The 144,179-nt window shown below is 41.5% G+C and overlaps 1 long non-coding RNA gene across 1 annotated transcript; it reads left to right on the forward strand.

Moving 5' to 3' along the window:
* Positions 1-29,290: 29,290 nt before the first annotated feature.
* On the forward strand, positions 29,291-87,630 carry LOC308062796. Its single transcript, XR_013927705.1, has 2 exons — positions 29,291-54,614; positions 58,979-87,630. It is a non-coding gene; the product is annotated as an uncharacterized lncRNA (long non-coding RNA).
* The last annotated feature ends 56,549 nt before the right edge of the window (positions 87,631-144,179 follow it).

Raw genomic sequence — 144,179 nt, forward strand, 5'->3', positions numbered from 1 at the left:
TAATATACTAGAATTAAGTAATACTATAAATGAGATTTGAGGCTGATGGCTTCTTAATTATATTTTAGCATTCTGTGTTAATTAATTTACTGAAATGTTTCAGGATGTTTTCCCACATTGCATGCCTCTCCCCCTCCTTCCTCCCCAAGGAGCAGCTGACAGCAGTGATGTGTAAGTGCAAATTAACCTTTACAATGGCCACATCATTTCACCATTTGAGTAACAGAAACCATGGTGGAATATTTGTTCTCTACAAAATATAAAGCAACTGAACATCTTTCTTAACAAATGAATAACAGAGTTTAAATAACCATGTCAAAGTATCCCTCTGAAAAATTTCTGATTTGGTTGCCTAATCATTGTAATTTAGTGTAGTTTCCTTCTGAGAAACTGTATTATTTGGGAGGCCATACAAGATCCCAAAGGTACAACTTCATTTCTGCAGATGTGGAAGTTTTCTTACAACGGAGGAGATCTAGGAGGTTTTTGTCACCAGCTGAGAGCTCATCCTGAAGCTTCTTATCTCAATAAACTCTGCTCCCCACTGGTGTTCCTGCTGGTTAGTGTGTATTACAGAATAACCAGTTCTGTCTTGATTATAAATATATCACTTTGATGGTAAACATGATTGAGTTATGTTCCGAGTGGAGGATTCTTCTCCAGCACTGATGGTCAGCGGGGACCCTCCCCAGCTCTGTGGCAGGGTTACGGACAAGCCTGATTTTTTAACCACATCAGGGCAAAGTTTTGGTTTTGCATCATGGTTGCAAAATGCCAGGTATGTGACACATTATGAATAGTCTCTGTGACTGAAAAAGTCCACGGTCATGTGCAGGCAGGCATGACAGAGCATCATGGCTGGGTTTCGTGCGTGATGCACGATGCGGGTGAAGTCTCTGCTTCCCCCTCTCTTCCATGCTGCTTGTTCTGTGCTTCACCTTAACTTTCCAGCATAAAAGCAGTTTCAGAGCATCCTCCTCAGCACTCCTCTCTCCCCCCAAAATACTGAGATCGTGTGAATGACACACCAGGCTGGCATCCTGCGCTGCACCTCTCTGGGTGCTGCAGGGAGCCAGGATTGTGCTCCTGCAAATTGAATAGCCAACTTTCACACTACACCCCCCAGCAGACAGCAGAGGCTCAGAGCACTTCCCAGAGATGACCAGTTAAATGAAATGGACTTTAAAAATCACATGAACACCTCTTTATATGATAAAGTACAATGGTTAAAGTGTTTCCAGTAAGTAATTTCCCAGAGTTTCTGAGATGATTTCTGAAAAGACACCATTCATTGCCCTCATTATGCCAATTCCAGATGAAAATGAAGGCCATATACTCAACTGTATGAAAGTGAAGTGAAATATTTAAGGGCACTTTATACTGTGTAAGTTACTGCTAAATCACCTGATGTGGTACCTGGGATTGAAATTAGAGGGCATTAAAAATATGTTACTTGAAACTCATGTCCTCTTCACTTGATTTGTGCATGTTCTTTTAGATATGTGACAAAAAGAAAGAGGTTTCAGGAAAACAGCTCATACACTCATAAAACTGGTAGAGTTTATTCTCCTGAGCTCTCCTTCCTTACCAGAAACTCTTGTGATAAGGGGGAAACCACCACCTTTATCTTCCAGGGAGCGGAAGGACACCATCTGCTTCTGTTAGAGGGTGGTGATGGTGAGGAGGAGCATGGCGAGAAGGGCAGAGGACCCTTGAAGGTGCCCTGTTAGTTATGTTTGGGTTGGAACTGGCCTGTGGCACAGCTTAAGGACAGACCTTGCTGTGGGGCTGAAGCAGCAAAGGCAAGAGTTGAAGACATTAGAACACTGGGCTGCCATTCTCTGAGACGACAGTGGTGTAGGATTTAGGAGCCTTGGGTGTAACGATTGGCGTGGAATCCCAAATGCAGGGGATGGAGAAAGCTTCAGGGAGTCCAGCGCTGTGATAGGTGAAAGATTTCAGATCTGAGTTTCTGGCTTTTGGTGACCTGCAATTTTTTATGAACTTTTATTTTAAAATAATTTTAAAAACCCTACCATTTTACAGCAGCAGGGACAATAAGAGAAAGGAAAACCACAAGTCATGTAGCCAGCTGCGGTCCAGGATGACAATGTATAAGGAATAATCCATTTGTGGAATCCTAAATGGAGAAGTCTGGAGGAGGGGCAAGAAAAAATCCAAAAAGTAAGAGTCCTTTAGGCAAAGTAGATAATTGAACTGTGACGGATGTGTGATTTTTCTTTTTTTTCTTATGTATCCAGGCAACTATTTGCTTTAGATATAATGACTGCTATAAATCACAGAACAAAGTTTCTAGCCCCAGCGCATGCCTGAAACAGAGCTGCTGCTGCTCTCCAGCTACTAAAGCATATTTCTTGAAGCAACAACAGGTTACCTATCATTATGTCACTCACCCTGGTGACATGATTACAGCTTATGCAGGGCATCATTTAGGACACCTTCTTCGAGCAGCTCTAGTCTTGTGGCTATAAACAGCAAAAAAACCTGAAGGAACTGTATGACATTTTACGAAAAAATTATGTCATCTAACCTGTGAATTTCTGAATAGCACACTGAGATTTGCAGTACAGTGATCTGAGATGGTTCCTCTCTCTCCCATTTCTCTGGTTTGGGCTACCATTCCTCCTGAGTGGGTGAGAGACCCAGGGCCAGTGCCTGGTCCAGACGGACTGAGAGAGGGATGCAGGCATGCAAGACCTGATGATGAAGATTCTGGGAAAAAAAATTTCCACTTCTGAAGTTCTGTATTTTATATTATTATCAAGCCCTGATTTTTAGATCTGAATTACTTTTTTTGGTTTACTGCATTGCTGTTTGGCTTTGTGGGAAGTATGATCTTTGATAGGGTTATCTGAATTTAAGGATTTCAAAGATTAGTATTTGGTAATATACTGTGCCTGAATTTAAAAGAGAATGGCATGTACTGTGGCTATTTGAAAAAAACAATTCTGTTTTTTTTCTTTTGTGTGTGAAAAATGAGCTACCTGTTGAAAGAAGAGCTCGTTCCACACTGCTACATGTGTTTCATGCATATTCACAAAGAAGTTTTGAAAAATATACTGCTGTGCTTTTGCTGCTGGAGGTAGAGGAGAATATTAAAAAATCCCATTTTTTCCTACTGCTTCACTTCTGCTGTTGTCTAAACACCGAGTGTTTGCTGTCCTGTCGGGATTAACTGATGTTTGTTCAAGGTGGGAGAAATGTTTTTAGAAAATAGATGGGTTTGAACTGTTTGTTTCCCCCAGGAACTGTTGAAATGGAAGCTGATTTAGAATTGTTCTCTGTAATTTTTACTATTGGCCCTAATGAAAAATACCCTGATGTGGAGAGTCTGTGCAAAAGGTGCTCATTTATCTCGGTCCTCTCCACCACATGGCAGCCTCAGTTAAAATGCTTGCATGCTGCACTCTGTTTGTGGTGTACTATAAAATGATAAATGCTCTGAAAAATCATATGTTAAGACCTTAGACCTTACCACACTGAGTGGTTGTGGAAATAAATGTAGTAAAGGCATATGAAACACTCAGATAACATTGTGATTGGTGCCACAGAAAAAGGTCCATAGGGAAATTATTAATTTGGAGCATGGCTGGAACAAGATGTACCATAAAGAAAGCTCCAGAGCAGGTGCTGAGCCGTGGGGATGGAGCAGGACTTTCTGTATCTGCTTATTCTTCTGCACTCAATTGTCTTTGATTTTCAGTCTCTAGGTAGCTGATTATTGCAGACATAAGTGGTAACAGGATTGTCCAAGCTTCAATCAATGAGTAAAGAGCATGTTTTGAATTTTAGTTCTGCAAAGCTTAGTGTTTGACTCACTGTAGAGCTTGGAGGAGAAGCTTCGGAGCTGTGTTGCTGACGTGCAGCCAGCTGCCCACTAAAGTCATTAGGTGCTTCTTGGAGTTAGGAAGGGGTAAGTAGACATGTGAGATGGGGAATAAAAAGGAACTTTCTTAACACATTTTTTAGTAAAGTATTGAAAATACCCAGTATTTAAGGAAAAAGAAACTCTTTTGCACCTAACTCCCAATGGGCTTACAGGGGGAAAGCTTGTTTGCTGTTTAATTATTGAGACACATGGATGGTGATGTCTGGGTTACTACTGATGTGAAGAACCCACAAATCTAGTCTGCCCTTTTCCTTTCCAGTACAAACAATGAAGTAAGTAAAACTCCAGGCTTCAGAATAGATCGTGCCAAGCGTCTCCTCTGTTGTACATTAGCTGAGTTCTGCCATCCAAAATGGCACCTCCTCCTGCACAGAGGATTTGAGAAATGCTAAACATGTCAGCACTGGGGAAAAAAAGAAACAAAAAGAAAAAAAATCATTAACATAATGATAGCCATCACACCAGAGCGAGGAAAAGTGCAGAGAACTGCATAATTTTTTCCAGCTTTTAGAAATGTCTTGCTATTACAGATGAAAAAAAAAGAGCTTCTTGGAGGCTTATGGGGTTGGGATTGCCCCTGGGGATTTATTTGATGTATGATCTGACTGGGAGTAGTCAGGTAGAGAGAAAAGCTTTAGATTTTGAGCGCAGTGGACCATAGCCCAATAATTCATGAGAAGTTTAACCGTAATGAGAGCTGGGAAGTTGCCAGAGCAGGATGTGGTGGCATCTCTGTGAGTCCTGCAGGCTTTGCTTTCAAAGCATGGAGCGTACCCGTGCTGCCCATCAGGCCATCGCTCCCTCGGTTACTAGAAGAGGTCAGTGGTCTGCAGGACACCCTCCTTGCCTTCCCTGTGACTCTTGGCTTGCTGGCACCTTCTCCCCAAGCGTGGTCACCATTGCTGGCCAGCATTTCAAGGTCAACCCACGGTGACACGGCGTGAATGCTGCCTGCGGCTGTGCCCGTGCTGCAGGGACGGGGTCGGTGAGCTCCTGCCAACAGCAAGGAGAAGGCAGAAACTCTGCGTTAATTCATGTGTGGTAGCTTGGCAGCTTCGATGGCAATTATCAGAACTGTAATGTGATATCCCTTTTATTTTCCCTACTTTTCCTGAAAGCTGTGGATAAAGACTTGCTGCCGTATTACAGGTTGAAAAATTGATTATCAAAATAAAACAAGCTGAGCGGGTAGAGTTTATCACCATACTTGGGCTGGTATTAGCACAGCCACAAGGACTTGAGGGGTGCCATGCTGTTACAGGGAGGTGGCACCCAGCTGGGGGGAAGGTCCCAGCACAGCTCCGTTCCTGCCAGCAGCAGCAGGAGGGGATGCAAACCCCACCACCACCTTTCTGCGGGGGAAAGGTGGAGCCCGTCACTACAACTCTGTGTTGGTCAACAAGTTTGTTTAGCTCAGAATTGCCCTTAGATTTATTCCTACAATTTGTAAGAACGCTTCTTGAATCAGGGTTAATACGCGACAGTTTTTATGTGCATGCAGAAGCGTTGTGACTCAGGAACAATTCAGCAGCAAAGTGTTTACATGATGAGCTGATTTGTGGCTGCTGTCTGTCAGCAAGGCGCTGGTGTTAGCTCTAGCACAGTTTTACACAGTTCTGGTTTCACTTGCGGGGAAGTTAATAATACGTTGTCACATCTGTTTAAACGATGAGGTCTTCAAGGCACGGATATGTTTATGGTATGTATATATCCTCATAGTGCAGGAAACAAGTCTTGACTGAGATTTCAGGGACTGTTGAAGAAGTATGGCTGAAAACCAGATTTGAGGAAAACATTTTCACAGGATTATAGAGCAAGAAATTAAAGGTTTTAGAATTGCTTGGACATTTTTTTTTAATTGAGATTGCTAAGAAAATGGCACAAATGAGTGCCAAATGCTCCCTTCATTACAAAGAAAAGTGTAATGTATTTTAAAGTACAATAAGTAGAGTGTATTGAGGTTATTCTGAATTTTGGATACACCATGTGCTGTGCTGGAGTGCCAGTCACCTGGCATTTTAATATTGTACATGATTTGTATTAGAACTGTTGAGAAGTTTAAAGCATTTATATTTTTGTGATCAAATAAGCACACATTTTTAGAAGCTTTCTCTTGAGTACTGTGTTTAGGCAGTAAATACTTCATTTCTGTTTTAGTTGCCAGCCCTTTCAGTTGCATTACCTTGGCAGTAAGTGGGATGAATTGAACAGTGAGAGCATGCAACGCAGCTAATGTCCTTCTGCAGGAGAAGTGCCGACCGTGCGTCCTGGGGAAGCCCAGCTCTTAGGGCTGGAGCTTCTTGCCAGCTGACATGAACCAAGTGAGACCATCATGGGCAGGATGGCCTCTTCAGATGCTTTTCAGACTTACTTTTCTATCTTCTTTTCCAAGCAGAGGACTGAACATTATTTTCTCCTTCATGATGCTACTCTTGATCCTCAGGGAGCTTTTTTTGGCTTTGACATCCAAACAACAACCAGCTAGGGCACTGTCAGCTTGCAGGCAGCAAGGGTCCTCAGTGGCGAGACAGGGCAGTGCAGGCGGGAGGCTCACTGCATGGTTTCTGCCTCAGACAGTTACCAAGTGTGTTAGCTCCGAGCAGATGTGCTCCAAAAGCCTTCTTCTCTTGCACTTCAATATGTCCCAGAAAACCTGCTGGGGCATGAGCTGTGAAGATCTCTTACTCTCAAACATGTATATTAGCTCGTGGTTAGATTTAATTCCAACATACTTCCCTCAGTCATACCCACACAATCAAGACTCAGTCTCTTCCTGCATAACTCAAATATCTCCGGTTTATGTTTTGTACTTGGAAAATGCAAGCCCTTCTCCCAGTGCCAACTTCACGTGAGCTACCGCGGTTGCAGGGGCAGGAGCTCTAGCCTGGCCACTGGGTGGGGGGCACAAAACCAGCCCCGGCCCGGTGGGGGAGAAAGGGTGCGAGCGTCCTGAAGGGCAGAAATAGCTGGTGAGTGAAAATCTGTCTTAGGATAAATCCTCAGGCCAGGTCAGATTTGGACTGGAATGGATTAGCAGTGGGTAAGACACCGAGAAGGTGTGTTTTGAAGATTGCTGTGTTATACCCTGTCCCCTTGCTGTCCCCTTGCTCTTGGTGCTGCCTGATGCCCTGTTAAGCAGTAGGTTACTGCCCTTGCGATCCTCCACAGTCTCCTACAGCGCAGTCCTTCAAGGGTGGACCTCTGGGTAAAGGGGATGTCTAATTAAATCGCTGTCCCTCTGGCTCCGGGACAGTATATTAGGCAGATATAGTTGTGTTCCTCTGATTTAGATGCAAAATGGCAACGCTGCTATCACACTGCTAAAATAATCTTTTTTATTTAAATGAAAGGAATAAAACTTTTTTTTCCCAAGAATATTTTTGTTTAGAGAAAACAATAATAAATCTATTCTGATATTCAGTGAGGTTTATTTTCTGTCCCATTTCAGTATAGCAAGGGACTACAAAGCTCACAGAGATGTGCTTATTTGATCACAAATACGAAGATGGTGCATGACAGTAATTACATTTTTGCTCCCAAATAATTTAATTTGTTAGCAAAATAGTGAGAAAAGTTTTATTGCAGATGGGAAGAGCCAGCTTCTTACACCTGACTTTACTCGTACTTGACTACTTCATTAGTACATAGGCAAGTCTGGTGACAGGTAGTTAATTCTCATGGATGTAATCTGGGAAACCAAGTATTAGTAGGAGTCTGGTCTGCCAAACCCAGCATAAATGTATTAATGCTTATTAAAACTAAGCTGTAAGTCTGTTTTCATGCTGCCTTTATCATGTTATGGATTAATTGCTTAAATGTATTAAGAAAGCAAATACAAAAAGAAGAGATTACATTGTGTTATATCAAAGAGTAGAAAAGGATGTGGCTTTCTGCTTGAAGACCAATCCCTCCGGAACAGGTAAGGTCTCTTAGCAAGTGGGACCGCTGAGGAAGGTGGATGTTATGTTAGGCAAGAGCAATTCTATGTTGTGTCATTTGGCCTCCAAGGTATGTTAATGCCCTTGCAGTTGAAGTTCATTTCAGTAAAGTGCTTTATATTAAAAAAGGTATAGCACTGGGTAGTGAAGTGGCAAGGGCTTTTTATCATACGAAATCTGACAACCCTGCTAAAGGTAAAATTTGTTGTAGCTGCACGCTGCTAGTACTGCCATAGCTCAGCATCTGCGCCGCGCACAGAGCCTTGTGATGGCCGAGCGCTGCATCCCTCCGCCCACAGCCTCTGCCTCCAGGATGCTCCAGGTGCCAGTCCTTTTATGATCTACGCTGACTTAAACTTCTGCTGGATGTAAGATAGCTTACTGATATATCAGAAACAGAAAGTTATTAAAGAATGTACCTAATGTTTATTTTTCTCAGCTATCAGATTGTCGGTGCACTTGCTTGCTTGTTTTGTGGCAAAACTATTATTGCAAGCTGTGGAAATATGTGCTTGCCCCGTTGCTCAGTGCAACCATTTTCTGCAGTGAATGGCATCCTTTCTCTTCTTACCTGTTTATAACAACATCTTTATTTCTGTTTGTAACTATTTTTTCTTTGCCTTTATTTCTCGCATCTACAAGAATGCACTGCAATTGCCAGTAAAGCCCACAGCCAGCAGTGCGGGGAGTGTTACTGTCACAGAAGAAAACATTCTGCCCAAACATGTGGTAAAATTAGGACACGCGTTGTTTTTTGAAATACACAGACATGAAATTTGATGGTAGCACTTCAGGCTTCGTTCATTTCTTTCCAGGGTCTGATAAAAGTAGCGTTAATGGAAAGTGTTTTCAGAGGGGAAGTTTTGTGACTTGTTTCAGTGGGAGCAGTATTAAAGCATGGTAACAGGAGGCACAGGAAAAAGTAAATATTGTTTCATGCTCTGTATGTGCCAGCCGGTGAGACTGAATAAGGCAGTTTAATGTGAGGCACAAGGAACAGGGAGTGTTTTCCTGTGTTTTTTGCACCTCTTTCAATAGCCTGTCAAATCACACGCTTTGTATGTGTCCTGCCACTTTCTCATACATACAAAGCCTATAAAGCTTACAGTGTTTTTTTAAGCTTTGATTTAGACACAGATAAGAAGACCAGGAGAGGAAATTGCAAATCACTGGGGATTCAGGCAGATTGCATCATTTCAGAAGTCAATGCAAACTATAAACTTGTGTAGAAGCTAGTAGGTTTCGACGCCTCTCACCAACGTAAGAGTTTTTTAAGCACTTTACAAGACTGGTCTCCGAATTGTTGTAAGATTATATATGATATAAGCAAATCTGCCTCACCCCAAAGACTACAAACGAAGAATGGCAGTAGTAAACATAATTATGTTTACTGTTGTGCAGCTTCACAAAATAATCTGTTGATTTCCATTGTGGTTAAATTGATTTTATACCTTTCTGAGCACACAAAATAACAATTAGTCAATGCTGTATATTGGATTTTTGACAGGTATAAAATTATAGTGCCAATTATTTTATGCAAGTCAATGAACAGCAGCCATTTCAAACAGCAGAGGTTTCTGAACAATCTTGAAGACAGCGCTGACAGCAGAAATATGCCAGTTCACTAAATGTTTTGAAGGTATGACTGTAGTTTCTAATAAAATGGAATAAAAATGTTTGTTATGTGTGTATGCCACATGCCTGGTACAATTTTTACTATAACTGGCCATTTTTTAACTGGCACATACTAACATTTGTAAAACCTTAACCGTTAAAGAGTAATGTAGTAGCAGCTGAGGGCTCTTTGGTCTTCGTACTTCCCAGAGGCATAATGGAAAAACTCACTGAGCTTCCTCCTTAAATCTGTATCCTCTCTCCATTTGTAGCACTAATTTGGTGTTTCAGGTAGCTGAAACATAACATTTTACTCCAAAGGCAAGTGAAATTTCACACCTCAGAAAAGGTTGATGACTGCATAAGGGTTTGGTCTAATTTTTATTTAATTTGAATTATTTTATCTATCTACTTGACAAATGAGAAAATGACATGTTCAACAAGCTCTGCAGCTTGGTCCTGCCACTTGCTTGACTTGAGTTGTTGGTGAAAGACAAGTTATTAGCTAGGCTCCATTATTGAAGAGAAGATAGCATTTTTAAAACAGAAATGCATTATATAGGAAGCTTCTGAACTCATACACCTCTCAATATAACAGTTACATCAATTACAGTAATTTTGTAAATTACATATTTCAGACATTGCCTTCAAAGTTTGCTGCTCTGAAAGCAGGATTTTAAAGGAACACTGTGTTCTTCATCGGTGATATTCTTGTTCTAATAAAAGCATGCAAATAATAGAAACTTGTTATAAACATGATTCCCATATAATTTGGAAGCCTGGCTGAAGTGAATTGCTTTTATTACTCATGGGGAAGTGATACACAATCGGTTGTGATGAGTACAGCGGGAGATGATTTCAGAAAAAGCACTGGAGGAAGCTTCCGAGATTTTTCCACCGTGAAGTTGTCCAAGTAAATGTCAATGAAAATTCCCTGCACTGATGTAACTCCAAAGTGGGATGGAAAATCTGACCGTAGCCATGGGACATCTGTGTCTTACCTGGAGGGGGAAACATGTAGGCTGTGTTCCAGTGGTCTTTTATAACAAAGATTTTATTGTTCAGGACCATTCCCGATGTCACCTGAATGACTCGCCACTTGGGGCAGCAGCCCTCCCCACCTGCTCATGCCCCCCACACTGCGGTTTGCACAGGCAGGTGTCTTCAGCAGGAGGTGGGTCTGGCTCTCACGTGAAGCATGAGGTTGGTGTCATTTTCTCTCCAGTGGTCTAGCAGGAGGATGGGGGGGTTATTCCCCTTTTCCCTTCCCAGCCAAACGCCAAAGGTGTGTGTATATGGGTTGTCTGACCACATGGGAACCGCTGGAGGAAGGGGGGACTTGTGAAGGCTGTGTCGCTCCATGCGTATCAGGCACCCTCAGCCACAGGGAAGGGTGTTGGGTGCGGGTCCTGGCTCCTGCGTGACACCACTCAGCTGAGAAATGACAGAGAGAAGGGAGTCAGCTGTCTCCCCGAAACACTGCTTACCCCATCATTCCTTTTTGGCTTGATACAGAAGATTAAACTGGTACCACCCCAAATATATTTGCTTTTTTTACAAAAAGGATGTTTTTCCTCCTCTGAACATCCTCTGTTGGCAGCTATCATGGGTGCTAGAAATAAGCAGATCATCATCTGATGAAATACAAATAATTCTAACTGAAATATTTGATGAAACTAGTATTAGAAAATCTCATATTGTACAAATGCATCATTAGTTACACAGTCCTCAATAATCTGTGGTTTTCCCATTCTTAATGTAAAATAAGTTTGCTATTATGCTTTTTTTAAACATCTAAACATTTTAAATGAGGAGGTTATTATCTCCTCCCTGACTCTGAACATGCCTTTATCACTAATTTATTATTTATTCTCATATTTTTCCAGGTAAAATACTCAATTAGTACATGTCTTCCAACATCTCCTTTTCCAGCACTTTAGAAATTGCTGTTTATCCTTTGCCAGCCTTCCTTCATTTCCACTCATTCTCAGCAACACCTTGCAGGGTTTCACAGATTTCTGGTTTTGCAGCTTTGCCACGGAGCAGCACCTTCTGGTGGAGGCTCCACATGATCCAGGTATGAGCCATACGGCTGCAGCCATCCGAGCGACACGCAAAGTGTGCACAAGCTTCACAGCCAAAACAAGCCGGGGGACAGCAGTTGAGACAACATCAGCATTCCCTGTGCTCCAACAAGACCTGATGCAGTGATGGTTTTCCTTCATGCTTAGCTCTTTTTATTGTGATGCCATCTGAAATTTAAAAGCATCATATTGCCAGCATAAGTTTATGAGCCTGTTCAAGCAAACCGAGATCCGGCTGTACCTCTGCTTCAGGATACTGATTTTAGTTACTGGTGCTTACGCATGTTTTAATTTGGAAGTTAAACATGTGTATTACAAAACAAACAAATTAAATTTGGAAACAGGTCTTCCCTTCCTAATATAGCTTTATTTAAATAGAATTCTATTTATTAGCTTTGTGACATAGGGATTAAAGTTTGGAGAAATGATTTGGCAAATATCTATGGAAAAAATACAGAACATCACTTTTTAATGAATCATTTATCTCCTAAGGTTGAGCTCACTTTTACCAGCATAACTGTTAAAAAGTAGAGAATTTCATTGCCTTTGCAAGTTTCAGATTTTGTTACTGTAGCCTTGACTGCTCAGGATTGAACTACCCAGCTAATGGCATAATTTCTTTTTTGCAAACAAATGAGGACATTAGCAGCATGATTTATCATTACTCCAGAGAGCTTTCCTAGTTGGTATTTCTAACCACATCGCTTGATTTTTATAAACTTCATTAGGTTCTAATCAATGCATGTGTGAGGCTGAGGGAGAAGAGATGTATGATTTCTTATTCTTAACTGTCATAGTAAGTGTTTATTAAGGCAAACTTTTCCTGGGATGGCATTACGAGACAGAAATATTGAGAAACAGCAGGCATCCCCCAGGGCAGGGCTTGGTAATCAAGATTGCATTAATGCTAATGACAGTGGCTCCACAGCTTATTTCCTGTGAGGTAAAGTTATTTTAACCAACAGCTTTTGTGACCGAGGTGGAAACTGGGAAAATTTCTGCTGTTTCAGGCTGCTGCACGGCCTCTGGTAGATCCCGTGGGAAACAAGTCCCCCTGGGAAGAGCACTGCTAGGGACAGCCTCAGGGCTGTTGGAGCCAGCGGGTACATGGTCAGCTCTCGGGGTTGCTCTGGCAAGCACGGCGGTACTGGCTGCACAAGCCCCAGATTTTGCAGTTTTGCACTTGTTTTGATTGAATTACCTCCAATTTTTGGGTGCTGTCGTTTTGGTATTTTTTTTCCTCTCCAGGTTGTTTTTCAAGCTTGGCAAGGTCATTTTGAATTCTGCTCCTGTCTTCCTGTGTACTTGCTGTCATTCTGAGCTTGCTGTCATTGGGGGATTTAATCAGCATACTCTCTGGTCCATCACCCAAATCATTAGTGATGATTCGGAGTAGTAGTGGATGCTGGGCAATCCCCCGTGGGCTTCCCTTGGTGTGCGTGCGTGGTTTGACAGCGAGCCACCCATAATGGCCCCTCGTGTTTCCCGGTGGGTCACACACGCACGCAGTGTCCTGAGGACAGGGGCTTCTACCACCGGCCCGTGGCCACATCGTGTGGGACGGGATCAAGATCCTGATGGTACCGAAGGCTGCTCTACCCACCGATTCCATTACCTGGCTGCAGAAGGAACCTAGATGGGCTTGATGTGAATTGTCCTTGACAAAACTATGTCAGCTGTTGCACATCTTGTTTTTCTTATTAGCTAATTCTTCCCAGCTGTTTCCAAGGATGGAGGTGGAGCTGGCTAATATATAGCTTCCTACTTCTTGCTGCCACCTTCCTGAACTGGGATCTCAGCTGCTTTTGCCTTGTATCCAGGGCCCTTGACCAGTCTTCATGAGATTCCAAAGGTAATTGTGAAGGGCTCATATTGCATCAACCAGTGACCCAAGTGCTAGAGATGAATTTTATCTGACCCAAACTGAATGACAACATTTAACTTAGCTGCCCTTTAAATTCTCCTTTCTCTATTACAGCCTGAGGTTTAGCTGCTTTTGTCACCCCACTTAATGCTGTCTGGTTGTACTTTGCCCTTTAGTAAAGAGAAAGCAAAAGAGGTCCCGGATTTTTCTTCTTTCTTGCTAATGTTATCTACATAACAGGGTTTTAATAATTTGATAAACATTTGTTAGGTAGGAATTTAGGCTGAAAATACAGGTGTCTCCCAAATTAAAGCTTTACTAGTGAATATAAGGAAAAAACCTAAAATCCCTCACTTAGTTGTTGCCTTTTTGGTTAAAGGGAAAGTTTTTGCTTGTGCCAAGTAAAGTCAGTGTCTTTATTTCCTTTCACCTTTGCACTGCTTAATTTAGGAATTGTTTTTAGTGATTTGCTGAGTTGGTTGAGTTTTCTTGAAATTTGTCAGCATTATTTTATTGTTCTTTTTATTTTCTTTCTTGAGAGTCAGAAGTTTTGGGAAAATAACTTTGTGCTTTTGGATTAGAATGAGTGACTCTTGACCAGTGGCTGATTGAGGAAGCATGCTTGTGACGACCTCTGGATGCTCTTAAGATATGCTATGTTTGAACCGAGTTGTATGTTTGCAGCTGATGGTCCTGCAGATAAGGTTTCTTAATCTGCTCTGCAGGGAGAGGTTGGATGTCTCCTTCCTGCTAAGCATCCTCCCGCGTTTGGTGGAGGTGTCTGTTGGAGGCTCCTTGCCATTGCACTGGGATGCTGAGAGGGGCATTTTAGATCAAATGTAAAAACAGGAAAAGACACATGTAAAATATCAGAAAAATAAATCAATAGGAAGAAGGTGATAATTTAGAAATAAATGGCATTCTGTCTTCTGTTGTCGTTTGGCTGCTTTGTTGGGGAGGCAATCCTTGGTCCAATATAAGCTCTAACAGCTAATGTTTTTCACATAGACTTTTGGTTTTAATGGAGTAGAATAACTGTCTTTGAATTAGCTATCATGCTAAAAAGAAGAAAGGGCATGAAAATATTCAGTTGATATGACAGATCAGGCAAAATACTTCACAAACTAGCAGCACATTTAATTCTAACGAGATATAAGTCAAATTTCTCTGAGTAATGCTATCAACTGGAATGGAATTACAGCAGCATGCACTTGGCAGAGTGAGTTGGCTAAAACTATACAGTTTTAAGTTATTTCAGAAGCATAATAGGGTGTAAAACCCAGGTGCAGAAATAGATTTTTCTGAATTAAAAATGAACCTGATCAGTCTGGGAGCTCTTAACACATCTGGTTTTGAAATAGCTTGGAGCTGCAGCTGAGCTTGGTGAGCACAAACAGTCTTTGATTCCTTTTCATCTGCGGTACTTGGGACGGTAATGAAAGGAGTTTGGGTTGGTATAAAGTGCTTTGTTAACTTAAGCAATTTTCAAGTGCAATCATCAGGGACTTTGTGTGGCTCCTGTGTGTGAAATCTTATTACTTAATTGTTGTTCTGCATTAACTGTGAAGTTAGTCACTCAACTTTGTTCTTGCTATGTCTTTTGCAAGAACAGAACAAAACATTGCTAGGGAACCAGTGAACAGTTTTCTGTACCACTTAAAATATTTATTTGTTCAGGGTGTGTATATGTCAGCCCGTGGCAATACCTATTCTTTGTCCTAGCAGCCCTTGAAAGAAAGGATAACATAGATGCCTGTTCCCTACCTACCCTGGCAAAAATGGTTTGAAACCTGACAGCTTGGACCATGTGGTGGTTCTTCAAGGTCATGAGTGCTCTGGGTGCATGTGTTCCCTGTCAGGGCTTGGAGATGCATGCTGAGCAGCACCTCTGCTGCTCCTCCTGGGGCAGGCGGTCGCCAGGCTCCTCCTGGCAGCGATGCGCACCTCGTGTGCTGCGCTTTCCAGCTGCCAGGTTTATCCGGGTTATTTGCATCCTTCAGACTCTTCCGTTGTATAGTTTATTTGGAAGGTATTCCCTTTTGGGAAATGCTACTTAGTTGCTAAGAAGCTTCTTTTTCATTTAGGTGGCCAGAAACTTCTTAAATGTTGTGGTTATCCTCTGCAAGGAGTCCAGAGTGCCTGGGTTTGTAAGCCAGGGTAATTCTTAGGGTTGATGTTAAGGGAAATATGAGCGGCCAAAGGCAGGTGGGTCACTGCCTACAGCACCGCATTCCTGTGGAGGAGGGTTCCCAGTGCTCTGTTTCTGCTGGAGCGGGGAGAAGTCCTGGGGAGCAGATGATGTGGGTGTATGTGTGTTTTGCTGGGTTCACCAGAGCTATCTGGTGCTTACTGCATTGGTAGGAATTGCTTTCCTTTTATGTTCTGCACCCCAGCAGCAGGGTGTAAACAACCTGTTCTTATTTTCTTAACAAAAGCAATCTGAGGCACTTCCCAATAGTTAGATATCATGAATAATTAAAGAAATTTTTGTAATTTTTGGAAGGCAACAAGAGTTGAAATGGTTAGACAAAACACTTGAAGCTAATTAAGAAACAATTCAGTGAAGAAGAAAACCTTGACACTTTATTTTTAGTATTTGATTCCCTACAATATGAATTTAAATGTAAATTGTGCTTTGGAGAAGAATGCTTCCATCAAAGCTGAAAGCAAGTGTTTTATGCTTAGTATTTTGAAAACAGATTATCTCAGACCTACGTTTATAGTTATTGCCTGTGGGCAAAATTCCACCTTAGCACTTAGAGTACAGACAGTAATACAGTTGTACATATATTTTTCCGTTCTACGTATTGTTGATAGAACTGTGTAATTAAATAAGAAATGTTACTATGTTTTTCCTGTAGCAGATTGCAATCAGTAGATTTGTTTTTGGATATAAATCCAATTTGATTTTGGATATAAAATATGTAGTCTGAGAATAAGTAGGCTGAGAAATAGGTTACAGGTTGAATCATTACTGGAGAAATTTAAGTGCCGAGATCTCAAATATTTAAAATCCAAAGGATTAATGCTGTCTTTGGGAGTCTTGAACCATTTTTAATCTTGAGTGATGAGCTGTGTTCATGACTATGTTTCATCGTTTCAAAGCAGATAGACTGGGCTGTGTTCAGCTTGGCCCTTCAAAAAAAAAAAACCTTAAAAGTATCTGAGTTTTACTTGAGTTGCCTGCGACTACAGTTATCTCTCAGGTGCTTTAGACACTATCAACAGTCCTAAACCTAGTCCAGCTCCTAACTGTAGATAAGAGTATTGCCCCAGTAATTTGTGTTTTGATGAATGTTGGTATCGCTGGTAAGAGATGCTCTGAATGTTGCCTGAAGCATGTCGTGTTAGCTGGAGGTGGAAGGACTTTTCAAATAAAATGACATTGACAGTTATTTCCAGAATCTAACAAGATTTTGTTCAGTAGTTCAAGCTTTTGAATGAGTTTCAGATAAGCTGTTTGTGCAAGACTTGCATCTCTTCAAACGCTGATCTCTCATGAGCCTGGTTGTACGTGGATGTTTTGGGGAGGTGTCTTCTACAATGCATGTGGTAGTTCCAAGCAAGTATTAAAGATGATAAATGCTCCTGTATATCTAGATTTTCAAATAATATTTTAAAGAAATAAAAATTTGAAGTTTTAGTAGTTCATATTTCATGTTTCTCATGTGACTGAGAGTGGGACATAGGCAATGCCATACCAGGGGAATGGTGGTGACCTCTGCCATGAACTAGAGTACCAGTACTGCAGCTCAGAGCAGGAGTTGTCAGGCTTGAGAGTTTTTTTGAAAGAAAACATTGTATGCTAATTGTATTCTTCTCTGCTTTATTTAATTAAATACTTCATTGTATTTCAACAATTTTAAGTCTTTCTGCAGCCAGTAAATTGAACTCAGTTCAGCAGTTAAAGATGTATGTAGGATGGCTCCGGGGCAGTTTTATGATGCTTCTTCCTCCTACCTGTCCTGGGGAGGTTTGGGGCTTTTGCATCCCCCTGTCAGGTGGATACAGCTGCCTTGGCTAAAGAGGGAGTGAGAGGTGGGGTGGCAGCTTACTGCAGTGGGTTGTGAGCTGCACAGATATTATAGCAGTTTGCTGTGCTGGAGGAGCTCGCTCATCTCTGTGGTGGTCACCTTCTGGTCCAGGTCCACCTGTAGTGAATGCTGTGAACTCAGGTGAAAAATAGTGCCAGCCTGAACGTAGCCTCGTGGCGTTCTTTGGGTTAATTGTCTCTGTGAAATACAATTTTGAAAAGGGGTAATTACTGCAGTTTAAAGAATCTCAGGAACCGGGAAAACTTGACCACACTGAGTTGAAAATCTTTGTGCCTCTGCTTCCAGATTCATGTGCCCAGTTATACTGGCACCCGGAATGTCCTGGCCATGGGGATGTTCTGCAGGTTCATAGAAATGTTTTTGAAAGCAAGCTTTAGTTCTTCATGTTTTCCTCCTTTTGCTAGCAGTGCTTTAAGCCTAGTTTGTACTTGCAAACTCTTAATGACCCACTGGATGCTTAGCAAAGGCATACATGGAGCTAAACCGGTGGCTGGTTTATGACTGTTTTACAATTTAGTAATTGCCTTACACTGTCCTGCAGGTGGTCATTTGTCCCATCTTATTTTAGCATGTGTTTGTTATGGCTTGTATTGACATGTAAGATTTTTTCTTTTACTTTATAGCTTGGTGTTTGACAACTTCTTTCTTCAGCCTTGTTACACTCTGTTAATATTTTTAAAATATGTGCTCCACATCCAGAAAATAAATTCAGAGGTGGAGGGCACTTGTGTGAAACAGCCCTGCATCATTGGTGTCAAAAGTAGATAAAATATGTATTAGTTACTGACAAGCATTAGATCTTGTCACTGTGTTAATGCTGGTTACACATCACTCGGGTAGGAGAAACACTTGCTTCTTGATTTATGTTCACTGACAATGAAGTGTCCAGGATGATTAATTACACACCTAAACGATAGTGTCCTTATTCATACCTTCCTGGCCTGAATGATTGAAATTAATAAATATATAAGTATTGATTTGGAATTTGCCATTAGCTGTTAAATATTTGTGCACTTGGCATGCTGCTAAGGGATTTGGTTGAGGTGTACTCTTGTAATGAGTAACTTGCTACTTTTTAATAGCACTTTGTAGAGAGGCAAAGTAGTAGAGGATTCTGGAACAGATTAGAAGGTTACGGGTAGTAAGGTGAAAAATATATTCAGAGAAAATTTGATAACATTTCTTTGGCAATTTGAGTCGTTAAGCCATCACTGTCAGCAAGCATTTGAAGGATTTTGCCTTTATATTTTGTAATTTATTTTTGAAAACGTTGGCTTTTCAAGTCTGAAATTACCTTAAGAAACTGTATTTTCAGAAGACCAGACCCTGTCACATACTGGGCCAAGGTGGTGTAGCTCTGCCTTGTCAGGGGGAGACCGCAGTTACCAAGCGTCTGGAAATATCACTGTTACTTGCATAAGCACAATCAGACACCTCCGCTTACCCCTCCTTTGGGTGACTTCGACTAGATTCATTTGTTTCAATTAATTTTTATGTGAGTAGACACTTGCTGCATCAAGAAGGAACGGTCATATTTGGCAACGGACCCAGTGATTTGCAATAATACTCAGTGGCTGATTGTAGCTGAAAAAAAATGCAACCCCTCCTCAGTAGTCATGCTTGGCTTGATTTTTCTAGGTCCTACAGGTTAATTTCTGAGTTCTTGCCAACATCAAGTGAAGATGCAAGCTTCTGAACATTTGTCATTTGCTCATAAAATTGCTTTCGCTTTGCCAGTGATGTTGGGGTCTGTCACAGACCTGTCAGACAATACATCTGCCATTCTCTCAATTGCTCCAGGGCTACAAAGGTTACATCAGACTTCTTATTCTGGTAATGAAAAATATTGAGGAGCTGAACAGCGGAGTGAAGGGTGGAGGTCCCATCACAGCATCGGTGCTCTGGGATGGAGCTGTCTGCACTGCTCCAGAGGCACCTGCAGAGACACGTATGCTGAATTAAACCCTTAGCTGAATTTACAGTGTGAAGTTTGCTTCTTGATCCACACTGGGGTTTAGGAACCCTTAGTTTAGATCCCCTAGGCTTGCCCTTTGGGCTGGTTCCCTTCACATTCCTCTAATACATAGTGTAGCTGAGCCCTACTTGGGACACCCAACAAAAGCGGTTATTTTAAACTGCAATTGGACTACAAAACCTGAACAAGTTCCTAACTCTCAGTTTCCAGGCTGGAACTGTAAATTCAAACTTTCAAAGATGTTTGCTAAATGGAAATGCCATTTTCTGTTTCCAGACTGGAATGACTGGCTTTTTACTCTCCCTGCTTCCTTCGCCTGAAACCTGTGGTTCTTGTTCAGGTCTTCATGAATCACTTTCATTTAAAGGCGATGCTTTCTTTTGTAGTTTGCATTTCAACTACAGTATTTCTTGTGAAGTTTATGGCTAGCTTTACTTTGGACTTTAACTTCTCTGTGCCTCAGTACCCCATGTGTAAAATGGAGATAATACTGCTGCGTTACCTTGTCAGTTTAATTAATGTTGTGAAGCATTCAGATAGTGACAAACAGCAGAGAAAAGCCCAAAGGAAATGAAAAATTCTTTATTCAGAGCAGTGTTTGGACAGTAGGCAGGAGATAAGGCCCCAGACACACACTGAAAAATGAGGCAAACCCAAAATATTAAATACATGCTCATTAAGTAAAAAGGATTCATCCTATGTGTGCAGGGAGGCAGAAACACATGGGAAAATGCTGATGATATAATTATAAGACACATAAATAAAGAAGATGCATGCGATGGTGGGGCTGAGATTGCAGGGCCAATGTTACGCAATGCATTTCTGTGGGTGCCTTAAACTAGATGTTCTGTGTTTTTCTGTATGTATATTAAAATGACTGTAAAACATAAACACTGCCATTAAAAGCATTGACCACTTCAATTAGAAAAATATTTCCCTGTTAGAATCAATATATTTTCTTATTACTTCTGAGTAGCTTCTGATAGGAAAATATGTTATGGATTACATGGCCAGATAGCCTATGAAGAAAACCTACACAGTTTCTTCTGGATTTAACCTTTAAAGAAAAAAGAAGCTTATACAGGCATTAAATTTGTGGGTTTATTTTATTAATGTGAGAAAGTTCCCCTGACATGCCTGAAAAGCCACATGCTTCAGGATGAATTAGTTTTGCCGTGCATACAATTTTGTGTTGGTAGTGACATCAGGGAAATGATATTCAGTGCTCTGAGGCTTCCAGAAGGATTTTGGCAGCCAGGAGGTGATGGGATGAGTGGCTACCACATATATTAATTTATTATTTTTATTGGCTGCTAGGGCATCTACGAGCAGGTAACAACTTCATTTAGATTTTATTGTAAGAAATCTCATATATTGGTTTGCTGAGGCTGAGAGGAAGCTTGAAGTGAAGCTTATTTAAGAAAATGTAACTAGTGTGTGTTTGAGTTCTTTTGTGTTTTAGAGGCAATACTAAAAAAAACCCTTAAATATTTGTTACTGCCCTGCACCAGCATACTCTTTTGGGCCGGGCTGCAGCGATGCTCTTGGCACAGAAAGCCTGCGGTGATCTGTTTACCTGTTTGGCTGCATTAACCCAAACCAGCTGCGCGCTTCACGAGAGCGGGGAGTTCATGAGAGGGGGACTCCCTAAGCAATAACCTGGAGTGAATTGGATTACACAGCTCCTGACTTGTAGCTGAGATAATAGTTATGTTGATAGATAGTCCAAAGGCAGCTAAAATGTCAGTCTAGTGATATCTGCAACCTTTCGAGCGACTACGGAATTTAGCTGTGTGTTATGGAAGGCTTTTGAACAGAAGTACACAGGGCTCAGTCTATAACTCTGTCCTTTGGAGAGCAGCTGTGGTGTTTGGTGGGTTTCCTTTGGCAGCTCCAAGGCTAAGCATGAAGTTAACATCATTGCTTGGATGTGCCTGTTCCGTTTCTACAAAGCCATTTCAAATATCTTTTTCCCACCCCCGTTTCTGCCAGAAAGGTCTTCATCTGCATTTGCGTTTCCTTACTGAGACATATTGGTGCCCTTCATCCTGCCATACCCTCTGTTGAGGAAGATTTTTTTCTTAGAGTTCAAAAAGCCCGTACTCGTGCTTTGCTGACCTTCTGCTAGCGGGGTGCCTGGCCCCCTCCGAGCCCTGTGCTGTGGATCGCAGCAGGATAGGCTGCCCTTTGCTGTGGAGATCTTAAACACGTGGGGTGGATTAAAGTGTTACCCAGGTATTTTTTTCCTTTTTTTACATAAAGCGCTAACAGCTTTATTATATAGAGCATGTAGGTTTCTGGTGCCTTGTCAGTGTTCTCCAACGCGGTGCCATTTTTTTGGTCCCAAATCATTCCTGTTTGTGACTTCCTGATGCCTCCCAGGTTTTTGCAGGAGCTGTGTGCTAAGAACAGCTTTGTCCTGGCATTGATGGAATGCTGAGCTGGCCGAGCTGCCAGGGCTTGGAGCTGCTGCTACTGCTGTGTGAGAACAACTCAAAAAAAAAAAAAAAAAAAAAAAGGTGTGGGGAATTGCAGCATGGTTAGTTACAAGTCATATGGGGGCCATATGAGGGTAAAATTTCACTTCTAAAGCCATGTAACCAGCCCATGATGTGGTAGATGCGTGCCAAGCGCTGGGTTGCAGTGAAGTCAAGTGCCCTGCGGACAGACTTCAGGTCCTTCTCCTCTCCCCAATGAGCAAGGTGAGTCCTGCTGCTGCTGTTAGATAGTTAATTAGCCTGGGGGACTAATGACACGTGGGATGGGTGCTGTCCATCATCTTTTTGGCGAAGGCCCCTGACATTGCAAGGAGGAGCCCTGTGTATGTATATGTTATAATTATTGAGATAGGTTGCAATTCAAGTCATATCTCTTCCAAAATGATTTTTAATTTTCTTTGAATGACAGGCAATTATGGATTTTTTTTATTGGGAGATAAAACGTGTCTGAAATTCTTTCAGGTATGTAGTCAAACTATGTTCATAATTGAGGGCTACAGTAATAAGTGTAAAGTCTAATTGTGAGTAAAGAATGAATTGAAAGGTTCTGTTAAACATCTAGAGCTATCGCTGAATTATGCATGTTTAAATAGTATGTGGTACTTTCAAGAATTTTGGAAAGAAAAAATGTGATAACCTGTAAACTGCGGAGGATGGAATGAATTTTTGTGGAATGACTTACATTTGTATCATGATTCTTGGAAAAGACAAAATGCTTTTGCCTGTATATGCACAAAGAAATTTGAATAAACTGTCTCACTGCAAATTTCTTGTGTTCGGAGCCAATTAAATCTTTTTCAGTTGCTTAAAAACAAATGAAAGTTTTCTTCCCATGCAAAGGCATCTATTTGTTATCGCCTGTGATGAATTGTGACTTTCCTGAAATGTCCATGTGCTTTGTCCGTGCCTGTGGATCTCCTCATATTTCTCCAGAGCAGTCCTTTCTGGGAGGCTTCCTGGTCCCCCTGCCTGGCACAATCTTTTATTCCGAGTGCAGGGTGGTTCAGCATTGTATGTGGTACAGCGTAAAGCAATCTGACATCCCCTGTGATCTCTAGGATTTGGGGGTGGAGGGTTCTGTGGCAATAAAATAAGCTTTTTTTGACAGTAGCAAAAATGCCTGTGAACCCTCCATCATTCCTGCCACTTCTTTCTCATTTGCATCAAGGGGCTTGAAGTGATGAATGCTGAGAGCAAAGCCCCATGTGAGAGCAAGGGGGTACTGCTGTCACAGGAGAAGGAAAACTCTGTTTAGGGAATAAATCTGAAATGTTAAGCAGAAAGTCCATATAAATCTATACCTGCTCAAAATGCGCCATCGTAAAGTCATTGCCACAGATGGCAGGGAGAATAATTTAAATACTGTATGTATGCATATGAGTGTGCTCATTTGCATAGTTTTCTAAAGTAATAAATTCTTACAGCACTTCTAGTTTCACTGGCTTTCAATATTTGCAAGCAGATCAAAATAAATGAATATACTAGCCTCTGAACTGACTCAGAGGAGGAAATGATGGCTTTTACTGAAATGGTGAGAGACTCATTTAGGAGGGCCTAACAAAGTAGTTAATTGTGGTTCCATCCTATGTGGTGTGAAGCAACTTCGGCAAATGGTGAATGCCTCTGATGTGCGTTGAATGAATTTTCTTCACCTCTTTAGATCATGCGATCAGTAAATTCTGCTATTCCAATGTGACCTGTGAACGTGGTCTAGATCTAGGCCAGCGGACCTGTTCTCCTTTGGTAATGACTGCTAGAAACCACTTGGTACGCAGTTACACATCCCTCTACATACGATTGTAATGGAGAAACCTCTTTTCCTGGATTGCTACTGTGATTTCCTACAGCCTGTTCTTCTCTTGGGTGTCTAATGTTGGCATTGCCGGTCCTGCCAGCCCGTGCATGGAGAAGTGAGCCAGACAAGCTGGTGTGTGAAGCCCTGGAGGCAGGGAGGGACCTGTGTGCCTGGCTGCTCCAGCGCTCCTCTCCTTCTGCTCAGAAATGCCCAGTGGCTGCAGTGAGTCATTTTACAGGAGTTACCTGCCTGTGACCAAACTCTGTGGATAGATACGAACTAGGCGCAGTTTATCTGGGTTCAGTGCTCATTATATCCAGCCTGGCTGCTTGATTTTCCCCCGCTCAAGTGAGGCCACGGTGTTTTCCAGCATCCACCGGCTGGATGCTGAGACCTTGCTGTGTCTGCATGACGATGCTGGCGAAAAGGAGTGAGGTTAAGCTGCTGCGATGGAGAGACGGGATGCAGCTTGATGCAAGCAAATGTCAATTTATTGTATAGAAACATGGGTACATATACTTTCAGAAGTCACACATTCTAAACAGATTGGTTCTTTTGAGCTAAGCATTGCATACTAGGCAATCCCCGATTGGTGGTTAACTACCATCAATCAACAGCAAGGTGTTACCTTTCCTTGGTGCCATCCGTCCCCCACTCCCCTGTGCTCTCTCAGCATGACTCATCATGTTAATTGTATCAATACACACTCGAGCATATTCCCCTCAGCTAACTGATTACCACGTGTGGTCCTAGTTTCCAGCCCGCTCCTGCATTAAGCCATGTGTGGCAAACTCCTGACTCAAGACCTGAACACACCTCTGCCTCAGGAAGAGCCTGGGCAAATCATTTAATTGGTTCTCCATGATTTCATCTGTGAGAAGAGAGTAATAGCATAGAGCAGTCTTATGGGGATGTTGAGAGCTATAGCAGCACGTCCAGGTTCTTGGCTGAATAACTCTCTCTAAATACAGAGTATATTAAGCAAGATCTTGCAAAGAGCCTAAAGGAGCAGGTGCATTACCTGCACGTTCAGTGCAACTGTGTGGCTCTGGAGGTATTAACTCCCTTCGCCCTGTGCCAGCCTGGCAGCAACCGGCTCTCCCGTTTTGGTGGCCCTTTTGAGTGGCCATCGTGGGGAATTATTTTGAAGTAAGGGTGTATCAGGACTCCACAAGCCAACCGCCTGCTGCTTTGGACTGTCCACTTTTATTTATTTGCTTATTCAGGTTTTAAAAGATTTACTTTTTAAAAATAAAAATGGAGAAGGAAATAAAGTGGTTGTGTACTATGGAAAAGGTGCGGCTTGTGCAGCTCTCTGGAGATCAGAATAAATTGTTTTTCATGGCTATAGTGGAAAGTACATTGAAAGAGGGGTGGGTGAAGGTGTTCTGCCTAATACCTGCTATGTGAATACTGCGGGTTGCATGTTAGGAAAGGAATTTAAACTTCTCTCATTCGTAATTCTTTTGGGATTTCCATATCCTCCATCATCTGTTGCTCTGCATCTGCAGTACCAGCTTGGGAAGAGCGATGTTCTGTTCCCAGCTGTGTGTCAATCTTTCCCTGTGAACTGCTCAGAGCATTTAAGGTGAAATCCAGCAAACTGCATATTTAGATCTTCATTCCCCTGTACTTTTTTTTTCTCTTTTGACTCTTTGTGAAATGGATGCTGCTGTTTTCTTTATTTGTACTTCTAGGTTGTAAACTCTTTGAAATAGTTTTTTTTTTCCTTGTAATATGGACATACAGATACCTATTAAGTCTCCAACAATGGATCTTTGATTCCAATTGTGGTCTTTTAGTGCTACTGCAATACAGATGATAATACCGCTAGGTGCAGATGTACCCCCTGTCACTTGTTGGAAGCTGATTACAGAGGCTGCACAGCCCCACACGCTGGGAGGCTCCAACTTGCGCAGTGTCTGCCACTCTGTAATTCTTGTGATGTTGGGAAATTTGATGAGAAATGAATTCCTGCACAGGTTGTGGTAAAAGCAATGGATAAATTTCCCTCAAGGTCTTCTAACATACACAGTCAGCTTAATAAGCATGGCTTTAGTCTTTCTGCCACAGTGTAAAAAGCTGTGTTTGTAGCACACAGTGGATTTCTTACTTGCATGTGAACCCACTTTGTAAGTTTGAACTGGGAACTTGGAGGAAAAACACGGGTGTCAGCTGCTGCCCATATTCTGTGCTTGGGAACTATTGCTGGTGTAATCCAGGAATTCTGGCTTTCATCTGGTTTTAAAGTGGTAGGACATGTATTGTCTGTAACTTATATTGCAAGATGAAGTGTGCAACAAGGGTGCTTCGAATTGCTCTGCATATATACAATTTCTTACTTGACCTGCCATTGCTTTCACATGCTGGACAAACAGCTCACGCCCTAGTTCTGATTTTTACATTTCCCTGCTGTTTCATATAGGCAGCATCCCACTCTCTCGCTGTGTTTATACTGGCCCTTTCATTGATTTATTGAGATAGTTCTTTAAATCCCTTGTGAAAGAACAAATTATTTCTTGGCATTTCACATACCTTGTAATTATAAGTTAAAGTATGCAAAATCCTGCAAAAGCAAAAAAAATAAATCATCAACTAGTTATATCCCTTATATGAGGTTTTATTTGAAAAATAATTGAAAAGAAAGAGATGATTCTATAAGTATCTGACTTTTTAATACTCCTCTGTACCTGGTGTGATGTACCAGTGAAACTAAACTTGCCATCTTTATGGATATCCTACACCTGCTTGTTTGAGATGCATGTCTATAAAATTCGTCTAAAGAATGTAACTCATGCCATTCTGGAACTTTTTTTATTCTCTAGCGTCTTTGCTATAAACCAGTGTTGCCTGTGGTGTCTGGTTTGTATGCATGCATGTGATTTTTGATGGAGATGCAAATGTGGAGTCAAGTTCTTCCAAGGATGGAACTGAACCAAAGATGTAGTTGAAATAGGTGATACTTGATGTCTAGAAGTATGAGCAGCTTCATTGCATAAAAGTAATATCGAGAATAATTTTGTGTTATTTAGTCTTGAACTGATATGCAGGGAGTTGGGCATACTGCTGGCAACTAAATGCAATTATGATTCTGTTTGTCCATAATTACAAAATACGGTTCAATGCTACTCACGTTGCTTCAAATTAGCTGTGCTGCAGGTTATATGAGGCTCTTGCCTACTGAGACAACATTTGAGCCCTTTTAATTGTACTTTTTGGAAACAAATTTTCTCATTGTTATTCACCAATACTTGCAGTTATTCTATGCAAATTCACAAATGGATATGAATTCTCCTGGCTTAGTGTGATATCCGTTGTTAGATTAGCACCTGCTCTTTATTCAGGGAAATCACAGAAATTGTATCTCTTGTGATTTGATATGAAATAAGTTTTCCTGAAAAATCTGCACATTAAGAGAAAAAGAAAAGACTCCTGCTACAACTAGTTAAGAGATGCCTCATAAATAAATTTCTAGATCTTTTTTTTATCAGGAAATTATTCTCAAGGAAGTTACTAGTAAGTTAAACAAACTACTTGGATGGCACAAGGGGCTTAACCAGCTCCCAGAAAGTCTGACTGAGCAGAGGGTAGTGGAGAGGTGGGTGTGCTGGGCCATCGGTGCCTGCAGAAGAATTCTAGGGATTCTAAGCCAGTGCCAGAATGGGAACGGATCCTTCCAGGTGGAGATGAGTTGCTGTCCACTGGCAGGGGATGTGATAGGAGGGCTGGTGATGATCCCACAGATGAGTGGGATGTGCACGTAGGATTGATGTGGTATGAGAGGGGAATCTATTCAGGAATTTCAGCCGTGTCCCTTCACTGGGTTCTTTGTGCCAATGTTAAATCTTGCCCTGTTTGAGTGCTGCAAGCACTTTTATGATAAACATGACACAGACAGCTGCTGAGATGCTGAATTTCTCATCCTGGACCAAACTGACATTTAGAAAACCAATTAAAAAGCATGTAAGTCGGGATGACCGGTCCCCTGGAGCTATGGGACAAGATCTTAGCTTTGGTATCCTTATGTTGGGCTATAGCAAGAGCTGCCCATGAAGGCAGTAGTGGTTTGGGTTTAGGTTTGGGGTTTTTTTTCTTGGAACATAGAGGCTCCAGCCCCCTGCTCTCACCTTGGAAAGGAGTAAGCGGCCAAGTTCAGGGCTGTTTTCCTTGTACAGAAGGAGGTTTGGGGCTATATATGTGTCTGGTGTTCACCATCATACAGAGCATAATTTCCCTTTGTGTAAGCTTTTTCCACAACAAAACATAGACTAAAGCAGCCTTTATCACTAGTGATCTTACTTGTATTGAAACATAACCCAGGAAAGAAGCATGAGGTTTGTGTTTGGACTGTGTGCCTCTCTGTGTGCCTGGTCAGATGGTGCCAAGTTAGTTGCTCTTGTGTCTTTTTTTTTTAAAAAAAACACACCACCAAACAAACAAAAAAAATGCTAGAATTGCCAGCAACAGTCCTTTTCACCTCTCTGGTGGGAGGATAGCACCCTCATAAACAGCCCTGCTGAAATCTGTTTGAGTACTCCTAGTTGCTTGTGTTACTTTTATTAGAAGTTTTGCCTGATCTTCAGACTTTGTTACATCCCTGCAAAAGAACAGGACAGGCTTTGCAAAGGTGTCAGCATGAGACTGAGTGAGGGGGGAAGAAGGGATGTGTGGAAGTAACCACAGATTTCTCCTAACGTACTGCAGGTGGCCAGCAGCTCAAGTGGCTGCATCTCAGCGATTCTTTTCATTTCACTCTGTACACAATCTGGTGTCTACAAACAGCAATGTTTCTGCAGAGGTACAATGGAGGAATCATTTGTACAAAATCTTGCTTAGATACTTCATTTCTCTTCTGTTTATGACTGCACACGGTCACTTTGTTAGAGATGATATTCTTCAGACAGTTCCTGGTCTATACATTGGAGACAATTTGAGATGTTTAAAGTTGTGCTGTTCTGTTGCTTTTATGGGGTTTTCTTTCATAAGCAGCAGGTTTTAATTCCAGTTCTGCAGAAACATGCACTGTGTTGCGGTGTAAAGTAGTTAGTATCAAATATCAAAGTCCACAAGCTACTGTCTGTATGGACAATTCAAATTTTGGGTCATAAAACTCTTGGATCCCTCCCGTGCCTCAGTTTCCTCTAAAACAGGCTTGCCTGCCCATATGGTTGAGAGTTAAGGGTAAGCAGAGTTTGAGATGCATTTACTGATATAAACGAGTTACTGTAAAAATAACACTGGTAAAGTGAATTACACCTAGGAGGTTCACAAAAATCTTTATGGACATATATGATAATTCATTAGAAACATTCCATTGCTAGGTAATTGTTTTAGGATTTAATTTTGAAATTAGTATTGAATTGCTTAAAGACTAATATTTTTTCTTCAGTTCCCCTATATCCTTAGCTTACCCTATAATACTTGATGCTTTTTTGTCAATTGTCATTGAAGACAATGCAGCCCAAAGCCTTGGGCTAGCTGTATGGGAACAAACAGGATTCTTAATCCTGGAATTGCACTGAGCTTTGATCTTTCTTGCATCAGAGCTCCTTAAGAAGGGATGGGTGTGGATTCTCTGAAGTCTTTCTAGAGCTTGCAAAAAACAAAGCTTGTGTCTTAAACAAAAAAGGATGTTTTTTCTGAAACCTAGCTAAGTATCTGAGCAGGTAGTCTATAATGTTTCAGTCTGTGTTTGTCCAAAGAGAGTGTAACTTGGTACATTTTTCTCAATTTTCTCTAAGCATAACTTCCTTGTAGTTAAAAGTGTATAATTAAAATGACTCCCTGTTTTCATTAATTATCCCTGCCTTGGATTGTTACTAGGGAAGAAATCAAAGGGACCTGGCTGCTAATTCGTTTTAAGTAACTATTGGCATGAGAAAACATGGCAGAGCACAGAACAGATACTTTTCAATTTAATCGTGCACCAAAGCACACAGGAGAGGAATTTCCCCCCTCAAATGTTTCATGCTCCATTTCTGGTGACAGCTTCCCTCCCCTTCCTACAGTTCAGAATCTGAAAAGAAAACACATGAAGTCCTTATCCTGCAAGGGCTTATTGCCTGAAAGCCAAGTTTCTATACAGCTGGCCAATAGGATCCAATAGGATGCAAACACTCTTGAAATCAGCTTTTGGGAGAATATAGGCACTTCTGGTGCTTTGGTATTTGCATCATCACTGTCTTTTCTGGTTGCTTCTGATGGACTGGATGAATACTGCTTGCTTATTTCAGATAGAAAACCATGCTTGTCCCACTTCAAAACTAATTTCTGTCTATGGGCAGGTGGGCATGTATCCTTGGAGCTGCAGTGAGCCTGGAAACTTCTGAGCAGCACTGCAGGCTGTGGGGTACCCCAGCACATTTCTGGTGTGAGTTGGGGTGTATTCCTTGCCAAAAAAAGAGCAGTATTAAATCTGTTATATGTTTAGTAATAAAATATTTAGCTGGATAGTACAACGCAAATACTGAAAGCTTATTTACAGCTAAATATGCTTCATTTTGTTATTTGTATTCACATATTCATTCCTATTAGAATCCATGTTTCAAAGTTTTGAGGAGCTGCAAATTGCTGTAGACATTCTGCTCTCAGACACCCTCACTTCCCTGTGAAAAGTATCTGAGCTGATCTTTTTTTATTTACCTCTCACTGTAAGGTCATCCTCTCCAGCTGGTCTCTGCTCCTGAAGTCATCCTAGCTGTGGCTCACAGCACTGCTGCTGGAAATTTGTAATCCTCCTCCTCCGAGAGCAAAACCTCCCTGATCAGACTCTGTCAGCCCTGTAGCACCTTTCCTGTGGGTGCCTCCTCAGGTACACCCCGCTTCTGTTTGCAGAAGCTAGGGGTCTCCCATGTGTCTTACAGCCAGTGATAGCAACACCTTAGCCCAGCTGGTGTTCCTTCCAGCTGGCAAGGAGGGAGGGTCATATTTAGTCAGGTAGGGCAAATGCTTCTGCAATCAAAGCTGCTGTTCTTTAAGTGCAGAGAAGCTCTGTAACAATATAAAAACTAAACAGAGTAATCAAGAAAAGCAAAAGTCCATCTCTATTTCCTTAAGACCTTTTCTGTTAGAAAATTTAGTTAGACATGATTTATTTTTTTTTAACTTGGCTATTTTGCATGATTTTTAACTGTATCATGGGTGTCTTTATAAAAAATAGGTAAATTTGGATAAGATATCCCATCTCACTTCCCATCAGATACTGTCTGATTTCACTTGGCATGTCAACCCCTGTGGTGCTGTTGCTACTGTGGTGCAGATCATGAATGCATTTGTGGGCAACCATTGATCATGCAATTAAAGCACTGGACTTTGCCACTTTTGACATTTATGTTTACTGCTTTTTATATTTACTCCTCTGTCACAGAGGGGAAAATCTCTCTTTCCCTTTGGGTCTATTTCCTAGGTGAAAAGTAGGGATAGTTATAGCCTGTTCTTCAGAAGCAACCTGTGAGCATGAAATCATGTTTCTGAAATGGTTAGGTGTTCTGTCATGGACATAATGACTGACAAACAGAAAAATACTTAAATTTGGTCTAGGCTTCAAAGTTCTCACAGTATAATGTGCTGGGCGTTAAGAAACAGCTGCCTATTTATGGTGGCAAGCAGCAGCGTGTGGAAAAATGGTGCTGGTACTGTTCTTCTGAATTAATGTAACTTATGCCAGCAAAATGATTGTGTATGCAAACAAAAGGGGATTCAACAGAATGCCCAGTAATACATCTTTTAAGTGTAGACAAACAATCACACTGTAAAGCTTATATCACTTTTGTTTTGTGTTCTCTCAGCACATGGCTTAGCGTGGTCCTGGTCCATGACTGACTCACTGTTGTGGTGTAAATAACAAAACCAACCGTGAGATGCTTCAAGCTGAATAATAGACTTACTTGCGGGCACAAAATCAGATGATTATGTCTGAGCTAGAAACTGTGTTCTGCTAATTTATCTCGGGAAGATATTTTAGTTCTAGAGATACAGCAGCCTTAAATTTGTCTATATATTCCCTTTCTAATCTCAAGTAGCAATAAGTATGGTAATTAGCTTTCACAAAAATTAGGTATTCAAAGGAAGCTTAATTGCATAAAGTCAAGTGTATATATAAGCTGATAATTTGCTTACACAAGGCCTCAGGCAGGGCAAATATTTGAATAATTGCATTTGGCCGGAAGCCTGTGATTTTTGTGAAGGAGGCGCAGTCAGTGGCTCAGCCGCGTGCAGCTCTTCCACCTGAGCGATGGTGTTTGTATAGCATGTTCCGAGAGAGGCTTAGGCAGTGCTGTGGATAAACAATGAAGTATTTATTCCCTGTCGGGGATTTGGAGTCATAGCTCATTAAATTCTTTGGCACAGTACAAGTTATTCTTTTATTGTGTGAGGCACGGATAGTGCTTTGTTTTGGGCTGATTCGTGTGGCGCACGGCTTATCCCAAGGTGCCTGACTGAAAATACCTGGGCAGAACTGCAAGGTGTGTGGGTGCTCACGGTGCTTTGGAAGTTATGATGTAACACTAGGGCTTACTGAATTATTCTGCTTTTTTTGTTGTTCTTTTTTTGTTCTTTTTTTCTTCATATTGTGACTTGTCATTAAACAGATTGATGTTTTCCTGGTAAGATTGATGCAGGTAGTTGGATGAGATTTAATCTTAGGTTTTGAATGCAATTATTGTGTTCTGGCTTTTATGACAAACTGCTGGAAAACTGACTCCTTCCCAAACTCTTGCTCATCTTCCCTGGAGAGGTCTAACATGTTGATATCTATATTTTTACTGTGTGTATTATATTTCCTGATATAAAACTTCAAAAAAACCAAACGCAAACCCAGCTCCTATACAATCACCATAATGAGTCCGTGGGATGTGACCTGGTTGTGCTGGCTTTGCAGGCTGTCAGCATGGTGTGAGAGCCTGTCATCTGCCCCATGGGCTGGGAACTCGTTGCTGTTAAGTTTATGTGAACACTTCTACAACATGTCTGCATAGGCTGCAGGCAAGCCCTGGCTCTAGATAGCAAGGTACACATTTTTCCTGTTAGAAAATATTATTTTAAACTCCTGTAGCATCTGCAAAGGGCATCTCAGTATCTGAAGTTCTATATGTGATCCACTATGTGAATAATGATTTGATGTGTAAGTTGGAGGTGAAAAATTAATTTATTACATATGAACCCCCTAGCTCTCTAAGACATACCTGTGGTATTTCTCATGATGATTTTAAATGTCACATGATCATATCAAGATTTTGGTGCCTTCTGCACCACTGCTCACACTTTGGCGTGAGGGTGTGCAGAGAGGGGTGCAGTGGGCTGTGTTTGGGGGTGAAACCCTAGCAATCGCAGTCGGAGTTTTGATTGCCTCTGTCTCCAGTTGGTGATGTTCACTCCATCAGACTACGTGCCAATGCATGCTGCAGCTGAGAAATGAAAAAGTCTGTGGATGGACGTTAATTTTCATGCACTTTGCAAATCTTAAGATCTTTCTTCTTTTTAGGGCCACATTCAAAGGTTGGGAACTACCTTAGAGTTCTTAGTGGCAGGGAAGATGGCAGAATAAAATGTTACCACATTATTTAATCTCTCAAGGGATTCAGTGGACAAGTACAATAGAGGCAGAGAGCCTTAGGACAAACCCATTGCCTTCAGTGAAATCCTTTTAAGAAGCAAGGCTGTCAGTACAGAATCCTCTAAAATAGGGGATGACCGTTCCAGCTTTGGTTGCAGTTGGGTAATGACACACAGCAGTGTCTGAGAGGTATTTTTGGTACTCACTGTTCACTCCTTGTGCTAGTGGGACTGCAAGGTAATGAGAAACACTCTATTCTTACCTATTATATTCCACTATTGCTTTTCAGCACAGGAGGGAACAGTCACAGTACATTCTTAACGTTGTATCAATGTTCTGTTTGATCTGCAAGCATTTTTTTAACGGAGATCATAAGCTGTTAGGTGTTTGGGAGTGACTGGCGTGGTTGTGTTGGGCTGCACAGCTCTTTGGTGAGTGGCTGCGGCAGTACCTACAGCACACGTCTGCTGTGGAGGGCCGGCTGGGAGAGTTCTGGGACTGGGACCTGAGAGAATGGGAGACTGCGAGAACTGGGTCAGAGCAAAGGTTTTTGAAATCAGGTGGTGATAGTGGATGGCAAAGTGTAAGGGAGGTGCAATGGCACGTTGATAATTCCTTGGTGTATTCCCCCATTTTTCCAGCAATTCGTTGCTTTGAGACTTCCTGAGCCAGAAATGGCAACTTTGTGTTTAATAGCATTCATTAAGTTCTTTTCTGCTAATTTCTCTGAGTACTTTTCTGAATGTTGTCCAATTTGTTATTCATAGTAATGAGTTGGCTAGATAGGAAGATTTTATATTTTTGGAAATATCTCAATCGTTTTAATTTTCTCTGTTACAAACTCAAACAAAACACATTTCCTCATATATACATGCAAACAGCAGTTCCAAATTGGTGTCATAATTCTAACAATCAACTGTATGGAGTGCATAACTGAAAAGTTATTTGCTTCAGGGAAAAAACCTCCTAATTAAACTATTGGGAAAAGCCTCTGCAGAGTTGACTTTATAAAGAAGCTTGTTCCCTTGACCTGATCTCTGGAAGTCAGTGGAAATTGTCTTCATACAACTCATCTTTACAGTCTATAAAGCCTGCTGGCTTTTCATCATGCTGCCTGTCTTCACAATATTTTGCAGGCTTTATTTTTAAAAAGGATATAATCAAAGGGTGGCAAACAAAAAAACCCCCACAAAACCAAAAACAAACAAAAACCCCACAAACAAACAACAAAAAAACCCAAGATTTTTTTTTTTTTTTTTAGGTGACCAAAGGACCCAGTCCTAGACAGTCTGAAGTAGCAAGTACTTAATGCTGGAGTTCAGCTGTTTCTAGGCAATTGCTGCTTGAATAGGCTCTGATAAGAAGTTATTGTTGAAAGAAGGAATTATTCTAGCAGTTGTTATCTTTCCTGAGATGAAATGGGAGAAGTTCTTTCGTATATATATGCTATTGAACAAGCACAAAAAGGAGGGTACTAGTTTTGCTGTAATTTCTTCAAGAGGTGGTAGAAATGTGTTCATGCAGTAATCATTGGAGAAAATTATCATGAGATAATAGTGGGGCATTTGGAACAAAAGGACCGAGGAACTATATTCAAAAGGAAGAAAACTAACATTGCTTCAGATATTTTATAACTTATTTAAAACCCACTGGACTTCATGTATTTATTGGAAGTGTCGATGCTGAGTATCTCTCTTGTGCCTTAGGGAGGAGTTATCCAGACAGTGAATCAGGCAAAGACATGCCTCCCTCAGCTAACTTTAGAGGTAGGTAAGCTGGCTGGCACGAAAGAGGATTTTTATTTCTTGCTATAACAATTTGATATCCTTATCTGAAGTCCTAAAATCTTCTGTTTAACAGTTTAAGGTCTCTTAACTCAATTAGACTCAGTTTACATGATTGGCACGCAGTTTAGACTCTGGTTCCAGGTCACAAGTAAACAACAGGGTATCACCTTGATTTTTTATATTTAGTAAGTAATAGATTTCCAGCCTGAAGGAATTTCTAGATCCAGACCAGCAAAGCAGTCTGAATGCTATTCCACTTGGGAAACACTTGAGTAAGACCATAATTAGTTGACCCTTATGAAAACCTCTTAAGTTTATGTTGTGGATATCAGTTTCCATACTCAGCTCTTGTGGCATGAGTGATGTTCATGCCTTCCCATTATTGTATGAAATAATCCAGTGCTCTTGTTTCTCTCCACCAGTTCTGCTGTTTTAAAACAGCACCATATCTCCATTGTTCATGTACTCACCAAAGGGATGTTTTGGATTCCCCCATGCCTGTGGCAACTCCGACTCGGAGCTCTGCCACTGTAGCCTGTTTCTGGGTAAATCTAAGGGCCTTTTTTTGTGAATCTCTATTAGCAGGTTGATGTGATGCTCCTCAATCCCCACATGCCAGAAAAGCCCCAAACCTTACTAGCAGAGTCTGTAGAGAGGAGAGTATATACATAACTGATATTGGCAGATCCAGTGTTGACAGATCGCTTTATAATTCAGATGTTCTATTCAACATAAAAAAAAAATATTAAAAATTATACCTAAAATAGAAGACAGCAGTAAAACCACAAGCAGAATCATCCAGCTTTCCCAAGGAATGCTATTTCAAACACAGGATTTAAATATTTGGAGGGAGGTAGACACAGCTCTCGATATATCTAGACAAGCGCTTTTGTTCTGACATGGGAAGCCAGTTTCTGATTATTTCAGGGTGTTACTATTTCTGTCATATTGTGAAGTGATCAGTTAACTGACAGAAAATTTTCTACTCTACCTTCATCTTTTCCATAATTTTAAATGCTTGGATGAAGCCAATTCAAACCCTTTTATCAAGTCTTTTTCTTCAGAGTTACTGAGAAAGACTAAACCCCTTACACTGCTTTGAACCAGCAGCTTTATTTTAAATTGCAGTTCTAGTTCTAGATGTAGATAGCAATAACAGCAACAGTCTACTGAAGAAGCAAATATGAAATCCAGTATTATTGTTGTCAACTGGATTTATATTACCTTGTACATAATATAATTTGGAGGGTATATCGTCATTTAAGCCACAGAACACACATGCAAAGCTGCTTAACACTTGATTAGTTTTTGAGATCAATTGAAAGAGTAAAAAGGACCAAATAATTGCATTTTGGGTGAAGTGAGAGGCAGAATGAAGTTGACAGTACTGCACAAGGATATAGAAACTTCAGCATCAATAATACATAACTTGGCTACATGAATAAATCTCTTTCTGGTATTCAATTCAATGGCTCCTCATCCTTAGCAGATTAGTTTTGTAAACGCATTCTGCACTGGTGTGGAAATTATTAACTTTGGAGAAGTATAGTGCATTTACTGAACTACTTGGAAGGTTCAACAGCATGGGCTGCAGTAATGTGTGAGAAGCACTGATCTTGGATAAAGGCACCGGGGCCAGTTATCATGACTGCTGTACAGTAAGGTAAAATGAATACAAATTGCAAAGGAGTCCATTGCTCTAATAGAGCCAGTTCATGGGTCCTGTCAAATTGTGCAGTGACAGAACAAAGCACCTTATTTCTTGTTCTGGTTCATGTTCATCTGAACAATGAAAAGGTGGGGGTGGATTTACACTTATTGCTGTAATATTGATATAAGCTGCTAAAGCATTTTCTTTGTATTTTATTAAAGGATTCAAAGCATGTTTTCTGAAGATTTTTGTGTGAAAGGATCTCTTAATAAATCACTTCTGAACATATAATCAATCATTTCTGAAAAATCAGTATATACAGTGGACATATAATACTGTGTGGAGATGGAACTCTAATCTCTCCCAGGCACAAATAAATCACGATCAGTACCCTTAATAAAGCTGGATTGTACTTGGCAGTGTCTCCTAAGATAGGGGCTGCAATTACTCTTACCACTTAATATTGGTGTTTTGCGGTAGCCACAATGGTCTGATGGTAAATGAGGCAAGGCTGTAGCGATAGTTAATAAACGGACAAATGGCTTGTGTGGCTTGCTAAAATCATGGAGGGGCTCGTTCGTACTGGGTCAGACCAAGGGCTGCTCTGCCCCGTGGCTTGGCCATGGCAGCGGCCACGTTAGACAGCAGGAAGCTACCCCCCCACCCCCCCGCAGAGTTCAGCTCTGTGCTGTGTGGCTGTGTAGGTGCTGAGCCTGCACCGTAACTGCTGAAGTTCAAGACAACCAGAACCGGAGTGATTGAAAGTGTTGGGCAAACATTTGATCTGGCAGGACCTGCCCTTATCAAAACGAAGGCACTGCTATATGTTTCCTTTGATGAATTTCTGTCTGGGTGATTGGCAGCGCATGCGGGAGGCTGGCGTGGAGCCCCATCTCCAGCCCTTGGTGTCCCAAAGCCTGGGACTTCCAGCGCTGCCTGGACCTGATTCCTAGAAGCCCTCCTGTCAGATCCGGGCTCCCTGGCCCTGCGGCAGCTCATCAGCTGGATACCTGACTCCAGATCTGTTTTCAGAAGTAGTTTGGAAATGTGGAAATGTGCTGCTTTCTGAACTGATTTAGAAACTGGGATTTTTTTCTTCTTTTTCTGAAATGCTGTAGTTCTCTCTTTGCCTCAGTCCTCACTTGCAAGCTGCAGCAAGAGCAGATGAGAAATGTTTTATTGGCTGTGCTGTAGTGACGAATGGACTTCTGCGGGGGTGTAAAAGTAGTTGTAGGGACTTTAAGGCATCCAGTATATAGCGATAGTGCAGCTCGGCAGTACAGTGGCTGCTTGCTTCAGTCCTGTCCTTAGTTTGTCAGAATCTTTTGTCTGTTCTGACTCGGTGCCTCCTCTTGTTCTGAGCCCTTTGTGCTGAAAGCCCCGCCCAGACTCGTCTGCCCCAGAATTTAGGGCACACCTTTTCTCATGAGGTTTATCTAGGGGATTTTAATTCCTATGTGCTATTTAATAACCTTGCTACTGATAAGATATATTAAAAAAAAAATAATCAAAGAGCATTCCTAGTACAGTGGTGGAAAATATAGACCGAAGTGCCTAACATTCTTAAAAATATATACCTTTGAACACAACGTGGTAAAGAATTCCTACCAGATCATTTTATGCAACCTGATGCTGGCAGGACCATGGACAAGACCCTTCTGGAAGGGTTAGGGTAGAAAACATTTTGGAAGTAGTATTGCAAAACACAACAATCTGATTTATGAATAAGAGGAAATTAAAGTGATATACCATACCAAATTATTTTTGGTCTTGACTTAGAAATATCATAACTGTCATAAAACAAAATTGCCTTTTGATTGTAGCAATATGCATTGAAATAACTTGTAGGAAAGTTAATCTTCTGAAGCTTATGAAATATGTTTTGTACTGAGGATACACTTCTGAAAGTTTGGTGTTTTTTCCATCTAAAATATTTAAGTGAAATGAAGTGACGGATCGCACAGATGGTGTGGTGAGCTGTTCCTCCACAGGAGGAAGAGGAGGGCAGGCATTCTGGCTAATAGCCTGTCTACATGCTCACTGCAAATACTTGTAGCTTGGAGCTCCTTGATGCTCTGTGGCCCTTGCATTGGGGAGTGAGCAGAGGAAAAGGTGAGGTGCTCTGGCCCTGGAGACACTGGCCCTGGCACTGCCTGTGCCGTAGGTTCCTCCTGACTCTGAGCAAGTCGCTTCAGCCTGGTTCCTTCGGGATGTGCCTGTGCGGAAAGTCTCATGGCACCTTTTTATAAAGACATTTGTTCTTTCGAGGACAAGACGGAACAACCCAGGGAAAGCAGAGAAGTAGCTGCTCCAGCTTGTATTAGATGTAGAAACACAGGGCTCATCCCCTCGCAGCCCTCACTGCTGCCTGGCCTGACGGCAGAGGTAAAGTTCTAAATACTCTATTTTGTGCATCTTTGGTCAAATCAGAATGATTGATTTATATTCAACATGAAAATCTGTTTTCAAAGTACCTTTAGGGGTGCTGCAAGAGAGCAGCTGGCCTGATGAGAAGGTTTTTCTGTGATATCAATGCATAATGTAGCTAATGAATTAAATCTGATCACCTAAGGTTAAATCTGTTCACGATGTACAAAAATGCACATGAAAATGAGCTTCTTGATTAGAAATATCATAACAATAATTCTTTCAGCCAGAACACGTTACATAAAAAGATCATATGTACAGTTATAAGGTGAATCCTATTACAGCACACACATTTAATCTGAATACCAAAATAGATATGTAATTATTTTTAAATTTCTATCAGTGGGGTGGCTTTTGACAGTGCAGTGGTGTCCAATCATATGAACAATGATACCCAGCACAGGTACACTGTTCACCTGTTCAGGACGGTGGCGAGTTAAGTCATGTGAGTCGGAAACAGTTTTGATTCTAGTATTTTCTCAGTTTTGTTAACTTCAATGGAAAAATAATTTTCTTAGGTCAACATGTTATGGACAATGTTTAATTTTAGAAGAATTTTAAATTTTGTTTAAAATGAATTCATTTTAACGAATTGCTAAAATAACAAAAATGCTATTTTGTTTATGGCTTATCTTCACTTCAGGCAATATTTTCAAATGTTTATTATTTATAACAGTGAAGTATAATAACTTAAACCAAATTATTTCAGTCTATGAATTCTCTGTGGAGGAGGTATGATGATTGGTTAGTCACTGAGCTGTTAACAGTATTTAAATGTGCACCGGCACTTTTCCACAAACATTTCCTGAAGCATTCTTTTGTCAATTTATTTTTTTTTAAATAAAAAAGTTGAAGATTCAAGTGGGGCAGTGGGATTGAAATGATAGACAGTGGAATGAATCATTCTGGGCTATCACATGAATGATCTTTGCATTAAAAATGGATTTATTCATTGAACCTTAACAGCTTCTTCCAAAAGCCTTTCCAATTTATCAAATTAATAAAATTGTTCCTTTTTAAAAGTGCCAGTATATTAATGCTAAAAGCAATTGCATGTATCAAAGGGTCAGGAAGATACAGCAGGCTTCTTGCATGTAGGCACATTTTTGTTGCAACAAACCACAGCCCTTCTAGACTTTGGAGCTTGTGGTTCATGTGCAATTACCCTCACGTGATAGCCAGTCCAGAGAGTGCTGTAGGCTCCACGCTGTCCCCTCTAGGCTGTTTCTCAGCAGGCAGCTGCCCGTACTGCTGCCTTTGCACCCACGACAGACAGCACGCTTGTATTTATACTTTATGTATGCAACTTGGGCTGGAGTAATTAATTTCTTCAATCTGAACCTGTGTGTTCCTCCTGGGTGTGGGCTCCTCACCTCTAGAGGTAAGGAGATGGAGTGGGGGCTTGCTGCACAGTCCCCGTTCCCCACAAAATATGATCAAATATTTTCATCTGAATGTTGATACCTAAGGGGTAGATCAGGTAAACTCAGCAGCTGCTTTCTGGTTGTTATCATTTACCTGTGAGTATTTTGAGTGTAAACTAAATAATGGACCAGATTGACTTATTGGCAAGGTCGTTTGGGTGTTTCAAAGCTGTACTGAGGTTTGAGGACTTAATGTCGTCTCATGACTGAAGTTAAAACCTTGTCTCATATTCCTGAGTATTAGAACATCTCTAATTTCACAGGAGTTTGAGAACGTCCCTCTACAGGGCAGCACTTCTTTTGCCTTGGTATTAACATTTAAACTTAATTTTACAATTCTAAAGTTGTAGGCTTAGGTGTCCTGAGTTTCTCTTTGGCTTCAGTGCTGCGCTCGCCCGTTTGGATGGTGACGCCTCTATCTCAAGTCAGATATTTATGTGTTTGTGTGTGTGTATGTCTATGATTATGGCACTACTGTGTATTGAGTTTCTGTTGATGTTCTTACATAGAGTTAGGGAAGCATTGGCTTAGCCTATCAGCATTTGTAACCTTTACCTGGCATGTGCCTGATGGCTCCAGCCGCAAAGGCTTCTAGAGATGATGGCTAGCGGTGTCAGACAGGAAAGTCCGCAGGAAAGCTGGGTGGTGATGGCCAACACCGGCTTTCGGCTCTGGGTGCAGGAGCGCAATCCTATCTGCAGGCTTGGCTCAGAGTCAGCCTCTGCTGCGGGTACCATCCCTTGTCTCTGGACAGTGATGGACCATCAGGTACCTTCTTCTCTTGCATCTTATGCCTTGAGCGTCAGAAATACAATGGGATAATGGCAGTGTGTCATTGAACGTCTCACTTTCTGGCTGTGTTTCAAAAGTGGTAAATTAAATGTATTAAAAGCAATTCAGGCCATTGTGTCTTCCTGGTGAGCCATGATAGCTGTCAGAGAGGCAGGAATTAGGCTTGTCTGGATACAGAAGAACAGAAATGTTTATGTATTTCGATGAGAGGTGAAATAGAATACGTACATATAGGCTGAAGCTAGAGCGTGCTAACAGGGTTAGCTGTAATGAGATTATTTGTCTTGTAACCACTAACAATTATATTCCCATTACTAAAATATATGTAGGGAATGAAGACAATTATAGTACAATCGCTGTGGGGCTGTGAATGCACTACAGAATATACCCAGGAATCAGACACGTATTTTACGTGTCAACATGTGTACTTGGGCTCTCACACTGGCACATATCAGCAACATTTCTTCTGAAATCAGCACACTTAGAAGAATTGGAAGTTGAGAGAGAAAAACAGGCCAACTCAATTTATCTTTTCTTGTAAGAGGAGATGCAGGATGAAAGCATTCTTCTGCTAACAATCAGCATCTCAGTAAAATTTAATTTGCTTAAAATATATTTTGCTGGAATAAGCACTGTCATATGGGTTCCTGGTTTTTAGAAGGTATATATAATCTTCCCATGTCATGTATATAAATCAATATTCAAGCGTGTATACCCAGTCAGCCCGAGACTGGTTCAGGTGGTGTATGCTGGACCCCTCCCAGAGGTGCTGTGCAATATGACCTAATATTTTCTGATGCTTTCCTCTCCCAGCTGTCATCTGGGGTTTCTTATTTGATGCTTTTTAGGACAGGAAGTATATTTTCGTTCTATCGTTGTGAAGTTTATAGCATAATGAACCCATGGTGCGTGACTTGAGATGCAAATAACTTACTAATCGACAACTGCTCGGCAGTTAGATCTGTCCAGTTGCAGTTAAATGAGAGGGCTTGTGTGCCCAGAGGAGACTGCTTTCCTGGATGATGTCCTGGAGACCAGTACCCTCAGCAGAACATTGGGCTACCAGGTCAAGGCATATGGCAATTTTTGTTTTCATATACAGCATGTTTGCAGCGGAGAGGGTCATTCCCTCAGTTTGAGCCTTTCTGCAGGAACCCATTGCAGGAACTACAAGTGTTTCTTTGTTGCCTTTTCTAAACTTAAGTCAGCCAAGATGTTTTAAAAAATGTTCCAGATAATTTAAAAATGATAACTTCAAGTGAAATTTAAACAATTTTTGACATTCAAACAATTTTCCTCAGCCTCAGTAACAGAATAGTGACCCATAGCACTTGCACGTGAAGCGCTGTTTTCCTAGAAGGTGCTCCTGCAAGCTTTTAAGGTGGGATCAGGCCTATTTGTATTGTGTTTATATATAAACAGCTGCATGGTAGACATGTAGAGTTTCTCTTTTTCATTCCACTTTAAGGAAAAAATGAATAATTTTTGCTGTCAAGAGCTTATTTCCTGGGAAGTTTTTATGGTAACGTGACAATACAAAAAACCATCCATTGTCAGTTTCACAACTGGCTCTTACTGGTGCCTTTGGCAATCATGTCCAGGGGGGATGTTAGGGAAGATTTGGTACTTGTCTCAAAATGCACTGGGGAGCTTATTTTTTTTTCATTAAAAACACCTTATTTTTATGCTTTAGCCTTCTAAAATATGTAACATGAAACAAATATTGTCCTTGAATTGCCTTTTAACCAGCTGAACTCTGAGGAATTCTTGTTCATCTGGACTCCAGCCCCATGGGTACCAGTTGTAGTGACAAGGGCTTGATTCCCAGCTGTGGCAGATAAACCCACTTGTTTTATTCTTGTGATAATTCTCCTGCCTTAGAACTGTCCTCCTCTGAAACATCTCCAGAGAGTTCTTCCAGGTCTTCACCTCTGTGTAGTTGGATGGAGGTGATCAATGAGCGTCACCTGGAGGGTGAACACAAGAGCTGGGTGACCCCTTGCATTTAAATACCGGTGTGGCCACCGTGGCCTTCCACAGGACAAGTCCTCAGAGGTATTTTGATCACTATCTGATATTGAGAAAGTGTACATGAAAAGAGCCTTTAAAAGGTCCTTTATTCCACTTAAGCTGTACAATGAAGTGAAGTTTTTCATGTGCTAGTTGTTTACTGTTAAATAGCATCAGCAAAGCTTTGTTTCCAATTAACCTGTATACCAAGAGATTTCCCTTTATCTCTTGGAAGATATTTATTCAGACCATCAATTCATCTGTTCTGGTGAAAGGTATGCAAGTGTGCGTGCCAAACAGTCAGAGAACCCTCCAACTTATTAAATTTCCAGTGCAGGCCTTGGTGTTACAAGCTTTTGATCAGATACAATCTTTTCTCAAACTCAGTCTAATATCCCTAGATGGCAGCTTTTTCTTTACTTTTTTTTTTCTTTTTTTCCCTCCTCTTATTTTATCAGGCAGTTTTCTCATCAATCTCTTTCTCCCTACAGCAGCTCAGACACAGAGCAGTTCTGATGTAGTTATGCTTTTAAATACGGAGTTGGGGAAGCAGCAGTGCCAGACGAGGCCATTTGGTCCATCCTGGAGCTCAGCCTGCAGCAGCTCCATCCCTGCTGCCTCTTGGTAAGGTGGAAGACATAAGTGCCCTGACTAGCTGTTTTGGAGATGCGATGTCTTTCTGCTTCCCTCTTCCCCCCACCCGAGATTTCTTCAAAACCCTGCTTACGCTGCCATATCATATTCAGTTTAAGTGCACAGTCTCACTAGGAGGCTGTGATTCTGCACATTTTATTTTTATTCAAGAGTCATTCTGCTCATAGCCTGCCATGGTTTGATCAAACTATTTCTTCTGAACCAGGTGTTCAAAGGTCCTTGTGCGAGTAGAGGGACAAGCAGATGGGTAGATGGCAAGCTAAGTGCCTAGCTGCTATGGAAATGGATTGAAATTGGGAAATCGGTTAAAACTGAAAAAACTGCTACCACTTTAGGACACTAACTAAATGCTTCTCCATGTCTTTTCATTCTCTGTAGCTTCTTCCATCTTAGACATGCAGATAGTTTAAGTTTTAATTTGGTACCATGTATCAGCTTAATGAAAGGAGTTCTAAATTAATTGAATTACCTTAACATTAGCTACAAACTGAGTGTATGCATGAACATAAAAATCCAGCTGCCTTATGAGAAGTTGCTCTTGCAAAATAATCTACTTGCATGTCTGAACTCTTGGAAAATTTAGCCTTGAGGGCTGACTTTTCAAATGAACCTGGAAAAAGCTCGTTGTCTGGCAGGGAAACTGGGCATCAGTGCTCTGCTAATGGCACAGCTGGTCAGTCTGGAGAACGATATTGGGTAAAGAAGGAATTTTGCATTTCTGCTGGTTTAAAATCCTGGAATGGTTTGGGTTGGAAGGGATCTTAAGGACCATCTAGTTCCAACCTGCCATGGGCAGAGACACCTTCCACCATCCCAGGTGGCTCCCAGCCCCGTCCAGCCTGGCCTGAGCACTGCCAGGGATGGGGCACCCACAGCTGCTCTGGGCAGCCTGGGCCAGTGTCTCACCACCCTCACAGTAAAGAATTTCTTCGTAATATCTAACCTTAATCTGCCCTCTCTCAGTTTAAAACCATTAACCCTTGTTGTAGTGCTACAGACACTACTAAAAAGCCTGTCCCCATCTTTCTCAAGCCCTGTTCCAGTGCTGGCAGGCTGCTATAAGGTGTCCCTGGAGCCTTCTCTTCTCCAGGCTGAACCACCCCAGCCTTCCCAGCCTGTCCTCACAGGAGAGGTGCTCCAGCCCTCAGATTATCATTGTGGCCTTTCTCTGGGATTGCTACAACAGGTCCATGTCCTCCTTACGCTGGGGGGCCCAGAGCTGGATGCAGTGCTGCAGGGTGGCATCTCATGAGAGCCAAAAATAATAAAGACTATACTCAGTAATGATAATAATTGACTGCAAGTAGGCAATGTTTGCTTTATTAAGTGTCTGGATGCTGTTTATGAACACACAGAGCCCAGGCTGGGCTCAATCCACCTTACAGCTCCTGCCTGCCATCCCTGCTCTGTGGCTGGGGAAGATGCTGCATCCACGGGATGCAGCTCTCTGGCAGCGGGATCTGTTTTGAATTCCAGCCTTCGCTCCCTGCTTCCTTTGGTGTTTGCTCTGTCTCTGGGCTCATGCTGCTCAGACGTGGAGAACAGGAATCTGGAGCAGCAGCTGCATGATCGGAAGCATCTGTTTAGTCTCTTGCAGGCAGATTAATAAATCTACTGGCATATATTTCTATTTCAAAGAATATATTTAAATTAGTTCAGGAGCTAAAGGGCCCATATTCAGGTGTAATTCAGTGGTGATCAAATCTCAGCCAAAAGTTCTAACTTTTTGGTTTCTTTAATTGACATTTGGAATGGGATTTTCAGCTGTCCAGGGAGACACTGAAAATCAATGTTCCACTGAAAATCAATGGGACTTTTACACTTCTAATGACTGAAATGTCTTCAGAAATCCCATCCTTACGACTCTAAATTAATGTCTCATTTTCAGAAGTACCCAGCAGCTTTGACTGGGTTTTACTGCTGCTAACTACCACTTGGACCTTGCTAAATGTCCTCCCTTAATGATGATGAGAGTTGTGGGAGCACTGCTTAGGACACCTGGAACTAGGGCACACATTTGTGGATTTTTGAATTAAGTTTTTAAAACACTTGCTGAAAAACTATAGCATAGAGATGAAGGCTTGAATTATTCCTGCATCCCTCTTTGTCAAGTTTTCAATTCCCTGTTTGATCCACTGGATCTAAATAAATTGGTGTGTTTGCCTGCCTTACCCAATGTCTAATTAAATATGAAAATTAAAGATGTACTGGAACTGCGAAATGAATGCTTGATATATTTTCATTGAGAACTGGATTTATAATGAAATTATTTATTACTTCCAAATTAGAAGCGTTAGAAAAAGTTACAGTGTTTGTACTGGTGATTGCTACAAACTGCTTAACATTTGCATCTCATGTTTTTTATACAAACACCTTTCCTCTTTTGTAGAAAACTCCTCTGAGATGATTATGTTGCCCTTCTGAGATTTTTTTTTCCCCACCCCCTCCTTTCACTATACCTTTTTAATGGAGTGCAATGCCTAAGGGAGAAGCTGAGCTTTAATCTATCACATTTCTAGTTCCAGTAACTGAACTCAATCTGAGGCTTGAAATGCCATACTAAAAATAACATTTGGGGTTGCTACAGCTGTTCTCTTGCCTATAGCTTTAATTTTGGATGAATTCCATAAACTTGTTTTAACATTAGTTTCTAGTTTGATATCTTTCCTTTTGGGACTGTTTTTCTATTCCTCCTTGGGTTTAGAAAGTGTGTGGAAGCCATAAATGAGGTCCTTCCCTCCAAAAAGTTGCTGGGATGAATATGGTGAAATGCTAAACTTGTGCATAAATCACTACTTATCTTCATGGCAATGAGATTGCTTGGTGATCCAATGAGCAAGTTCTCCTGTGTTTTAAAGAAAGAAGGCTGATGAGAAGGGAAACAGTATCAGGGCAGTTGAGAAATACAAGGGTATGTTACTGAGAAGGGTATACAGGTAATAACGACTTTTAGCTGGAAAACAAATGCCTGCGCAGGTCAGTCAGGTAGGGAGGCACTGCTCAGCCATGTGTCCTTGTGGTATTTCAAGGAGATGTTGAAGAAGAATCAAAAAATATACGTGAAAACACTGATGGAAAAAACCTCTTTGGCTACTCACCTGGAATGCAGAGCCTAGAATAGCTGAGTGTGAGTAAAGACTGTGGCTGGGACATGGAGCTTTATTTCTTGGAGATGAGTCAGAATTGCAGAAGAGGAAGACAAGGCTGTGTTGCATTAGCAGGCAGAGTCCCCGGGTTATAACCCTTGATAATCAGGGCTTGTTTTCCCCAGAATGAGACCTTGGCTGAGCTACAGACTAGAATTGCTAGTTTCAGAAAAGACTTTGCAGTCAGTTTTGTCTCAAGTTATATGTGTTATTTGCAATATTGAATAGATACTTGACAAACAAAGGAAATTAAGAAAAAGACCTTGCTCATTTAAGTAGAAACATATAAATAGTGGCATATATTAGTGAAAAAAAAATCTGTCATCTTTGCTTTGAGTTTCCCATAATCTGGCATCAAAATAATGTGTAACATATATGTGTTTATACCTTAGTGTATCTTGTTAAACCATTTAAAGTTAACTAATGTTTGCCTGTTTAAAAACTTTAATTATCATCTAACAAGAAAGCAACAGTATAGCCAATTAGAGATCTAAGCAATAACACACACTCACTTCTATTTTCTAGCAATTAATTGATAACTAGTTTACCGTGGGCTAATAATTAAATGAGAAAATATTTTGAGCAAATTGAAAGCACTGATGCAAATGAGTTTTGCATTTATTCTTTTCAAATTCACTGACCACGTTATCTAATCTGTCAGGAACAGAGAAATCCTGAATTACACTAAATATATACTCAGGCTGACTAACCAACCCTTAAACCAACATTACTCACTTTCTGGAAGCTTTAATTGCTTTGCTGAAGGAAAGTCTTACAGCAGTGCTGAAGCTGGCGAGTGCAATGCCACGGGGTCGCTGGGCCACGGGGTGGTGGCTGCTCTGCGGCCCCGCTGATCGCTGTCTGCTTGGCAGATTGGTTTCGCTCTCTCTTTTGTGCTTGAGATAGCAACACTGAACAGACACAGCGGGGATGCATGGTGAGGCTGTGCAATCAGCTATCGTGTCCATGTCTTTCCTGAGAAGAAAAATCTCAACTGTGTCTGAAAACAAAGGGGTCAACACTGGTGTTGGCAGCAGACATGGCTCTTGTGCCTTCTGCCAACTGCAAGATAAATGAAATGCTTCACAAAGAAGAATATGAGTTGGCAAAATGACTTGGTACATCCTGTATGTGAAAATTGAAGACATTTTTCTACTGAATGTATTGGTGATCATTTGGAATAGCTCCTTACAAACAGGAAATATCCCCATCACCCACACCTGAAGTATGGCAATCTCCAGTGAATGTCGGAGAAAGTCTCATTTTGTCTTGAAGTTCATCTGTTTGTGATATCTTCCTCATCTGGATGGGCAGTAAGGTGAAATTGCCTGAGCTCTATTGAGCTTTAAACGCAAACCATACATTCCAGTAAAACACTCCCCAAAAGACAGTGTTTCTCAGTACCACTCTTACGCCTTGCTATTGGAAAACTGCCATGACCATATGCAGGGAATAAGCCCTGACAATTCCAATTGCTTTTCCAACATAATGGACCTGTAAAAAAATAAGATGGTGCTGGGTGTCTTGAGACTTACACACACACACACACACACACAGATTCTAATTTATTTATATTATCTAAATGAAGAGGTGCTGGTTTACTGGTGTGAAATTAGTATATGGGACTCATGGCAGTGCTTGAACACATGTTGCCTAAAATAATAATTTGCATTCAAATTTTAATGTATTTGTGTTTTCACTTGCTAATGCAGATTGGGAAATTATGGACAATTAAGATCTACGTCTAGTTCCTGATTTAAGATTTGTATCTTTCTACTTTCCATATAAACACAGCCTTAGGCAAGAGGCAAGTGAAGGATGCTGAGGACAAGCCCTGGAAGCACCCATCGAAGTGATGCTGACCTGCGACAACTCCTGTGAGTGAAGGTCGCCTGATTTCTCCCAGCAGGTACCTTCACCTTAGGATGAGCATGCGCCTTCTTGGCTGCTTTCTTCCCAGGGACCCCGTCCGCTGTTTGTTTCATGTGCTTTCTAGATTACTATAAATATAATTTCTCTAGAGGCTTTTCTTGGCATTTCTAAGCAAGATGAGTGATGATGTGTCACTTCCTTTTTTATTTGCTAAGTAATGCTGGCTGGTATCCCCAGGAAGAGTTTCTAATTTAAAGTGGTGTCTCTGAAATTCTTTCTGAGCTGAAAAACATATAATACTGGAAGTAACTTGGACATTTTGGGATATTTCATGTCACAGAAATATGGTGGAATTACAGAATAAGTATTTATTTGTATTTATCACTTTTTCATATTTTTTAATTAAACTTTATTTAATCCTTGCTTTCCACCTCATTACTTTGTCTCTAGTTGTGACAGACCTTTGTGATTTATTATGTCCTCTTAATAGCCACACATTTTGGGTTACAGAGTGGTAGAGCCATATGAGTTCTTTCAATCTTTTCTAGTGCCAATAGAGGGTTACTTTGGGAAATACTTGCTTAAAAAGGCTTCCTAAAGCTTATTTCTAGTTTGAAATAACTCCAGAGACGGGTTTTATGGCAACTTGATGCATTGTTGGGAGAAAAGGTTACTGTATGGGAGTCTGGATACTTTGAGATTTTATAGTATTTTGTTTTCTCTTCCTCTGGAGTGTCATACGCCTTAGTATTGGGGGTTGCAGAATTGTTATGCTTGGAAATAAGAGCAAAGCAGACATTATCCTCAAAAGAATTTCACTCATTCCCACCAGCTGTTGCAAACAAATATTCTCATACTCTATGCACAGCTATAATTTGGAATTTTAAATAGTGCATAATTTTACTAGTATTTACTACACAGACATAAATAGAGCTAAAACTAACTGGAAATATAATAAAGGAACACTTATATCTCATGTAGATGCCAGTGCTAACTTGAATTTATTTAGGTCTGATTAAGTATTGCATATAACTTTTCATCAAGCAATATATTTAGCGAAAACAGTCTCTGATGTAGTAATTAGAAGAAAAATAATGACAAATATGAATTGTATTTATTAAATAGCAATAAGCGTGTCCACTCACCAAAGGACTTGCTGTTTATAGTATGTGAAAACAGCACAAATCTGATGCAACTATCATGGATATTTCAGGTAAAAAAATATTTTTTTTGTGGACTGGTTGGAGGCTCTGAAATCTGGCAAAATTACTATTAGCTATAATGATCACTAACCAAGATATTAAAGAAATATAGTTCATTATTATTTGTGGAGTTCCTAGATATTTCTTGCATTTATTCATATGTTACAACTCGTTCATTTATGATTTATTCAGTTGTCCCTTCAAAACTGTTCATTCCGTGGAAGGACTGGGTGTTATGACATGGAGATGCGCAGTAGTGAATCCCTCAAGCAGTGACCTGTATTGAATGAAGTTCTTGATGTGACGATTAAGTGGTTGTTTCTTTTTTGTTTTAAACCTGCTAATTTCTTCTGGAGATATAACTAAAATTTGTGGTAGCCGTAATATACAGCACGGTCTTTTCAAAATCAAAATATGTCCTTCAAATTATTTCAGGGAGCAACTGGGACAAACTGTTAGTGAGAAGATGGCTGGAATGGCTTCTAATATTGGGTAGCACCTTAGACCATGGAAATCTTCTTTATTTCTTGTTGTTAATAACTTATTATTCCCCTATTATCATCACTATTATTTATTAATGGCTGTTCCATTGCTTCAGTCACGCTCATCATCCAGTTCCATACCAGCAGTGTCAGTATGTTTGCAGCGTCCTGCGTTCCCTCGCTGTCAGCACGACTAGCTGGAGTGCAGCCTTCCAGGGCAAAGTCATCTAGAGGTTACTTTGCTGCAGGTGAGCACAAAATACTTACTTTGATGCTAATGACTTCTGGCTAGTGTTATTTCATGGGAGGTGTGATTTGGTCTACTGCTGGAAAGTTGCAGTTGCTTTTAAAAACCTAGAAAGCTGTGGGATCCTCAGAATCCCACGGAACCACCTGCCGGAGTTTTACCTGTTTCTCTGGGAAACCAGTGATGGCAAGGCTTTTTCAAGGCTCTCGTGAATAAGATACCCCAAGTCCCCTGGAATGTCAGCACTTGACAACTTGAAGCCATTGATACAGAGCTTGTGATTAACAGTCCCTCGTCTATCCTGAGTCCCAACATACGCCTGAGCGCAGGCACTAAGCAGCTCCTGCCTTTCCTACGGAGTAGCTGTCTTTTGCAGGAGACTGCTTGAAGGAAGAGGTGATGCTTTGCTGACAGGCATGGAAATTCAGACACACCCCCCACCCCCCCCCCCCTTTAGGTGGGCAAGATGAACACTATGTTTTCAGTTCAGAAAGCAGACTTTTTTTTTTTTTTTTAAATTTTTGAACCTGCAGAAAACCCAGTAACTAAGGAAAAATTATGTGGAGGACCATACATGTGGCAGGTAGACTTGCAGGCTGCCAGCTTAATCAGCTAGTTCACATAATGATAATCTGAATATAACCTGAATATTCTCTGAATGCTGGGCATGTCATGGTAAACTCTTTTGTGAACAGCCTGCTGTATGTGCAGTGTGTGGTCATCAGAACATTTGGCTTTGAGCCCTCAGTTCATGGTGTATTACAGCACCTTGCTCTCAGTGGCAAAGATCTAGAAAATGTTCATATTTATCTTCTCATAGAAATATCATGTCTTAAAATTGCACCGATTAAAACAGTTATCAGATGATCAGCATAGTTTAAGACCTCTTTATGCCATGAGAATATCAATGCTGCAGTTCTAGTCAACAGAAGAACTCTCTTTTCTGATGGAGACGAGTGTGAGCTGAACACTGAGTGGTATAATTAACACATGTTCTAACCAAACGGTCTTTATACACTCCTTAATTTAACCAAATTTAGCCAAAAGCTTCTTTAGTGTGTGAAACAGTTTCCTATATCCTTTCTCCTGATTCATTGCTGAAACTTCTTGGACACTCCATGTTCTTTCAGAGAAGTATCTGAGAAGCCTTTCCCTTGCTGCATCCCATGGCATCGGGCTCTAGTTGCATGCACTCCATCCCGAGCTCCTCCAGCCTCTCCTGGCTCTGCTCCTGCTCCTACCCTGCCCCTCTCCACACCGTGAGAGCTGCTGTTTTAGAGCATTAATGCCAGGCTGCCTTTTAGATGCAACTTCGAGTGTCCCTCCCTCACTGTTGGGGATTGCTCTATGGGTTTGAAGGTTCGCTTCTTCTTTGTTCTTTGCAGGTTGCTCCTTTGTTCTATTTGACTGTTATAATTTTATTTGTCCCCCACCCCACCCCGTGTTCAAACCCTGTGAAGACTAACGTGTGGTTGTAAATTGAAAACAGCAACATGCCGCCTGATGCTTGCAATCAATATGTGTGCGTGGTTTTCTTTTCTATGAATCAGAGGGTAACTCAGATTTTTCCTCTACACTAAGCTTAGGTTTTCTTTTACATTCTCTGAAAATATTGATTAACCTTTTGTTCTTGAGACTCTGACTCTAAAACATGTGTTATTTTTTATTTTATCTGCATTTTCTTTCATCCTGGCAAGACTGGAAACCAACACCAAGATAAACCTTGCTATATTAGCGCTGGCATTGAGATCTACGCACCAGGTATGAAGCTACTTTGTACATTTGCATCTCTCTCCTGTTTTTCATCATTAATGATATGTTTGATCAGATTCTGCATTTTACTGTGTATTGTTTAAGGTATGTACACGCTTACAGGAATTTTTTTGAGTGCTTTATGAATTTGTCACTTCAAGTTGAAAGAGTGAAACAAATTTGCTCCATCCACAGGAGGGCTCATCAGATGTTGCGTGTTGCTCAGATCGCAGACTTGCTCCTGTTGTATACTGGCATCATCTGCCATGGTCCTTCCTGCATTTCTCACCACTTGCCAGGATTTCTTCTTTCCTCCCAGCAGGGTGCATCACAGTAGTACTGTTTGATTTTCTTGAGCTAACCCTGCTTTCTTATTTTGTTCTGTGCATAGTTGTTGATGTTTGGGTTTGGGGTTTTTTTTCTTCTTAATGGATTGCTTTCAGGGAAATTATTACCAAACATATAAAAAACAGGCCAACTGTCCTTGCTATAAGATGTACAAAGCATAATCTCCAGCTGAGTTGTGATTAGCAAAACCTTCTGCTGTCTCAGACAAAAAAAGGCTTTTTTATTTTACCTGTGGGATACATTTCTGGCAGTGCATTACTGGGCTGTGCAAAGCTGGGTCTGAGGCATGGGGCAGGGACGAGCTGCCCAGGGCAGCCTGCTGCTGGGGGGAAAAGGGGGCCAGCAGGCACTGGGGGGCTTCTTCTGGGCACTGCTCTGCTTCCACTGGCTACATCATGATGGCCAGTTTGCAAACAAATGGTATTCCAAATGTGCCTAGCTTCTATTTAGACTTAGGAAAAAGTTGCTGCTATTCTGGCTTCCACTAGAAATTTGCTTGGTAACTAACAGTATTGGGTGAAACTTCAGCTTCCGTGTAAGCAGACATCCAGGGGTGGATATCCCCCTCCTCCCCCAACCTCAGATACCATCACCCTTTTTCTTTCCAGCCAGAAATATTTGTTTAAATAGATTGATTCATCTATACTGACTCACAGCTTAATGGGATTTTAAATCTGTTTATCTCAGTGTCTCATTCTAGTCTGTGTGCCTGCTGCCTTGGCTAAGCTGTGTCTCCAAGCATGCAGCCCCACAGGCAGGTCAAGGTCCATCAGCGCTGCAAGAACCCAGCCTGCAGAGGCAAGAGCATAGGTGGTTCACGCTCTGTGGGAAGCTTCTGCAAGGCAACACATCTCCCTGTTTTTTTTTTAGTTTGACTGTAGTATGGTTTTTTATGGAGGGAGAAAAAATACCTTTTTGGAGTCTTCTATGTTATTTTTTAATTAGTTCTACTCATAACACTCTCTGTATCTTTGTAGTGCTCAAGGCCTTATGGTTTTTAAAAAAAGTCCAACCCAAAACCCAAACAAAAAATATTTCTACCCAGAAGGATCTTTTATGACTGTTCTGTGGTCATAGCTTCTGCTGCAAAGCTAGAATACTTACCATATGCCTACATGACATGAGAAAACAGTATTGCAAAATCAGTTACAAAAGGCATGTTCAGGGAAAAAAAAAAGCTATTTTAATCTTGCTTTTACAATTTATAGAAGATCAATGGTCTGCCTTAATTGGCTCTGGGAATACGTCAGCTTGTGCAGCAGTCACAGAGGGTGAAGGCAGGAGGGGAGGGCCAAGCCTGCTGGGAGGCGTTTGGAAACGAAGCAGTTCAGCTTCTGTTTGGGTCTCTGCTGGTGGGCTCTTCGTAGGTGATTATCTTCCAAGAAAGGTTTCCTGAGGTGGAAATCTTTCCCAGTTCTCTCTCCATCAGCAATTCTCTGTAAGAAAGAGTGTCACCCTGACTTGAGGAAAGCGTCACCCCACCTACATCTCTGCAGACCTGGAACCAGACATGGTGTGAACGCTGTACCTGGTAAGGCAGCAAGGCTTGCCTTGGTCTTGTGTGCGTGAACGTATCTTGCTCTGGTACCTTTGCTTTATCAATGAGACCAGGGTATGAAGCAATGCTCGTTTTGAATTGTTCCAATTAAGTGGGCGCTGTACACCTTGTTTCTCTTATTCAATAGCTGTGCACAGAATCTTGAGTCATATGCCGACAGCGTAAACAAATAAAAAATGCAATTAAGACTGGAGAGTTCTCAGTTCTTAAGCAATTGGATCCTACAGGCTAGAAAACCCTTGGTATAGCAAAATCCAGGATAAAATATAGCTTTTATGGCCTTTAAATCAAAGAATCCTGACAGTCTAATAATGGGCTACTGTGCTCTTGGTGACAACCATTTTGCGGTGGCAGCGGTTAGGTATTGCCTTTGTCACTGCTCCCAGCTGCGTGTGGACTGGCTTTATATCCTGATCCTTCACAGGTGGTGCTGCAGAGCAGGAGGAGCAGGCATGCTTCTTAAATAAATTGAACTTCCATGCTTAGACTGAAGTTTGAAGATGTGGAGCCTTGAACAGGGTAATTGCAAGCAATAACATTGCAGAAGTGTTGAGTAACAGCTGATTAGCACAAGGACATTTTTCTTTGTAATATGATGTGACTTAGTCACAGCAAGAACGAAAACTTAATTGCTGTATATTCTTATAAACATATTTACTCTTCAGAATGAAAAAGGTCAAGGTCAGCTCTTCAGGGAGATGTTATGTTAATAAACTGCTTTTTATAGGTTTTGTTGTACTTTTAAGGCTTTGTAAGAAAAGGTGTAGGTGTTAGCCTTGATCTGAGAAGCTGCTTTAATACTCTTTACAGGGAAATTATTTCTGTGCTGAAAATTATGTGTGTGCTTAAGTGGTCTGCTAGTCTGAGGCCAGCATGACCTTGACAGGGATAAGGCTCCATTTTTCTAACACCTTTTATGTTGTTTTTATTCAGCTTCCAAAGTGAATCTTGGTGAAAATCTCTTCAGCGTTCCCTGGATAGCTCAAATGTATATTTATCTGGAGTTTCGGAGAATATTCCTGGGCTTTTTGTGTAAAAGCCTCATTTGGGGGGCTTCTCTTCATTCCAAACAGGTAATGAATTCCCAAGGAGTATATTTTTAATGTAACTTTCAGATTTGTTTTCCAGATCCCGTTTCTATGTGGTGCTTACCTACATATTTTTACACGTGTAATCACATGCGTGTGCTGCCGGTGCGGCTCCTGGAACGAGCTCCCCCTGAGCATGCTTTGCTGTCCTCTTGCACTTGCTGGGCTTGTGTGCAAAACCTGAGTCTGCGTAAGAGCAGCTTTGGCAGTGCCAGCACATGTGAGGCTCTGACCATCCAGCCTGAGTCCTCAGTGGCACTGGGAGAGGGTGACAGACTAGAGCTGGTTGCTGAGATCCCTTTGGAGCACAGCCTGTGCTCACGCCCTGGCCTTTCCTGGCCGGTGTCCCGCGTGGTCCTGTGCCGTATGCAGTGTTTGGTTTCCAGGTGCACCCACCACTGCTGAGTGCCAGCTCGGGAGCAGCCGGGGGCACGGTGCAGCTCCTGACCTGTGCCCACAGGTACTCGATTGACTACCCAGCACAGGTGTCTACGTGCAATGCAAAGGTGATGCATCTCCCCTAAAGATGTGATTTTACATTTTGACAGAGCAAAGCCTCTCTGTGTAAGGATGCTTGCGGATGGTGCAGGAGGCGATGGCTGGGAATGGCAGCGTGCACATGGGGCGTAAGCAACTTTTGCAGCTGGTGTATTTTACAGGCCAACTTTGGAAAGTCTTCTAAACAAATCGTTTATCCCATCTACATTGTATTTCTATTTTGAACAGTTCATTCGAAGTGACGTCAGACATACATCAAGTAAATAGCTTAGTAGAACAAAACTGTCAGGCAACTATAAATTAAAGAGAGTTATGTTAGAGTTTATGGTTTCTGCAACTCTTAATATACCTTGCAGCTTTAGCATAGCGGTTGAGCTCACAGTGAGACAACGGTTGACAGCATTATATTTTATTTTAAGTATGTATTTTAAGAAGCCCATTTGCTGCTTTCTTCTTCTCCTACTTCAGGTTTTGTCTTGGAAACAAATGATTATAGAACTTGGGCTTTCTTGCATCTGTCTGAGCTGCCCCCTCAGGTCACTCTTTTCTTTTTTTTTCCTTCTCTCTTCTCTCCTCTCTTTTCCTGTCCATTTTATGTCCCACGGCAGAGCACTGGTCATCTTTTGTTAGCCCCACTTCGTAAATAATTTCTCGAGGTCAGGTGCGAGAGGTCTAACGGTACCACTGGGAACAGGGGGCCAGTTCTCTTTTGGTGTAGGAGGAAATGGGTGCCAGTCATTTAATGGGCAAAATAAAAATTGGTGGTGAGTTATACCTGGGATATACTGGCGGATATTTGTTACTTCTTAATACCTAATGGGCAGTGGTGATAGCTTGCACTGGAGCTGTAAGAAGGTGATTGCAATTCCATCTTTGTTAGAAGCTTTAGGCAGGAGTTAAGACCTGAACGCTACCTCATCCTGAGTTTTAGCAGGCAACCTAGTTCTGCAGGTGTCAAAGGAATGGGAGCCTTCAGCGGGGCTGGTGACAGGGTTTAGAAGCATCTCATCTAGAAGATGAAGAGCAGACTAGAAGATGAGAACACACGCTTCAAAATATTCTGAATACTTCCACACACTCATACTTCTGAATATAGATTTTTCTCCTGCTTTTATTTATTGCTTTTTTTTTTTTTTCGTTCTTGAGTCATGTTTGTCCTGCTCCTTCAATTACAAACTGGAGGTCACTAGAATATGATTAAAAATTATAAATAAAAGATATTATGGGGGAAAAAAGATCAATACAAGACCGACCGAAAATAGAGCAAAGGAGAAATACTGTGCCCCTGTGCTCTGCAAGTTGTTACTAGCCGGCACTCCGGTAAAATATCTTCCCTGCTGTAATTGTTTCCTTGGGTGGTGCCCAGGATGGATTATCGCTGCATTCTCTGGATACATTTGAAATAACTGTCGTTGAATTTCCCAGGGTTTAGAAATAAAAGGGCTTAAATTTCTGAGATATTTTTGCATCTTCTATGGTTAGGTTCTGAACTGGGATGAATAATATACAGTTTGAAATGTAGAAATTGGTCACCCTCAAGAACTAATGTAAACTTCTAATAGTGACTCTCACATTAAATGTTTAGAAGGACAAACATTTGTAAGAAAACATTCCTGGGCATGAAAATGTCACTTTGCTAAAATCGAAATGGCTCCAATCACTTTCATGACTTTTTTTTTTCCTCAGTTTTTTTTTAAGTTTCACTAGTGTTAGGTGAATTGGGGGTTTTGTTTTGAAACAACTTTTTGTTTTGTAGATTTGGATTAATAACAAAAAATGCTACAAAAATAGGTGCAATAACTTTAGATATAGATAGATAAAACAAAATGTAGATATTCCAGATTTACTGAAATGAATTATATTGAGCCCACCAGAAAGAAATGGGCTCAAATGAGAGAAAGATAGGCTCAGGATGGGGAGTTGCATTGCTCCAGAGACTGATGCATCCTCTTTCCATCCCCCCTGGGGAGGAGTGGGGGAGAAGGGCAGAGTCTTATCCCTGGTGTGATGCTTTCTCTGATGGTGCATCCATGTGTGCTGGGGCTGCCCAAGCCTGCAGCAGGGCTGACTTCCAGCCCTCCACTGCCTGCTGACAGGGACAGACTTGGCAGGCTGCTCTCCCTGGCAGGCTCCAGCTTTCCAGCTTAATTGTCCTGTGCTTTCAGCCACTTCTGAGTCACTGGGACACCCTAAACAGCAACAAAACTGTTTAAAAAAAAAAAAAAAAAAGAGAGAGAGAGAGAAAGAAAGGAGGACTGTGTAGTTCTTTCCTCCCTGATAGAAGCAGTCTGTTTCTGTGGCACTGAAGAACTTAAACTTTTCTTGCTTTCCTTCAGCCCATCAGCCCCTTTCCCTTGGCCCGTGTGCTGGGGGTGGTGAGAGCAAACTGAGCAGGCTGGCACGGAGTGGAGCCCGCGCGTGGGATGTGCCTGCCCTGGGCGCTGTGGCAGGCTCATCTGGGGATGCAATTTAGCAGGCGATGTTAGCAGCTCTGCTGATAGAATCTGCCAGAACAAGCCACAGTCTCTTTTCCGCTGCCTTTCTATTACATGTAACGCTGGTTCTTACGGCCAAGAAACGCAGACAATTTGTAGATAAATAGTATTTAGACATCACAATATTCTGTATGTAGAACAGCAGGCATTTGGGGGTAGCAAGAAAGTAGCATTTAAAATAATAATAATAAAAAATATTCAAATAGAACAGTTTATATTTTTCACTTTTTTTTTTTTTTTTTTTTTTTTTTAACAGACCAAGAAAACCCTAAAGGGCATTCACTTTTCTGGGTATTTCAGCAAATCGGAATGCATTGAGTCTTGTTTATTTGCAATACTCACCACAATTTTGCACGGTAAATCAGCTCGGATGAAACAAGAACTCACCTCATTCTTGCCAGCACCTAGAGGACGTGACAGCAATTCAACTGAACTTGATGCTGCAGTATGTGAAGAATTTAGAGGTATAACTTTGTTTGGTCCTACTCTATAGCCCAGACCAAAGTAAGTCAAATTTTCATGCTCGTGTGATTCAGGTCCTGTTTTAAGAGATCCTCCTGTTCTCAAGCAAACCAGCACTTGCCCTCTTTCCTGTGCTCCCTTCCTGTGGGCACTGCTGTGAGATGCTGGTAACAGCTACAGCTTCTGCAGGGCTTTGGGAGCAGAGGAGCTGCTGGCAGAGGTGAAGCTGTGCTGCAGGGACGGGGGTGGGTTGCTCTTCATGGAGAGACCTCCGCTGCGGTGCCAAAACCCAGATCCAGCCTCTGGGGCTGTTGAAGTTGAGGCGCCCCATCCTGCGTTAAATAAAAGGCTGGAGTAATTGTGCCTTCGAGCCCTTCCCCTTGCCTGGCTCTTTCCAGCCCTGGCTGCCCATTCCAGCCCAGGCAGAGTGTGGGTCTGGCCCTTGGCTGCTGGCGGGAGGCTGGCCCCAGCCATGGCACGCCATCCCTTTACGCTTGTACCATGGACTATAAATTATATGTAACTAAGGTCTACTACCCAGAAAACCAGTTGCTTTCCATTTAAAAATGGAAGCATAAATCAGCCCCTGGTCTCAGTTCAAGTTTCTAAGCAGTACTATAATAAAAATAAGTAGCAGTGCAAAAGCAGACAGTTCTTTGTCTTTATTATTAGATTAGCTGGTAACGTTTGCCTATCAAGCCGGTGAGTGAGGAATGTTGGCAGTTCCCAAACACGGTGGTCCACAAGTGAATTTGTAGTCAATAAGGCAGATATTAACAGCATGTATGCTGGAGGCACGTCAATGCAACTGTATTGCTTCTACAGTCATCGCAGTCCTGGGTAACATGTTAATTACTGCATTTTTATCTTAGTGTAGTTAATGTCGTTCAGAAAAATATTATCCTATAAGGGGAAAAAAGCCCAAGGAACAGTATGCTAACCATAGAAACGTGATGTATGTTACAGCACATCAGAGGTGAACGTTCTGATTTGGTAGCTCAGCATAACGGTGCTTGTTACGTGGGCTGGAAGAATCGGACAGAACCTGCTCCTTTACCCCTGCACGCCTCCCACGTGCTGTCCAGCTCTGTTGTTTGGAAGGAGTAGCTCAGCCCTTCTGAAGCGCTACCTTGCTGTTTCGTATAAATAAAAATGCTGCTGATGAATTAATGTTAGAGCCTTCCCCGATGGCTCGTTTTTGTGAGGATGTGTCTTTTGAAACTCAACAGTAAATCATTATTTCTGCTCTGGGAAATGGGAGAGACAAGTTCATATACATTTCTTACTTACAGAGGGATCTATTCAGGTGCTCCCACGCTCTCCCATTACTGTAATACACGGTTTATTTCACCAGCTTGTGTATCTCATGGAGAAATGGACCTATCAATTTATGTAGGCATTTGTAGCCCTCCTTCCATTTCTGTAATAGCTACTGTATTTCAACTATTTATGTGCTGCACTAAAACCTTTTTTGTTCAGAAAAATATTTTTGGTGTAGCCTTAAAACGTAAATTGCAGCTGATATAGAAACACAACCTTCTCTGTAAACTTTGTCTGGCATAAAAGTGTCTTTTCAGTTTAGCTTAGGTTTTTTGAAAAGCATCTTCAGATAATTCAGGAAAGCAAACTCTAGTTATATCAAGTTCTGAATGTCCACAAGTGAGGGTTATATTGCTTTTTAGCTATACCTAGTGTACTTCTGAGGTATAGGTATAATTGGCTGAATTTCCTCACTAGGCAGGGTCTGATACTGATGGGTCCATGGCAGAGCAAAGCACCCAAGGCCACCGGGGAGGTTCAGCCATGGTGCCCATTAGATTGGCCACGTTTCTTTCCTTGAGGGTTTGCATTCCAAATTTTTCCAGTACCATCCTAACAGAACTCTGAGACTCGAATCTCTCCTGAGATGGGAATAGTTACAGAAAAGCTTCCGAAAGTAGAGCTAAAGATGTACAAAAGTCAAAGGGATTTTGGTGAAAAAGGAGTTGAAAATGGATCCATAAACACAGCTAGGAGAGAATGGGCTGCCCAAATGTTGTTTGTTATCTGTCTAGACTTTGCAGCCCTTAGGATGATGTCTTCTCTGCAGCTCTGAATTACGAATGGCCTTTGTTTTTTCTGCCTTACAATTCAACAAAAGAACAAGCAGAATAAAGCATAAGAAAGGGTAATCCCAATGGAAATGGGTAGAATTGTGGCACGTAAAAAAACCCCGTGGCAGTACAGCAAGGACATTTCTACTGTATGCATTAAGTTCTTTCTAACGAGACCAGGTGCTGGTGCAGTGAGTAAATCAAGGCTGGTAGGTGCGGGGTGTTGAAGTGAGTGGCTAGCTGAGTGCCTGGGGCTGGCAAACTGTCCCACGCTGCCACGCACGAGGCTGCTAAAGAGCTGTGGCTTATTGTGTTCTTGGGAGAGATGCGCGGGAGAGGGTTCACCACAGAAAAGTCGGTGTAAGCTGCTTATCCTTAAAAAAGGATTCCTTCATGATAGGAATGAGATCACTGTCAGCCTTCTGTCTTCTTTAGGCTCTCCTGCCTACTGCTGAATACCTCTGGATAAAAGATGTGCTTAAGATGAAACAGAGCAGCAGTACGTAAAGGCATTAAAACTCATACTCACAGAGCTCAGCAAGAGAGACTGCATCTTTTATCCCATTTGGAGTGTTTCGCTAAGTGAAAAAGTGACAAACTTCTGGTTCATTCCAGCGTTGTTCCTAATGAGCTTGCCAAATAGGCTGGAGCCATTGCTAGCCAGTCACTTGGATCAGTTTGTGTTTGGCTGCCTCATAAAATGCAGTGACGATAAACTGGCTGTTACAGAACCTTGAACCAATTCCCAGGGAAGCTATTTAAAGACTGTAGGCTCAGTTCAGAGTGCACAGCTTTGTGCTACGGGAAGCCCTTCAACTTCCATGGAGCACTTGTACATGGAGCAGATGTACTGCTGTACATCTGAAAGGTATAGGATTTTCTCTGGCTGCAGAATTGTCGCTGCTTCTTCACGTTTAGGCAAACCTGCAGTTCCTTATATGCTCTACTAACCACGGCGGAGGATTTTTTTTTTTTTTTTGGGTTGGGTGTGGTGTTTTCGGGGTACTTTTTGTACATAGTAAATCTTAATAGTACCAGTCATTATCTTTTGTTCATTAGCTGCTGTGGAGCTCTGCTGTTACCCCAGCTGTACAAAAAGGATCAAAATGCATAGCTGGGCATGTGCTGTCAAGATAGTTTACACTTATATGTTGGCTGAGAGTTATCTTGCAAGAAGGGAGTGCCTGCAGAAAATGAAATATTTCAACATGGCTTTATGAGAGTATTTTAAATACGGTGTCCCTATGTAAAACAAATATCCAAGAAAAGGTGAATGGGGAGCAACATGTCCTGCTTATGAGTGTCAAGAGCAGTTTGTCCACTAAAACATGCAGTACAATCTTCAGTGGTACTCAGGATATTTTTAAACACATTAACTTTGGATGCATAAGCCATAGAGACTCGTAGAAAAATAAACTGGCTGATGTGGTTGTTTGTCCTCCCTGTAAGAAACATGGGTCAGCCTATTTCTGACTTGCTTGATTTTGGCACAGACGAACAGTTATCTTGTCTATAATGTCTTGTCGCCTCTAAGTCTGCCAGAGTAATATTAATACGATTATTTAGGTTAAAACTAGAAATCCAGACAAATACAATCGTTAGTGTTTCACATAATTTCTTTTCAAGTGAAACTTTTTTAGACCTTGTTGATCTAAAAACTGCAGTGTATGATGAAGTGTTCTGATTGAAAACTGGTGAAGTTAAAACACACAGGTGTGCCCATGTAACAAGTTTTTTTAATGAGCATATATAAGCCTGAAGTCATTTGTTTCTTAGTGATTCTCCAGGAAGGCAAACTAAAGGGTGCTTCATCTTCCTTGTATCCCTGGTCAGATGTGCAAGAAAACAATTCTAATTGATACAACAGATGGTAGAGAGAAGGTTAGTGGTTTTGGTAGTAAATAGGTAAAATTAGGGATAAAGAAACACCATATCTGATTATTCAATTGTTGTGTGCAGTGGAGTTTAAAGCATTTTGCAGCTTTCTGGACTGACATCAGCTACTGCCTTCCAAAAAGACAAAATGAAACAGAGATTTCTAATGCTTTTAAGGTTTGTGTGAGAGCAGTAAGTTGTTAATGTTAGTACTGGGCCTGGAAATGAAGCCCAGCACGCCTGCCATCAGCCAGAGGCTGTGTCCGGACATAAAGAGTGTTATCCAATAAAACCCTAGAGCTGTGGGAAGTGGAGAAAGGGTTGAAATGGTCACCATAGTAATAGAATGTACTCAGGCTTTAATTGAAATAAAAGATTTGTTAAACTCGGGGAAATTTATCAGTCTCTTATACTAATATTTAACTAGAGAAATGGATTCCTTCAGGAAAGTGTGGGACTCAGATCCATCTGACAACCTTCTGCATCTCTTTCAAAGCTAAAGGATCCAAAAGCTTCAAAAAATTGTATTAAAGATAACGTTTTTTCCTGTAAATCTAACTCTGGTTTTTGCTTTGAAATTAGAGGACATTCACAAGGCCATGCAATTTTAAGCAGAGGAAGTATTAATTGTCTGTTTGTGAATATTTCATATGAAAATACATGGAGTTAATTTTTAAGTGGTAGCATGGCAAGTGGTGCACTAAAAGCTACTGGGAAGAGTTCCTGCTCGCTGGCCACTGTGAGGATTTTTGCTACTGGGCTTATGAGTAAGTAGAGCTGCTTTATCAGTTCATTCAAAGTTTTAATACAACAATGAAAAAATATTTTAAATTATGTAACACTCTATTGCAGTGTCTTAACTCCCCTTGTATGGCTAACAAAAATTAGAAGTCCACATTTTTACGCCAACAAAGTTTTCATGGGTAGAAATGTAATGTACAACATACGGGATATGCATATATTATATTTTAATAGTTCAGTATAATTCTGACTGAAAAGAAATAATTTGTGAAACTTCTACTTTCTTTATGGGGCTGGTATTTCAGTCTTAATGATTTTCATGCTGGTTTTAACTAATTTTGATCTTCTTGGCATCTAAGAAAAGCTGGTCTTATGTAGAGGTGCTCTGTACCTTGCTGATTATGATCTTAATATAAAATATTAAAGCTGCAGGATCAGGAAGTAGTTCTTGTATATTGCAGCTTTGATACTGTTTTAATACTTACTGTATCATTTTAGAAGTGGGTATATATGACACCATACCACGTTGAACAAGTTTTATGGCCCTTCTTGAAATGTCAGTATGTCTTCTCTGAGAACCACTTTATCATCTAGTCATACATTTTTAAAATCAGAAGGAGCTATTGTGATAATGTTGTCAGACCTTGTGCATGACAGAGGGTGCCACTAGATTTGATCAACTTGGGTTTTTTTTGGTGCTGTAGTACGTGACTCAGATCGGTGAGTATGTCTTATGTATTTGAATTTTTGCTCGTGATGTGTTATGAAGGCTACTTCTGCCCCACATTCAGCTGGGAGGACTGCTCAGCTGTCTGATATCTACTGGTGTTTTGACACAAAGGGCACTGATCTTCCAAAGCGTTGACCTGATTGCTTAGCTCGGTTCCAAGCCCAGCCCCACTGTCATCTATGTATGAAGTTCAGTTTATACTTAAGTGTGTAGCGTCATAGACAGGCAATCAAACAGGTCATAAATGGTGAACAATTACTCAAGAAACAGTCATGGCTAAATAATAAAATCACAGCAGAAGAAAAAATATCTGCACATAACTAGTCATCTTAGTCTAAGATAGAAAGCAGGTCTCTGTTTTGCGGCTCATAAAACAAATGCCCATTGTATTTTTCCTCTTTGTATGAAAATAAATGTTCTTCAATGGCTGACAAGAATGAAATTATCATTCAATTTCTCTTAGACTTTGTATATGCTGTACTACAGATGTAAAACTAGGAGCTACATAGTTTACACGTATACCTCTCACATTGGCTCTTGGCTTCTAGGATTATTTTACCAGAGTGTGTTATTTACAGATGTTCCAAATCAGTTCCTGATGTAACTGTCATTCTTTGAATAGAGTGTATGTGAACTTAAACCAAACCAAACCAAACAAAAACCCCTCAAAAAAAAAAAAAAAAAAAAAAAAAAAGAGGAGGAGAAAGGGAGAAAGAAAAAAATAGATTCCTACAGAGCATATAATCAAAAGTAATTTTCTTTTTGCAGAAATACAGCAAAACAGAAACTCTGCATGTTCTGATATTCCCTTGTCTTAGAAGATCACACTCTAGTGGTAGTTGTCAAATTCTTATTGAGCCCACAGCAATTCTACATATAATTTTGTTTTTTCTTCATCACAATGTACTATTTATTTCCCCCCATATTTTTACTCTCGCTTGCAAGGCTTGGTGGAGCAATTTTCTCATAAACAGGAGTGGAATTTTCTATGATGTGGCGTATGTCAAAGGAAAATGAAAGCTATAGGGAGAGTTTTGATCACAAGAGACGACTTCGCTCACTGGGATTACCTCCTGGCATGTATCTCGTGTAGAGGAGATGTGGCTGTAATGTACTCTGAGAGCCTTCAGGTAGTGAATTTTCTGAAGATGAGCAGAATTTGAGAACATCAAGAAGAGATGCTTTGAGCCTTTGCTTTAAACCCATTGCTTTCAGATTTTGTTTTATTAATTCATTGCATTAATTTTTAATAACATGATCTTCCACTGGAAGATGGATGGAAGATGCTTATTACGTGGTTGTTGATCATGAGTCTTCTTGCAGAACTGGCTCTTCTGGTAACCTGTTGCATTTGGCGCAAAATCTTGGGAGTCAGTACTTCATCCGCTCCAAAGCAATGACGACACAGAAATGAGATGTCAGTGAGGAGGATCCATAACGCTTCATGCTTCGCTAAGGTGAACATTTTTGTGGAGGCAGATTGCAGTCTTTATCCTCGTTGTCTGGTCTTGTTATGCCCTCCAAAATCTTGCCAAGCCACAACATTTCTTTTGCATAATTTTTGGAGAGTGATCTACAAGGTTTTAATAGCTGTAGAGAGTAAGCTGTATGAGTGCCACCCCTCCAAGAGCAAGACTCTGATGCTCGGTAGCCAGTGGGCTAAACTGCGTGGGGTCTCAGCATGGTGGTGGCTGTCAGAGCCAAGCACAGCCGAGCTGGTGCTCAGGAGTGCAAATAAGGCTTGAACAAATATATCCTCTTCCCCTGTATCAGAGAAAGAAACCCTGAGGCTAGTCTTTGAATTCCTTGCCCTATGTTATTTACTTAAGAATAGTGATAGGAAAAGGGAGGGAAGCTGGACCTTTCTAGGAGTTCTGCAGGCACTGGAACAGCTGTGAGGCTGCTGCTGTGCAGCTGGTATCATCTGCCCACATTTCTTGGTGACTCATGGAATGCTGTATCATCACATAAACAAAGGTCTAGTTCCACCGCTCTTATACACGTGTATGAACAGATGCATCTACCTACAGTGATGAAGGCAGTTGTAAAATATATCCTAAAGAAAAAAATAGTGATGTAGACAAATTTCAAATTTAGAAACAAGAGCTGTTTACTAGTTTCTCCTGGCAATAGTTTTTCTTTGATTTCAATTCATACATATATATATATATATCTATAGCTAGGAGAGGAGACTTCAACCTGTGCCTATAAAAAGGTTGATACAATGTGTCTTGGGTTGTTTTATAGTTACTGCTTAACCATCTCTCAGACTTCTTACTGGGCTTCAACAGATGATTTCCAGGACTGGAACTGCCATCTCTGTATAAAATGACAGATGCGATAAATTGCTGAAAAGCTGGGGACTTCGTTGCTTTCCTTTCCTTTCAGGAAAAAGAACATAAGAAAATGATGGGGTTGTGACCAGATGCATGGGCATACCATACCTGTGTAGCTACAACCTATAGGGTTTTACTTTCCATAGTAGAAGACTGAGGGTCTGCTAGATTACTGACAGTGAGGAATTCCTACAGATGACTGATGGCAGTGTGAATTCTGTCTTGTACCTCCCTAGGAAAATATATAAAAAAGCAATTTACTGCTGAAAGCATCCTTTCCTCCTCCTGGTCCACTTCCAATACTGTGCACAGTATCGTGTATCAATGTCTACTTACCTGACATGGCTTTTCTGCTCATATGAAGACACTGGGATTTTCTCTGCTTTGGGAATTATATTTTTGTTTGGGTTTTTTTTTTGTTTTGTTTTCTCTCCACACTTGGTCTTGTCCATCTAGAGGAAAAAAAATGGTAAGTTAAGCAGGAGTGGGAAGTCTGCAAACTCTCTGTGTTCCCTGTTTTTTTTTTTGTTTGTTTGGTTGATTTGTTTTGGTTTTTAATGTGCGAAATGAGCAAGGTGAGTGGTCTAGTAGAGGAGGAGAGTAGACTCTATTGGGTATGTAGCCATAGACCATAGGTGTCCTGGGACCTGGCAGTGGTGAGAGGCCAGCAGTCCAAGGACCCACCTTATTTTTCTTTGTTCTTTCTCTAATTTCTGCTCACATGCCATCACTTAGTTGATGTAAAAAAAAGGATGAGTTCTCTGTGCATGTAGTTTGCCCTGTGGTCTGACACAAATCATATCAGTTTCTGTGGTTTTGCTCTTCTGCTTGTGCATGGATCTCTTTCCCAAAGACTATGTCCTGTTGTTTTATTCATGGGTGGCCTAATAGGAGATACTTGAGAAAGAAAAGTCAGATTTTGTCTAATTTTGTTCACTGCTCAATACCTTAGCAAATAACAAGCAGGTTTCACCACATTATCCTTTGCTTGCTCTTTAGTAGACTTGTAATTCCCATCCATGCGTGTAGGCAGTGAGACTCCTAAATAAGCCATGTACTGACTTCAGGTCTGAATGTGATGAACATTACCTGCTCCAAAATGAATATGGTAGGAAAATTTGGTTTGTCACAGTACAATGCCGATGGAATATTGCTTTTTTTGCCATTAAACTGTGATATACAGTGGTTAATAAACCATGCCCTCTTTATATGCATACCTGTGAAACATTATCTTCACTATACGTTTAGTCTTATTTTCTATACAGTTTCAAATGCATCATGCTAAACTTCTCATAATAACCTTCTTGTAAGAATAATTCTTTGTCTTTACAGTGCTGAACATCAGTAAAAAAGACCAGGTTTACAGCAAGCCGAGTGGAGAAGTGTCACGGCTTTCCAGGTTTCGCTGCGACTGCAGCTAATCACCATGCCCTCGGGTGCTGGCTTTGGCTACGCTCTCTGAATCGGGGGTAATTCAGGGGTTACCGCAGAGTTTCAGCTCTGTGACACAGAACGGGAGTTGTTCTGAAGTTCCAGTGAAAGTGAAAAGGTAACAAAGTCCTTTTCCCCAGAGGGAAATAACAAATACCCACCATACAGAATTCCTTGCAGAAAGGATTCAAGGTACTGATTTAAACCCAGCCCAAACTCCAATAATCTTCAGACAAATGTACACAAGAGAAAGTAAATGTGATTATTAAACATATTTTCTCTGTCAGGCTCCACCTTTCTGAGGTTTTAATCGGTGTACTTGACCTAGGAATTCTGCTTGGTATGATAATGGAAACTGGTACTGATGAACATGAGCGAAACTGAGAAAATACCTTTTCTTGGCATGACTCAAAGATGCACAGGTAGAGCTGCCAACTGAAACTTAAGAGAAATCATCAAGAGCTCCCAGCTCAACGACAGACCCGGAGGAAACTCTGACCACAGTTAAGTTAGAGTGACAAAAAAGTTGAAGCTAGAGGAAAGAACAAACCTGTTTCCTAAGCACAGAAAGGTGTTTTCTGGTATAAATTCTGGACTGAATTTTGAATTTAAACTGTAACATTTAAGCCAGGATAGCCCTTGTGAGGAGGAACTTATTCTGACAGGAGATTTAGATTGAACTACAAGTTATCGCATTGATCAAGTTCTCCACATAGTCAGCTCCAGCAAACTTATTTTTTAAGGGCATGTAGGAACCTGCATAATTTCCAGAAGTGTTTATTTAATCATATCAACAGAAGTGCCTAGGCACTTTTCAGAATCCCACTGGGAGCTTTATGAAAGAGCTAAAGCGGTCGTAGCATGGATAGCTATGTTTTATGATCGTTAATGTTGGATCTTTGCATTGCAGGCGCTTTTGGCATTACAAATTTGAGCATAACCACAGACAAACAGGGTGCTATTCTTGTTGTTGTACCCAGAGTATTTAAGATTTATAAAAATAGATTTATGCCAGTGTCACTGTGGGCATTTCAGCTTCCAACCTGATTTCATATTCCCTTTGTCCACTGCTAGTCCGTGAAACATATGCTTCTCATAATTGAATGATTTAGTCACTTAATCAACCTTGAGCATTGATCTCTCTATAAACTTATTTTATAATAAAGATTTAATGTCATTCTTGGAGGTTGTAACAGATACCTGAGTTTTAGTCTTGCTTCAGTTCAGTGAAACTGCTAACATGTTTTTATCTTTTGATAGCACTTTTTTAAAAAAGGCAAGCAAAAAAATAAATCTCTTATCTGAGTTTTGTTAACAAGTATTTTACTTGCTGTTGAATATTTCAATAAAAAGGTTTTTGTACTGGGGTCAATGACTATTTTGAAGACACTGGTCTGCTTTTAAGACCTAAAACTTAAGTGAAGCAAGGAGTCATGATCAAACATTACATGGAACAGATTCTGATCCTTTCTAAATAGTGCAAAGTAACTTCATTCCTGTTTCGCCAGGTTTGCCCTGGGGGCGTGAGCCACTGCAGATCTCCTACTGGGATCAGAATCTTGCCCAGCACTGGAATAAAAGGGTATTTTGTGAGTGAAAGGCTCCCAGTTAATCACTCAGATCTAGGGCACACTTTTCATGGCTGTATAGCCTGTGAGAATTGCCTTAATTCATCTCTGTCTCTGAATAAGATTTGGATGGCAGAATTGCTCTGCTAACCTGAAATTGAGTTAACTTGACAGCCAGCGAGTAGCATTGTTATTGGCTGAATACCATTGATTTTGATATGACATATTTCTTGCTAATGGGAACATTTATATTACCTGTATTTTCAAAAAGCAGGAGGAAGGAAAAAAGATTTACCACAACAGTATCAATATTTCAAGGGCAGGCAATGCAGTAGGGAACACTCTGGCTTTTGTAGCATTGCTTTTATTGATTGCTATAGGTCTAGAAAAACATTTTCACCTTTCTTCTCCACTCCTTTTCCCTTCAGAGACTGCAAATGCATGTGAAGAGGAAAATTAACATAAAGAGGAAAAAATATGAAAAAGCAACTGTAGTTCCATGAGGAAACCTGAAATATTAAATGAGTTTGCTCAAAGTGAGTGCTGTATAATATAAAGAACTAAACAGGAGAGTTTAAAGCAGATATAGGGACAGTAATAACTGATGGGCATTCTCAGAGGAATTATTTGCATTTGTAACAGGTTGGATTTGAAGTCCTGGTTTGCCTGGTTCCTGTGTGCTGGGAGGAGAAACTGGGCTGGTTTCTGTGGGGTGACACCAGAGGCTATAAGGATGCATGTAACTGAGAATTTCAGCCCTACAGCTACAGAGAAAATGTGGTTTCACTAGAGACCAAAGCAAGATCTTTCCTGCTGGTGCCCCTGCAGGGGCTGGACTCCGTGATGCTGGAGAAGTGCCGATGTACCATTGCACCAGTGGAGTTTCCTTTGCGTCTGCCCCAGCAGCAATCGGGCATCCTGCTTGTCTGCTGCCCTTCCCCAGAATACCTGAGCGTGTTCTGTGCCGAAGGACTCTTCTTTTAACTTGGGCAATGGATTGTTTTTTGCTCTTTTCTCTTGTGAGTAAGAGTAGGAGATGACCCGTGAAACACATGAAGATGTTTGTGAGTCACAGCAAGGAAGATGAGAACAGAATTAACATTTTGGGCTGGAAAGTTAAAAGGAGCAGCTGAGTGAAGCTGTAAGTCATGCTTTCTATGCTGTCCTTCAACAGAAGGGAAAGGAAACTTTAATAATAAAGTAGGAAACTTTAAGTGTGAAGAGTAATAAAGCAGCCAACAGGCAAATTGAAGGAGCAAGGTTCCAGACTTTGCAGAGGTGTGAGAAGGTACAACAGCTTCCTCGGCTTCCTCCAAAGGAGAGCTGTTGTATTTTGTTGAATGAAGGTTATGGACAAGAAGATGGGTTTAGAAGATACCTACAAATCCTAAAAGACATGGAGATTTTTAAAATAATGTTGTCTATTTATAATATTACTGGTAACTGATTTCTGGATTGCTAACAGATTTCATAATGGTGTTAGAAAACAGATGAACAGACTTGCCCTACCCAGTACATTTTTAACTTTGCAAGTAATGCTAAACTTCCAAAGTTAGTCTGACTTTAGAGGCACAACTTCTTTGAAATGAGCCAGGGAAAAAAGTTAACATGATACAGCCAAGCCGATAGGAATTACATTGGTTTGGTCTGATTTTGCAAAACTGACAGAGGGTAATTCAGCCCTACAGGTGAGTTTGGTCAGATTTCAGTGGTATTTCAGCATCTTATTTCCACCTCAGGTTTTGAGATTTGCAATTACTTTTTGATAGTATGAGGAAGACACTGTTATTGCAACTTAACACCCCCTCACCCCCATATACCTTTTGCATCACTTTGGCACAACAAAGAATACTGAACTTGAGCTCGCAATCTCCTAGGAACAGCATGGAAGCTCTCTGTGCAATAGGAATGAAAAGCATGTTCAGGGCTATGTGAAGTCAAAACACTTCACGTCACGCTGGTTGAGAGGATTGTTATTTTCTGAAGGGAGAACCCATTTCTCAGCAGAATTAAAATTAATCTATGACACCAGAAAAGACACAGTGAACTTCTCCCTTGTATTTTGCTTCCAGGCAAAGTGGTTTTCTAGTAAAAATTAGTAGATGAAAAAGCTGTAGAACAAAAGCCTTTCATATGGGAGTCTCCACAGACGTAAGAAAAATCAACTTCAGGCAGATCTAGAAAATCTCGGAGAAGCCCCCCAGCCTCTGCAACAGGTCAGCCCCCAAACGCTGGAGATGGTTGCCCCTGCTGCCTCTGCTCAGGTCTTGCCTTGAGCTAGGGATCTTTAAAAGCTTTATCAAATTTGGTTCTGTATGTAAGGTACTGTATGTCTTTAAACCAATTTATAAGAAGGTAAAAAGACTGAAGCATACATTAATGGCCTTAAGTAGCTCAGCCGCAAATTTATTTTAAAATGTCCAGACATCAGTGCAGAAGCACCATCGCTTTTCTGACATGACCTGATTATTTTCTAACCTTTGGCATAGCCTGCATTCCTGTGGCATGGGAACGTTTTTACAGACAAATATTTAGAAACCTTTTCATAATGTACCACATTAGTTGACCAAGAGAAAACACTGAGTAGGCTCTCATGGAAGACCAACTACTGAATGTGTGCAAAGGAACCTCATTACACTTGGGGGGGTGAGGGTGGCTTTGGGAGCTTTTATAACAGCTTAAATAACAGCTCTCGGGTTCCTGGCAGTGAGGAACTGCACTTTTCTTTGCTGATCCTTGGACCTTCTAGGAGTGAATCTGTCTTTGTATTGAAGTATATGTGCTTTGGTTTAGCTTTCAGATACCCAGATCAAGTGTCTTAGGTTTGTGTGAAAAGCAGAATCTTCCAGACTTGCCTTGAAAAGTCGTAGGCTTGGCAATGAGAGAGAATTTGAGCAGGAAGGACTGGAATGTTTCCTTTTGGAACTTCTTGTTTCCGTGATTTGCAAGTCTAATCCTCAATGTTAGCCACATCTGTTGTAACTGGACCTGCGTGTCTAAAACTCTGCTCAGGCAGTGGCAGGGGGTGATGCTGGGTGAGGTACTCACCTGGGAGATGCTTTGGCCTCTTCAGAACTCCTTACGATGGGCAGCGCACATGAAATGACAGCACTCATGATACCCATCTTGTCAAAGATCATTTTGTGTTGTGAAAGCCTTCTAAGGATCGTAATTTGTGCTTTGATTTCTTTTGTGTTAGGTGTTTTTTTTCCCCCCAATGACAGTTTTTCTAGCTTTGTTTTCATTAAATAATACAATTCTGTGAAGTGCCTAGGAATATTATTTTTAAGAGACTGTAGGTTAATTATTGAAAATTTCAAAAAGGAAATATTAAACCAATTACTAAATTAGAGTTGATTATTAATCCCAGGGAGATAATTACCAAGGTTTGAGGCAATTTATTTTCTGTTTGAAATAGATTTTCACTTGATTAAGTTGTGTTTGTCACTTAGACCTGTGTTTTTTGCTGCAAAGAACTGTATTATCCTGCAAAGTACAGCATGCTTCTCTGAGGTTGACTATAAATGCATGGGCACCAGGTTAGCTGGATTCTGTATGAAGGCATGCTGGCGTCTGGGAATAATCTGTCCTTGCTCCCATCAAAGGCAAAGTTCCTTTGAGTGAGTAGCGTTTCTACCACAGCAGCAATAAAGGACACTTTATATATGTAACAACTGAACTAAAATGTAGTTTTATTTCAGAAAACTGTAGGTTATTTTGAACGTTATATGCATGTATAGTAGTGTAATCAAATGCTTATAGTGATACTTAAAAAACTGCAATATAAGTGATATCTGTTCCTAGGCAGCGTTAATATTCTGTGTACAAGTAAAGTAATGGTTGAAGACATTTTAACCCTTCAATTTAAAAACTGAGGTTGTCAGTAATGGGTACATTAAATATATATTAATGTATAACTCTGGATTTTGTCTGTTATACTGTGGCATGCTAAATATAAAGGATCTGTGAATGTTATGAATGATTGTGCTTAAACATCGTTTCAAATCACCTGTGAAATAGCTTCTTTGGGTATTTGAGTCATAAATTCTGGCTTAATTACTCTGGAAGTGAAAGCAATATTGATGCTCTTTAGTGTTAAGTTGTTACGGGAGGGCTGGAGTCTGTGGGTACCTGGTGGTGTGCAGCACCTGTGAGATTTTCTTTTCAGTGTCAGCTCATGTGTTTTTTATGAGGACTGTGGAGGACATTGAAGGTATTTTCACTGTAATATTTTTCTAGTAAGGTGAAAATATATCCATGTTTTCCTTAAAGATGAGGTGTTCTGTGTATCCAGTGCAGAGAAGATGAATGCTCCCTGTTTCCTTTCCTGCTTGACAGAAGAATCCTGCTGCTTGTGCTCAGTCACTTTTCATCTTGGAATTCAAAGAGCATTATTTATAACTCCCTTTTGGAAATTCACCAGAAATACTTAAGTTTTTTCTTAGCTTAATTTTTTCAGTGTAACTACAGGAACAGTTAAGATGCCTAATGTCCATCATGTCCTGTCCCCCATCCCCCCCCTCCCCCAAACCTGAGAATGGAAATATTTCCTCCAGGAACTGTAACAAATGCTGTTCAGTAACTCATGTTGAGCAAATCCACAGAATGCCAGCCTTTATGAGGAAGTGTGTAGATCTTCTCTGCGTTCAGGTAGTGGAGATACAGTGCACCAAGAGGACTTAGAGGGAAAAATGGAAGGGAAAAATGTAACAAAAAGGTAGAATCTATTTGTAAGGATCCTGGTGTAACTTTACCTCTCTTTTTTTGGCAGAGAGTAGCATTTCTGCCAACAGGATTGAGAGGGACTGGACATGGGCATGCTGTGAACTGTGACTGGCCTCCAAGGACCCCAAATGTGCCAGGGCAACCGTGCCCTGCATTGCAGGGAGATGGGTTACAGGGAAGCATGTAGTGTTTAATGTCTTAATGTATTTCTGTTAAAAACAAGCAAACAAACAAACAAAACCCAAACCAACCAACTCACTGAAATACAGAGATTACCTTACATTCAGGAACATACCACATTGAAGGTAATGTATACTTGACTTCTTTATGTGTATATATTGTAGTAAACTCATCTTTGTTTTCTTTGAGTGATGGGGATGCTGAACTCCTTTTGCATGATTTAACATGCATAGATTAATCTACCTTTCAATGACTGCTTGAAGAGAACAGTTTAACTGAGCTGAGTGTTAGGCAGGGCTTTACATTTGCTGCTGCGCTGCTTCCGCAGGTGAAGGCAGTACCGGTACTTAGTGCGACAGACAGCGAGCAGGCGCTCACCAAACCTTCCCTCATCTGTGGGAGGGAAGTAAATATTTATTGTCTCATTTCATAGGTAAAGCAACATGAGATAAGACAACATAATGATAAATGATGAACAGAACCCACTGCCTGGCCGAAAGTGAGGCAGAACAAAGAAACTGGCAGAGCTCCCACCGAGTCTGAACGTGCAGGATCAGATCTCTGTAAAGAGCATATTCTCCTGGATAGAAATTGTTTAGATGTTTTAAGTCCTTTCTGCATGTGTCCCAAACAAGATTTGTATAACAAAATAAACATTATATCTGTCGATTACAGGCTTTGGAAAACCAGGTTTCTACTTTGATACTTTTTCTGCTTTAGAAATAGGTTTAAATCTTGGATCTTCACCAGATGTGATGACACACGATATAGTTTCAAGCAGTCCTTCGAGGAGTAATTTTCACCCCTGGTAAGAGCGGTGTAGGTCTGGGCACAACAAGAGGGCGTTTGTATTTTATGTGCAAACAAACATGATGCACCCGCAGGGGAGCCGCTGTGAGATGGCTTGGAGGGAGCTCTTGGGCTGCAGGTTTTTCCTCTCTGAGATTGCAATTGTGTTATTGTTAATAAACCCTCCTTGCAAATCTACTCTGCAAGAAGACCAGAGTTTCATTCATCAGTGCTTACCGCTTAAGGCAGTGCTGCTTTCTCTTAGTCTCCCCACAGACGCTTTGTGCTTTCCTGGGGATAGCATATTGAGCAGAAATTGCTTCCAATCTTCCGCAGGACTGAGGCGCGCGAATGGGTTTGTGCTTTGGCTGCTTTCACACTGCCGGCTTATGAAAAATAGCAAAGCAAGCAGCCAAGTTGGGGAAACAAATAGGATATTATATAGTTTATTCATATGTGCTGCCTTCCATCCCATTTGTCACCATTTCATCCCACCTGCTGCTGAAAAAGATTCTGTTGCTGAGAGATGCCTTCAAGGCGTTGTTGGCACGCTCATACTACAAGTGAATATCAATATCTGCTTTGAATAGCCTAAATGTATTTTAAACAAGACATTTCCAAATTATTGTGATGTAGCTGTGTATGGCGCTCTGTGGAACACCAGTTAAGAGTCTGTCAGCATTTTCAATATGATCCATTGTGAAAATTTATTCTGAGTAGAAATTTGGCATGTAATGACCAAGACTAGGAATTCTCATTTCCCCTTTTCCCCCTTTTTCACTTTTTCTCTTCCTCTTCTGTCTTGGAAAACAACATCTAATGCTATAACTGCTACATAATTCAGGTAAAAAAATTGCTGTCCATGAGAGGACAGAGCAAAGCAAAGGAATGGCTGTTTCAAGGATGCACAAAGTATCTTTAATGGCTCTTTGACACAGGCCCGTGAGACAGAACGGAGAGGAGATATTTGAGTATAAATTTTCTTATGAAGAGACACATAAGACTTTGAGGAATGGAAGCACCTGCAGCTAAAGCAGAGTAGCAGAGGTGATGTATATTTTCTCCGGTAATTATCAGAATTCTGTGCTTTTCGTGGGATAGGCTGCGATGGAAGATGTAACTTGGTGAAATGCAGTTTGAGTTTGACCATCCGTGGTGCCGAGCGCGGTGCTGACCTGTACAGCAGCCACTGAGTGCAGTACAAAGCTGTACGCAGCTGTTTCATGGCGTGCTTCCCCTTGTGGGACTTACTGTTGTGTTTTCATTTGAGGTCTGTGCTAAGCTTAGCTTGTGATTTGTTGTAAAAGGTTAAAGTGAGATCAGCAAAAGTTTTTCTTTAAGAACTTCTACTTAAAGGTGCCCATCGGATGCTTTCCTGAGGCTATCTGGTGGGAGAGTACGTTAGATGCTGATACCAACCTTTTTGGACAGTTAAAGAGGCTACAATTTCACTTCCAAATTTCTTTCAAATACTGAGCACCTCATGTTATGAAGGCTTTTCTGCCTGCTAACTCACACTTTGCCAACTTCATTAGCTACCTTTGTTGGCATTTTGCAAATTGCACTCCACCAGTTATTGCAAATTGTTGCTTCTGGTTTTGTCCAGGTTCTCGTCACTAGCAAGTACCTATGAAACAGCTGCAGACACCGAGAGGAGCTGGCATAGCGTGTGGTAATGGCAGGTGACATCTGTAGCACTGGCAGATGAAGACTGGCACAGAAGGGCTGTGCTGAGCTACTGGACAGCAGCCAGAGGAGGTGAATTTTGAGATATCATCCTAAAACTCTGTCAGGGTACCACAAGGAAAAAGGAAATACCGAGGAGTGCTGGCCTGCAGCAAGGTAGGATAAACACATTTAAAATAACTGGAGCGCTTTACTCCAACAGCAGCAAAATGGGAAGGTGCTGGAGTCAGGCAGAGGGAGTGCAGGTGCAAGCGAAGCTTGTACAGTAAGGTATTTTAGTGGCCTACAGTACACTGACAGTCTGTGTTTCATCTGTGTTAGTACAGTAATGCTGCTAAGCTTATGTGCCTCAGAACCAGCCTGGGCTCTGAAATCTGCAGCACAGAGTCTCTGATTTCATCCATATTCAAAATTAATTTAGTATCCTACTGACATTTGTTTTTTTAGAGACGGTACGTCTTTGTGCCTGTGACAATAATTCCATGAAGAGAATGGAATTTGCATGAAATGAGAGACTTGTGTTGAAAAATACCATCCCCCTTCCTTTACACACCAAATTCTTGTTTTGTTTGCTGGCAATCATGTGTGCATTGTAGTCACTAAATACCGTAATCAGTAGAGGGCTAGGGTTTGTGACATCTGGTGTCAGCGCTTCTCTTCTGATTTAAATAATAGTTGTCACGCCTTATCAAAATTATAATGGCTGTTGTTGGGTGTCATATTTGGAGTTTTGCACATATTCTGAAATATCTCCTACTTTTTTTGACGGCTCCTTACATCGTCTTTATACATGTACTCCTTTGGAGGCTTGAGATATGCAAAGAACGTAGCAGCAGTTGCTGTGCCTGGATAGTTTGGAATTCTGCTTCTGTGTTTTATGCTTGTTGACTTCAAATTCTTGCCCCACCAGAAAGCTGCATCATAAAGCTATTAATGTCAGGCAGCTCTTCTTTTATATGGCTCTCCAATCGCATAAAGAAACACAGAGTGCTGCGAAGGCAAAATGCCGAGTAGAAATCACTCTGTGCTCGCTGCCGTGACTAAGGGCTGTGTGATCCCATCAAAGGGACTCTGCAGAAGCAGTTGCCAGTGACCCCACACTCACTGGCTGGCTGGTCATTAGCCGGGTCTCAAATTGGCTTTGTGAACTGTGAAATAATTCCTTTGTGTTTTTCTTTCTGACATCCCTTGTATCATGTTTTATTACATGAAGTTAATGGATCAAAACTCAGCTTGCGATGGCTGAAGATCCAGTTTAACTTTTACTTCCTTGAAGTAATTTCATAGGATTTTAAAAGTGCGTTTTAATAAAAGGGAGCTATTAATCTCTTGGCCATTTTTCTCTGAGATTTGTCATGCTGAAAGCTGGCGTGGCACCATATGCATACTGTCCACTTGGGGACAATTTCCATCCCATGTTTCTGGGAGGTTGGAGGTACATCTCGTTTGAACAGGCAGGTACCGTGATGATACAACTGGCAGCTGAGCTGCCTCGGGGACCGGACTGGTCTCAGGGGCACAATTCTTTCTATAGCTCTTTTACTCTGCATTTCTACTATTACGAAACCAAAAATCCTTGCAATGTATCTTTTAGTCAGTTCTCGATGGGGAAAATGTACAACAGCAGGTAGTCACAGAGAAATAAGTTAAATGCTGTGGATTTTGCAGAGAAGACGATGAGATTTTAATGCCATTCATGGTTGTTATTTTTATGATTTAGATTTCAGATTGAATAAAGGAAAATTGTGGGGGAAGGTATTTCTTTCTTTTAATGTAAGGATGCGTAAGCTTTCTCCCTCTAGACGATGACATAAACACCTAGAAGGATTTATTGTATCTAATGATCTGAAAATTATTTCATGCATCCAAAAGGGCAAAGGAAAAAGAAATTGGAGACAAAGGCAATAATGTATTTACTTACAGAGATCTTTGTGCAGTATATCAAAATGCACAAATTTTAATGACTGCGAGGTAGAAGAAGAATTTATTGGTATCCTTAATCCAATGTAACCTTCTCCCTCTGACCTTGGCAATATTACAAAGTCCAAAAATTCATGTAGCTAGAAAACTTGTCCAGTACATTTGTCACAAAATATTTTTAGTCATGCTTGATTTGCTTCCCTTTTCTTTCTTCCCCCGCCGGTCACTGAAGGAAAGCTTTTGTTCCTTACAGTATTTGATCGGGGCAATGTTAAATGAGCAATATGTAAGCACAGAGGGTGCAGTTAGAAGCAATGGAATGGAAGAACATGTCAGCTTTGGACTCTTCTCGCTGTAAGGGCTATCAGAAAAGGAGTGAGTCTCAGCCATGGTGCTCCTCTCTCTCGACTGCACACAGCATTGGAGCCAGAGGTGCTAAATCGTGCCCTTGTGCCTTGGAAGGCAGGGCTGAGGGATGGCATGGCAGAAAGACAGACCAAATAGTCTCATAGTTCTCTAATTTCTGTCTCCTGGAGGAGCCTGCGATTAGCCTCCCACTGTAAAAACCTTGTCATCATCACTTGTCTGCTGACAGTCCTGGTGTCTGTGTGGAGGTCCTATGAGGTGGTGTTAAGTCTTGCTGAATCCTGCAAGAGGTAAGCACTCCATAAATCTCTGCGGAGGTGTACTAAATTTAAAAGTCACTTACCTCCAGCTGGGAAAAAGCACAATGTAATTATATAGGATCAAATGCAAGACGTCACTGCAAACGACAGCAGGAAAGCAGAGTGTCTGACCTCTCATGGCTTGATATTCATCACGGGCTGACTGTGGGGTCTACTTTAATTTCTCATGATTAGCAGGTTTGGCCTTTGTATGGAAATACTGCTTAGGATCAAATGTGTGCTGTGTCTAAAAGTGGTACAGGCTTAACACAGCGTGGGATTTGTGCTGCGGGAACTTTTAGCTGAAACTCCTCACCCATTCAGCTCCCGTGCAAGTGAGGGCATCTCCCGCTGGCTCCAGGTGGGTGGCACCCACTTACCAGCTTATTTAATGAGTGAAGACTGAGGATGAAATACTCTAATCTATTTACACATCACCCAGAATGCCACTAATGACATCCCCCTGGGGGAAAAAACACAGCTCCTTTCTGCTTTTCAGTCTCTTCTGTCAATTAGCAGAAAACTGAAGTCAGTGGTTTTACCTGCCATAAATCTGACAGCATCAGCATGAGTTTCTGCCTTCAGCACCGTGTCCCTGAGCAGAGCCAGGAGCCTGGTGTGTGGCTGAATCTTGATCCGCATCTTCATCTGATCCTCTTTCTCAACACAGGTGTGACCTGTGGTAGTCACTGAGCGATGTGCATGCACCTCTTCCAGCAAGCTGCCCCAGCCTGCCATCCATTTTAAATATACTACAGGAAATCAATTGGGTGGTTGCAACGTACAGCAGTCAGGAGGGACACGCTCAGCTGGTGATCCTGGGAGTGCACAATGGCTTGGCTTTCCGTAAGCCTTTCTGGCCCGCAGGTTAGGTGCCAGCATCTGCATTGCTTTGGTTTTCATCAACTTCTGTTAAATACTCCCTACTTTAGACAGATCTTGGGGACAAGCTATTTGTACATCAGTAATATGGAGGCAGAAGTTTCCAGTTCTTACGCCTGGAAGATGATGCCACGAATGCCTCAAAGAGCTCATTAAACTTTGGGGTGGCTGATGGGCGCTCAGTGGCCTCTGTTTTGTAAGCACCTGATGGTTCCCAAAAACAGGTGGTGGAAGGCTTGGCTTTGTGGGTATTCAGATCAGGCTCCCGTACTTTTGTTGCAGTCCAGTGCTTTTGCTGTCTCTTGTATTCTTCATTCTTTCCTGTTATTAATTAATGTTTTAAAATTTGTAGCTAACACCCTTTTGTACCTCTAGTTTATACAAACTGACTATATCACCCCTACACCATTTTCTAGGTACAGTTCACCATAAACAAAACAATTATTTTCTGATAACATGGTTCAGAGGATAATCTAAAGCAGAAAAGGTAATAATGTGTTTCATTTGATTTTGAGTATTTGTGAAAGTCCTTGCTTTCCTGGAACCTGATGTCCTGCCAGAAATAGCACGTGTGTCTGTCGCGGAGACAACCAGAGCAAGCCTCGGCTGTGTCCTGTGAAGGGGTGGGATGTGCAGGACCAGCTGTTCAGCGTTGCAGGGCTGTGCTCAGCACACCATTTAAGAGCAGTTAGTCCAAGGGGAAGAGGAAACTGTTGCTTTGACATAACTCTGCTGTTCATTGTGCTGAATGCTTCATTATAAGAGGATGTCCAGCATCCCTGAGAAAGTAATGGTATTATCAGCTTAAAGGAACTGTAAGAATAATAGTTTACCTTACATTTATGTAAGGCTTTTCATTTGAAAATGCCTTGCAGACATCAATTACTCTTCACACGACATCTGGAATGTAGATAATAATTTTTGGCTCTATAAAGTAGCAGGGGACGAAAAAGGGAAATGTTGAATTTCATTTAATACTAAGTATTATATGCACACTCTCAAATCTGCTATCTGGTGTGGATTTGGGTGAGGCACAGCCTGAGCCTAGTGAACTTGTGGGGCAGTGCTTTGGGGCCAGATTTCTAATACAGCAAGGTGGTAGGAAGAGGCTACAGAGCTGTTGCCAGCTGCAAAGAAGCCATCAAGGAGGTGATGGAGGTAGAGCAAGGATCCGCTCCACTGACCAGAAAGATGTCAGAAGTTTTGAAACAAAAAGCAACAGGAGGTAAAGAAAGGGATAGGGGAAAGATTTCATGCATGATGATAGCAATGCAACCTGGCAGGGATGTGTGCCCAGACTGTGGAAGGGGATGCCATCAAAGCCACCGGCATGGCAGAGGCAAATGCTGGTGCGAGGAGGTGGGTCACCGTGCATCCAGCACCCCTGAGCTGCTGCCTGGGTCAGCTGCGGTTTGGCCGGCCTGAAGCTGTGGAAATCCATAATTCAAAACTTCAGGTTTTTAGCACTGGTCAGTGTCTGTAAAAAAAGACCAGCTGGGTTTGTGCAGTCCTGATGTAAGTTGTCTGTTTCAGGAGTTGTTCCCATTAAAGACATGAAGTCTTTGTCTTTTTTGTACCTTTTCCAGTCCCAGTGCCTCTCAGGACAGTGCTAGACAATTAGCTCCTGCAATCCTATCAAACTGTCAGTGATATCAAATAATTTATGATCTCAAGTAGGGAAGATTAAGCCTGTGCTTAGATTAAACCATTTGCTTGGATGCCAAAATGAAGAGTGTACTTCAAGTGACTACTTAAATTGTTCTGCTAAAGGCCGGTGTTGCAAGGTAGATCCTATATTATGCACTAAAAGAAATGACCAAGAGCAAGGATTATGGTTTGATGCAGGCAGCAAAAGATACAGTGGATGCTGAGCAGCCCTGAATATGAATGTGTAAGAAATTTCCATCCTTATCATCCATAAACGCTTGTAATGGCTAATGCTCTGGTAGAAAAGGCTGAAGGAAAAGGGAAGTAGATATACTGTGTACCGCTATGAAGTATAGCCTATGGTCAAACAAAGAGGCATTTCTGTATTTATAACTTCTTGTTTATTAATCAATTGTAATTGCTTTGCAAGGAAATAACTAGAAAAAACAGAAGTGCACGTTGCTGCTGGCACAGGGGAAGCAGTGCAGTAAGAGGTGTACATCTGTACCATATGCTTTTGTAACTTGATTTTCTTTGGAAACCAGAAGCTTATCCTATTCTTGAGTATCTTGTAGGCAGGTCAGTCAGTGTTTTCAGAATTTTTTCCTGCTTGTTACCTGATTTCTCGGAGTCAAACCATGTACAGAAGATTTAGTGCATATGGGAATCAGTCTGTGGCAGGGCAGGGAGAATGAGTCAGCTCCAGCTGAAGCTGCCAAAACAAGGCACTGCTTACAGATCACAGAAGGGCAGCCGGGTGGAATTTCTAGGTCTCCACTTGTTCTCCCTCTGCATCCCCTACAGGGCTTTGCTGGGTTTGGGGAGGCTGATCCCACTTTGTTTTGGCCATGGAGAAGGTCCAACGCAAGCCATGCTGTGAGCTGGCTTGCAGGAAGCTACATATTCACAGTTTTCCTTTCAGTATTTGCATGACTGTTAATGATAAGGCCACAGTAATGATGATTTTAAAATTATCGTTGCTTGGCATATAAATTAACTACCCTTGGGTATAGAAATCCAAATAGTTAAAAGCTTTCTTCTTGCACTCTTTACTTCTGGAAAGAATAATTTTCTTTCGAGTCACATTAGAATGAGCCTCAAGAAAAGTACTGTCAGTTGGAACCCATTGTGGCAAAGAAATGTGTTAGTTTCCAAGCCCTGATTATATAATAACAGCTCCTTTTAAATAATATTTTATATGTTTGTTCAATTAACTATTTGGTGTGTTACTCCACTAGTTATAAAACTTGATGCCTTTCCCCTGAGGAACTCATGACTGAAAGCAGGTATTTTGTGACATGCACGGTTTAGGTAACGTCCATCCCTCGCAGGGATCTGTCTCGCCAGCACATCTGTGCTGTGCAGATCTGCACCATCTCACAGGGATCTGCAAGCTCCAGACCAGAAGAGTTTCCTGAGCCATGAGCTCAGAGGCAGTGCCTTCAGCCTTGGGTTCTTCTGTCTCTAATCCTCAGCTTGGCCATGGATGCAGCTCATGCACCCTCCATGCCCCGTTCCCCCGTCACGGCAGGGAGCATCACTGGTGCTCATGTTGCCCTGCCCTCTTCTCCATTCGCTGGCCCTAGTGTTGCCAGCTGCTGATGCCAGGCAGGTGACTGCTGCTGGAACTTCCTCAGTTGGAGTTGCAAACTCTAAATTAAAAGGACAGAAAGCAATGTGATGCTCCCCTCTCCCCCCTCCCCCCTTGGCCTCTCTTCTTAGTGCGATATGCAGAGCAGCTCAGAGCCCTGAAATGCTCCTGCGTAGTCAGAGAGCACTTGTTCACACGGAACATCTATTAGAGGTGATGTGCAAAACTGAGGTCCTGCCTACTTTTTGTGAGATCCCTAGCTATAGTTACAGGTGTGGCTCAGAGCATGTAGACAGTTTTTTGCTGAGGTTAGTGACAGCTACATGATTTTTAGGCCAGATTGTCTTGACTTCGAAAGCTGTAGAGCACAGTACAACATACTCTTGTTTTTCTCCATGAAGGAACTGCATCTCATTTACCTTTTCATCTTGTTATTGAAATCCCAGCATGATTTTATTTCCATCTGCAGAGGGCTTTGATGTAGCCTTACTCTCTGTGCAGGGAAGGGAAAGAACTTCTTGTGTGGTGTGATGTCTTGACATCATGAGCTAGAAAGAGAGTTCACGTCCATAGGGCATCGTGTATGCAATGAACTGTGGTCAAAACTGTTAGGAGGTTTTTAAGGTTAGTCCACGGGTACTACTACTGCAATTTCCATTAGCCATTCCCTGAGTGGGGATTTGCAGCTCTGTTGCCCCCACGCCTGGCTGGAAGCTGCTAGGTTTGCTCCTGCCAGCTGGATCAGTCTATTGCTGCGACAAGGGATTGACTTGGGCTATTTCTCCCAAACAAAAATATTTGGGTTTTGTTTGTTTGTTTGCTTGGGTTATATATTTTAGAAAATTATTTCTCAGAGCTATTGATGTCTGAGATCAGGTTTTGTGATATAGTGGAAGCCTGTAGAATAGCAATGACACAGTAACATAATTTCAGAAGTGCCCAAATGCCTGCAAAATTGGATGGAACCTTCTCTCACCAATGCCCAGATCATTTTGAAAAGGGGATGTAACTATTGCAGCAGCTTTTACAATTTAATGTATAGCTTTCACATTAGGCACATTTCACTTAGAAGTCAAAAGGCAAACTCCGTTTTCACTTACCAGTATAATGCTTGTATATGTAGCTATAAATTCAGCTTGACCTTGTGTATGAGTTTCAGAACTGTTGACCTCTCTATTTAAAATATGCTGACTGATTTTCACAGATCACTAGGAAGCTTCTGCTCTGATGCTGTGTCAAAGCACATTTTCAAGGAACAAATCAAAAAATCCTCAGCAGTGCATTGCATGAAATAGTAATTTGAAGGGCTAAAGCCTTATACCATGATGTTCTATAATCCTGTCTCAATGCATTTCCCTGAGTAAATACTCCTCCAGAAGGCTTGTCACTGTTCTGGTTTATGGTGCTCTATAATTGCAAAAGGGTAATCAATAAAATGTCTCGAGCAGTTCCTGAGTAGAGAAAAGGATTCACATGTGAGGTGTCTCATACACAGGTACATTTTGAGCAATTTCCACAGTGAACAAGAGGAACATTTTCATGAAGTTATATTCTAAGATGCTGATGATGAATAACTTCCCTGTTTTACTAGCTGGCTTCCAGCTAGTCACTTGGGAGTTTCTGTATTATGAGCAAGACACTGTTGTGATAAAGCTGCATACGTGTATGTATATGTAGATTTATGTACAGATTATGTCACTGCGTGACTGCCCTTCTGCCCTGCGCAGTGGGGAGGGAAGGGACTGTATGTACTCGACATACACGTGCTGAGTGGTGGAGTATTCCTACCCCTGCCCGTGCTCTTGCCGTGTGTTTTGGGACTAGAAAGCAAGAACGACTTTGCAAGGAGCTCGTTCTGATGAAGCTCCAATTTGCTATTGTTATTTCTGTCTCAGAAAAAAAATATTGAGATTCTTGTGGTTTCCATTGTGCACAACCGCTGCTGCCACTGGACAGGGTCCCTGGTAGGCACCAGCAGTGTGTACAGCAAATGATGGGTGTTGCTTTCCATCAGTAAGCACTCCATACAGTCACTGGCAGGTATCAACTGACAGGTGATGCTCTAGGAATCCTAATGTAATTTTTTGGTAAAGTTAAAATGATGTGCTTGTAAGATAAGGGTTTTTCTTTTACTGGTGATAAGCCTTTCCTCATAGCTTTTGCAAAATGCTTATTGGTTTTAGTGGGAGTTTTACTGAAATACAGGCTAAGCAGGGAATGCTGTGGGAAGAGCTTTGCTCTCTTTGTCATGGACTTTAGACATAGCACACGGTACCCAAACCTGTTGCGGCTCAGCTCATCCTGAGAAAACAATCAGGATGGTATTTTTCTATGCTAGGAAAAACATTGGAAGGATTTCAATAAATAGTCTACGACACCAGAAAGGCTGTTAAAGTTGATGACTTCTCCTGGATTAGGCGTGAAAGAGGAGTGGACTGTACTAAATTGAGTATTAGCTCCAGTAAAACCCAGGAATATTTCTGAGCTAGCAGCATGTGTCTCTTCTAGGGAAGACATTATCTTTTGAAAGTCTCATTATCCCTGACAACAACGCTGCAATCAGCAACCATTAATAAATATTGCATATTACTGATATAATACAGTCCTCCTATAATGGCAGAAAAATAATGTAAAAAAAATAATCTATTTATTATTGTTGTATGGTAGTTCAGTACTGTTAAGTAAAATTGCTCAGTTATCCATGGGGTGGAATTAGGGACTCATTAGTATGTAGTAGTTTGCCAGCCTGTGTCTAACAGATGCTGCATGTTATTTTTGATGCTGGTAGAATTTCAAGGTCCATTTGGAGGACCTTGCATAGTTTTTAAGGCTGCAGTTTTGCCTTTAGGCAATGTGAGGCTCTAAAGCATTCAGATCTTGGCTAGTTACAGGGGAAAAAAGTTGCTCCTGGAGCTTGTACAAACCTTAAGGTTTCCCAAGAACAACCCAGGACAGTTAGACCTCAAATTTTTTTAATGCTGGTGAACCTTCATATGTCACACAGTGTTTATACAGCTTTGCAAGTGCATGCTGTACCCATTCTGCAAGTGCATCTAACCCACTCTGAGTGCCTGTTCCCTTCAGTCAAGAGGCGGAGTTCCCAGGAGCACTGCTTGATAATCTGAAGGTGGCACACCTAATGATCTGAATGTGAGCGAGCATCTGTTTTCAAAGGCAATATTTAGATACAGACCCTCTTGCTGTACGATTTTGCCCCTCCTGGGGCCTGTAAGGGCTGTAAGCCCCCTGCCCTCACCCTCTGTGCCGCCGGCTGCTGCTGCTCCTCATCTCCGGCAGCCACGCGGCGCCGTGTGCCTGCTCAGGTTCAACTCCGCAAGGGCAAGCAGCGTGTCTGCAAGACGCTTCCTCGTTTATTTAACTTCTGCAGGACATTACATAAATCTGCAGTTCTTCACTGTCTGTCGTGTATCTGTATGATATAAAGGTGCGAGTCTAGCCTTCCGCTGTGAGTTGCATGTGCTTGAACTTGTGAAGTGATTCAAATGATGAGGTGTTCACACAGGTAACAGATCAGGAGCTGTCACTTTTCTAAAAGAAAACAACAAAAAAACCCCACTCACCCCCCCCCCCCCCCCCCCCAAATCCAATTATTCAAATTTTGAATTTTGTTCATTCTTCTGCAAGCATCCTTCTTGTGACAGAGCCTGCAGTTGCATAGCACGTTCTCAGGTAGTCAAGCAAATAGCTGATTCTTCTTTGGCTGCCATTCATCAGGTGACACAGAACCCCTCACTTTTGGAGGGCTGCATCTCCTCCACGTGCCCGAGTCACAGCCCAGGGGTATCAGGCACAATCTGGCAAGGCAGGGCAGAGTGCATGGCTGGCTGCGCCCACTGACGCTCTGCGTCTCCCAGCGCTCGCTGCTCCTAAACACCAGTAAAGTGCAATAATTACTAATGTCAAAGCCTTGTTTGTGCCAGTAGAGTTATGTCTGTGCCTGCTGATTTTTGCATGAGCTCTGTTGTTTCTTGTCAGGAGGAGCATTTTTGTGGGAAAGGCAGGAGCTGAAGGAAAGTGCGTGTGGCTGGAGGGAGGTGGGCAGCGCGGGGAGCTGGGGGGCTGACGTGTGAGACTATAACTCTGCCTTTAGGCTTTCTCATTCTTCATGTGAAGGACCCCAATGAAAAAGAATTTGTGATATTCTCCTTTGAGGCTATGAGAGTCGTACGATGTGATGCTATTTTAAGTTGGCTTTCATGCTTGTCTATAAAATTAAATAATTAAAGCCTGTGATCTGAGCCTCTAACAGTGTGGCAAAATAAATCACTTTTCTGGCTCCGATTTATCTGTAACTGACCTCTGCTCTAATAACATTTCACCTCCTTTGCTTCTTTTCAGCTGCACAGTTCAAGGCAGCTGCGAACGAGACCTCTGACTGTGGGACTGCACACGTGGAAACACGTAAACCTCCAGCACACACAGCGCGTACCTCTGAGCGGGCTTTAGGCAGGTGGTGTTAAGGAAGTTATCATCATTTATCCAAAAAAGCCGTTAGTTCCAAAATGTCTTCCTGCCAGTCTTAATTTCTTATGAGTTAAGATTGAAATAGTTTGTTGTCAAGATTAATTAGTTAACACAGTTTTTATGAATACTAATACAGATTGCCTACGTTTTCTTAATGTTTCCTCTCTGTGATAGTTACACATTAATTTCAATGCCTGCCACGAGAGAATGCTGCAGAAGAAGAGCTCTTCTGCAATCGTGCGGTGTGAACGGGAGGTGTGATGGGCGTTCAAGGTGCTTTCAAATTTTGTCCATTTTAGGTGATGTCTTCCATGCGTTACGTTCGCTGTTTACCTTACACGTTATTAAGTTAGAAGTGTTTAATGCATTTTACCTTAACTTTAAAATTTTAATTTAAATTTGTTTTTTGAACCTCAGTAAGTGGATAAGCTGGTCATGGTGTACGGCTTAGGTAATACTTTCCTCAATGTTTTAGATTCTCCTTTAGTTTCTCATGTCCCATAAATAAAACCATGTATCCAAGACTTCATTTTTCCCAGCACTGTGACTTTGTAAAGAAACTTTAAATATTTTCTTTAGTTTTCTGTATTTGAGTTGCCTGGTAGGAGAATGCAAATGTGACACATACAAAAGATCTTTCATTTTAATTTAATTGCTAAACATTTTCACTACAGTATAGTTGTTAGCTGTTTGGCTTTTATTACCTTCTCTAACAAGCAACTTCTACCAATGACTCAGAGAGTATATAATAGCGGTATAAATTATATCATTGCCTGTCTCCTGGGTGTGCTTCCAGATCCATGCAAGACACTTTAATTGAGCTGATGGAGAGTTTTTAAGGACCTTAAAAGGAGATGTCAGAAAAGGCATTTTTTTATTTTAAAAAAAAGGAAGATACAAAACTTCTTCCATGTCTTTTGGAAGTGAGAGCTGAAGAGTTTTCTGTCTCTTTACAGAACAAAACCACCACCAGCTTCACTTAGCGTTCCCTGGCTGGTGGAAGCAGGTGTTAAATGCCTTCTGCACCCAGCTAGACAATACAAGGGCTGTAACTACTTACTGCTTAGGTCCACTGACATGGAACATGAATGATTATGTCTCCGTCAAATGTTTGTTGGAAAATAAACAGACAATGCTCTCAAAAGTAATTAAAAGATATTACCTTCTTTGGAGCAAAATTTGGGCTTTGTCCTGATGTTTTTTTCCCCATCAAAGCCTGAGCTTTGTTTCAGCCCCTAAGAGCAGGAGGCAATTGTACATAAACATTGCAGTTGGCTGAGACTGTTCTTCACAAACCAGTATGCAGATCCTGGGCTCCCTGTGCTCCTCCTGTATTTACTACATCCATTAATGAACATACATATTCATTCCCTTACAGGTACAGAATAGGACAATTTGAATGGAGAAATCTGCTCTCTTTATTGGCTTTGAGTTGGCTGTATTAGTCTTTTTTTTCAAGGTGGATGGTGGTGGTGGGGGAAGCATGGATTTCATGCCTTTCTAAAGCATTACTTCATATGATGATTTCACACCCAAGTGGACCCTCCTTCTCCGAAGGTGTTGTAGCAGGAAGGAGGACTTGCTGGTCTACAGTAAATTTGAGTAAGTACCCAGTGATAAATAGCCCTTTACTGGTCTGTAACAGGTCTTTCCACAACCTCCTTGGGAAAACAGCATTGCTGTCTTGGGGAGTAAGTGATACCTAGAAGTTACCTGGGGCTGCTTTCCTACTAACAGCATATACCTTTCCTGTTTGCTGTTCCCACCTTGCCTTATGAAGGGAGATCAATATATAATACAGTGAATTCCAATAATCGTTTGTAGTTCTAGAGTGGTCATATTTTTCTGCCCTGAACCTGTGCGGTTGTCAGGCATATCAACGATGGCATTCGTGAGGTGTCACTGGTAACAAATGAATGCACAGTAACTCCGTGGTTGTAGCAATGTGGCGGGTTTTGGTCAGCTGTCTGAGATAAAATGCATATTCTTTTATCCCATAAGAAAGTCCCTGAAGAATAAAATGTTCCTTGGGTTTTGTTTCACATGGCATTGGAATTCAAAAATTTGATTTTGAACAGTTTAGTAGGGGCTATTCCAAATGTTGCTGAGTTCATACAGAGTTTTTAGTTGGTTTCGACGGGTTATGGATCCTCTTAAATCAAATTGCAATGACGTACGCAACCTTGAATGGTTTCTGTAAATTATAGTATCATAGGGAGGAAACACTCTTACTGTGGGCTTTTATATTTGATTTATTTACCTTCTCAGAAGAATCAGATAAGTAGAACGACTTTCATATGCTGAGTCAAACAAGAAATATCCCAAACTTTGAATTGGTTTGCTCTTTGACTGCTTCTGATAATCACAGCACATATTTTGAACCTGTCTAGGGCTCATACCTCTTATCTGAGAAACGTTATCTCTTGTGAAACAATCATCTGGAACAGGTTTCACACTATTGAAAATTTTGGGCTGGGTCCACTTGCGAGCCGCTGCTCCATGTAGCACAGCTACGGTCACACTTCTGATTTCCTTTGCAAGCTGCTCTGGTGCTTTTAAACAGCATCGGCTGATGTCCCTGACGGGCTGTCCGGGGCTGTTCTGCATGGGCACATCAGCTGCAATGATTAGTCTGTCACTAGCAGGGCTTGGCTTACCTGTTTGCAAAAAGAAAGGGCAATAAAGGGCTTGCTTAACTTTTGTGTGATGATCTGTCCTTTATTATTTTGTAGTCTAATAGAAAATACTGTCTGTCTGATGAATTTTGCAACACGTTGCAAGAAATAAACCTTCTGCTGAAGTTTTTATTCTTTTTATTGAAATCTGATGAGAAATAACATCTGTGCCTCTTGTTATACTATTTTATATGTAGATAAAATCCTTAATTTTAATATGAAATCCCTCAGCTTGCAAACAATAATAATGAATAGTCTAGGTCTCTGATCCTGCTCTTGGTATAATCTGAAGTGAGCTTGGACCGGAAAGAAGAAAACACTTTTCTCCACCCAGCTGACCCCGCAACGTGCTCTAAAATCAGCAAGATGGGATTTACCCTCTCCAGAGAAGGCACGTGACCCTTTCCCAGTCCTTGGTGACCTTTCTGATGCTGCATATGAGCATGGCTCTTTTGCCTTCTATATCTGAAGCTTCACCTAAAACATTTTGATTTTCATTTTGGTGGTTCTGTGTCCCTTTTGCGTTATGTGAGCTTTCAGGAAAAAAATATCAATGTTGTGAATAAGTTAGTTCCAAATATTTTATGAAATATAAAAATATGTTTCGATAATGTAGAGCTATTTTAGAAGGCTTATTAACATTTTACATAGTATACAATGCATGAAAGTAATGGTACAATTATTTATGTGGCAAGACATCACTGAAAATTTTCACATCCATGCTGACTATTTTAATAAGGTACTAAAAAATACGATAATCCTCTGACACTAATGCTTTTCTTGGTAACAGTCCTCAATTTTAATAAGGTACTAAAAAATACTATAATCTTCTGATGCTAATGCTTTTCTTGGTAATAGTCCTCAATTATATCCATACGACAGCTTACTTTAACGTCTTCATTAGATCTGGTTTTTTTAAGGCTTTAACACTCTCACAATGAGAACTGTAGTGACATAACAGCAAACGACAGGGACATGCTGTAGATGTTACTCCATATGCTAACACCCCTAAGAAGCCTATTTATGCAATGAAATGAGTAAATCCAGGATCGGGCCCGTTTTGGGCATGTGTTCAGAGCATTTTATCTAGAGGCAGCCTCAGATAATATCAAAGGCAGCCTTTTCACCAGCCTGGCCTACTGCTCACATTACAGTACAAAAAGTTCACTTGATTTATAAAATAGCCTTTCTTCAAACATTTCCAACAGCACAGAAGTTGTGTTGTGATGGACATCTTCTCCAGATAGAAATGGGCATTTTTGTTTATTTTATTCATGGCTGGAGAAGCACCGTCTCTCTGTCCAGAGGAGACAAATGCAGATGTTTTGTTTGAAAGTCTGACTGCATTAGTCATGAGAAAAGCTGCGTGTTAAACTGTGGGAATACTTTTAAGCTTGGCCTTATAAATGCAGAAAGCTAGTTTATTGTGGAGGTGCATTTGTTTGACAGTTAGCAAATGAATAAATGGAATAAAACCAGTATAATCCTTCCTGACATGCAGTAGGTACTGATCGGTGACAATGAAATGATTTTGAAATGTTCTGAATAGGATTCCTTTAAGTTCCAGTTTTAAACAGTAAAGTGAGGAAAACTTTTTTTTTTTTTTTTGGTGGAGGGAAAAAAAGAAATTGCTATTAAGTAGTGCTGTCAAATTAAAAAGATGCCAGGTTAATTTTCAGTAATAAAACTGTAAGTCTAAGACAAAAGATACAAGCTATGGTGTTACTCTCTTTAAGAAATATCGGTGAAAACTGAAGCAGTTTCATATTACTGATAAAGGCAAAGTAAATTAAACACCTACAGCTAAATTATCGATGAAAGGTGTCTCCTGTTGCGTTGTTGGAATGAACTGCCTATGAACAAGGTAATGGCAGTTGCTGGCTGGCCTTGTCCTCCTGCCTTTGGCGCTGACCTGCTGTTGAGCAGGGCTTCTGGTACGGTCAGGAGGGACGTGGGCGTAAAGCGAGGGAAAAGGGAAGAAGTAAGCAAAAACTATGGCTGTCTGCCTGCCCGCAGCAGGGCAGCTGGAGGGGACGTGCCACCTCCAAGACCAGGAGTGATGGTCCTGCCACGAGGCTGGTGCCGCGAGCGACTCCCTGGCAGGGAATGGGAAGGGCTAATTATCCACGGGAGTAAGGGGAAGAGAATCCCAACCTGTGCCGCAGAGGTGGTGCTGGGGACGGACCGTCGCTCAGTTCTCCTCCCCTGGACACCCGCACAGAGCGGCGAGCTGGCGTGGGTCCAGCCGGGCCGTGACTCTGGTGAGAAACACCTCTCCCGCATGAGCACAGTTGGTGCTGCTCCCAGGAAATCTGACAATGGGACCGACAAATGAAATACGGGAGGTGGAAACAGGTTCCTTTGCTTCTCTTATGATCTGCATGTGGGTTAATAATGTCTCTCAGAAATAGGATAGCAGCGCAAATTACCCACATGTCTGAAAGGGGCTCCCCACCAATCTTAATGACAGTTTAATCTCTGAGGCAGGCAGCCTTGTGTTGGTCTGAGCTGGCGTGCTGCGTGGTGTGAGGATGCTCGTCCCTGCCTGCAGCCCTGGACCAGGAGCAGGAGTAAGAATAACAACCAGACTCCTCTTCTGTAGTACTGGACCGTAACTTTTTGCGTGCTTTCTTTTGCCGAGATGTGTTACATTAAATGTTGATTGGTGCCATGCACCAATTAGAAAGCAAAGAGCACAAGTCTAGTTCCTACAAAAACTAATTTTGTGCATGGATAATTACCATCATACTGGATTTACTTTCCTGAGTGCAATTACTCTGCCTGCCTAGAAAAAATAAAAATCAAAGACCATCTCACAATATCTATGCCTGTATATAATAAGCAAGTCAAATTAACTGCAGACGGGGGTTTTAGTGTCTGATTCAAATAACTTTTAAAATTTGATGAACTTGCATCTGTGCCACCCATGTGCTTAAGCACTTGCCCCTTACACAAATTATTTTTGTCTTCCAAGTCTGATCAGATAGCGCATCACCACGAGGAAGCGGTGATTCTGCACAAGCTGAGTTTTAAGCAAACTTTGTTTAACTGATGATCTGAGGGAGCCTTACCCATGCTTCCGAAGGTACTGTTTGATACTGATCCTTTAGGATTGCATAGTGAATCTTTTCTTCTCTTTAGGCCATTACACTGTATGTAGTGATATCGCAGTTTATACTGGAGTTTTTTGTATGAAATGATCCTGAAGTAATGTAAGAGTGTGCTTATTGTAAACAAGTGCACAACTTCACTTATGGTTACAAGTGTGTCACTTATGGTTACAAGTGTGCGTAACAGGTGAGTTCATAATGCTGGCCATTATGGAAAAGAAGGGCCAGTTCAAGAAGTATTTATATGAGAAAGGTAGAAGAGGAAATACTGAATTTAAACTGGTTTAAAAATAGTTAAAGGCAGGAAAGGGAGTTAGTATGAAATATTGGTTGGTCTAAACAGAATACATCTTAGGATAAACAGCTGATTCTCTGAATGTGGGGCATGAAACTAGTCATAGCTATCTTAGTACAAACTATAGCAGCTGTACAAGAACTAAGTAAGAACCCACTTCCATGCCGATAAATTCAGTAAATTTTGCAAAGTTTTGTTTCGTGTGGAAATGTATGAGCGTCTCTGCGTGACTTAGGCAGACACACAATAAATAACCACAGTGTCCCCGGCAGCAAACAGAAGATTTCTGTGGTTCTCTGTGTTTTGGTGTTCTTTAAGATGGATCTTTCTGTGGGGATTCAAGGCACTACTGGTGTTAGAATAATAAAACTACAGTCCTGTGAGTTGTCAATTACTTTAAATCTACCTATGGGGGAAAAATTAGAAGTTTTAACATTAATGGAAGTGATTTTTTTCTCTTGCTTTTCCTGTGCAGTAGCAGTCAATTGGAATCTGAAACTTCACAGATTACATAAAACATCTTAGCAAACGCCTGTGTAATTTTGGGCAGCTGTGAGTGTGGGAACCTTGGGTAAATTGTAGCAATCTCTGTGCAAGTTTAATACGATTTTAGAACAGTGTCATGTTTGCTATGATTTTGTGAACTTCGCCTAAGAGTTTTCCCTCCATTTCAAGTGAAATGTTCCAATTTCTCTAGCTTTATAGTACGTTAGCACAAATCCAATCAGGTTAATATCACAGTCATTTAGACATCTGCATAATTTTTTCAGAGATTTTAATATAATACTGTTACACTGGAATCTGGCTGTATAAATGTCTTTTGTCAATTAGCATCCAGTTAGCTGCTTTACTTACTAGTAAATTTAGTTATTACTAAATATTTGATGATATTTTCCCCCCTTTATTTCAACCATGATGTTGACCATAATGAAAAGCCCAAATCAATGATTTGGAACTGCTCTGAAATGCTTGGTGTGTATTTGGCACATATGTTCAGAATGTTTCTGAGCCCCCTTTTTATGGGCTTTAATTAGATGTCCTAAACTCTAATAAGTGTTTTGCCAGAAGAATTCACATAAATACCAGCAGCAGAAAACTAGCTTGGTGTGGCAATACATTATCTCTGGTGAAGTGCTGGAAAGCTTTAGGTTTTTAAAAGTTTACATAAATTTAAAAACAATAGTTAAAAGTTAATTAGATAACATTGCCTTTGCATTGCTTAAGTTCCAGAGTAAGGGCTAAATAGCAAAACTGTAGATTTCAAACAAGTGTGAGCACACATCTCTGACAGGTAATGTCCAACCCCAAGTACGTGTTCTCTGGCTTCATAAAGTTTTCATATTTTTCATTTGTATTTTGTTTTTATTGGAACTCTTAAGGTTTTAGCCTGCTAGTTCCATAAGAGGGCTTGATTGATTTTTATGCTAATCCTAAATGAAAGACAGCTGTTGTATCCACCGGCTTCAATAAAGCTAATCCAACTCATAAAAGTCTTGTAAACAGCCAGATAATGATGTTACGATTTAGAAGGGATTTCATCTTGTAAGGGGCTTATAACCCTGAAATACTCATGTTTGTTTCATTCGTCTGGGGGGGTTCATCAACACTTTTGTACCAGCCCCAGTGTGGAGTTGCACCGCTGTGGATGCTGTGGCAGCGAGGGGGGATGCGGGTCCTGCCCAGTTTGGTGTTGGTGATGAAGGCAGGCGGTAGCCGTGGGAGGAGAGAGATGGGATGGGATGGGATGGCTTCCCTGCACGGCTCAGCCCGGCCGAGGCTGAGCGAGCCAGCCGGTGATGGAGGGAGGTATTTATAGAGGTGCTCTAAACTTGATTTGTTTGCATGAATACTGTATAGAAAGGTGGTTGCTCTTATATTAAATACTCATCGCCTTAGGGGACAGTTTATACAACATTATTACACCTTACAGTAATAAGTCAATCCTCATCACTTTCAAGTGATGAATGGCAGGGTTTTTTTGGCATATCTGGAAAAAAAAAAACATTATGCTATTCAACCACCAACTAATTATCACTGTTTGTATCCTTGCAAGACATGCGGGTGTATCTCCACACATGGTCCCTTTCACTCCATCTAAACAAGCATGCATTCATGTAAGCACATATTAATTGCCAAACACAATACTGAACGCAGAATTAGTTTCTTCGTTTAATACATGCAACAGAATTAAATTAAACCTCAACATAAGCAGGGCAGACTTTAGTTATTAATCCTCCCATGAGCAACTATAATTATTTTTGCCAGCACTAATTTCATTTGCATATGTATTGTTAAATTGCAAATCACAGTGAACCAAGAAGAGTCTGTATGTTCAGCTGAATTAATCAGTGCTGCTAAAGCACATTGACTGTGGTAGCTAAACTGCTCATTTAAAGCGGGGGGGCGGGGAACCGGCAATGCGCTTACATAAAAAGACAAATTAACGATGTTGAGTGTTTTCTGATCCCTCCGTTGTTTACAAGAAATTACTGATTTTGATAGTAAAGATCACAAGGTGGCCTGGCTGAATGAACACAGCTCAGTATATGTGTTTGAAACCAGGAAAAATAATCACATTTTAAATGTATATTTCTTTTTCCTCCTCCCTACTAAATAAACTTTAGCAATACCAATGAAAAAATTATATGATTTGCTACCAGAAGACTACCAGAAGACCTGGTAGTTAAATTAACATTAGTCTGCATGAACACAGATTTGGTGATTCTTATTGCATAAAAAGCTCATTAATAACTCCACTTATTTTAAAAATGTGAGTAGCTGGAATCAACTGGAGATTGTGAATTTGAAAATCTGCAGAGTAAACAAGATGGTTCAGTTTTGTTCATTTGCTGTGTTCTTGTTCGGCAGAAGCCTGTGGTTCAACAAGCTAACAGGGGTTCGTTTGCTGCCATCGGGAGTCGGGATTCAAAGCTTGCTCTTAAGCCACCCTGGCAAAAATGCTTCCCAGAAGTGGCTCGTTAGCATTGCTCATCGGGGAGTTACTGTACGTGCCTTCTACATGGGCTTCAAAAGGCTGTGACAAACCCATTTCTCTCCCAATCTGTTTTGTATTATAATATAATAGTAAATCTAGCATACATATAGTAGTATATAATTACTATATAATTTTATAATTGCTATATTATTACCATATAATATATATAGTGAATATAAGTAATAGCCAAAATTGTTAATGGCTTCCCTGAAGCATGATCTGTCCTTTTGCAAGCTTCGGATCCAGCATCTGTCAGAGTTATGAGTGAGGAGCAGGCACGCCTGTGTGGCTGAGCCACGTTGCACCGGCTGTCCTATGTATTTGCTAACTTCTGCTCAAGTACCTTCCCGTGAAGGAAAGGTGGAAGAAGCTTGAGTGCAGTATGTCAGGAAAATATTCCTGGTTAGTTTTCAGCATTGCAATAATTATAATAATATTTAAAATAATAATTACATAATAATTTGGTGGCATTTCTTGTTTTAGGTGAAGGCCAGGTGTTGAATAAGACTGTGAAACTGGGTTCATTTCTGCACCAGATGGATAATCCTGTCAGTTTATGTCAAAGCCAAGTAATGTATTTATTTCTAAATTTATCTCATAGGTACCACTGTTGGAAACTCATTGAAACTCCTTTTGGATACTTAAGTGGCCCTTGTGATTTCACTAGGAAAAGACATGGAGTAAAGTTACACATATACAGGGCAGTGTCAGGGCTCACTTAAAACCAGAACTCCAAACAGGATAATTTAATTTTCAGTTCACAGAGTTTCATTAGAAGAGGAAGTGGCTGAAGAAAGGGGTTTCCAATTTTAATGGAAATTACTAATGTATTTTTTTTCTGTGAAGATATAATTTTTCGGTTTATCAAAGTACTGAGCTGACTTTTCAGGTTTTTTTCCCCTGAGAGATTTATTTTTAAAGCATTGGAGAATTTAACAGACTTTCAATTACTATTCTTCAGATTGCGCACTTTGAAAGGTTCAGAGCTGGAATTTACGATACCAATTCAATCCTGGTGGGTTTTGATCGTAAAATAAAATAAAATTAATTCATCATAATATTTGTTAGACATGCCTTGGGCTGTACATGACTTTAGGTGTGCTGGTTTTATTTTTCATTTGCTTTTCATTTGTAGATGGAAAATAAGTTTTATAGGACTTTGCCTCACATTCTGTGTGCTCGGTATTCAGCACTGATATAAAACAATGACTGCTGGACGATGGGCAGGAGCAGAATTTTCCTGCGGGCCATGGGATGGGACACAGGCTTCCATCACAGTTTTTTAGAAAACTTAATTCTGTGTCTCTCTGCTTTGAATTGCAAATTATTGTTATGGGCTTGGCTGATGCAGCGTGTCTTTTTGTGGGCAAAAGTTATCATTGTAAGCCAAAATTTAAAGCACTGATGTAAGTAAACCTGATGGTTCTTCCTTTCCCTCTTTTCTCATGATTTAGTTTTGGATGTTAAATTGTCACTACCAGTTGCATGTTTACAGGCTGTTGGATGGGAGAGGACAGGCTTTGACTTTCCTTGTTTTGTGGTAGGAGAAGCAATTTTCATAATTTCTGTTGGGATTTGCCTGGAGAATTGCTATGGGGCAGGTGACGAAGGAGCAGTTCAAGGCGGAGGTGGGTTGAGTAGTATTTGTTCACCTGTGCTGAGCAGCAGCATGAGGTGAGCCGTACAACATGTTCCATTCCCACTGCTCTGCACAGAAAAAATGATCAGAAATAATGAGCAACTTCTCAGGCTGGCCCTCCCTCCCTCCCGCTGCGTCCTGTCCTGTTCGCACACACACGTGCACCAGCAGCTTTGCTGGCAGCACCGTGCCGGGCGCTGGCTGCGGGCGTGCAGGGATTCCTGCCAGAGGCAAGAAGGTAACGGCCTCAGAAGCATGAAAACTGGAAAGGCTTTTTTCTCCCTTTTGATGGACCCCTGGGGCTCATATTGAATGCCTCTTTAGTTTTTCCTGATGATCTTTTTTTTTTTTTTTTTTTTTTTTTTTTTTTTTTTTGACAACAGCTTCAGCACGTAGCTCAGTTTGTTGAGCTCAGTGACTACCTGGAGTAGTTCTGAGGATAAAAAAATTGTGTCTGCTGAGAATAGCTGCGGTTCGCTATTGCCACACCGCTCACAAAACCCCTGCACAGTGCCCATGTAGCACTGTGACACTGAGACACTCTGACCTTAGAAAACTGAAAACTGGCATGTTAATGAGGGAGAGGTTGCCAAGAAATAGGGAGGAGAACTCGGAAGCAGCAGTATCTCAGAGCCACAGCTGGCAGTTCACAGAGCTTTTTTTCTTGCTTAACAGGCAGAGTGAAATAAATGTGTTTTATTAATGGAAATCTGTTTTGTTTTTTCTTTTCAGTAAGTGATCTCAGAAGGCAGAGGACAAGCAAAAGGAACGGTCAAAGTAATTTCTTAATTCATAGCATTTAAAACTCATTTTCTTTTTATAAATAACAAAATTAAGTAACATTTAGTAGTACTGGTGAAGCTAAGTCAGAAATAAGTTTCATCTTCAAAGAGCTTGGTTCATGTAGCTGTAAATGACCTGCCTGTTCTGTGTTTGAATCCGAGCTCCTCTTCGGTGCTGCACAACTTCCAATGTCCAATATTGAACTCTGGATTTTTCCAGCTGGTTGCTGAGCAAGACCTACCTGCTTTTTTCAGTTCCTGTAGTTAGCTTTCCTTAAGTTACTGGAAACATTTAACTTACACGTGGTGTGTCTTTCTCTCTCCCTTGGAAAAAATGACGTTGCAAGTGAGACAAGAACGCCATTTCGTCTTTAATGCAAAGGGTGTAAAGGAAGGAAAAAAATCCCAGTACACCCTCGTCATATTGGCACTTTCTGTAAAGTGCTGTATATCAGATCGTCCTTGGGCTAGAGTAAGGAATGCAGAGCAATTATTAATAAAGTGGGCATTGATGTAATCTTTCATCAAGAAATAAAAAAAGAAGGAAAACAAAGAACTTGGCTTAGTAGACTTTTATACTGAGATATTTCAGAATGATGCTCTGTAGCTCTACAGACAAAAAGTTAGAAAGGACATCTCATGAGCAGTTTACTATAAAGCTTGGAAGATGGATGAATTTACATATGTCAAGTGTCACCTGAATGTATATGTGTACAGGTACCATCTGTCTGAGGATGAGAGTTCTGGAATTTTCCCTTTTGATTTCATTTTACAATGAAAATATCTGAAAGGCCTGGATAGCTTTTTCACCCCCTCTTATAGGGACTACAGATATATGAAAACTAAAGCCACAACAGAGTTCAGTTAAACTTGAACACACAACTGACTTATAGTTTGTTTTGCTGTGTGAGGAGCAGTGAAATGCAAAAACAGGTGTAGAGATGATGCAAGAAAGTTTCCACTTTCAGTTGTCAGTATCTCCAGAATGTGTTTTAGAACAATATTCCTGTTAGAATCTTGAATGTGAAATGAAGTAATACAATAATGCTGATTTTAAACCTCTATTTCATCTCACTGTCAGCTGCTGCTGTGATGAAGGTACCAGAGCAAGAGTCCATCAGTAGAAATGCTGGTATTTACATGTCAGTCCAGTTCTATTCTTCGTATTCTTTTTCAGAAGTATCAAAGTGCAGATAAATTGCGCAGGGGTAGGAAAGGCCCCCTCATCCTGGGAAGAAACATTTTAAGGAACAGAAGAGAGTTGCTGGAGGTGCTGGTATTATGAAGGCAGGAACAGATTTAATGGGTCAGATCGAAGCCATGCAGCTCCTCGGTCCGGTGGCCAGCAGCAGTTGTCCTGGGAGGCGGGGAGGCATCCAGCAGTGCTTTCAGGCATCATCTCCCAGCCTGTAGCCATTTGGTTCTGAATTGGTGTGGACCAAGGTTTTCAGGCTTCTTTTTAGTTTCTAATAGTGATTTCCTCTAACTCCATCAGCAGCTCAGCTGCAGCCTGCTTAGGAGCAGAAGGGTAGAGGATTGCCATTAAAAATATATTGGATTGCGAGAAGGCATGAGAGTTGTCATGGGGACACAGAGGTTTATGAGAAACTGCAGCTATGAGCAGAATCTCCTTAGACTCCATTGCTCCCGAGGCACTGGCCTGATGATGGTATCTATCAGGCCTTTACGGGATTAAGGAGCAGGAATGGGCAATAGCTGTCCTTGCTCTGCTTCCTTACATCTCAAAGTAGCTGTGCTGTGCACACCACAACTTTTCTGTTTACTATTTTTTTGTTTGTTTTGTGGATAAGTACAATAGAGTGCTCATCTCCTCTAGCACTTACTCTGTAAGAAAGGAAACAAATGGGCCAGGAACTGGGTCAGGTGCAACAGGGCTGCTTTGATTTTTTTTTTTTTTTTTTAAAAATCTTCTTTCCCCCTTTCCCCTTTCTGTGCCAAGAAGAGAGAATATAAATGAAAACTAAGACTGGCAGGACCTGGAAGATGGATTTGACCTAGATATTCCAGAGTAACCATAACTGGGATATTTTACATGCAAGTTAAAAAAAAATGGTAATACAGAAATCCACCCTAATTGGCAATCTAGCTGCTGATATAGGAAGCTTGTAGAGAGAATCAGGTTTAGATGGCACAAAGTGCAGCCCCACTACAACAGTGGATCAGAGAGATTTGTCAAATTCAGCATAGCTGAACTGAATTCACCTGTGCTTTCCACCTAAAAGATATATTCTATTTTTAGCTCAGACTGTCCCCACCCATCTCCACAGACTGAGAACTACAAGAGGAGGAGTAACCCTTGGGGAAGTCCCTTTCCAATATTAGGGATTACCGGTGTCCCCATGTTGAAATGAACGGATAAAAAGCTGGTGGAACTCCTGGTCCAGGGATATGCAGAGATCCCTGGAGTCTGGGGCTGTTCTCCTAGAAAATTCCCCTCCTGCAGCAACTTGGCATTCCCAGACCAAATCCTTTCCCTCCCAGTACCTCATGGACATTCTCCAGTGGCATGTTTCCTCTTGCCATTGTTCCCTCTTTGAATTAACTTCAACTCTGTGGGCAGTAGTTCCATACGAATATCTGATAATTCCTCCTTTTACCTGCAGAAGCAGCAGGCAGGGATGGCTCAGCCCTGGCGCGAGGAGAGAAGCATCTGGAGTCCTCTGGGTGGATGGCAGTGTAAGTCCGATCCCACCAAGGGTGCCAAACTGCTGCTAAAAAACCGAATCTATTGCTTCACAGTAGGGTTTGCAGTAGTATCTGAAATAATCATCACTGGTGTTTGCTGCAGTGTCAGTATGATGGTAGGTAACTTTCTGAGTGCTTTGGTTTAGCTCTGATAAGACAAATATGAATATAATTTTTCACTGCAAGACTTTTTTGCACAAATTGTGTTACATGAATTCCCTTGTATTATGCTCCGGGATGACAATACTGCTGTCGGTATCTCCAGGATGTGTTTTAGAACAATATTCCTGTTAGAATCTCAAACATGAAATGAAGTAATACAATAATGCTGATTTTAAACCTCTGTTTCATCTCACTGTCAACTGCTGCTGTGAGAAGGTACCAGAGCAAGAGTCCATCAGTAGAAATGTTGGTATTTACATATCAGTCCAGTTCTACCATACCAGGTCAAAGTTTACCATAGACTTTGGATTTGCTTTCAACAGAAACTGAGGTGCTGAAGCGATGGGGAGCATGCAAAGATTAGTGTTGATGATTAGCATCAGGCTGCCTGCCTTTGCCAGGAACATCACGCACAGGGTGCAGAGCAGGTGCCCCAGGTGATGCATGTGGCCAAGGGTTCGGCTAATCACCAGCACATGTTCCCTCTGGAAAAGACAGGTGGTACCAAAGCCTGCGCTTTGCTGGGTTCTTTCTTTGGGAACAGCCCTGGAGGCAAAATGTGCATCTGCTGGGCAGGTCTGTGTTTAACAGCACCTGTTATCCTTCCCAGTGCCAGCTCATTTCTCCAGGGACTTTGCTGCTGCAACCTGCTCTGCATTGCTAGCTTTCACTGCCAGCTCTGCAGTCTGTTCTGACCTTCTGCCTCCTCTAGAACTTTCCCACCAGTTCCCAAAGTCTCAGAAAAGAAATCAGCAGAGCCCTAATAAGAAATTTTGAAAGCTAAAGTGGTAGTGAGTGCCTCCCCCACCTAACACAAGTTGCTTTTGAAGTTTAACGGGACTTTAGCTGCTCTTCTAAGAGGCCTTGTATATACATGTGAATCATGGTATTTTGTAGGAATGTGTTGGTATTTTGTGGTCTTTACTGCACCAGTACTCCACAGCATTAAATGCACAGCTTTCTGTCACCTTTATCAATCATTTTTAGCACTGAACTTTCTTATGCGCTGGTCACCTGATGTGCAAATCAAAAGGGCAGAGGACAAGTGTCTGCTGCTTTGAGCTGGAGGCAGAGACAGCTCAGTTTGTGTTCAGGAGCTGCAGCACCAGCTGCTTTGTCTAGATAGCTCAGCTGCCTTTATCCGGGCTGGCTGTACTATACGTAAAGTAGCTCTTTCATGTGATCTCTAGGTGAAAAAATAATATTTACTTGTTAATTTTTTTCTGTTATAAAACCAGATACCAGGTAGGACTATTTGCCCCATTCTGAACATGCTCCTTCATTCCTGTCCCCTCATCAAGACAGTATGTGCTACTTAAATCTGGAACCCAGGCAGCTGGAAAGACTCTGGGCTTTCCAGTCAGTAAATCCACGTCCTGTTGCCTCCACTGGACCCCATCAGCACATCTCAGAGTGGCTGCTGTGGGTACCTGGTCGCATGGGACAAGCCTGTTGGTGAGCCCAGTGTCACCTCCTTTCCTCAGAAGTGTTGGAGATGGACGTTAATACCCGTTTCAGTTTTGCATGGGACAGTAATTTTTCATCCCTACTTTTTGCAGCAGGAAATTTCACAAGACTGAAGATGTCTTCAGCCTCATGCAGAAAGTGGTTGGTGTGAAGGTGTCCCAGTCTGTAATACACCCATTGAACAAGTTGCATTTTTCAGGTGCAGCCGTTTCTGAGACTATAATCCTTTCCTTCTGGCTTTCTAATCAGGAAGGTGTGTCTTAGTTGTTGGTTGGGTTTTTTTTTGGTCAGCTATAATACTGAAATATTAGATATATTAGATAAATATTTTTATATATATATATATAAATTATATATATTAGATATATATATTCTTTGAATATATGGTCCATGAGTTGGATGACCTGTGCAGGAATTATTTTGAAATTTTGGTAAATAATGCAAACTTAATTGGAAATTTATTTTTGGTTAAGAATCTAAGTGCACCTTGAAGTGTATCCTTTGAATCAGGGCCTTGAAGATTAGTATTTTTAAAGAAGGGGAAACACTGATACTTGTTTTAGGAGAGAGGCATTAAAAATATGAGTGCAGGTTGGATATCAAAGAGCTGTGCTGTTTGAAATGACAAAGTTACATACTTGCAACTGCTCTGTGGACAGTGGAAAGCCCAATGCTCTGTTTGAAGAGGTTTCAATCAAAACTTTACCCTGTTAATGTGCTCAGAGCAAAAGGTTTAAAGTCTAGAGAAGCCCTGTTATTAAATACCTCCCTTCTATATTTCTGCCCATAAAGTGAATTTAAAATTAAATTAAGAAGAACCTTATTCTTGTCCCAGAGCTCTAAATGGTTTCCAGTCTGTCTTTGAAGTATTGTGACACTGGGGAACCAATTAAAACACAATTAACCGATCTGTTTGAATGATTCAAACACAGACTTGGTGTGGAACTCAAATAAGCTTGGAGGAGAGCAGCTGGTGATTTTAAAGAACAAGGGAAGAGGAGTGTTAGACCGGTGAAGGTAAATGAAAATAAAATGGTGCATTAAGGTCTTATTTCAGGTGCTTCAATGTTTATAATTATTGGTTGCTGGCACTTGGGCAGGTTTCCCTTGTGTGTTCAGCTGCCCTGTATTGCAAGCTGCTTCCAAGCAAAGATCCAATAATCCTGCTAGTCTTGTCTGTGTAAATGTTTGACTGTAAAACTGATGTGCAGTTGCACATTCAATACCCCAAAGCTGTTTTGCCGAGTGGAGAATTGTTCCTGGGCTGAGAAATTAAGCATAGACTTTCACTGACAGGAGAGCCAGGCATCCATCCCACAGCAATTGTTTCAAGAATCAGCAAATACAAATTAAAGCGTTTTGCTTTGCATTTGTTTATTTTGTTAAGGCATTTATTTATAATGTTTTCTGTTTATGTTTGAAATCTCAGTCCTATATGCAATTACACACATATTCACACATGGAAAAAAAATGTGAGGGAGGGCAAGAATAAATATTATCGCAAAGGAAAATAATTGTTTTAAGAAATTTATCCAACCATACCTTTTTATGGAGAAGGAAGGAAAGTGGGGGGACCCCCCCACCCCCCAAACTCCACTTTGTTGCATATATGCTGATTTTTAATTCTTGGGATCTTTGGCAGACCAAGATGCACTGACAAGAACTCTCTTGCACTGAGTTTGCTCTTGTCCCTAAGGTGAAGCGAGACCTGCAGCACCCAGCCTTGTCCCAGCAAGCCCGTAGGCGGCAGACAGCGGCTGGCGTGTAAGCACCATCCTCCCTGTCTGAGGAGGGCACAAGAAGACTCTCACCGTTAATGAACTGCTCTTTTGAAACCTTTCTATCAGAGATGCAGTGCAAAAATGACCTTGAAGTACCCATAAACTCCATAGCCATAACTCATTTGAAACACATGGTGACCAGGAGCTCCCATCTTCTTGACAGCAAGCAGTAGTTGCTTGATCACACCACTTTTAATTGCTTCATTATAAAAGGAAAGTTATTTTAAAAAAAGAAAAAACATCTTCCCTCATTGAAAACTTTCTCCTAAGGTCTAATTCATGGTTTGAATAAATAGTGCCTCTAGACCAGAGCTCATGTGTGCTCACCTGCTGGGAGAGGGAAGAGAGGAATGGCTTTGAACTGGAAATTGGCTGAGCCTTGATATCCACTTGATAGACTCTTCTGCTTTCCTTTTAATTCCAGTTCACGCTGTGATATAATAGCCAGGTTTGGAAGATCACTGGTAGTAGAAAATACATCTGAAATGAAGAAATATTAAAGGTAATATTGCACTTTACCTATTTTATCTTTAATAGCAAACAAAGACACTGTGCAGTACGTGCCCGAGGCAGGCTGGCCAGGAGAAGATGATCCCTGACCCAGGGACTGGGTCACTTTTAAAGAGGTTGAAAATGAACAACTAACATGAGTCAAATGTTTTCAGTTGTTATTCTTCAATGACAGATGTATTTGTGTGTGTTTGATTTTGGACTTTAAGTAAAAGTGGTATAAGCTATGCTAATTTTTACAGCAGTCAGCTTTTGAAGCAAAAATAGATCCAGTACTTTTATGCCATTTTAATTCATGTTATTTGTCTAAAAAGTGCAAAAGCCTATGAAGTGTCTGTCATCAATGCTAAACTACTTTTCTTGTTTTCTTAACTAGAGAATGAGGGAGGACCTGTCTTTCCTCGTTAGGACAATGTAACCCCACAGGAATCTGAATTTAACTGACATAGCTGCCACCTACACCCAGCTCATACCTTACACGGTATTTTTTCTCCATCCATTTCTGAGGAAGGGAAGGGCAGAGCAGGTGCTGGTTTGGTTTTGTTGCTGTTAAGCTCAAGCGAGGGCAGACTCTGGTTCCTCTGGGTTAAATATTCCTCTATCTAAGCAGAAAAAAATAGTTTTATTTTTTAAAATTTAGCATTTAATATAGGGTTAGAGATAGAATATCATCTTTCTAGCACTGCAGACATGGGAGCATGGCCTGGGCAGAAATATCAGCATCCCCTGGTGGAGCCCCTTTGTATGGTGTCTTAGCTACACCTCAACACGCCGGCTTCCATCTGCTTGGGTGGCACGCTGCCGGCTCTGCTTAAATTGTTTGTGGTTTTACCCCAAATATTGGGATTTCTATGGGCCATGGTGGGACTGCAGCGTGCCTGTGCCCACTGCCCTGCGCCACTGCAGGGGCTGAGCCGGGCTGGGGCTGGGCTGCAGCACAACCCACACAGCAGGATGGAGAGGGTGAATCTGGTGAGGGGCTTGTAAATATTTCACTGCCGCGCTGCTCCACCAATGGCCACTTTTCCATTTCTGGGTATGCTGCACAGGGAAGGTACACAGATTTTTGTGGTAGTAGTGAAGCAAATAAGTAAAACTTTTATTTCTAAACTGAGGAAATAAGATCTGAAAATCATGGAGATGCTACCCACATTCAAAGAATCCAGGGTACCACTTTTATATTTTTCTGATTATTTCTGCACTTTAAGATGCTATCATTTCAGAAGTCTAAATTGATGATGAGTAGATTAAGGGATTTTCTGCCACCTGTTATTAGAAACAGCAGATGTTAGCTAATTCTGGAAAAAAAAAATTCTAGGTTGGAGTTTGTAATTCTTCATTTATTTGCACATTTATGAGAAATTAAATAAATGTGATTCCTAATGATCATTATAGAAAAAAAGAATCCTTTAAAAATTCTGGCACCTCAAGGCTGTATCTTCTTAATTGTAAATATAAAATAATTTCACTGATGACAATGGAATACTGTACAGTAATTATACTGGCCCAACAGAACATATTACTGTGAAGTCCCAAGCCATAAAACAGCTCCAGCCTTTTTTAATACCACATACGTCCTTACCTTTATTCAAGAACAGAAAAGCACAATACCGCAAGGTAGTCTAATTTCATATCCCAGAAAACAGAAATCTTTTTTTTTCTGTGTATGCAAATTGCATTTTTATTACAGCAAAGAGAAATGTGTAATTATTTTTTTTCCTTTTAGCTCATTGGAGAAACAGTTGATGTAATTGGACAGCTAATGTAATTGCATATGCAATTGGAGTACTTGCACATGCAAATAAGTGATTATTCTCACAGTTATAAAACTTATGTGAGCAGTTACAATGTATTTCTATGTTGCTTAGGCACATAATTGTATGTGTATTCTGTACCTAGGTTTTTTATGCAGCATCCTACCTACTTATTTATTTTGTAACACCACTGTTACCTAAATATGAAATATTTTTTTACACAGCAGGCAATAAAAATAATGGGTTCACCATAATATTCAGGGCTCTGAATACACCATTTCTAAACTGTGATGCATTTTACTTTATGGGGAGTGAAATAAACACTAAAGATAAAACCTCTTTTAAGCTCCAGTCACTTTGCAGCAATCGACAGTGTACAGAATGTGTTGCCAGTTCCTGAGGCCATGTAAGGGGAACATGACAAGCAATCGTTTATGACATTTTTTTAAAACCTGTTATTGCTAATGATAAAATTTTAAGTGTAGAGACTTTTTCTTTCATTGTCTGTCTTTTCAGTTTCCCTGGCATCAAGAGATCTGGTCTATGGCCAGGTAAAATCCTCCTCCATATGTACAAGGCAACATACGCCACACTGTTTTGCAGCCAAAATATTTTGCAGTTCTCTTTTCAAGCTGCTGGAATTCAAGATGGAGCTGTGCACACTCGGGTAATTTCTTGTGGTTGAGTAATACCTCTCTTATTTGATTTCTCTGTCTTTTTTTACCTGGTAGTGGAGGGCGTTAGCAGTGCGTTTCAATGGTGTCAGGATTTCAAGGGAACCGGTAGAGCCAGACCAAGGGAATACTGACCCAGTATGTTTGATTTATTGCTTTCATTGACTTCTGCTGTTCTAGAGTAGGAGTCCTCACGAGCTCCGTAACAGCTAATAACGGAGACTCTTTGAATTTATGAGGCAAATAAAATCTCAGGTCGGAATATCATTGTTATTAAAATCCAGTGGCACCACAGAAATAAAATAAAACTGCTAGCCTCTGCGTGGGGCAGCACACCCCCCAGCACCTGGAAGGGCCAAGCGGGCAGCCTGTTTGTGGGCTGAGTGGGACTCCCCGGGCACGAACAGAAAGGGATGGGTTTATGTGACACGATTCCAGGGGGGCAGAAAGTGCCCAAGACAGAAGGGGGCCATGTGCTTGTCTCATTTTTCATTATCATTAATGGATTAATTGGATAAATGCGTGGGTTGGTTTGTGGTTTGGGTGGTTTGTTTTTTTTCTATTCTGTTACATAAGATGCTTATGGATAAATCAATAAATCAATGTCAGAATTAAAACTTTTGCTGAAGACAGTTTTCATCTTTTTTTTCTTAGTACTCTTGACTGCCAAAAAAGCTCCCTGGAAATGACTGGGAGCCCATCCATCCTGTGGCGGCTGTTCATGGCCTTCAGAGTAAGCTGGCGAGTTGTTAAACTCATGCTTTCAGAGCTGTTTGGGCATGTTTTAGTAGAAATTTGTTTTGATTGCTTCCCCCCCCCCTTTTTATTAAAAGCATACAAAGTTTTAACAAATCAGGCACTGACAATGGGTGGCAGAATTTGGCTGAGGGCATGGGATGGCAGTGGTGGAGCGCTGGGTGGCCGAGGTAGAGGAACTTTCTGTCTGAAACTTGTTTTATCTTTCTCCTTAACTGTTCCTAATGCTCAGAAGAAAAGGGCTGCAGAGTTTAATCTCCTTAAAACCAGTATGTGTCGTGTGATGCACTGATATTACATGCTTACAGCATTTCATAGCAAGAACCAGAGGGAAGGAAGTCTTCTGAATATAGACTACTTGGTCAAATTTTTGTGAAATCTTGGTTTATAATTTAATGGCAACACACCTGTAACAGGTAATTAACATTTCTGGGTTTAATGGTGATTATTGTGTTCTGAAATTTGTGAGGTTTTTTTCATCTTTGGCTATACCAGTTCACCTATTTTCTCTGCAAAGATGCACCAAGATCTATTCCATCCTTCAAACACTATCTTGTCATCTTAGCCGTAAGTCCAGCAGCGGGGGTCACTTTCCCCCCTGGGGAATAAATCTGGCTATTGATCCTAGGAGCTTCTGTTCAAGTTTTCCACTATTAATGTGTTAAGTGTTTAAAATACAATAAGGTTTAAAAAGATAACGACAGCACTCTGCAACAGTGGTGCTTTCCTTTGACCATAAACAGTGAAATGTGGAAATTCCAGTTTACTTATATATGGAGAAGGGGCTGATGGGTATAGAACCCAAGCCTGTGTAAAAGGCTTATTAGGATAAAAGAGTTTAAAGCACCCCCAGGGCTGGAGGAAGACTAACTTAAGATCTATAGGCCAGATTCTTGGCAGTATGGATCAATATAGATGCATTGAAGTGTACAGGATATGCTTATTTAAATAATCAGATGAACGTCTGTTCCTGTATGTATTTAAAGTATTTAAGCTAGAGGGATTCCTAGTAAGATTAAAAACACCGTATTTCAAGAGCATTCTGGGCAAACAAGAGAGCCAGGAATAAATACTTTCCCTTTCATATATTCATGGCACAAGAAATTAACCTTTTAGAGTAAGCCATCATTTTATATTCTGGTGATGCTGTGCTCACTCTGTATCCTGAGCAGCTCTGTGACTGACCTAGGGAAGATGTGACCCTACTTTTTTTTCCTCACCTGTGAAGGCAATTCCTATAGCTCTACATGTTCCTCCTTCCAACTCCATCTTCCTCATCTTTATCTGAAAATTGCAGTGACTCTTCTGGGACAACAATAAAGAAGAGGAAATTTGATTCATAAAGGCTGTGCTTCCTCATAAATTACTCTCTATATAGGGTGGTGTCTTTATTGAAAAACCTCATGACGTCTTGCTTTGAAAATATATAGACACTACCAGAGACTGGATTATTTAGGCTGTTGGCTTGATGCAATCTGGCAATTCTTGTTACAAAGCAATGCTCTGCAAACAGCAGAGATGCACAGAGCCCCAGGCACCGACATTTGCTCTGCACAGAGAGAGATGCATGCTCTGAAGGGCACATAACCCTGGCAAAGACCCGTTTCAGGCGGACAACTGCAGTTTTGGCTTTCAGCAATGCTCTGTACAGATCCAGACAAAGGAAAGGTTGTGGCACTTCCACATCCCGTTTGGAAGTGGCAAGTTGGTTTCTGCTGGAGATCGGGGAGGGCGCTGGACCCGGGTGCCCAGCCTTGCTCTAAACGCAGTGTAATTCCAATATTACTTTGTGTACATGAGCTCTTTAGAGTCATACTAGATAACAGCAGCCGCAGCATCCAGCCCCAAAATCATTGCAGCCTCATTGACTCTTCGTGACTTCAGCCAGTGGGGGTGGGCCAGCAGTTGGTCCGGAGGCCACCACTCCAGCTGGAGAGCATCGCTGCCGGTGCTGAGTGAGCCCGGTGCCGCGCTGCCTGCTGCCCTCCACCACAGTGCGTCCAGCTGAGGATCCACCTGGCACAGCCAGCCGCCACGCAGGCCTCCTCCCCTTCCTACATTTCAGATCCATGCGAATGCCACAGCTGGGATCTTCAAGCCAACTGTAAAATAAATGCTTGAGTAAATCAGAAAATTGTATTGGAGGTGGCATCTATCTACAGAGCTGCACGTTCTTCAGCGAGTCAGTGCTGGACTGTTTGCTCCTCTGTGTCAGGCAAAGGGAACATGTGGGTTAGTAGCATGGGAGAGTGGTCAGGACATTGCTTTGATAGTCAACACAAAGCACATAATCTGTCTCTATTTGTCCTTTTGAAGTGTTTCAGCAAGAAGAATGAAGTTTAAGAATACTATTATTTGAAAGTTCTTACTTTGTTTAACCTTTGCATGCAGGTGCGACAGTATTTTGTTGAATATGCACACGTGTTAGGTTGGAACTTGATCTGTAGATAATATTTGTGACCTGGAAGGAAGAATCTCTGGCTTGATTGGTTCCTCTGAGAGATGAAGAATTATCTTTATTTATCAAATTCATGTACAATTTCAGGGTTTACTTCTTCAGCTGATGTAATCAGATGTGACTGCAGGATTCTCAACAGAGCTGCTCTGGTGTGCAACAGTGTCAGATCTTGTGGAGAAATTCTGATGAAAGGGAAGGCTTTATGTTTCTTTTATTCCACCTTCTCATTTTCTTTAGTTTAATTCTCAATTCCAACAGAAATCCAGAAAAAAATTGTGTCCGTCTGCAGATTATGTTTATTCCCGCAGGGCTGCAGAGTAAGAGCTTTCACATCTCGCCCATTGCTTGCCTACGGACCGAAATGCAGTGCTGCTGATCTAGCTTCAGGTCACCCTCACACCCCCCGTTGGACAGGTGAGTGTGTACTTTCATGTCCACAGCTACGTGACTCGAGAAGGTGCGATATGACGTTTGTATTTTCAGCCATGTTCCTTTCTTCATTACTACTACTTTCATCTTCCTGGCTTCTGGAAAAAATTCCGACGATGCTTGATAAGAGCTGCACAGGTGAGCTGACTGTACATGGGATGTTTCAGTACTTAAAGGGGCTTATGAGAAAGATGGGGACAGGCTTTTTAGTAGCACCTTTAGCACTAGGACAAGGGTTAATGGTTTTAAACTGAGAGAGGGCAGATTTAGGTTAGACATTAGGAAGAAATTCTTCACTGTGAGGGTGGTGAGACACTGGCCCAGGCTGCCCAGAGCAGCTGTGGGTGCCCCATCCCTGGCAGTGCTCAGGCCAGGCTGGACGGGGCTGGGAGCCACCTGGTCCGGTGGAAGGTGTCCCTGCCCACAGCAGGGGGTTGGAACTGGGTGGGCTTTAAGGTCCTTTCCCACCCAAACCATTCCAGGATTCTACAGTTTATCACATAGCAGGTGGATGGCCACTCATGCAACATAACCTTGCTGTTACGTTACCTTACAGCATGTTCCACTGAGTTTTCAGCTGGTTTTCTCTGTGCAGCTGCCTGGTAAAACACCGGTAGGGAAGGTGGCAGCCACCAGCGGGGGGCTGGGTGGCACGCAGCAGTGCTGGCAGCCCCTGCAGCACAGGTGCCAGTGGCTGTGCTGACAAACTGCCCCCTGCTTCGCCACAGTGAAGAGATATTTATGCAGCCATGAAACAGCTTGCTTTTTTGTAGCCTGTTGATGGCTTTAGCCTGCAGTTTTGTTTAGGCAGTGCTGTCACTCTAGATATTTCTTGCAACTTTGTCGGTGTAGCAATGATGATTTACTGTCGTCTTTCCTGTTTCCTTGTATAGATCAACACTTGTTTTCTTTCTGTAATGTATGTTTAATCCCTCCTATGGCATAAAGATAGTAAGATACTGTAGAGGGATTTTTAAAGGACCGATGACATATGTTACCATTGTCCAGGTTGGACAACCCAGGCCTGTTAGTTGAAGCTGCAGAGCAACTTTAAATTGTGCAGGGAACAAGCAGGGTGAGAAAGAAAATAAGCTATGCACAAACAAGAAGCCAGGTGCAGAGCAAGTCCTGGGAACCACAGAATCAACACACTCTCATCGGCACACTCTGATCAGGCGCCTGCAGCATGCCCACCAGTCAGCAACACGGACCCCACATGGCCAGAGACCTTTATCCAATCCCCTGTGTGTAAAGTCGGGTGAGCGGTCGGTTTAAGTTATAAATATGACCTGTTTGTTTAATAAAGTGAGCACGGCATGTAGCCATATTGGTGTGATTGTCGTGACTTGGCTGACTCTCCATGGGGTATCCTCTTTGAGATACCACCATGCTGAAATTCCTAACACCCAGAAGCCAAACCTTTGTATACACATCTTTGGAAGAAAAGAAGAAAAGTGGGAAAGGTTTTTGCACTTTTTTTTTTTCCTAAAAAACCTGAATTTGTTACAAATATCTTTAGTGTTTGCAGCTTGGCCCAGGAGCTTACGCAAACCTCACTTAGAATGTTCTTGTGTTGTTCAGTGGAATGAAACTTCTGTAGGGGAGTTTTTCTTATAAAATACTCCGTTCAAAACATGCCTTCAAATCTGAGGCAAGTAGAAAACACTACGGTGTGGTAACTGCTCAATGTTTCTCTTTTTATTTTCATTATTCTGGTCACTGCTAAAAGTGAAAACATAAAACAATTTTTTTTTTTTACTGCTTTCACATTTCTGAAAGATCCATTTTGCATTTCTGCTCTGCTCTGGGCTTACCTTAGTCAGACTCCTTCTGCCATTTGGATGTATGTGATCTACATCACTGTCAGCAAAACACTTATTGCTACGTGCAGCTTTAAGATGAGTGTTTTAACTGAAGTAACAGTGTCTCTCCTCACTTTTGGGATGTGAACAGCATGGTGAGGTTTTGTGCTTGCTGGAGGAGTGTGGCAGAAGATGCCTGGTCTCTGTGCTGGGCACCATCCTGACCAGGGTCCATGGGGCAGGGCCCATCCAGCCTTGTGGGCTGTTGAGCCGCGTGTTCTCTTCTAGCAAAGTATTGAGCCTGGGGCTGGGCAGCTCTTACTGATGCCAGGAACATTACCGGGTTCCATAAGGATGCCCATAAAATAATTCATGCTAATTGCAACATCATTGCTAAAAAGATGTGTGAGGGAAAAAAAAGACCTTTGCCATGAAAAGGTGTAGACAAACGTTCTGGATGTTGAAGTGGCAAGATGGGAAAATGTGTCAGAGGCAGCTATCCTATAAAGTACAAAGAGGGAAAGTTGGTAGTTTTAGCCACAGTGCAGCAGAATTTAAATTACACAGTTCAAAACACACAGAACTCTATATAACACAAATGGATAAATGCACCTTTTGCATAAGTACAGATTGTTAAAGAGGAAGGTGATCACAGCCTCAACCCTCCTGCTGCGGAGCTGTGTCTGCGCGGTGCCCAGCTTCCCGCGGGACCCGGAGTGCCCAGCTGCGCTGGTGCTGCAGGGAGATCTACTTGCAAAAACCAAAACTAAGCCTTGTATTAAAATAAATCCCCCATATGGTGGCAGCCTTTTGAAAGATATGGGAAAATACACCTTTCATTTAATGTTTGTTTTAATACAGTCAGAAGGAAACATAGATAATGCGGAATGGCTTCTCTTACTCTGATGGGGAAAAACGGTCATCTGTAACGCACGGTCACAGGAACCTGCACGAGAGCGATGTTTCCTGATGCTAACAAGATTATTTCAGTTCTAGACTTTATTTCAATAGAGGACTATTTTTAGTCATTTCTTTACTTCTGAAGTGCTTAAAATAGTCACCGTCCTAGACTGATAGGTCCCACTTCAATTACCAGCGTTGTTGTTAATGCCTCAGCGTAGGCTACACGGTGGCTGTTGGAAGAATTTGTTCCTCTTCTATGAGACATTTCTGCTTATATGCAGCACTCTAAAATTAGGTGTTCAGCAGAGTCCTCCTTGTTTCCAGAAGCTTTTCAAAAGCAATGAACATTGTCTTGGCAACTCCTCTTCTTTCTGCTCGTACTGGAAAGGGCAGAGAGAGGAAGAGGGAAAATCTATTTGCCAAAGATTTAAGTTCTCTAAATCAGGGCTGTGAACTGTAAAGCACAATAGGGAAATCGGGGCTAATTCCTTTAACTGCCCATTAGACTTTGCTCATTCCTACTTAAAATATCTGGTTGCTGAAGAAAAGCTGTGTTCTGGGGCGGCTCTGACATCACTAAATATCTTGACTCTTTCTAGAGGGCCAGTTAGGCAACACCACTAGGATTGAGAAAAGGTTTCGATATTCTTTGAAGTGACTCAGTGCAAGGAAGACTTTCTCTATTCCCCACCCCCCACCCCCCTTTTCCCTTTGTTTACTGGATAATGCCCATCAGACTCAGCCCAGATAAGCAGAGACATTGGAAGGCAGGAGACCCCACACCCAGCAGAATGACACTGTTTGCCTTCGAGCTGTTGCAGGGAAGAGCAGCCTTTCTGTATTGTGACATCCAAGCAAAAAAGTAGATTTTTTGTTTGAAAGCAGATTTAGAAGTGCAATGGTTAGACAGCCCTTTGTCTTTCTTACTGCCCAGAGTAAGACTACTGTACTGCCCTGAAATGACCTGTTTCTGCAATATTTTGTCCCCAAGTACTAATAAAAAAAAGAAGAGAGAGAGAAAAGTACCAGTGATAAACACATTTGAGAAGCACCGATGGTATCTGCGGTATCAGCTCCTGTTTTTCAAGCCCTCTTGTCCTGCAGCTTAACTACCAGCCTTGCACTCTGTTTCTGCAGGAGGCAGGGGCTGTTTTCCCAACAGGAGCTGTGAAGGCAGGGGGAGGACAGTGGTGCTGCTTTCAGGGGCTCCCCACCCATTTAATATTGCCTGTACCGGCCCCCTCAGCCCCTCTTTCTGCTGAGCACTAAGTACCCGAGGAGCTTTCTTTGCGAGCTCTCCACACTTTGCTCATGCAAATGAAATTTCTCTGTTCTGACTAAGGGCTCTGTGAGTTACAGCCTGCTTATTGTTTTAGAAATAAAGATATTAGTATGCAAATGATTCTAGAAGGTGTTTCTTCTCATTAGAGAATGGAGATCATTTGATAAAAGATGCAGCGTGCTTCATCTATAAAAAGGCTTAGCAAATTTGTCTTGTCTCAACAGCACTCTAACAACAAGACCGATCGGATAATGCAGCAAAGAAAGCACAGGAGACAAATGGTTTATGACACTCAGGTTACCTTTACTGTGCAAGGTGGGCGTGAAATTTTTTATGGTGAGACAAAAAAGATGATGGGCAATTAACTGCAAACTCATGCAGCAGGTTTATCATATGTTCAGCTCATCCATCTGTGTCTCAGTCTCCAGTGGACTCATGAGTTTCATCAAGAAAACCATTTTCAAACCAGCAGACCAAAACAGATCGTTTTCAACTCTGAGCTCCATCGAGGCTTTGCAGTAGTTTTACCTTATGTTTACGATTTACAGATGCAACATATACACACAGCAGAAAAGAGTGGTCCAGATGTTTTTCCCCTTGCAGGGTACATGTTTTAAAATATTTCTCATTCAGGGACCAGTTCTGTAAATACTTGGATGCATGTGAATAGCTTTTTCCAGATTAATTTGTTTAAATGCTTTGGGGTGAGATGGTAAACGGGGTATGTAACTGCATTTAAATTCCAACTTCTGTCTTGTGGTGTCTCTGATCGAACAGGTTCAGGGAATTAGGAGAGGAAGGATGAGCTGGTGGTTAAAGCCCTGAATCAGTACGCAAAGAATTGGTGCTCAGCTGGTGTTCCTGCTGCAGGCTACCCGGGTGACCTTGGGTGAATCACTTGGTCTAGCTCTGATTTGGTTTGACTGGTGAAGTCAGGATAGCTGTTGTTATTTTTCTGATCTGTTTGTGCCAAAACAGTTAATATTTAGCTATTTCCCCTCACAATACTATGCCAATGAATATCTTATTGAAGACATTTAAGTACTAACCTTATATAAATAATATTTGCCTTAACTAATTAGTTTGATGTAGTCTTGCCATTTTGGGTGAAAAAAGAAATAGATTTTTGGGATCAAAGGTAATTATTTTTATTCTATGACTCCTCAAGTCCCTCTTTTCTTTTCAATCTCTAAATCTAACTGCTTCACAAAATGTATACACTTCTTCCCAAGAGATCACGCTGGGGAGGGAATCAATAAAGTCAGAGCCATGGGACTAATCAGTTAAACTGTCACAAAGCCCTGAGACGATGTCTCTTTTTTTTCACCCTGACAGTAGGGGAGGGTACTAAACCTGGGTCTCATGGGAATAATTCTAATAAGCTTTACAGAAAAGGCAGCGATGCAGGTAGGGCAGTGCTGCCCCGCGATCTGCCTTGGGGCTCGCTGCTGCTGGTGTACAAACACCTGGTGACCTCACTGTGCAGATGCTGTTCTCTTCCACGCTGTGCCTGTGCTTCCTTATAGGAAGATGAGTATCACTTGATTCTAATTTTTCATTAATTTTGTCAAACAAAACATGTAAAGTTTTTATCACTTCAGAATAATACAGGCTATTGATGTAACACCAATCAACTGTATCAGGCTTAAGCAAGTGAAATGCTTCCTTTAAATTCTCTCCCCCACCCCCAACTCAACACCGCTGAAGAAAGTGAACTACTGAAGAAAGATATAGGCCCCGTGGTCTTTCCTGACAGTCAATAAATTGGAGTTTTGTCAGACCCAAGAGATGCCATAAAGAGAGCAGATTAAAAGAGATTAGTTCTGCCAAGTGGCCTGAAAAGAGAATTTACGGCTCCCCTCCGCTCGCCCGGCAGAGCTGGAGGATGCACAGGTTCCAGAGGTCAGTGAAAATCCTTCTGCTCCTTTTGCAAGGCTTTACATCACAGCCAAAATGAAATCTACTGTATTGGAGGGGAGGGAGGGGATCGAGAGATGCTTGGTTTTTTGGTTTTTTTTTTTCCATCTGTGTATTACATTTGCAAGAAGCGCGCTTCTGATTTCTGTCACAAGGTATGCCCTTCACTCTGCTGGGCAGTTGTCGCTGCAAAGTCGTATAATTGAATTCAAAGGCATAATAGTAACTTAAATTTTGTAGCATCAGCACAGGAATGGTGCTGTTGTACAGCAGTGCATGTGCTGGTATTCATATCGGTGGGCCTTCAAAAAGATATGAAAAGTACACAAGCAATGTTGACTGATTCCTCAAAGCACCTGTGGGATGCCCTGGGGACCAGGTGGTGAGATGTGAAGGGAGAGAAGGTGAAGAACTGACCGTAAGCAAGCACCAGAAATTCAGATATCAGTCATCAACTGAGTTTAGTTTAAAGCATCTGAAGTGTAAAGCTGCAGTTGATTGTGGTACCCTTGAATATCTGGATACCATAAAAAAACCCAACCCAACCCAACCCAACCCAACCCAATCAAAAAAACAGACTTGGAAAATTCAAATTCACTTTCAGATAAGTCTGAAAATGTCATCTTCACTGGATTTATGCTGGCTGCTAAAAACTCTGTGAGCCTGGTCCTCCTGGCTGAGCGCTTCCCGTGACCTGGGGCAGGAGGGCAGCCCGAGGATGTCGTGCGAGCTGCTGGGCAGCCCCTGCCGAAAGAACACCTGGCTGGGAAACAGGAATAGAGAGTCCCTGTTCTGGAGTAATGAGGGAAGGGAGAGCTTTTACCGAGGAATCTAAGAGGGAGCAAAGGGTATCACAAACATGCTGTAGTGAAAATGCACTTAGACCTAAAAGAGCAGAGCTGCTTTAACCCCTTTGCTCAGACCAGACAGCAAAGAGCCACTAAAGCATAGAGCCATTTCACAGCCTCTTTATTCCTTCACTGCCCCACAGAAAGACAACAAAATATAGTAATTTGATGGCCAGGTTTTAAGCATGCCTTATATCAGGCACAACCCCCCCCTGAGATGTACATCTGCATTTATAAATACTGGAGTAAACATACCTGTTTTATAATTTAACCTGAATTTTGCACAGGTAAAATTACTTCCCATTTTTCCTCCCTAGCTGTCAACAGCATTTTTTCTAATTTCCAATATAAATGCAGATATTTTATAAGTCTTTGTAACGTGATACTGCAAATGTGTTAGTGTAATGAGTTCTCTTTGCAGTCTGAAAGATGCAATAGTGGCTGTTATTTTGATCATAGTAAGCTATGGAGAGAAAATGGTGTAAAAAGGCACTATGTGCACGTGGTAAACTGTTTTTCCCGTTTTCTTGTTTCCCTCAAATATTTTTTTAAAACCTTTGGAAAATCCTTTTTAACATTATTTAATGAAGGGATACAAAGTAAGGGCTGGGAATTTTAAATGCTTAAAAGTCAGAATCTAAATAGAAATACCAGTATCTAACTCATCATTTTAAAAAGCCACAGTTTATTTGTAAAGTTATCTTGAAATAGTTTGAGATCGCCTGCCTTTCATTTTTTCTCTCTTATCCATGGGAATTATTTGATAGCATGACTTTCCTTGTGGTTTTATTTGCTTATGGAGGAACTAATCTAGAGAGAACAAGTTCATCTAAAAGCATGTATTTCACTTGATAGAAAGGACATTTGCGTACTCCCAGAGATTGACTATTATGGCCCCATTTGATTTACTGAAGAAAATTAAATGCAAAATAAGTAGGGAGAGGAGAGCTGTAATAGTAAGATAGATGACATACTTGCCTTGTGTACATCAGGCACACTTTTCAGAGCTTTCAAACGGTCTGCTAAAATTTATCTTAATGTTAAAGTTAGAGCTTTTTCATTCATAAACAATAATAATGTGCAAAACCACTGATAAAAAATAAGATATAAAATGTTAATTCCATCTATGAAAGTTTGTCTACAAACATAAATCCTGTAATTTAGATTGCAAAATCAGTGATGCAGGGGTTATATTTTATTTGTACAGCACTGCACATGACAACTGCTATCCAACCCTGATGCTCCTGAGCATCGCTGCAATAAGCTTGGCAAGACTGATTATTTTCCATGAGGAAAGGGAATGGCCACGTGCTCATCAACCCCAGAACTGGGGAGCTGGGCCTGGTGTCACAGGAGCTATTGGAAAAGGTTTGCTGAAGCCACCTTGCGCTGCTTCAAACATTGCTTTGTGTTTAAAATTCAAAATAGGTACTCATCCTGTTCTCAAGTGATCAAGTGAATATATTTTAAAGTAATTAATTGCTGCTTAATTGCCATGCAGGTTACTATCCTGTATAATAAAATGCCTGGACATTTTAATTGCTGTAATAAGCTAATGAATTTTTGTAAGAATTTGTGTTTAGACTGAGCAATCCTAAGGTAGCTGCACAGCTTACAGCTAGTGTAAGGATCTCACAGAGGTGCTCATAAATGTTTTAAAAGCATGAGCTGGCACTGTTTCAGTGAAAGAATTGAATCAAATGAAAATCCTGAAATGAGTTTTTGGGAAACTTAATTAGAATAACTGCTGATACGAAGTGCTAAGGGATAAGACCTGTACACAACAAAAAAAATTAGAAAAAAAAGAAAATCAATTTTCTTTTGAAGCAGTTGCCTCTGAAAAATGAGGCTTGCCCATCAAATTTCTGTTAGAATTTTAAACCATTTTGCCATGAACGGCACTGTATATATTTTGGCTAGGGACAATATTTTACTGTTATCTTAAGTTCTCTGTTGGCTTCTGTGTGCCACACAGGAATGCAGAAATATTATATACCTGCTGTAAAAGAAATTATGGGATTGAATAGGTCTCTGGGAGTGAGACTGCTTTCAGTGAATGAGTGATCAAAAACTCAGCCTGTTTGAGATGCCGTCAGCTACACCAGTCGAAAGGGTCACACCACTTGTAGCTTTTGGACTATTTACACCCTGCCTAAATTTCCATATAGCATAATTACTAGCAGGTGCCCAGATGGCACGTTTAATGATGCTCAAGGTATATATTCCTATTCTACCCCTAAGGCAAATTAATGTATAATAGTCAGTACTAAACGGTTTATGCCACGCCGTAGGAATTTTGGTGGTGTTCTGGTCTGACATCTAACTACAGCTGCCGTGACTTACTGTGACTGCAGCAGAGCGCTGTGCCAAACCCACACAGCCCCATCAGCTGATGCTGGCAGAGGCATGTGCTGGTCACACTATCTGCATTGTTTTAGCTTGCCGGTGGTTGGCTTTTCCCTTTGGTAACCCTGACTCTGAAAATATGTCACTGAATATTTTGGCTATGTTAGTCATCCTGTAAAAACTCAAAAAAGCCTGCTCCATGTTGCTGCCAAACTTCTCCTGAAGCCAGGTACGGCATTCCAGGGGGACTCTGCTAACATCCAAGCAGCTTCTGGGTCAAGGGCATCCTGCTCCATGCCACAAGCAGCGCAAGGGCTCTCAGTGACTCCGGCACCAGCCATGGTGGAATTGAGTTATTTCTCTAGTGATGGAGCATTGGCCATATGGAGGACATGTGGTCTGCCTGGTGGAGGACTAGACAAGAGAGTGCAGATATTTGAAAGCCAATTCTGTTTGTTTTTCAAATCTGAGCTGTGCTTTTATATATACTTGAATATTTTAAAAGTCTCAATTAGTATTCAAAGAACTGATGGCAATTTTGGAGCCAGATTTGGCTCTTATTTGACTTTGTACAAAACAGGAAGGTATAAGCAGAAACTGGCACTGTACATGGGACAGATTTTAGCTGGTTTAAACTGAGTTTCTAGAATTGCTTTGCTCTTCTTCAGGCTGTATGAGTTCCAATTTGGTGCTTCATTCGGGTGAGTAATGCATCCTCTGGGTGCTGCACTTTGAAGAACATCACCAGCTCAGCTCTAGGCTATTTCCATGCCGAAATCATGATTCCACTCTGACTGAAGTCCAGTCCTGCATTATTTTCATCGATCCAGTGTTTTATACCAGCTACCCTGGTTTGTGCCAACTGAAATAGATTCAAGGTATTTATGTGTATCCTGCCAGCTTTTCAAGTAATTGCTGACCGTACAGCGCATCCCTTTGACAAACTGATGCAAGGCAGCTTGTGGCGCTGGCAGCCACATGGACACACTGCAGTTTCTATCAGTTACTACCCCGATGTTCTGATGTGGTTTTGTTCATTCTGTATTTGGGCTTGGAAGCAGCAGAGATCCTTTACAAGCTAAATTAAATTGCTGAAGTAGAAAGCAAATGGTGGAAGTTTGCAGCACATAAAATCAAAAGTTGCATGTTGTTGATTTTTTTGCCATCTCTGTTTTGCCTTTACCTTTCCTATTTTTCTGCAAATATAAAGGGAATGGAGCAGAGATTTGCAGCCGTTCCTTTCTGAGGGGCTGGCTTTGGAAAAGGTGGGTGGGTGCTTGTTTGGCTTCAGGGAGGTTATAACTTGCAGGTAGTTGTGCAGATTTTGAATTATTTGGGAAAACGTTTATGCGATGAAACCCAAACCCAACAGATGAAAAGCCTGTGGGACATAGAATGAATTTAGAGACCCACAGCTCCATGCACTCAACTGCCACGAGCACTGCTCTCCTTACCACTTGCAGGGAACTACAAGAAATAGTTTGCCCCTAATGAGTTTAACAAGTATTAAACAAATTGAAGTAATTATCCATACCATAATATGTTATGAATACTCCTAAGTTAACTCTTGGAACTCTCAGTAAGAGTTAGCTATGTATAACATTATTTGCAAATTCAGGAAGAAGGTTCTCAGGTAGATTTTTATTATGCTTTTTCCTTCTCACTCTTCCACTTTTAGAAGATTACAGAAATTTGGCCAGACTACAGCTAAGAGGAGCAAAATGGACAGCCATTCTGTTGGATGTTTGTGACAAAAAGCCTGGGAAGAAGGACAAAACCATCAAAAATCAATACTTAAAAATCTCTGTCAAACTTCTACCTACCTCTTCCTTTGAGTTTTTGCTGAAAGGCTTTATTTTAAGAGAAGCTATTTTCAAAAAGAGGGGGCAGGAGGAGGCTGGGGGGAAAAAACCCCAAAGCTGTTTTCATAGTTTAGTCATTCTCCAGAGGAGTGATGTGTGGGAATGCTGGCTTCAGAGGCCAGGGGGGAAGGCTGTAGAAATAAAAGCAATTGTCTCACCCTATAAAGCCTACTGATTCCTGTTGGCTGAAACATTGCCATATTTTGTTTAAATGTATACATTTTTTTGGAACTTTGGTATTGTCAGCAATGGTTTTACTCCCTAACTTGGCCCATGAGGTGTAGTAGCTAGAGCTCTACCTCTGATTTGTGTGATGTTTAGTTAAAGAGAATGAAGAGGGGAATTTTTTTGCCCTCTTAAGTCAGTCTGTCTTGCATTTGCAGCTTTTTTTTTTCCAGTAACTGGTCATCATGCAAAAAAATAGACAAGGAGACACGTCAGAAGAATAAATGGTAAACGATGGTATTAAAAAGTAACCTTCCATTATCTACTAATGGCATGAACTGGACCTGAAACTTTTAAAATGAGTGGTTTAAAAATAATGACTTGCACCAGAAAATAAAAACAGAAAAATGGATCAAAGAATGAAATGTAATTGCTGTGATTTAGCTGAGCAGAGAGACCTTCTGAAAGAGAAATGTTGTTTGAACATGGAGGAAAAGCCAGGAATTAGTCTCAGGGAAGTTTTAATCCTTTTGTGGACGTATTTTCTCCCTAGCTTCCCGCAAAATCTAGGTTAATACACCCGCATATTGTCAGAATGTAATTACTTCAAACAGAATTGAAGATTAAAAGTGCACATGCTGCACAGTATTAGCTTACTATTTGTTCACTCATTTGGCTGGGAACCTTTCCTGATGGTACCTTTCCTGATCTTGCCATGCAACCCTTGGTAAGTCACTTCACCTGCCTTGTCCCATTAAGTCCACCCTTCCTGAAGGAAGGCGGGAGCAGGGCTGGTCACCTTTCAGCTGCAAGAGGAACTTCATGGTGGGAAGTTGTTCAGAGGTCCTAAACATGTTTAAAAGAAAGGAACCAGTGTAGGCTGACCTGTGATGTTTTGAGGCTACAATTTCTCTCCTAGGTGTGTACCCACAATGCCAATTTTCAGTAGAAAGTAAACACTGCAAGTGACAAGTGACATGGAAGGTCACCCTTCCATGTTTCTGCCCTGTAATTACCAGGCTGTGAAAAATTTCTCTGGGATTGCTGGATGAAAAGATCTTCAAGATCTGCATGACTACAGAGGGAATGTAAGTTCAGCATTTCTTATGAGCCACTGAGCTACTCCATACCACCAAAGGAACCAGCCTCTGACTTTGACACTGTTGCCAAAGCAATTAATTCTTCTGTGAGATCCTAAATTACTGGAAGGGCAGGCCCTTATGCTGATGTCTGGTACTAGCTCTGCTTCTTTGGAGTGCTGAGGTATGAGCATTGGCATGGGTGAGAGTCTTGAGGTTCTCTAGGTGCTCAGAGAAACCTCTTCATGAACACCACAAACAGTGTGCTTCCTCCTTCTATCTGAATATGGAGTCACTGAGTCTATTCCTGCACGTGTTACTGTAAGAGGAATCTCTGGCTTAGGGTCGAAATCCTTTAATATGGTTGGGATTATGGTGGAAAGTCAGTGATCCACTGTAGCATTCCTTCTGGGTCATGCAGATACCGCATACCACTCTGCCTCCAGCTGCAGCCTTTGGGTTTTGCCAAAGATGTTCCTTTGGGGACGGACGACCAAGCTGAGAGCAATTCAGCGCTTGCACAAAGAGGCCCTGCATGCTGTGGAAGCTCCCTGTGCAATGCTCTCTTACCTTGTGCTACAAACCCCACCATGCTGCCTTCTCCCAGACTGTGAAGACCTCATCATAGCACGTTACTATCCGGCCTTCGTAAACTGTTCCTTGTGCTGCATACGTTGTCCAGGACAGGTGCTCAAAGATGTGAGTCATGCCTACCGTACCCAGGTGTCATGTGGCCTCGGTGTTTTATGTTGTCAGTCAGAACCTGACTGCCTTGGTATTTACACTGCAGGAAAGTCAATATACTAGGAGTGAGTCACATTTAAATGTAGTTTGTTCTTGCTATGTAGAACACTGATTCTCTTCTAACAAATGAACTCCAGCTCAATGACAAACAGCTGTTGCTGCCTCATTTTAATTAAAATGGGAGTCTGGCCTGAAAAGTTCTCCAGTTTTAATATGCGACAATAACAATACTAAAGTGAAAAAACATGGGTAAGTTGGGAAGAGAAAGGAGAAATGAATGTCTGTACTATTGAAAATTTGCCTCTATATTTCTTGGAGACAAATTAAATTTTACCAGCTTCAGAATGATGGCAGGTTACTGTGGAAAAGGCACAACCTTAAGAAACCACCCAAGGTACAGAGACACTGGGAGTGTTCTCATGTCTCGTCACCTCTGCACTTGAGTGTGGAGCTGTGTTCACATCATCATTCATCATGCTATAAAGTCACCATTGTCTTCATCTTAATTAAAGGCTATTTTTAGTTATCTCACATTTTTTGCAGTTGTCTATAATAAAATAGTTGTGAATCAAAATGAAGCCCTTCCTATACTTTACGACTTGTTTTTGACTTTACAAAGGGAAATCTTTTACTGGCTTTGACTCCAGTAGTGATGATGTTGGAGACAGATTTTACAGGGCTCCAGTATTGCAGCTTCTTGTAGGTTGTAAATACCCTGAGGATGCTTTACATGTTCTATTCCATTTTTCTGTGTTCAGTGTCAGTGTCACTTCTTATCCTACCACATCTCCTGGCTAGGGATGTACCCTTTAACCTAATGCTCTTGTTGATGAGGCCAGCGTGATGAGCTCATAGTCCATAAGAGCAGCTGTACTGAACAGTAAGAATTCAGCCCCCACTGCATGTGAAGGAAGGTGGATTTCCCTTGTATCTTTCTGGGAAAAATAGCCTCTTCTTGCAAACTGACTCTCATGTGAAGGCCATTTTTTTAGCAGGAATTCTAAGTATTTATTCGATGTGGCTACAGGAGCTATTTCCTTAAACGATTGATGACCTTATATAGCTCAAAAAGTATCAGAGCAAATCAGCATCACTAGAGACTTTTAAAAAGGTCAGCAATAACAAATTAAGATAATGTATTCACATCTGGTCCACTAGGTCCTGTACTCATGCAAAAATATTTTTAGGGGAGATTTTTTTTAATTATTACTTTTTTGGTGGTCACTCCATTTTCCCAGAAATCTTCCTGTCTCCTCAGCCCACTGCATTTGCAGAATGAAGTCAACTTGGCAAAACGAAGCATTTTTCTCCCACTTCACTGGAAGTGCAGGACTCTTACCCATGGTCTGTTTGGAGATGCAACTAGATGTACAATGAAAGCATCAGTGAGTATTTATTCATTGTGCCTCCATCTCCTCTTCCATCTTTATGAGCTGAAAGGTCTACTGAGGAACGTACCTGTCTTCCAGGGCTGCAAGGACAGGTCTCCTCTAGAGACTTTGCACCCATGTTGACCTTGCTTCCTTCGATTGCCTTTGTCAGTTCATACAGCACAGACTTTTGGGGGCTATAACTGTATTTTTGCTTGTATTTGTCTGACAGCTACTGTGTGAGAGCTAGTCCTGGCTGAAACGCCCTTGATAACGGGTGCTGTATGAATAATGAAAGACCTTTTTGTAAATGCACTGGGTAAAATATAAATGTGCAGTATTTTGAAAGCTTTTTTTCTCAAAAGAGCTTATCTCTAACCTATTGAAGAAGGATTTTCATTGATTTAGTGGGTAGCACATAACAGTTATGTAAATGTTGATGTGTACAGTTTGGTTTGAAGCCAAAGATCTCTCCAAACTACACTGCAAAACAGAAGAAGCCTTCAGCTGTAGGCACTAGAAATTTAACTTCCAGAAAACCTATGATTGACTAAAGTGAGAAATTAGCAATAAACCCCCATAAATTAAAAAAAAAAAAGTCCTTCTTTCATATTAAAATAATAATAATAAAGGATTTCTACCAAAATGGCCACAGAAATCAGCAGGATGTGTCAAACATTTCTAAATTTATTTTTTCTTTTAAGGAGGGCCTCACCAATAGATATTTTTACGTGTAAATGGAGAAATTGAATGACATTTAAGAAATGTGATTTTCTCCAGTTCTTCAGAATTTCCATGTTTTTTAAAGGAAAGATAATACTCTATCATCAGTCACGAATCATGTTGCTTCACCTCCATCACTTGCGTGCTGCTTGCACACTGCACCTAGGCTCACTAGCTGCCCGCTGGTAACTAGCCAAAGAGCAAGGAGCAGGATTACCCGTGGTGTCAGAACGGCAGTGAAATACAAAATGCCTACACAAATTATGTCTGTTTATTCTCCATAATCTTTGTGCCGTGATCCAGAAGACTGATGATAATCCAGGAATAAATGTGTAACTTTTACACAACATTAACTTACTTTCTTCTAGATTGTCAAACAGTTTTGGGATTTATGATGTGTTTACTGTATGCCTCACCAGTTTCTTTCAAACTACGGGACTGCATATTTGTGTTTACCTTCCAGCTTTGAGCATTGAATTTGGCTTAGCGAAGCATATTTGGTAATGGATTTTAGCACTAAAATACTGCACGTTTTGTGCATTATTTGGCATGAAGGGACATGGGGGAACCAAGGGTGGAATTGCAAAATAACGAAAATCTGCCACTCAAGGGAAGAGAAAGTTTTCCACTCTAGCAGGATTAATACATTTTCACAGCATACCGTGCATCACTGCCGTAAGATCAGAGTTCCAGGTGTCTGGGAGGCTGCTTAGTTACCAGAGTTCTCAGTTTCAAATCTTTAGACAATTTTTGGCTCTATATCGTTTTCTCATGTTTCTTCTCAATAGCTTGCTAAGTTATTAGAGTGGCCAAAAGTATCAAAAAGTTAAACTAGATTATATTAATCAGCGGTTACAGCATAATCGATTTTTGATGAACTGTGCATGGAGCAGGTGCTTGGATTGTTCCTTAATACTTGCTATTTTCCCAGTTAATGCTGTTCATTGAACAGGATATGCCTGGAAATGAAATGGAGCCAGCTTCCATCTCAGCTCTGTAGTGCTGTTAATGGCTCTTAAAGTAAAATCTGTACAATTTAAAATGATTCCTGAATAGATACAGCTGGTTTCTCCCTCACTGCATTGATACTCCTCTTCTGCAGTTGATTAGGGGCACACTGCTAATCCTGTGATTAGAGATGCACTACATAAACGCATACCTGTTGTGCTTTGCAAGTGCTCTTGCAAAAAACTCTATAGTGAGCTGTGGCTAACAAGAATCCTATGCATTATTTTTTTTTTTTTTTGATAGATAAAACTATACGTAGAGAAGTTGTGACTGCCCCAAAGGTTATACTGTGGACTAATTGTGGGCATTCTCCTTGCCGCTCAGAGCTGTGTTTTGATTAGTGTTATGATGGGGTGGGCAAAAAAGCCCTGAAAAGGCACTAGTGCTCTCAGGGATTCATTACAGTTTAATTGGGTGCCTCCAGTTGAATATCCAGTCAAACAAACTCATATGATTTGTGGCTACTTTTGCGACTGGAACAAAATTTTACCATGTTTATTTCAGTTGTTTTTGAATCAGCCATTTCCAAAGAAATTGGAAATACAGTGATACCTGGAATAGGGATGGGACTGCATATATTGCAAAATAACTTTTTGTTAGGCAGGTAGTCCTCCCCAGCTGGCCAAACCCTGCTGTACTTGTCTTACCTCGAGCACTTTTAAACAGATTTGAGCTGTTATAATTGCAAATAGGAAAGGTGGGATGTGCTGGGTACTGTGCTGTGCTCCCATAACATTTATCTGCAATGTCACTCAAACACATTTCTTCTGGAAAATTCGAGCATCAGGTCACACAGATCCAGAAAGAAGCAGATCATACCTGAAGACCCAATAATTAAGAAACAGATACAGTTGCTGTCAAAATTATTTAGTTCTGATGAGGTTAGACACCATTTTAATTTCTCAGTTATCAACACATGCAGCAACAACAAATTTGTCTCGCAATGGAAAAAAATAGTCCTGAAACTGTATCCACTACTGAGTGTAGCTGAGGGTGGGAGCGAGGCAATGACTAATGTTATTTCTTTAAAGAGTTTTATCATCTCTTAATGGAAACCCTGCATAGAAAGTTGTCACACCTTTCTTCTCAATAATTTGAGCCCACTGCCATCCATGCTTTTCTGGGACAGAGCCCTGCCACATTTCATACCCTGGGAAACGCAGGTTGCCAACAACTGCACAACCATTAGCCAGCTATAGAGAAAGAAGAAACCAGAGATCTTTGGGGGTTTAAATGTTCTTAACTTTTATCCCTTAATTACCACTTCTGCAAACCAGGGTGGAATACTGTCTGTAACAAAATTTACTAGTATCATCAGAGAATCAAATGCTATTTTCCCAGTTACCCTTGCATCAGTTACTGTGAAGGCAGGCACATGACCTGTATTGAAGAGCTGGGTATGAGGTAAGTGTTAAATAGAAAACCAGTGTAATAAGTGTATCACTCTTCTTTTTAATGCCAATACAGATACAGCCACAGATTTTGGCTCCTTTCTGGGTTCTCATAAAGTGCAGTGACTGAATTATGCTGTTTCCTATTACTTTTTCTTTAATTAATTCTGGTCCAAATTCTGGTATGTCTTAATTGTAGCAGCTTTCGCTTAAGGAGAGAGGTTGGGGAAATCACATTGTTAAAGCAATTTTGGGTTAAAATGGGATTAATAACTATTGCAAGAAAAGAATATAGCGTGCCTTTGTGCTCTCAGTGTCAAAATGCCAATCTCATTGTGCCACATTCCATGAGGCAGTGTTAATTTATTGGACGTATCTAAATAAAGACAGATTGAAGGCTTTAAATAAGTTGATTCTTCTTTTTCAATCTTTTAATGATTCTGAATCACAGCTTGTAATTCTGCTAGATCCTCTGCTGTATTAAAACACACCAGAGAACTGGAAGCAATTTTTAAAATTTACCAGAGCATCTGAAAACAGTGCTCAGTCATTTTTAGAACTTGTAACGCCAGGCTGCTGCAGTTGTCTGTCCAGGCAGTGAAGTTCCCTTACAGTACTAATTAGCACTATTAGCAGGGCTAATACATGCCTTGAATGACTGTCAATGAGTGTCAGGGTTGCTACTAGAGATTCAGCCCAGATGGCTTAACTGGGAGCTAATCCTGGGTCATTCAGTCCTTTGGTCCGACTTCAGATCCAACACACAGCGGTGCACCATCAAGTGCAACAGGGCCCCTTACAGGGGTACATACCTAATTTATGGCAGGTTTTAGATTCAGTGAATCTAAATTCCTGAATTTCTGAATTCTGAATTCCTGCTGAATTTCATGAAATAGTCTGCTGGACTCCCCTGCAAGCACATCCAGTCAACAAGAACACCGAGTATGTAAAAGTTATTTACCGGTATCTTCCTCAGTAGCTAGGAACAGAAAGCTTTCCCATTTTAGTATTATTGGATACTTGCAATAGTCTCACAGGGACCTGGACAGTCTTACAGTAAAGCTATAGACTTTGCCTTTTACTCATCAGTGCCATCACCAGTGCACAGCGGTGACAGCATAGTGTCTGACAGGTCCCTCCACCACCACCTCCACCATGGTGCCAAAGAGGACCTGTGTTTGAGGCAGGTACGCCTGTCCCGTGGGGTTTAGCTGAAACCCTCAGATTATTTTTGCAGGAATCGGACAGCTTTTGGCAGCTCTGAAACCAGCAGTTACCTAGTGAATTAATAAATGGAAAACAGTGTTCCAATAACGAGGTCTCAACATGCATTGAAGAGCAGCAGTGTCCATGCTCACCTCTCCTAAAATGACAGGACCATAAATACAGCACAGAGGAGATGGAGATGCTCCCTGTCCCATGAGAGCTGCCTGCCAGGGGTGCAGGAGAAGGCACCTGGTTTGAGGCAGACAGGCTCCCAGCTGAAAAAAAGGGCTTTTCTGGGCAGGTGAGTGGTGTCCACCACCCGTGGAGTCAATGGACCTTGAATGTTCTCAGCCCTTCCTGTTTTATTTGAATTATTTATATATTTAGAGGCAAGATCAGACACCATGTGGAACAACTTTAAACTCAATAGTAAACAAATCACCGATGCAAACCCACTTCTACAGGTTCTGTTCCGGTTTTTACAGCTCTGGTGTAAAACAATGAGGTTAACCCAGTTGCCCTGTGGTTGTTCCCTTTCCCTGAAAATAAAACCAAATGAAAATCTTGTTCTACTTTTAAGAAAATTATTTTTAGCTGTAGATTTAAATCTATGTATTTGTGTAGTTTAGGTTTGTTAGTTATCATGTTTAGTTTTGAATTTGCTTGTCCTTAGGACTTTGTGAAGCCTGCTTTGGTTTCCTCAAATGTTTTGTGGGATAGTGGCACACAAGATGCCTCAATATCTGTTAAGATTAATGGTCTGGAGGAACCTGTTAATGGTTATGGAATTACTGCATGTCTGAAGGTTCTGACATGGCAGATAATTTCCCCCTATTTCCCATGCCCCGGCAGACACCAGATTTAGACTTGCTGACACTCTGCAAGAAAAGCTGCCCCTGTGCGTAGCTCCAGCCTGGCCTGCAGCGCCCTGGTCCGCGATGGCGGGATAAGCTTATATAACCTCCCTGGCCATGGCAGCTTATCTAAATGAAAACCCAAGTCACAAAACCTTTGGAGTCTTTCCCATCACTACTGCAAAACCCCATATTTATAAAAGAAAATGAAATGTTCCGGCTTAAGCTTCAGTTTAAAGAGGAGGAAAGTATTTGCTTTCTATCTCTCTTGTTCAGATCAGTTTAAAGTATTCTGGTCTTCTGCTGCCTGTTAAGTTTGTTTTATTCTAACTACATGCTTCAAATAAATTTTAAAAGCAGTGAGAAGTCAAAACATTTTATTTCTTTATTCAGATTGGCCTTTATTTGGGTGAGTGGATATACAAATTATTGTAACTGCTTTTACCTATTTCTGTAAGGTTTATAATCCAAGTTTTACTTTTGATATATGTCCTTTGTTGGCTCCCCAAAGTCTTTTCTTCTTTGCCCCTGAGGATGTGCTGGAAGCCCGCAGGGTGTTTGGAGCCTGGTGGCTCTAGGACCACTTGGGGGTCTGGCTGGAAGGTGGGACATTGGACTCCAAAGCTGCAGAGCGGTGTTCTGCCCCGGGCCAAGTGACCTGCTTCGTCAGAGTCTCCTTGGGTTTGAGCATGCCATGTACTAGGGCTTCTGTCAGTGCAGTGATGACCTAAGGTAATAATTTTCCTGATCAGTTTTATTATGTTGATGATATATCATTTTTTATTTCCTATTTAATCTGGCCACAGTAAAAATAAAGTCCTGCTTATGTTAAAAACCTGTTTCTTTGCTTATACTGACATAGCCAAAGCACTACAGCCTCCGTGCTCGGTACGCGACTATGTTGGCATTCATGTGTGTTCCTGGGTAACTGTTGCCACTCAGAAAATGGAATAGCTATTGAAGGAACTGTTATGCACAAATAGTTGTCTGTAGTCTTATAAAGGCATTACATCTTTTTTTTTTTGTTGTTGTTTCTGTAGCTTCATGTTGGTATATCAGTACAATTTTCAGTTTCAGCTCAGGTCCTACAGAACTTTTCTTGTTGATTGCAGAAGCGATTTACACGTGGCAGGGGCAGATCTTTACACCCCGTTCTGCAGCAGGTGCCATGCGGTGAAGGGGCCCGCAGCACCACTGAGGCTCTGCACAGCAGCCGAGCAGTGGGCTATGGCATCTCTGCCTTGGGTGGCAGCTGTAGGTTCCTTTCACTACAGCAAAGCACTCATGTGGGTATGAAAAATATTTTCAACTTCTTGGAAACATTTTTTGAGGTGCCTTTAAAAAGGAGGGATGAACACCAAGGGGGGAAAAATATTTCAAGATAAAATAGAACCATTTTAAAATGCTTCAGGACAAACCAAAGCTTTTATTTTCTGACTGGCTAATTCAAGGTGACTCCTGGCGTCCTGAACATCTTAAAAGATTGCTATAATTATGATTTTTTTTTTTTTTTTTTGGACAAGGGTATTTTGTGAATGTTTTGTGGGATTCGCATAGCCAATTTATTCCTTAGGTGGTATATTGCAATTCATGTTTTGATTCTTGCTCAGTGTTGTTGGTTTTTCACTGGATACCAGATCATCTCCCATCTCAAAATTCTGGAGGAAACACGCATTCTGCAGTTGCCGTGCCTGCCCGCGGGTGCAGCTGGGGCTCAGTGCAGTGTGCTGGTGCCCAGCTGGCTGGAGGACCGCCGAAAGCGTATTTTATCTCACTGAGACTCTCCTCTGCCTCTATAAATTTCAGTTAGAGGTGTTCAGCTTTCCAGTGTATTCTAAGGAATTGAGTAAATTAGAAAAACTATTGAAGCAAGAGCTTTTCTCTCCCCTCGATCAGGTAATGCTATATTACATATTTATCTGAGGAAAGAAGAACTTTCACAACCCAGTGATTCCACTTTTTATTCTTTTTACACTATGAAGTATCATAATATTGTTTAATAGTGTCATACTTATATTTCATGGTCTGATCCACTTTTCTTTTCTATCCCCATTGTATTTTATATAGTTTGAAGTCTTGCAGTATGTGCTCACGAGGCAGCCTTCTCCCTGCGCCCTGCGAACAAAGCAGCGTTCAGGCATTCATTAGGGGTTTTTCTTTTTTTTTTTTTTTTTACTGAAACAGTGCAAACATTTAACTGTAAAGAATTATAACGTCCTGTGCATAATATACGTTTTCTTTACCTTTTTCATTATCTACTCCACAGCATAGCGCATTTGTCACTGGGTTTCTTTCCTTCTGGCTTAATGAGAATCTCAGGTTTTGGAATGTGCTGTTTCTGTCCTTTGTGTCTAATCTGTGCCCTCTATTTCTCTCCCCCTCTTGGAGATGAAACTGCGTTTTGCTGCTGTTGCAGTTCCAGACGAATTTGATCAAGATAGAGGAACTGACTCATCACCTTTTCCTGAATCTTTAGGCACTGTACCGGCACACGTGCCCTGGAGGAGCCGGGATCAGCATCCTGCAGCGGATGGCTGGGTTGCTAACAGGGAACAAGGGGCTTTGTTGTTGTTTTCACCCACATGCTGCTGAGGCTTTTTTTGATCCAGATTCTTTTGATTTTATCTTCTCTAAATGGAGACTAAAATGGAGGGGAAAAGCTAAGCTGATGACTCTGGGAAATTTTAGAAAGAGTACTTGAAAAGGAGAATGTCATAAAGTGTACTGCTTCCTCCAGTGTGTGCCAGGCATGACGTACCGGTGCAGTAGTTGCTCTCTCAAGGGAATTATCTTGTGACCTGTGTTGATTTTTCTGTCCCATGTAATGCTAGACCCCTTTACATGAGTTGCTATATGTGCCACTTTTGTTCTGGCATAATAACAGCGCTCATAACTGTGCTTTAATAATTTGCCTCTTAATTCAGTTGAGTTCAATGATAAATTTCTAAAGGCCATTAAGCCACACTGGGGCAGAACGAAGTGGAGTTTAAATTGAGATGTTAACCTGTAGGAAGTGCTGCTTTAACAAGCAGGGCCACTTACTTAATCCAAATGCCAGAGTTGTATACAGGATATGGCAGCAAAGGTCAGCATGGATTGCAAAGGAATTGAAAGCTGAATTTCTGCAGGGATTGTTTTTGCAACAAGCCTTATCAAATAGGCTCCTTTTTATAGGGTTGTAAACAACATATTCTCTTCTTACTTTCAGCATCAGCTTACTGGCTGTTATTTCCTTGGGGTCTCATTGGCCTTTTTCCTTGTGGTCATTACAGACGTTTGGGAAAAGCTTTCTACCGAGGAGCACAAAGTGTTTTGTGTGCTGCTTTGGTCCAGCACCTCTTTGTGAATGAGGAAAATTGAGCCTTACCTGGGACCTGCAGCCACAGCTTGCTGTGGAGAGGAGGCACGCTTGCTCCGGGGCGCGTTGGCATGTCCCTCTTGCACTGCAGAGGACCGTTGAGTGCCCTTGGCAGTGATGCCCAGCGCTGCATTAGCCTGTTGCTTTCGCCGAGCACCGTGTGCCTGGCCTGGGGCAGCTGGCAGAGCAGTGAGCCCCTTGCTGCTGTGAGGGGACGGGGGATGTGGTGGGGGGACCCGCACGCACAGGAAAGGAGGTGGAGGTGGGTTGGGGGGGGGCGGGATGTTCTTATCTGCTTGTCTGGGGGTTGCAGAACCGTGGTTGACTGGCAGAGAAGACAAGGACAACCCAGGGGGTTATCACAACGTGGCCTCCCTGTATCTGTCGCATTGCGCAGGAACACAGGGAGGTCCACTGCAGGTGGATGCAGAATTGTACCGTGGGTTCAGAGCTGGGGCTGGAATTCTAACTTTTGCCCTTTCTTGTGCCAGAGAGAATGCCAGAAAATTATAAACTTGTTTGGGTTCTGATCTTCCCAGCCAAACTGGTATGTTTAAATCCCAGTAACTAGAAATCCATCTTTAGTTGCTGGTCTGTAATTTGTTTTTTATCCCATGTACAGTTTGCTTTACTGCTCCTCTCAATAGTTATTGTGCCTATACTTCCATGACACTTGGTTTATGTCTTTTCCTGTATTCCCTTAAGCCTTGTCTCTGCTCTTCTATTTTTATGAATTACTGAAATGATATTTTTTATACCCAGTGCTGCACTTTGGCAAGGTGGGCTGGAGAAGTTTTGGAGGATGATATTTTTCTATGGAGATCCAGTCTCCTGTGTTAATTAATGCTCAGGCCAGGTAAATTGTTTTGTTTTGTTTTTCTAGAAAACGGCATTTGTTCTAGCAGCGCTGATCTGTGCGCCACTGTTGCTATACAGCAACCCCAGCTGCAGATTTCTTTCAGATTTTGTTTTGAGCAAACTCCCCAAAATCAAAATATTTTCTTTTGCTTGTTTTGCTTTATTGGGTCAGTTTTTAAGGCTGCAATCTCTGTTGTTGCAAGAAAATTTTAAAAATGATGCTTCCCACCCACTGGATGCAAAGAATCTAGCAAAATAAAGTGTCTGGGAGGGGAGGAACTTTAAAAGGAAAAGGAAAAGCTGTTGTGTTATGCAAAATGATTTTCTTGTTTCTTTTAACGATGTCTCTTGAGATTATAATTCTTTGACTTGATTGTTATAATTCGAACTAGTGGAATATATGACTCCTTCACTTCTGTTTGTCGAATAGATAAATATAGTTTTTATTTTTTTAAAGCAAAATGAGGATGCATAGTAAATATAACTCCTCTGAGAGCAAAATGGATAGCTTTAAAATGCATGCATAGTTTTCTTGCATTCATAATACTGCTATTTATTTTTGAATTTCTGAATGCTATTTTTTTATTTAATGGTATGTTTTTTGTTTGAACAGACGGAACTGTAGAATGTAGAGGCAATCAATTCTCATAGTAAAAATGGTATATGAAGAATAGGCAGAAACTTTAACTGTTTCATATCTATAAGGAGTTTTAGCATAATCATCTATTACAATGAAGTTTCTTCTAATGAATAATTGCTAATTTAGAACACATTTTGTCAAAACTGAACTGTTTTCCTTCCTTTCTACTCTGATAGGTAGAGAAATACTGCCTTTTAGTTTTGATCTGTCCTTTTATAACTCACCAAATCACACTTCAGATTTGTGGTTTTAATGAAACAGAAAGAGGTGAAGTGCCATGGTGGAGCTATAGCTGTTGTGCATCAGGTCACACTATCACCAGTTGGTATAAACATTCACAGGAATGTGAGTTTACATGTGGCTGGAGAGAGCTCCTTTGAGTTTCAGGGTTTACATATGATTATGAAAGGGGATGGAAAGAGACAGGAGGAAAGAAGAGAACCAGAAGGATGTGGGACTGCTGTTTTAGTATCTATTTAAGTCTGTAGCCACATTCTCTGGAAAGAAAGAGAGGCCAAGGCAGCTCTGCCTGAGCCCCTACAGAAACCCTCCTCTTCCCTGTGCCCTTCCTCTCCTCGCGGGAACACGTTCTCCAGCAATTCCACACTATCTCTTGCCAGCACTGAAGGAATTATTAGAGGTCATATCAGGACAAGTTTTCTTAAGCAGCAACTTGCAGGGGAAGGACAACCAGCCTGCAGAGCACACAATCCCATTTTATTCGCAACAGGATGAGACGGGAGGTGATGATCGAGTGGTGGGGGCCATGCTGGTGCAGGGAAGCGGGTGGGGAGCAGATGAGCTGGTCTGAGCCACAACCTTTCTTTCTGAAACCAGAAAGCAAAATATTTGCTTTAGTCAAGCAATCAACAGGGCAAACGTAATTAACATTACCTGCATATTAATGTTAGTGAAGCTTTATTCTGCTTGTAGGGGGGAAGAGTATTTGAAGAAACTTTCCTGCTGAGTTTAGAACAAGTGTGGGCTCTGCCTCTGCCTCTGTGTGTGCACAATGTTTGGCTGCCTCCGGCATAATGCAAAGCAAAATGCATGGCCTGGAGACTTTAATCTAAATGCCACTTATGCTAGCAACGTAATCTGAAGCTAGTAAATATATTCACAATTAAGGTCTGCAACTTGTAAGCCCAAGCTGATCTGAAGTTTTCCTATTAACTTTTGGCTCATCTTTGAAAAAATATTACCTGCATACAGTTGTCCTTTGTTTGCAATTGATATCTGAAATGCAAAGTTCACACCTGGCTTCAGTGCAGAGCAATGCGAAAAGGTGATGAAGATTTCAGTGGCGTTATACAGACTGTCTTGTTCAAAACGTGTGAAGCTTACAACTTTGGGCAATCCAAATCAAAAGCAGCGTCCCAATGCCTTTTTAATAACAAAATTTCAGCTCCCAAGTATTTCCACTGAGTTTGTTTTGTTGAGGCTGACAGGTCAGAATTGGAAATTACTTCTAATTTCCCCCATTTTGTTAAATAACTAAGACAATCTGTTAGGTATAATTCTTAGCATCATATTTTTGGCCTCAACTCAACCTCCTCAGGGTTTGGAGCCTTTGATGTTGTTACATATTGTACATTTCACAGAGCCTTTGTCTTGGAGGAGAATTTCTGCCTGACAGCCAGCCACACACACATGCATACACACGCACGCTGTCAAAATGTTACGTGTCGTCCTAAATTATTTGGTAGCAATGGGAAAAACACCTGCTTCCTGAGAACATTTTTTCCTTTCATTTATGCACAAAAATTTTGTTGGAGATATATTATTTAAAATGGTAATGACAACCTGATGTAAAAAAAATTGGTAATTTTTGATTCTTCTTCCACTCCTTGACTAGGGTACATTGTTCTGATTCCCATTTTGCCATGTGCAAATGGCTTTCACAAGGTGAAATAAATATATCCTAGTCTTTACCCATTATATCTATGTAGTATATGATATGCAAAACCTTTTAGGACTTACTGTGCAGCAAATGTTACTTTTAAATTATAAATATGTATAAAATATGCAAAAAGATAAAGTCGACATGAGCGAAGAGAGAGCAGGAACATGAGATACGTGTCTTGAAACCACTGTGCTTTTAAATGCGGTAGTAATTTTTGAAAATTAATTAGTGTGATAATATTCAGAGGTATATTTTAAATAGCTTGAAAACTTTGGGATGCTAGATTGTTAGTCAGTGCTAGTCTTAAGAGGTACTTTTCTGCGTGGCTGTCTAAATAGTGTGTAATATTCGTATTTGTCATATATATCTGTCTGGATGTGTGACTTCTTTAGATATGCAAGGCATTTTTAAAATCTTGTAGGTTTCAGTAGTAATTGTTGGCTAACAGATTTTTTGAGATGAAAATACTGTTCTCCTTTACAATATTACGATGTGTGCAAACAGAAATACATGAATAGGGGCTCTCTATTGCTCTTCTTACACATCTTTGCAAATATAATCCAAGGAGGGCAGGAGTATGAGTTAGCTATGAGGCTTTTTTCTGTTGTCTGTGTTTGGGCATGTCAGACAGGGTGCGTCTGCCAAAGCAATAATCGTTAGTGGCTGTGAACGGTGGGAGCAGGGTGGAGATGCTCAGGACCAAGCTCGATTCTGTCAGGCAGAGGAGGAGCCATCCGTTGCGCCGAGAGGACAAGGGGAGGTGTCGGGGATGGCAAGCAGAGATGCCCAGTGTGTTTCTGGTGGCTGGGACCACACAACCAGCCAGTCCTGAACTGGGCAGGTCAGTGGGAGGAAAACTGGCACCGAGCTCTGCTGGGCAAGAGTGTCAGGGCAGGGTGGGGCTGCTGGCTCCTGCTGTCCCCCTCAGCTCGGTGGTGTCAGGCTGGGGGGTTGCGGGTACAGCTGGACAGTGGTGAGCTTCAGATCTTTTAAAACATTTCCATTTACTTGTTTCTTTACCGGACACCTCACCAGACTGAATGACATTCTATTAACTCCAGAGTTTTCCTTGTCCAGAAGAAAGCAGTTGCAAAGCAGAGCTTGCACGAAGAGAGGGGACAGAAGCATCTCCTGCTTGCTCGTTGGGAATGTAGATGTTTTTATGACATCTGGTGGTCATAAAATCACAACTGCTTTAAGTGCAAATGGCAGTTCAAAACCTCTCAGAGGTTCAAAACCTCTTGTTGCTAGGTAGGGCCTGGCGGCCGGAAGATCTCGCGCTGTACGGAAACACAGGGCCCCCCTCCAGATAGCCAACAGCTTTTGATTTATGATGTAAGCAGACGGAAGTGACATTGTAAACCTAGGCTATATAGTGTCACGTCGTTCAGCAATAAACGCCATTTGCCATCCACCACATTGGTGTCTGTGAGCTGATGGACCGAGCGGCCTGGGGTTGGCCGCCGTGCCGTTCCTGAACCAGGTCACTGCGCGCCTGTAAAAAGGCAACAAGTGGTGCCGAAACCCGGGAAAATCACCTGGAGTCGGGTGAACGGCGGCCGGAGCGGCAGGACCAGCCCGGCGGGGAGGACGCTCCCGGACCAGTCAAGAGGATGGAAGCTCTTGCGAAGGTCGTATTACAACTGCATAAGCAGTGGGGTATTGACTGTAAGCCCAAAGATTTTACTCTCGCAGTTGCAAGACTTTTGGAGCTGGGGGTCATTGACCAGCCGGTGGATATACTCCACCCAGATGTGTGGGACAAATGTTCCCGCGCTTTATGCGATGAAACGATGTCTACTGGTAGTGGGAAAAATCTGAAAGCGTGGGGGAAAGTCGTCCAGGCTCTCCAAAAAGCTAGACACGAGCAGGAGACCTGGAAAGCTGCCAGGGATTGTCTGTTAACCACCCCGCGGGTGGGAATTGGGGCGGCTACGCAAACCTCACGCCCCCCGGCTGAGGAGGGTTCCGTCGACCCTCAAAGCCGACAGAAAAGTGACGCGCCCACTCAGCGTCCGAAAGACTCTAACATCTTCAGCTCGCCCACAGACTCCTCGGCGAACTCCTTTTGGGGCAAACTGGCGGCAGAGGCCAGGGGTGCTGAGGCGAAAGCCGAGGCTGAAAATACACGGATTGAACCACCACCATATGTGCCCCAAGATGTCGCCGAGCAAGAAGAAGGGCGGGGCGAGACCACCCCCGACAGGAGCAGGGGGGGAACGCTAGAGTTAACAAGCGCACACGAATGGGAGGGGGAGGAGAATGGGAAGGAAAAGAGTGATTGGCATGACCAAAAAAGGGAAAAGATCACGAGCGAGGGGCGGAAAGCTAATCAGAATGACCCTCCCCAAAACCGTCCTTATAAGGCAGGCGCCTCCCCAAGCGGAAGGCAGGGCGGGCAAAAAGGGAAAGAACCGCCCAATTACACAAGAAAGGGGAGGGGCCGAAGCCCGACCACATACCACCAACACCCGGAAGAGAGCAGTCAGTCGGACTCTGACTCCGACTCAGACTCTGCATGGGAGACTTGGCTTGCAAATACAAAGACCAAAATATCACCACTCACGGAAAAAGAAAAACATAAGGGGACAGAAATTACTCTCACTGATTGGAAAAAAATACAAATTGCATGTGCCGATTGGGCCCCAACAGACACACTAGCATTCCCGGTCCGAGTGACGGACGGGGGACAGAGGGTTCATTCACCCTTAAACCCTAAGGATATACAAGCGATTGTTAAAGCAATAGCAGACAAAGGACTCAATTCGGCCATGGTCTCCACCCTCATAGATGGAGTTTTTGGGGGAGATGATTTGCTCCCGTTCGATATAAAACAGACCTGTAGGTTGATTTTTGACGGGGCAGGGATGATTGTGTTTAAACAAGAATGGGAAGAGAACTGTGCGAGGCAGTTAGCCCGAGTAACCGGAGCGGATCATCCGCTACACGGCTCCAGTCTACAGCGGTTGATGGGTACAGACCCAACAATGATTACCCCCCAAGCATAAGCCCAGGGCCTGCGGGCCCATGAAGTTATGGCAACCACCCGTGCAGCTAGAGAGGCTATTCGCGTAACCTCTAGAGTTATTGCCAAGCCATCGCCATGGTCCACAATAAAACTAATGAAAACTGTGAGTTTTTATCTGCAGGACCGGATCATCGGACACCCCCGTAACCAGTATACCCTGGTGTCAAGAGAAGACAACGAGTCGGCAAGCGGCCTGTCCGCATCTGAGAGCTCTGCACCGCCGGATTCCAGACAACGGCGATACAGCCCCCACAGGGGGATCCAGAGCCGGCTAGAAAGGGTCAACATCATGTTTATAGAACACCAACAACTGCTTTAAAAATGTACTTGATCAGTATTTCCCTCGATTTTCCCTGGCTCTCCCAAGTATCCCAAACTACACTCCATTACCCCCAGTCGCTTCCTAAGTGCCAATTGCTTAGTGTGCCTTATCTTTATACTCTTTTTTAGAAATATTTTTACTATTTTAGCCTGTTTAGTTAAGCATAGAGAGGGGGGAAATGTTGCTAGGTAGGGCCTGGCGGCCGGAAGATCTCGCGCTGTACGGAAACACAGGGCCCCCCTCCAGATAGCCAACAGCTTTTGATTTATGATGTAAGCAGACGGAAGTGACATTGTAAACCTAGGCTATATAGTGTCACGTCGTTCAGCAATAAACGCCATTTGCCATCCACCACATTGGTGTCTGTGAGCTGATGGACCGAGCGGCCTGGGGTTGGCCGCCGTGCCGTTCCTGAACCAGGTCACCGCGCGCCTGTAAAAAGGCAACAACATACATACATACATATATATGTATTTGCATCTTACATGTATACATATACACACACATATATATATATTTATTGTATTGGACTTTTATGTTCCCTACCGTCTGTTGCTTTAGATCTTTTGCATATTTATTATATTGAGTCGGTCATATTATAGTAAGATGATCATATTATTTAAAAAAGAGATAAAATATTAAAGATGGGGAAAAAAGGAATCTTTATTTAGCCAGGAAATTTAATTGAAGCTAGTGTATAATATGTTGGCATAGTGATTACACAATTTGGCCCACATTCAACAACACTGAGATTACACCACAGATTTTCACTTCCAGCACTCACTGCATCCAGCCCAACAGCACCATTCATATTGCTCCTGTGCCTTTGTATTGATTATTGTAAGAGTTTTAAACCAAAAGGGATCTTCAATGTATGCTGCAGGCACTGGGAGCGGGGCATATGGCAGGATTTATTTGTTTTATTACTGGCTCTAGGAAATGCAGACTTGTTGCTGCACAGTATGTTGTCATGTAGCAGTGGCATTGGATGTGGGACACGTTACTGAGTTAGCTGCTGCAATTAAAAAGATAGCTTGTAAGGCTCCAGCCAGGCGAAAATAAAGGGAAATACTATTATTGACTTTAGTTGGCTTGGATTGGGCCCGAGGTATGTTGTGCTTTTTACAAAATACCTACTACAACTCTAAAGACTTTGTAATACCCATCACAGCTTTTTTTAGACAAATGATATTGTTGGCTCTTGCCTGACCTAAATTATGATGATAGTAAGAAATGCAAAAAATGAAGTTAAATTTCTCTTTAGCAGAAATTTCAGGCAATGGACACTTCTCCATGAATATTTCATACAAAGCTATAAATAATTCTGTTGGATTTTGAAGATCAGAAAGTGACTACTTGGATGATGTAGGGCATTTATGTAAGCCTTATCACTTTGTGCATGCTGTAAGAGACATTCATTCATGGAATTCAAGTCTCGTGTGGGTAAATTTGACATTTTCCCTTAAATTTCTTTTAAATACCTATTTGTTTTGATTGTTTAAGACTGGAATAGACAAATATAGCACCATCATTCACCTCCACTGTTACCTGAGAGGTGTGCACACTGGAATGTTTTTCACAAAGCTTTTGCATTTCAAGAATGTTTTATTCATTATTCTAATACTAGTGCTGAATATATTGTGCTCATAAAATAGAAGGATGTTTGTTAGATTGCTAAAGTGTAGGTCTCTCCGAACCTTCCTTCAAATACAAAGATCAACTTCACTTGATTGAATTTGCCTCCTCCTGAACTGATTTGGATGTTTTTTCCTGTAAATGGTGGTAATCTCATCAAATTAAACAGGGGGAGGGGAAAAAGTAAAAACTACAAGTGTTTTTTCTTCTTGTC

Source organism: Falco punctatus, assembly GCF_963210335.1.
Source record: "Falco punctatus genome assembly, chromosome: 4".
Taxonomy (NCBI): Eukaryota; Metazoa; Chordata; class Aves; order Falconiformes; family Falconidae; genus Falco; species Falco punctatus.